Source organism: Notolepis coatsorum, assembly GCF_963971535.1.
Source record: "Notolepis coatsorum genome assembly, chromosome: 1".
Lineage (NCBI taxonomy): Eukaryota > Metazoa > Chordata > Actinopteri > Aulopiformes > Paralepididae > Notolepis > Notolepis coatsorum.
In genome coordinates this window covers 144,065,061-144,209,239 of record NC_140165.1, presented here as the reverse complement: position 1 = coordinate 144,209,239, position 144,179 = coordinate 144,065,061, and the positions used below count along the sequence as shown (strand labels likewise).

Below are 144,179 nucleotides of genomic sequence, written 5' to 3'. Positions count from 1 at the left end.
GAAGGCAAGTGTGAACAGGTGGGTTTTTAGCTTGGTTTTGAAGAGGTTGATGGTGTCAGAGCCTCGGATGTAGGACGCACCGTCTGTTGTGAGAAGCGGTTGTTTCCAGGTTGGGTACGTACTGTTTTGCTTGCAAGCTCTGGTTGTTGTTGATGCTATGGGGGTTAGCTAACAATTTACGAAACGCCGACCCCAGGCTAGGGTCCTCTGCTCGGCTTAAAACGGCGGTCGGAGGATCTGGGTCTGACGCCCATGATGGCTAATCTAGTGGGCCGCGCTAGGTTCTGGTGATCCCAGGGCCCTCATTCATCAACGTGATTTACGCACAGATATGTGCTTAAGCTGTGCGTACGACCATTTCTAAGCAGAGTGTGGGATTCATCAATTTCAACTTGAACTTGACTTCGTGCTTATATTTACGCACAGCTCGGACCATGCGTACCTGGCGCCCGTTGGTAGAATATATTATTACAACAAGGAAATGAGCTTCTGTGCATTAGTTTCAACACTGGCATGTTCTGTATGAACCGTAATTCATTATAGTTCATTGTAAAATAGCAACAGTATGGTCAAACAGTATGGTCAAACCCCTATGAATAGCATTTGGAATAATAGATCTTTCTCTCAGAATGAATGCAGCATGGTTTATATAGCGTTATCGGAATATACGGGGTGTACTGACTGACTGCGCTCCGCGTAGCTCAACTCGTTATTATTTTGCGCACAGACCGCAGAAACACGGGAACGTTTTGATTATATTTAAAAGGCTTTACGTTAAACGAAACAAGTGGAATTTCGAAGCTGTAAGCAGAATACAAGTCATATGAACACCCACGATATAGTGTTCTTCCCCCTTTTTACTGTATAAGAAAGAATAAAAAACGCATTGCAATGACACCAGATAGTGGACAGACTATGTAAATATGATGATGGGATTCAAGTTCACGTTTTTGTTGATCATAGGCATGCTGTCAGAGTATGATATCTTAATCAAACATTCTAGAACATTTGTCGTCACAGATCATGTCATAATAGAACATAGGCTACATGGCATGGTCCATCGTGATATTGTGTAGACTGTTATTACTGTACCAGTACCACCCATTGTGACAACAGCACACAAACATGATGGAATTCAAGTTCATGTATTGAAAGGCAGGCTACATCATACATGGCAGTGAGATTCATTGTTCTTGTATATGCTCTCGTATTATTGTTTATATAGGCTACCCAATACTGACATCAAAATAGATTGTATGCCTCTAGAAATCATATGCAGCAGGTAGAAAATTGACGGAAAATCCGTCGCGATTTGGAATAAAATTTAGGAGAACTTTAATCCCTAATCAAACAAAACGGGAAAAGGCAGTCATATTCCAGCACGGTCTTTATTAGTGTTTGCGCTGCCCAGGCAGCAATGGTTAATAGATATCATATCCGACATCACCGTACGTGTACACGTCTGTCAGCCTGTCACATAACACGCTTCCCTCGGCTTAGTCCATTTTTCCACATTTCTTGGGGGTGTTCCATTACCGTATATGGTTAATCGGGGCGGTTCTGGTATGCAAATACTTAAAACAGTGCACGAGCTCAAACGTAGGATCAAAGTCATATTTATCAAGACAGGTGTGCGTAGGACCTGTGTACGCACGTGTGATAAATCCTGTTTTTTTTGTGCGTGCACAGATTCTAAATTCTGTGCTTAAGTATGGAAATAGAACATTTTCTACGTCACGTTGATGAATGAGGGCCCAGGATTCTAGAGCGGATGCTTCTCTGTCCCGTGTAGGCCCCATCTTTCATATACAAATGAAAGTATACCCTAACGAGGAAATGTGGGCATAAGATCTTCTTTATCGGAAGTTCCATGCTCAAAGGGCCTGTGTATGTCTGGATCACCGTTGACAACTGTGTTCTGACATTTCTTTTTCTTTTCCCTGTTAGGGGAGGGATTGGGACAGCGGCCTGTCTGAAGTGTGGCTTGTTATGTCATTGTATACAGTTCAGGTGATAGCTGCTTAAGCTTGCGTGCTAGTTGTGGACTACTGTTTTAGCCAGTCAGCTGTTAGCTGCGCAGCTGTTAGCTGCGGCGTTAGCTCGCTGTGTTTACCAGGCTGGTATACGTTAGCTTGTTGCTATCAGCCGAATGGCTGTTAGCTTAATGCTACACTGTTGAACGTTTCTGTTACTATAACATGCCTTAAACACTCTGAAAACGACGTCATCTTTGACAGAGGATGTTAGTCGAACCTACCGGGAGCCCGGCCGGCGAGGACTGCGTCAACATGGAGAACCGTAGCGGCTGGGTGGCGCAGCGACGCTGCCCTTGTCGTCAACACAGGAATGTTGTGTTTAACGTCGGTGCCCCGTTATGCAGTTCGCTTGGCCTGCGCTCACGGTAGGACGGTCCCGACCAGACCTTAAACACGTCTTCTTCCTTCCCTTCTAAATGTTTTGTAATAACGATGTTTTCCAAAACGGGTGTTGCTGCAATACATTGAGGATACGACGCGTGTTGTGTGTGAATTGTCTTGTCACTGGTATAGCTTCTTCTCCATACAAATCGGGTTGTTGTTTACATGTGTAAAAATGATCTGGTTAGTTGTGTTGAGAACATCATGTGTGTTCATGTACCGTGTACTCACAACTAAGGGGGTTAATTAACCTATAAAGCTATGCTTAGTGACATATGAGTGAAGAATGAATTATTTTCTCAGCCTGTAATGACAATGAACAGTGTGTTCACATATTAACAGGGTTACCTGTTCAACTGGGCCGTATCAAGGGTAAGGTAGGAGGGGTGATCCCCCCGGTTCCCTGGGGCTTCCCCACCCTCCTCTCAGACATGTTGTTTACAATATATTGTGTCACTGTGTTTGTGGGGATACGATGTAACCCTTAGCTTAGTTGCTGGGGTTGTGCTAACCGCTTGAGAAACTATATTTTCCTAAAGAAAAGATTGTTTGGTCGCTTTTCGTGTGTGCTTAGCAAGGCCTGTGGCCGATACTAATCGAGGATTCTGTATTCTCTCATTATGAAAAACAGCGTTCCTCTGTAGCAAGAGTGTACTTGCCATTTTTTTGTTGTGATAAAGGGTTGTGTGTGTCTTGTGATCTACAACTGGGTTAGGTTGGCCACAGAAGCACATGTGTAAGTCTGGTACCGGGGCTCTTAAGGGGGCCCTCTCTATTCTGTGTTTTTTCCTTAGTAAAAATCAGATAGCAGGTTAGCACATGAGCTGTGTGAAGCTGTTAGACACTTCATGTAGCTGACTATGACTGTGTCATGCTGTTTTTTGTCATTACATCGTATCATGGGTGTGGGGTCGTAAAGGGGTGAACTGGTAATCCTTTCCTCCCCTTTTGATGGGCAGGGGTTAAAACCTCCTGTCCTTCAAAGTTCCTGTCATGTTGCTGTTCGGCACGTTACAGGGTAAGAGGGGGGGGGGGGGGGAGTTTCCTGGTCCCACGCCCTGGAAGATTGGGCGTGTGCACCGCAGAAATTCCCCCGCCATAGAGTACGTCACTGTGCGCGTCTCTGTTGGTAAGACTTCCGTGAGTTGTTCAGGTCCATATGATGGATCTGTTTCAGGGAGTGGTCAGGGCTCCTCCTCACAAAGCTCCTACTCGGGTCTTCTGTGAGTTAGGACTCTCCTTCCCTGTGAGGGAGCCTCCTCAGAGTTCAGAGCCTCCTCCTCAGATTGTCAAGGTGAGTAGAACTTCAAAAAGGAGTCCTGCTCTATTGTGTGTGTCTTCGATTCAATTCGATTATTGAGTGTGTATTGGTTCAGTGCCTCCTCCTCGGAGAGCCCTAACCCTAATTTTACATAGCTCAATGTTGCAATATATTCTTTTCAATCTATACAGCTCGCGTGGGAAGTCTCTCTGGGGATTTCCATCTCCTCCCTATGGGAGGTTGGTGGGATGTAAAAATGTAAAAAATTTTACCCTCAGCTGCGTCACGAGGGATTCATGTCAGTCTGTGTTCTTTCTTTTTTGAATAAAAAGAGGAAGGTACATGAAGCACGACGGCTCTGTGTCGTTCTCCCAGGCGACTTGGAGGAACAATGTTTGGTGTCTTGCTGGACTATCCATTGATGTGTTTGGGTCTCGACATATACATAGTGCTGGCTCAGTGTGTTTCTGTTAAAGAATCACACAGGGGCTAAGTGCGCCTTGGTTGCTTGTTAAAACAGCGTTTTTATAGGGCAACTGGGATGGAGTTTTGTCTCTTCAGAGCGCCAGTTTACTAGGTTGTCTCGATGAATTCTCGTTCATATCTGGGGGATGTTACCGGAATAGATCAGAACATAGGTAGAGGGGTCTCACGCCCTTGGGGTGGGCCACTGAGCACGGTCTAAATGGGGACCGTCTGGGTGGCGCCCTCTTTTCATGTTTTAGATCGACACGCATACCTACCCCCTCTTCTGGAGTGGGCATGTCGGCGTGGTTAGGACACGGGACTGGTCTGGTCGCGCTGGTCCAGGTCAGTTAACCCGTTGTCCGCCGGGGATGCAGATCTGCTGTTCTGGTACCCTGAGGGACTTGTCCGATCACGCCGCCATCTTTCTTTTGCCAAAGTATAAACAAAGTCTCAAGCGAACGCCGGTGGTCTCGCGAGATGTTAAGCGTTGGACCGTGACGTCAGAGGAGACACTCCAAGCTGCACTTGAATGCACAGACTGGAGGGTATTCTGTGATAACACAGCCAATATTAACGAATACACTGAAACGGTGCTTGACTTTGTCTGTACTCTGGTAGAAGAAACAATCCCCTCTACCACAATTAGAATCTACCCAAATCAAAAGCCCTGGGTAGATAAATCCGTCCGTGAGGCTCTGAAAGTGCGCACATCAGCATACAACACCGGGCTGGTGACAGGCAACATGGAAGAACACAAGACGGCAAGATACAACGTCAGGAGAGCAGTAATAGAGGCAAAACGGCGTTACAGGGATAAAGTTGAACTTCAGTTTGAACAGGCTGACTCTAGAGGCATGTGGCAGGGCCTCAGAACAATGACAGATTACAAAGGCACCTCCCTCAAACTGAACAGTGACATCTCCTTAGCAAATGATCTCAATTCCTTCAATGCGAGGTTTGAGGCTGTGAATAACAACACCAGCCTACAAACCACGGCAATGGGGGGGGGGGGGGTCTGCTGATGGAGACTCAGTGTTCAGGGTAACAGAGCATGAGGTGAGACGGATCTTTAAAAAAGTGAATATCAGGAAGGCAGCAGGACCGGACGGCATCCCCGGCCGCGTCCTAAAAGTCTGTGCCGACCAACTGGCCCCGGTATTCACTGACATCTTCAACCTGTCCTTGGAACAGGCTGTCATCCCCACCTGTCTGAAGAAGTCCACAATCATCCCTGTACCCAAAAAATCTACGCCCGCTTGCCTCAATGACTACCGCCCTGTAGCCCTCACCTCCATAGCCATGAAGTGCTTTGAGAAGCTAGTGAAGGGCTACATCTGTTCCTCCCTCCCCATCAACCTGGACCCCCTGCAATTTGCATATCGCCCCAACAGGTCCACGGAGGACGCCATAGCCCATGTGCTGCACACAGCAGCATCACACCTGGACAAGAGGCAGGGGAACTATGTGAGAATGCTGTTCATCGACTACAGCTCAGCATTCAATACCATAGTCCCCTCCAAACTCATAGCCAAGCTCAGGGACCTGGGCTTGAACTATGACCTCTGCCAGTGGGTCTTGGACTTCCTGACGGGCAGACCCCAGGTGGTAAGAGCAGGCAACTGCACCTCCTCATCCATCATGCTCAACATAGGGGCCCCCCAGGGCTGTGTTCTGAGCCCCCTCCTCTACTCCCTGTACACACATGACTGCGTAGCACAGCGGAACAACAACACAATCATCAAATTTGCTGATGACACAGTAGTGGTGGGCCTGATCTCTGCCAACGACGAGAGGGCCTACCTGGAAGAGGTAGAGAATCTGTCCCTGAACGTCAGCAAAACAAAAGAGATGATTCTGGACTTCAGGAGGTCGGGGGTCAAGGACTACAGCCCCCTCAGCATCGACGGGGCACCGGTTGAGAGAGTGAACAGTTTCAAGTACCTCGGAGCCCACATATCCGGGGATTTGACATGGACCACACACATTGACAGTGTTGTGAAGAAGGCACGACAACGCCTCTACTTCCTCAGGCGCCTAAGGAAGTTCCAAGTCAGTCAGAAGATCCTTAGGAACTTCTACTCATGTACAATAGAGAGCATCCTGACTGGCAACATCACCTCCTGGTTTGGGAATAGCACTGCACAAGACCGTAGCAGACTACAAAGAGTGACACGTTCAGCCGAACGCACAATTGGAGGGGGGCTTCCCACCCTCCAGAACATTTACAACAAGCGGTGCAGGGGGAAGGCTAAGAGAATTATTAAGGACTCGAGCCACCCGAACAACTGCCTCTTTGAACTGCTGCGGTCAGGCAAGCGATACCGGAGTCTTAAGGCGAGCACAGAAAGACTCAGAAGAAGCTTCTATCCCCAGGCCATCAGGCTGCTAAACGAACAATAAACACTATGCAACAACCATCAAATGCACACAGCACACACACCCACACACACACACACACACACACACACACACTCACTTAAACAAACAACACACTGCAGCACCCACTCTCCACACTTTAGATCACACAAACACACTTTATATTTATTGATAAAGGATTTGCACTACAACTCGTACACCTACTGTAAATTGTACCTAAATTGCACCTCATCCCATTTCTGCCTTGCACTATATAGTATTGTATATTAGTACACTGCATAGTATTGTATATTATATGGTAACTCAGTTACGTCTATTCTGCATCGAACATTGTACATATGTCTATACTGAACACTGTGACCTCATTTTTTTTACTTCTAATTTACATGCTATACTATGTTATTTTATTTCATACTTATCTTGTCTTGCACAGTCTCTGGAGCGTAACAGTAAGAAGCATTTTGTATAAAAGTATTCTGTACTTCTGTATGACAACTATTAAAGAAACTTGAAACTTGAAACTTGTGCTTTTTTCGGGGGGGAAAATGCCGGGTCGGTCCGGGTGTCACAGGGTTAGGCGCTATGGAGACCCTTTGTTGGGTACATATTGTACTCTGCACTATCGTAATGGCTTACGGCCATGCCAACCTGTACACGCCCGATCTCGTCCGATCTCGGATGCTACGCAGGTTCGGTCCTGGTTAGTACTTGGTTGGGAGACCGCCTGGGAATACCAAGTGCGGTGTGCTTAGGGCTGGTTCTCCATTCTTTTCGCTCCTCTCTCACGCGTGGCGAAGAGGGGGCTGTTGGGGTGGTCTTGGACCTCCTCTGGTAACCCTGTGCTTCCTGTGCCGCCGGGCCCGGTCCGAAGTAAAGTTTTGTTGATACCGTAGGCCTGGGATAACCCTTTTTTGAAAACTGAAACACTTGTACTGCGGTATAGCCAGTGTATGCCCGCAGGGGTGTTTTGGAGTTTTTTCTTGAGGGGTTATAGGAACAACCACCGTCTGTACAGAGAGGGTGGTTGATTCCCTGGTGTGTTGGAGCAGTGTCAACTCCCGGGTTGCCCGGTTGAGTGTGCCCCTGCACGTTCATGACGTCTGCCAATCATGTCAGCCTTCTCTGCCTCGACCCCTCTGGGTGGTTTTTTTTTAATGGAGGCTTTGTCATGCAACAACGCCAGCATACGCCCCTTCCGCCAAGGGAGCTGTTTTCAGCTGACTCCTTTGGCGCCTGTCTCGTCCACAGTGCTCCAGGCTCAGGTTACAGCCTGTTGCCTGGTTTCCCCGGTGCGCTACCTGCTTCCGTTGATTAACCTTTTTGTGTGCTTACGGCCATGCTGACTGCCTGTTCTGCAGGGTCAGTGTGCCAGGCGGTGTGCTATTGGGGGGAAAGGGCCCGCTCTTGGAGGGGCCTTATCCGAATATGCTGGCGATGTGGGGGGCGGTGTCACTAAGTGACCACCTGGTGGGGTCTTGATGCCTGGCGTCATTGACCTCTCCGGGCCCCCGTTTTCCAGGGGATCCAGTCCCTTCAGTGGGTCTGGGTCTTCCTTCGCGCTCCGCTGCTACGGCCTTGCCACGGGGTTGGGTTTGCTCTTAACCCCGTGATTTCTGGGGGCAGTAACGAGGTTGTTCCTTCCGTTCGTTCCCGGGTGGCATGCGGGTTGTGCGTGTGTGTAGTCGTGGGGTCAAGCCACGGTCTGCTCACCCTGTGCGTTGAGTTGCTTGAGTGCCTCTTCGCACGGTCGGATCCGTCGCCCTCCCGTGAACCTCCAATAGGGGGGGTATCCTCCATTAGGGAGGGTCGGGGGGGCTCTGTCCTCCCCGGTCTGATGGTTGTGGGGGGCCTCAGCGGGGTACATTGGTCGGGCTATGGCTCCCGCTCAGCCCCTGTTGCAGACAGGTGCTGAGCAAGCCATTAACGACATAGAACGAAGGGTTATGTATATAACCCAGTTCTATGAGTTAAATGGTGCGCTCAGCACCTGGACGCCACTGCGGCCCTTGATCTCGCCTTGTGGTGAAAGTTTGGGAAGGAGGCGAGTAGGTGACCACACACCTGCTTATGAAGGTAAGCGGAAGGGGGTGTGGTCAGACGGATGTTGGGATGTAAAGGTACATGGTGGAATTTTTTATTCAGTGCATGTGCACGAAGTGAAGTACAGTGCAGACAGGTGCTGAGCGCACCATTTAACTCATAGAACTGGGTTATATACATAACCCTTCGTTAAGTTTAGGCCCTCTTTCGAAGTTGGTTAAGGTAAGAGTTTGTCTTTAGAGCAGGGCGATTGATTGATTGATTGATTGAAAACTTTATTAACAGATTGCAGAATGGGTACAATACAGTACAGCTCAATACACACAATTGTTAAGGGGATGCAGACCAGAGAAAGACTTTCGTCTTGTTTACATCAGGGTCCCCCATTTTCAATTCATCAGGACATATATGACATACATGACATACAGATAGTCAGTACTGCTACATCTATACATTTATGACATACCAGATTTGCAAATACAGTACTGTTTGTGATACAGAAGGAGTCAGGAAAAGGGAGTATATACATTTGACGTAGAAACTGTACATTGGAGGAGGTTGGGTGGGGGGGGGTTGGGTACACTGGGATATTGACAACCATACTGGGTAATCTACATTGGAGGTGGTTGGGGGGGGGGGGGGCACACTGTATATACAAGCAAAACTGTACATTGAGGGGGGGGGGGACACTGTACAAACAAACAAAATTGTACATTGGACTATTGACAAAACCATACTAGGTAAATGACTGTACATTGGAGGGGGTTGGGTTAGGATATTTACAGGGGCCAGTGTTGAATTGCAGTCTCCCGTAGGTGTCCCTTGAGAGAGGTTTTGAAAGTGGGTAGTGATCCACATTCCTTTACAGCTTTGGGTAGGGCGTTCCACATTGATTGATTCCACAGCGAAACGTGTTTAGTCCCTTATTTGAGCCGAATCTGGGTTTAACATGATTTGTGGAGCTCCCTCTGGTGTTGTGATCGTGGTATTCACTGACCTTTGGGAAGTATTTTGACATGTACATGGGTACCTTGGTCGTGTAGTGTATCTTGTAGACCAGGCCCATTGCAAGTTGCTGTACTCTGTCGTCTACTCTAAGCCATCCTAGGTTGTCAAAGTGGGCAGGGGTGAGGTGGGTTCTAGGAGTAAGGTCAAGCAGTAGTCTGACCAGTTTGTTTTGAGATGTTTGTAATTTTGTTTTTAGCGCCTTTGAGGTGCTTTGGTACCATGATAGACCACCAGCCCTGATTCCAAACCATAACCAACTTCGAAAGAGGGCCTAAACTTAAGTTGGAAACAAGGCGGACAGTAATAAAATTAGCAATCAATCAATCAATCAATCAATCAATCAATCAATTCAATAATCCACGCTCATTTAAAACAGCGCACCTCCCAGCTGCTTCTATAGAAAGTTGGTTTAAAAAAATTAAAAGAAACCTCTTATAGGGAAAATAAAACGTTCCCCCCCGCTATATAGGGCAAAGAAAACTTTTTTCCCCCCTATAGGGCAAAGAAAACTTTTTTGTTTTTGTTTTACCTACTTTCTATAGAAGCATCTAAGAATGAAGTTCTATAGAAAGTAGGTAAGAAAAGAAAAGTTGGATGTGTTAGTTTGTTGGATGTCTAGTTGAAAGACAGTTGGATGTCTTAGTTTGTTGGATGTCTAGTTGAAAGACAGTTGGATGTCTTAGTTTGTTGGATGCCTAGTTGAAAGACAGTTGGATGTCTTAGTTTGTTGGATGTCTTAGTTGAGAGACAGTTGGATGTCTTAGTTTGTTGGATGTCTTACTGAGAACAGTTGGATGCACTTCCGAGCTGCTTCCACATGGAGGCAACTTCTCCTTTTTCTTTTTTGGGAACAACTTTTTCTGGCGGATGTTTTTTTCAATAAATCTTCAATTAATGTGTGTTTATTGTATAGCAATACGGTTGGATGAATGCACCAGTTGTATAAAAGCCATTACACCACGTGCAGTCGTGGGTTGTGAGAATTAGACCATAGGGGGGTCTAACGACCACCCCTAGGCATGGTCTAATTCTCACAACCCACTCCTGCGCGTGATGTAATGCTTTATTGTGCGGGCACACATGGATGTGTGTGTGTGTATGAAAGTGCATGCACATTTACTCACCATTACTAGCAACACTCAGCAAAACATTCTGAGAACAACATCCATTCCTCCAGACTCCTCCCTCTCTCTCTCTCTCTCTCTCTCTCTCTCTCTCTCTCTCTCTCTCTCTCTCTCTTTCTCTCTCTCTCTCTCTCTCTCTCTCTCTCTCTCTCCTTCTCATGTCGTACATGAGGTTGGAGCTACAATGAGAATGCTGTCTCTCAGAGTGAGATCAAATGAATGATTCTTAATTTATACGTAATTTCATAAAGGTAATTTTATACAGGTAATATTTATACTGGTTTAAATGAACAATTAGATAGTATCTGTTTTCTGATAGTGTTGTTCCCCTCAGGGTTGAACATGTGCGACGCAGCAGTGAGGAGGGGCTGTCCCTCATGAGAGGTCACGACATGGAGGGTAGCGATCACAGTGACCTCTCCACCAGCAGAGAGCAACAGACAGAAGAGGTCACAGTGACCTCTCCACCAGCAGAGAGCAACAGACAGAAGAGGTCACAACATGGAGGAGGGTAGCGATCTCAGTGACCTCTCCATAGATATTCTCCACCAGGGCCCTGTTCCTCGAGTTCCTTGAGTTAGCCGGATAATTTTCAGGATAACTTGACATAAGTCAGGCTTTTCAGTTCCACGAAGCAAGTTTGGTTAAATCACTAGAGCAACAGATCCATACATTTGAACCTGCTCCGGCTTACCTAAGTTAGCTGGATAAGCTTGCCACTCCCTCTGGGAAAAAATGGCAGCTCCCTTCCTCAGAGATCCCATTATACCATTCTGAATAATGTTTTTGTGCTTAGTTTTTCTAGAGAGGGGTCGCGAGATGATTTCCAGAATGTATTGATTTCATGTGTGAAATAGGCCTATAATTAAAAACAATTAAAATACATTAAACTGGTAAAAGAAATGCTTTTGAAATGTAAAATAATATACCTAAAATGCTGATAATAAATCATATTCAGCCTATGGATTTCCTACATACTGCACGTCAGAGCGACACATTTTTTGAGCTGCGGGATGAGGCGCGCTTGTTTCTGACGGAGAATGCGTCCCAGCTCGCTGCTCACCTCTCCGATCCCGACTGGATAACAAGGCTAGCATATTTGTCTTGCATATTTGCTCAAATTAATCGACTTAATCTGTCACTACAAGGTGAAAACACAACCATCCTGTCGTTCAATGATAAAATACAAGCGTTCACGAGGAAATAAAGCGACGAGTTCTGGATATCAATTGAGTGGGAATACGCACAGCTATACGCCATTTGGATCTACCTACCTATGTGAAAAAACATTCTCTGCACTGACTTATATGAAAAATAAGTACAGATCACGTCTGGATGTGGAGGATGATCTCTGAGTCGCTGTCTCCAAAATTAAACCCAGGCTAGACTTGTTGTGCTCCAAGCCGCCCATCCATCTGAACTCAGTGAGTTGAACATTAGCCTTCTAAATGAAATGCGCTATATGTATTAATGTTATGGTTGTTTGATTATTGTGTTATTTTGTGTAGTTATTGTGCGTGTTAAAAGCCTCCAATGCTTATTAGTGCGTGTGAATGTTTGCATGTTTCAACCACCTCCTATAATAGTGGGGGTCACGGCTCTCTGACACCGTTATTTTGGGGGTTGCGGCCTGAAAACTTTGGGAACGATGTATTTATATAGTACATGATACCTAAGCGCATACAGTACATATGTCCTCATAAGTATCTATTCATTCGTATCAATTAGATACTCTTTAGGCTTGTTTTTATCTACTTATTCTGAAAGAGTTGAAATAATTATTTTCGCTAGCAAGATCTCATTCGATAATTAATTCCATTAAGCCTGCTGCCAGCAGGCACATTTAAATAAATGTAATCTGATTGATTGGGGGTAATGAGGCACTTCAAATTTTCCTATAGATATGGATTTAACTTGTTGGCGGTATTTTCCCGTTAGAAAATCATGGTTTCGGCGACCGATGCCTCCCCCTTTTGAACTAGGATGGCCACGCGCAATTATCCTGATTACTGAAGTCTGGTTTGAATTAACAAGATTGTTTGTGTGAGGATTCGCCTGTCCCTGGACCTTTTTTCCCTGTCTACTCTCCGCAACAGCCCCCACCCTTGCGAGGACTTTTCCCTGTCTCCTACTCTTCACCAGCCCCCACCCTTGCGAGGACTTTTCCCTGTCTCCTACTCTTCACCAGCCCCCACCTTTGGACATTCTTGTTCCTCTACCTTCACGCACCTGTTGGGAGTTTGCGATCAGCTCGGGAGAGTACTTAGGTTGCAGACTCCCCTCCAGTCCTTGTCGGGTCGTTCTGTATTCTGTATGTTACCATCACCTGCCGCGTCTCCGGCGTGAGACGACGTGCCAGCCATCACCACCTGTCGCCGTTTGCCTGGAGTGGGACACCGCCTTCGCTCTCTAATTCTCTACGGGAGGTTTCCAGTGTTCCCACTCCAGACGTCAAGCCGGCTCGCCATCGCTCCCTATTCCACGGGAGGAAGGCGTCTCTTCGTGATCCTCGTTCCTGGGGTGAGGCTCGCCGTCGCTCCCTATTATTCCACGGGAGGATGGCGTGTGCTCACCCGTTCCCCTCGGACCCCGGCTCGCCGTCGCTCCCTATTATTCCACGGGAGGATGGCGTGTGCTCATCCCGTTCCCCTCGGACCCCGGCTTGCCGTCGCTCCCTATTATTCCACGGGAGGATGGCGTGTGCTGATCCCGTTCCCCTCGGACCCCGGCTCGCCATCGCTCCCTATTCCACGGGGGGATGGCGTGTTCTCGCCCCGGTCCCCGGGGACCCCCTGTGTTCTGCGCTGCCCGTCTGCAGCATCCGAGGAGGATTCCTTTCAGAGCAGCAGAGCCCTACTCGGTGTAGGGACGAAGAGGTTCCCTGTGCCCGGCCTCCGCCGTCGGATTCCTGTCCCCGTCCCCAGCCCCTCTCTCCGGGCCTCTGTCCCTGTCTCTAGCCCGCCTCTCCGGGCCTCTGTCCCTGTCCCCCTCTCCAGTGCCCCTGGTCCTGGCCCTGACACTTAGCCCTGGCCCTGACACTTAGCCCTGGCCCTTAGCCCTGGCCCTTAGCCCTGGTCCTGGTCCTGACCCTTAGCCCTGACACTTAGCCCTGACTCTTAGCCCTGGTCCCTTAGCCTGTGCGCCCGTTAAAGGGACTGTGCAGTTTTCATATTTCATGGACTCTAGTGTTTTTTTGTGTTCTCCCTTAAAGGGACTGTGCCGCTTTTTGTTATATAATAAATAATGCCCTGTTTTGGCTTACTCTCATACATGTCTTGTGTTGTGCTATTGGGGTCGGTTTCAAACCATAACAGTTTGAGCCTGAATCAGCCTTTGAGAAACCGAGATAGCCTGACTTCAATCATCAGGTTAATTTAAGCTGGCTAATAGGACTATTGATTGGCTTAGTTGAACCAGGTATACGAGGAACAGGGCCATGCTCTGTCCTCCAGACAGAAGAGGTCAGCACAGCAACACAATTCTCCAATCACCCAATACTCTTACATTATAGCAATGATACTCGATAGAGGGCTATTTACTGGCCGTGCCTATGATCACGGTAAACACTGCTCTGCTGTGTATTAGTGTGTTGCCTTTTTGCCTGTTTTTCTTGTAAACAATTCTCTTTTGTTTATATTTATGTTTCCACACAAATAGGCAGGTTTCTGTGTATCTACAAGCTGAATAACTTTACAACTTCATATAAGCTTTGAAAAGACAATTGTCACCGTCTTCTTTGCTCTTGCAATGTTTACAGTGGCAAATATTCATGGGAGCCAAGGGAAGCCAAGCTTCCCCAAAAATATAAACAGTAAAAATATAATAATAATAATAATAATAATAATAATAATAATAATAATAATAATAATAATAATAATAATAATAATAATAATAATAATAATAATAATAATAATAATAATAATAATAATAATAATATTAATATATATATATTTTTTTTATATAGTTTACAATAATAATTAAAAAAATCATAATTTTTCACCTCTGTGTTATAATAATTTTTTATTTAATTTTTTTTAATGTTCTCCCTCTTCTCCTTCTCACTCTCTCTAACACTGTCAGACTCACTGAGGCAGGCTGGCAGTCACTCTGTGCTCAGGCAGGATTCTTTTGATTGACATTGAGAATTTGAGAAAATTTGAATAGGGCGGGTTGTCTTTTTCTCGCGTCCACATTGTGGTTGGTTGTGGACTCCACAACCAATTATTAGCCAATAAGATTCTAGCTTAATAAAGGGGTTTGGTTAATGCCCTACGCCTTAACACGGGGCAGTCTGGCTGGCAAGCACTCTAGCGTCTTCAAATTTGCCGCCCTGGGCCAGAACGTTTCCACCTGACGTCCACCTAACATGACAACAACGTCTGAACGCCATCGCTTCGCCTCGCGGGCACGTTCGAATTCTCTAGTAGTATCAAACTGTCAATCAAACTGTCTGTCATTGCCATTGTAAGAAAACAACTACCACCATAATGGCAGATCTGGATGTAGTCGATTATTTAGTCACTCATGACTTCACAAAATGGCCTTTTGAAAAACAATTAGACATCAAACGTAAAGGAAGGCCTACTGTGAGGGCTGGGTAAGAACTGCATGCTTCCCAACGAGGGGGCGTGCCGAACATTCTACCTCATGCACCTGAGAGTGTTTTCAAGTTTCTTTAATAGTTGTCATACAGAAGTACAGAATACTTTCATACAAAATGCTTCTTACTGTTACGCTCCAGAGACTGTGCTAGACAAGATAGTATCAAATAACATAGTATAGCATGTAATTTAGAAGAAGAAAATGAGGTCACAGTGTTCGGTATAGACATATGTACAATGTTCGATGCAGAATAGACGTAACTGAGTTACCATATAATATACAATACTATGCAGTGTACTAATGTACAGTACTATATAGTGCAAAGCAGAAATGGGATGAGGTACAATTTAGGTACAATTTACAGTAAGGTGTACGAGTTGTAGTGCAATCCTTCATCAATAAATATAAAGTGTGGGGAGTGGGTGCTACAGTGTGTTTGTTTAAAGTGGGTGTGTGCTATAAAGTGTGTGGAGTGGGTGCTACAGTGTGTTTGTTTAAAGTGAGTGTGTGCGTGTGGATGTGTGTGCTATGTGCGTTTGGTGGTTGTTGTTGTGTAGTGTTCATTGTTCGTTTAGCAGCCTGATGGCCTGGGGATAGAAGCTTCTTCTGAGTCTTTCTGTGCTCGCCTTGAGTGGTTGGCATTCAACTCGTCGGGAGACTACAAGTACTGCCAAACTGCCTTCCACTCATTGCCAGGTCGTCTCTGTACACTACCACCTATCGCCGTTTCCTGGAGTGGGTCATCGTCTTTGCTCTCTAGACTTCCACGGGAGGATCCCTATGTTCCCACTTCAGATGTCGTGTCATTCCGTTGCTACCATCTACTGCCGCGTCTCTGGGGTGAGACGTCGTGCCATCTACTGCCCTACTCTCTCTCCGTGGGCCTCGTTCCTGGTGTGAGACATCGTCATCGCTCTCTATGCTTCCACGGGAGGATTCCTATGTTCTCACTCCTTTTTCGTGGGTCCCGTTTGCTGAGTTGCACGTCGGCAGTGTTCTGTGGTGTGAGGCATCATCATCGCTCTCGATGCTTCCACGGGAGGATGCCTATGTTCTCACTCCTTTTTCATGGACCCCTGTTTGCTGTGTTGCCCGTCGACAAGTGTTCTGGTGAGTCTGAACAGGACCAGACTCAGAACTTTCATTTCATTCATGGACTCTAGAAGACACCTGTGTATTTTGAGTTCGCCCTTAAAGGGACAGTGCCGCTTTTTTGGTGTGAATAAATTATATATTAACAGTTGTTCTGCTGGAGTTGCCTCCTTTTTGACAAAGTGCCAACTGCTGGTCCTGCTGGACTGAACAATCCCTGGTCCACCACAGGATATTCAGACCTTACCAATCTGTCCAGGTCCATTGACCGGCACGGAAAATCTAAATCGCACATCACTGCGAACCTGAAACTACAACTTTTTGGTAAAGTCAGGATCGACGAGGCTCTCGCCCAGGCGGCAGTGTTTAGTGTTGAAAAACACAACGCCCAAGTAACAAAAAACAGGGACATTTTGAGAAAGCTCATAACGGCTGTTACATATTTGGGGAGGCAGGAACAGGCGTTCAGAGGACACGACGAGTCAGCAACAAGCCTCAACAGAGGGCATTTTGTCGAGCTAATCAATGCCTTTGCGGAGTTTGACACTGCCATGGCAGAACATCTAGGGTCCTCAACGGTGTTTACAGGTATGTCATCTACCATCCAAAATGAAATTATTAAAAGCATCGCAGACGTCATACAAAGAGAGATAGATGGTGAAATCAGTTCTGCACCATTTATATCTGTCCAAGTGGATGACACCACAGACATTTCATGCAAATGCCAGCTGTCGGTCATAGTATGCTATGTAAATGATAAGAGTGTTATCTGCAAGAGATTCTTGGGGTTTATCGACGTGAGCACAGAGAGAAACGCAGCGGCAATCACTGCTGTTGTCATGGAAACCATAGGCAGATACAACCATAGTTGTTCATATGCCACTTTTATTCATTGTTATGCCCATAAATTAAATTTGGTTTTAGCTCAGGGGGTTAGCAATATCCAAGATGTAAAGGTGTCTTTTGCAGCCGTTGACAGCTTTCATCACTTTTTTACCCGGTCATGCAAAAAAACAGCTATGCTGACCGAGGTTGACAACAGCATTCGAGTACCAGGTGGTTGTGCCACACGGTGGAATTTCAAAAGCAGAGCAGTGCATGCTATACATGAAGGCCAAAGATCACTGAATATTGTTTTTGATAGGATCATTGCTGAGCCTGGTTGGGACAATGAGTCAATCTCCCAGAGCGGTGCTCTTAAACAAAAACTGAATGAGTTTATGTTTATTTTTTTACTTGGGGTTTTCCATGCAATTTTTGGCATAACAGAACCACTGTTTCAGGCTCTACAGAGCAAGTCTCTGGATGTGAGAAATGCCTGTGTACGAGTGGAGAGTACACAAGATGCTTTGAAGGCTAAGAAGTACCACAAAGTTCCAAGCGATATATGACGACACTGTCCAGACAGTAGAACATGAAGACCAAAGACGGAAAAGATGTCGCCGTGGATGGGATGACTATGAGTCAGGACTCAACCCTCACGCTGACAACAACCCAGGCCCCCAGGACCATTACAGGCGACTGTACTATGAAGTGATCGATGGAATCACACTTCACATGGGAGAGAGATTTGCAGACATGAAGAGCCTCCGCTTTTTCCGTCTTCTGGACCACAGCCTATTCCCCACGTACTTCCAGAAGTTTCCTGCCAGGGATTTCCAGGCCTACCCAAAGATTTTTGACGACCAGAGGATTAAAAATGAGTTACAGGTTGTCTATGCTGATGTCTCCTTCCACAAACCACCAGGTGAGCTGCTGCAATCACTTGTTAAAGACAAACTGGTCACCTCCTTACCCGAGTTATGCAAACTCTATCTATATGAATTGAAAATGGGGGACCCTGATGGAAACAAGACAAACGTCTTTCTCAGGTCTGCATCCCCTTAACAATTGTATGTATTGAGCCGTACTGTATTGTACCCATTCTGCAATCTGTTAAATAAAGTTTTCATTCATTCATTTTCATTCATTCATTCATTCATTCATTCATTCATTCATTCATTCCTGAAACTGATGCTCACCATTCCTGTGACAAGTACATCAGCTGAAAGGTCATTCTCCTGTCTGAAACGTGTCAAAACCTACCTACGCAACAGCTGTGGACAAGAGAGACTCACACATTTGGCCAAAATGTCGATGGAAACGTCTGTGCTGCATGAACTAAAGACCTGCAAAGTGTTCTATGACAGAGTTATTGACTGTTTTGCCAACATGAAGGAGAGAAGGATACCATTCCTCTACAAATAGGATGGGTGAGTGATTACTTTTTAAATTAAACACACACACACACACACCTGTAACAGACATATAAAATCAGTTTTTCACATTAGGATCTATAACATCCCAACAGGCCATTTTACTCAGTTTGAGTAAAATTTACTCCGCGAAATTTACTGTGTAGTAGAATAGAATAGACATGAAATTAGCACATAAAGTGCAGACATATAAAATCGTTTTTTTACATTAGGATCTATAACATCCCAACAGGCCACCTTGTTTATGGTTTGATTCATCTTTAAAAATAGACAATAATAAAAAGAGTAAGATAGAATAGACAGAGTAAAATAGTGCAATAGTGCAGTGCAATAAGTAGTAGAATAGAATAGACATGAAATTAGCACATAAAGTGCAGACATATAAAATCTGTTTTTTTTACAGTGCAAGACGGCGGAAGCAACCATGCAAGGTGCCACCCTGCTCATCGAGAGCAATTAGGGGTTACGTGTCTTGCTCAAGGACACTTATTAGACACGTTGCCCGGGAGGAGCAGGAATCAAATGGAGAACCTCTGGATTACCAGACGACTGATCTACCTGCTGAGCTACTGTATATGTATATGTATGTAAATATCCCTGAGCCACATAGAGTGAGATGGAGTGGGTGACTTCCAATGCAGTAAGATGAGACGTCTAGCCAGGAGAGTAACAAATGCCACCAGGTCAACTTTATATCGTGGCAGAGACAGGGTTGTAGGGGAGACACCAAAGCAAGTGAGTTATCTTCCTGATGACTTGTCGTACAGAACTTGTAAGTCGCTTTGGATAAAAGCGTCAGCTAAATGACTAAATGTAAATGTAAATGTTATCCTTTGTGCTCTTAATTGTTCTGATTGTCTGATGTTTCTGTATTTATGAACGCACTATGACACTTGTGAATGTAACATCTTGACGACACTCAGTGTATTTATTTATCGAGTATAAATAAAGATTGAATGAAAGTCTATACTGTTCAGTTAAACTGGTGGCCTAAGTCTATACTGTTCAATAGACCTAATGGCCTAAGTCTATACTGTTCAGTAAAACTAATGTTCTAAGTCTACTGTTCAATAGACCTAATGTTCTAAGTCTACTGTTCAATAGACCTAATGGCCTAAGTCTATACTGTTCATTTTAATGCTTGTCCAACCTCCTCCTGCCAAGTTATTGTTACGAGGTAGAGGGGAAAAGTAGAACCCAATATGCTGAATGATAGGAGAGCACCGAAAGTGCAGAATGACTGGTAAATGTAGGAAACGGAGACGGCAGAATTCGTGTAGATAATGACTCTTTACTGAGGTTCACCAAGCACTACACGAAACAGACAATAAACAGAGCCTTGCTGGTACGATAACAAAAAAGACTTAGAGCACAAACAAACGAAAGTAAAGGGCGCAAACCAACTGACAAAAGAAACAATAAACTGGAGAACGTAAAACAAACAGGCAAAAACAAACACTACACTTACTAGAACCAAGGGGGAGCAACGACGTGGGCAGGAAACAGGTGGAAATAAGATAAGATAAGATATTCCTTTATTGATCCCCTTGGGGAAATTCAGGCATCATAGCAGCATGGGGGGGAGGGGGGGGGTACAGGTAGTAAAACAACACAGTATACAGGTAGTAAAAAACAACACAGGCAGTGTAAACAATTTGATCAATATGGTCAATATAATTTACTATCTGACTAGCTGAGGAATATTCACATTATTCACAGTGTCACATAAGGTGCAGTATGCATGAGGTAGTGTTATAATTTACTATCTACTGAGTATACATTATTCACAGTATCACGGTATCCACTGAAATATACATTATTCACAGTATCACAGTATCCACATAGGGTGCAGTAAGCCTAAGGTAGTGTAGGTTGTCCTCCTTGGGTTCCTATAAGTCCCAGGTCAATGTCTGGTAGCAGTCGCTGTCGCTGCCCCCTGTTGTGGAGCCTGGAGGCTGCTAGTCGCTGCCCACTGTTGTGGAGCCTGATGGCCGCTGGTATGAAGGACTGTCCGAGGCGGTTAGTTGAGTGTCGGGGGGGAATGAGTCTGTGGCTGAACGAGCTTCTCATCTTGACTAGCTCGTCGTAGAGGGGGTGGTAGGGGTTCTCCATGATGGCAGCCAGCTTCCTTATCATCCCCCTCTCTACCATCACCTCAAGTCTAGGTAGCTCGACTCCCACCACGGAGCTAGCCTTCCTCACCAGCTTGTTGAGCTTGTTGGTGTCCCTTGAGTTGATGTAGCCTCCCCAGCATGCCACAGCATAGAAGAGGATGCTGGCCACAACAGACTGGTAAAAAGACTGCAGCAGTTTGTTGCACACATTGAAGGACCTGAGTCTCCTCAGGAAGAACAGCCTGCTCTGTCCCTTCCTGTAGAGGGCCTCTGTGTTGTCCGACCAGTCCAGTTTATTGTTCAGGTGTACCCCAAGGAACTTGTATGAGTCCACCATCTCCACATCCACCCCTCGGATGGAGATGGGAATCGGGGGGGGCCTCTTCTTGCCCCTCCGGAAGTCCACCACCAGCTCCTTGGTCTTACTGGTGTTGAGTTGGAGGTGGTTGCTGTCGCTCCACCCCACAAAGCTCTCCACCAGGGCTCTGTACTCCTCCTCATCATCGTCGGTGATGTAGCTTACGATGGAGGAGTCGTCTGAGAACTTCTGCAGGTGGCACCCGCTTGAGTTGCGGCAGAAGTCTGAGGTGTAGAGGGTGAAGAGGAAGGGTGACAGCACAGTTCCTTGGGGGGCGCCGGTGTTGCTCACCAGTACGTCAGACTGACTGTCCTTTAGTCTGACGTACTGTGGCCTCTCAGTGAGATAGTCCTTGATCCAGGCCACCAAGCCGTGCTCCAGCTGCATCGCAGAGAGCTTCTCCGCTAGCAGTGACGGCTGGATGGTGTTGAAGGCGCTGGAGAAATTAAAGAACATAATCCTCACTGCGCTGCGCGGCTTCTCCAGGTGCGTGTATGCTCTGTGGAGCATGTAGATGATGGCATCCTCCACCCTGATGTTTGCCTGGTATGCAAACTGCAGGGGGTCGAGGGAGTCACGCACCAGGGGCTTGAGGTGTTGCAGGACCAGTCTCTCAAACGTCTTCATGACGTGTGACGTCAGAGCAACTGGCCTGTAGTCGTTGAGGGTGCTGGGACGTCCCTTCTTGGGCACCGGGACAATGCAGGAGGTCTTCCAGAGCTGGGGCACCCTCTCCAGCCTCAGGGAGAGGTTGAAAAGATGCTGGAGCGGTGCTGCCAGCCGCTCCACACATACCAAATGACGCCACAACGAGGAGAGAGAAACACACATATACCCACACTAATTAACATTGGCAACACCTGGCCAGGCCAGTCTAACACAAAGTAAACAAACTAAACACAAGCAAAGATTACAACAACACCAGACAGGAGAGAACATCACACCAGGGAAGGGAACGACAACAATGACAACACGAAATCACACCAATCATACTATTAATTATCTGAATAACATTAGTCAATATGTTAAATGTGCTAGCCTGCACCATCTGCTGGTGACCACTAGAGGGTGGTATGAGACCATTGAAAGGAGGTAGAGAGTGTCCAGTGTTATTGTTCAGACCATTGAAAGGAGGTAGAGTGTCCAGTGTTATCTCCAGCCATATTCCCTATTGTTGTAATGATTTGATTGATCTGGTTAATAAACCTCATTAACTGGACCCACTGAGTGAGCAAGTCATTTGACTCTATTCCTATCTAAGTATTATCCTACACCAGTGTATACCCGCAGTTGTGTTTTGGAGTTTTTTCTTGGGGGGGTTATAGGAACAACCGCCTCATGTTAGAACCAAGGTGGTGGTTGGTTTCCAGGTGTGTTGGTAGCAGAGTCGACTCTCGGGGTAGGCCGGGCTTGGCCCCGTCTGCCTGTGAGTGTGCCCCCGCACCTTTCATGACGTCTGCCAATCGTGTCTGCCTTCTCTGCCTTGGCCCCTCTAGAGGGTCAGGGTTTTTTGTGGAGGCTGCGACATGGTGCACAGCATACCGTACGCCCCTTCCACCGGGGTGCTGTTTTCAGCAGACCCCTTTGGCGCCTGTCTAGTCCGCAGTGCTCCAGGCTCAGGTCGAGTGGCCTGTTGCCTGGATTGAGGGATCGACCTCTTTTGGGGGTTGTCTCCCCGGTGCGCTGCCTGGTCCCGCTGTGGGTGTAGCCTCTTGAGTGCTTCAGGGCGGCGTGCTGTAGGGGGGAAGGGCCTGCTCTTGGATGGGCCCTCTCCGAATACGCTGGCGATGTGGGGGGTGGTGTCACTAGTGACCGCCTGGTGGGGTCTCGATGCTGCGGCGTCTTTGGCCTCACCAGGCCCCCTTTTCCGGGGGGTCCAGTCCCTTCCTGGGGCTGGGTCCTCCTTCGCGCTCCGCTGCTACGGCTTTGCCACGGGGTTGGGTTTTGCCCTTGACTCCGTGATATTAGGGGTTGTAACAGTTTTTTTTTATTTCTTCCCGTTCGTTCCCTAGTGGCATGTGGGTTGCGCGTTTGTGTAGTCGTGGGTTCTTCTGTGGGAAGGTAAGTCCCACGGTCTGCTCACCCTGTGCGTTTCAGTTGCTAGACCCCTCTTCGCACAGTCGGATCCGATTCCCTCCCGTCCTCCACTAGGGGGGTCCGGGGGCTCGGGTCCTCCCCGGTTCTGATGGTTGTGGGGTGCCTCAGCGGGTACATTTGTCGAGCTTCCGCTCTGCTCAGCTCCTGTATTCCAGTAGGCGCAGAGCGGAAGCTATGACGATAACATAACACGGTTATCTATATAACCATAGTTATGTGAGTAATAGCGACGCTCTGCGCCGGACTCACTGAGGACCCCGTGGTCTTCGCCTTGGTAGTGAAAGACTTGGAAAGGAGCTGTTAGTATGGCCTGCTTATGTAGAGGAGCGGATGGGGGTGTGGCCAGGCGAATGGGTGTGTATAGGTGCATGTGGAGAATTTATTCAGTATATAGACTGATATAGGGATATATTCCAGTAGGCGCAGAGCGTCGCTATTACTCACATAACTATGGTTATATAGATAACCGTATGTTAACGGTCTTTATTAGTATTTTGAGCTGTCCAGGCAGCAATGGTCTTAGGGAGTCGTTGATATCTGACATCACCGTGTACCTATGTTCTCTCTGGACGGACCAGGTGGTCAAGAAGGGGACGAGCATCATTAATCAACCCCTCCATGCTCTGTCTCAGCGGTTTTCACTGTTGCCTTCTGGCCGCCGCTATGACGTCCCACCAAGTAGGACCAACCGCTACGCCAAATCTTTTGTCCCCTCGGCTATTAGACTTTTAAACACAGACAGTAGTCATTTTAAGTAGCCTTTTGCACTTGGTTGTCTGTTTTTACTTTTACTTTTATTGCTGGATTGTATCACATGGAGTGTTTCTCTTTTTATTTTCCGTGCTGTCGTTGAGATCTTTTGTTGTTTGTTTGTCTTTGTTGCTTGTGGTGAAGCTGCAAATATGAATTGCCCCACGGGGATCAATAAAGTTGTCTGAATCTGAATCTGAATCTGAAAGTCCGTCAGCCTGTTGCGTATTTATCCCATAACACGCGTTGTGTCTTCTTGGTTCGACAGCGCGTTAAATTAGTTGCTTAGACCTCCGTGAACAATCTCGCTCGTGAAGTTTCTCAGAGTTCGCTCGGGTTAGTCCATTATTTCACATCCCATGGGGGTGTTTCATTACCATATATGGATAATCATGCACGAGCATTGACGGTAAGAACAAATGGTATTTATCAACACCGAGTGTGCGTACGACCCGTGTACGCACGTGTGATAAATCCAGATTTTTCTGTACGTACACACATTCTAAATTCTGTGCTTAAGAACGAATTCTTAGAAAGTGTTCTATTTTCTGAATGAGATCAGGGCGAGGTTTAGACCTACCTTTGAGCACCTGGAAAAGCGCTATATAAAATAGATGTATTATTATTATTATTATTACCTGCACTCACAGCCATCAGTGCAGCAGCCGAGTCAGAACATATAATCACCTGGCCTGGTTCCACTTCCTCCACCCACCACAATGCCCAGAGAATGGCCAGTAACTCTGTTACAAATACAGAGCTGCCGTCAGAGATTCTCTGTCCCTTACCGATCCCTAACTAAAGTCTCTACGACAAGCGGTTCAAAAGATACAAAAAGGGGGCACGGCCTACGGATCAAGATTAATCCCCTGAAGGGGAGGAGCCGAACCATGGGGGCGTGGTCAACATAGACCAATGAAAGCGGATATCCCTACTGATTATGATGTCATAATAGAACATTCTAGAACATTTGTGTATCTATTCAACAATTGTCTCAGAAGATCTCATTGTGCGTCTTGAAACAGGATTGAGCAGTCCTGTTCAGACAGATAGACTAAACAACACATAGACTGAAGCCTGCATTTCTCAAACAAGAAGCCTTGGTTTATCTGTGGAAAGGTGAGTGTCCACAACGGCTAGCTAGCTGTTCTACTTGAATACTGAATGTTAATATTGAATCAGACACTATTGAATACTGAATGTTAATATTGAATCAGACAATATTTAATACTGAATGAAAAAGACAAATTTAATCAGATGAATCACTTTATTTGAGTATATATATTTAAAAAATTTCTTTTTATTTTTTTAATTAAAAACGGAGGTTCGAACGTCCGTTTAATCAGATTAATCACTTTATTCAAATTGAGGATTTAGTTTGAGGATATAAAAAAATATATATATATATAATTATTATTATTTATTCTTTATTATTATTATAATTTTTTTATTATATTTTTCCCCCTCCTTTTTTCCGATTTTTCTCCCATCCCACTGTTAGTCGTTATGCCAATTCCCAACCCCCTTCCTGGTTGTTGCGCACCCCCCCTACTGTTGGTCCGGGAGGCCGGAGACTGTCACATGTTTTCCTCCGACACATGTGCAGCCAGCCGGCAGCCAGCCTGGCAGCGCAGATTCTCACCGGGAGAGTGTAACGTGTGGAAGGTCCCACTACCTTTCTCCAGATCCTACCCTCGCTGTGCAGGCGCCCCGACCGAACTGTAGGGGTCGCTGTCCACAATGCCCAGGACCCACCCACGGCTTCCCTCCCCCTAACTCAGCCAAACGATTTAGTATAGCGATCAGCCCAAGCCAAGGCAATGCTGACTCTCCGGGAGTCGAGACCGCAGCCTCTTGCATTGGTGACGAGCACAATCTCGGCTACTCCACCTGACTACGTTTTTTTTTTTTTATTAAAAGTGAAGGTTCGAACGTTCGTTCGAAAAACCCTGACGAAGTTTGAATCCCAAAAACAGGCTTCGGGGACAGCCTTACCATACATATTATTTATATTATTCAAATGGAACGCAAACATGTTCTGTTGTGATGTCACAGTGTATGATGTCATAATAGAACATTCTAGAACTTTTGTGATGTCACAGTATGATGTCATAATAGAACATTCTAGAACATTTGTATCTATTCAACAATTCTCAGAAGATCTCATTGTGCATCTTGAAACAGGACTGAAGGACAGTCCTGACTAATAGACACATTGTTACGTATGCAGGTGAGTGGTTGTGAGTCCAATGGTGGAGGAGACAAGGAGAGATGGAGATAGGTAGCTCTTTCTAAGGATGTGTCTTACACACAGAGCAGCGTAAAGCCAGGAAAGACACCGGGCGTCAACAGAGAAACAGAGCAAAAGTAATATAAGTGCACAGCGAGTGGCTCAGCAACCTCTGACCAGCTCCTTCCCACACAAACAGATTTCTGAAGCCTCGACAACAAGACAAGGGAACAGAGAGTGAATAAGTAGTCACAAAACCCAACATTCCAATCAATTAACAGTGACAGCAAATTGACAGCACAGTGACAGCAACCAGTGGTGAAGTTCCAATCAGTGACACAACAGGAATGGGGCGTGACAACCAAAATGCAAATACCAACCACCAGGTGACAACATTACTGAATGACAGCTGGGTTCCTAAGCAAGGAACCCAGAGCGTTACAGTACCTCCCCCCGACGAACGGCACCAGACGTTCACCTAGGGGCCTCGGGATGCAGCCGCCGGAAATCATCGATCAGGCTGGGGTCTAAGATATCCCTTTGAGGCACCCAAGAACGCTCTTCTACCCCGTACCCCTCCCAATCCACCAAGAACTGAAACCCCCTACCCCTCCGCCTACAACTCAGGATCCTCCGCACCATATAGACAGGCTGACCATCAATAATGCGAGGCGGAGGGACTGCGGGGAGTGGCGGGGACAAGGGCGATGAGAGGAATGGCTTCAACAGGGACACATGAAACATCGGATGAACCCTCATAGAGGCCGGAAGCCGCAGCCTGTAAGCCACAGGGTTCACCCGACGAACCACTTTAAAGGGGCCTATGAAGCGAGGAGCCAGCTTCCTGTACTCCACCCGGAGAGGGAGATCACAGGTGGAAAGCCAAACCCGCTGCCCAGGATGGAAAACCGGAGCCGGACGACGCTTGCGGTTAGCCTGCCGCTGAGCCTTAACAGAGGCCTTCTGTAGCGCCGCCCACACCCTGTTCCACGTCCTGCGACAGCGAGCCACATGTGCCTGGGCCGATGGCACCTCAGCCTCCTGCTCCTGTTCGGGGAAAAGAGGAGGTTGAAAACCATATTGACACTGAAAGGGAGACATACCAGTAGAGGAGGAGAGAAGGGTATTATGCGCGTACTCAGCCCAGGCCAACCTCCTACTCCACGTCGCCGGACACCCGGCAATGTAGCACCTCAGGACACCCTCCAGATCCTGGTTGACGCGCTCCGTCTGCCCGTTCGACTGCGGATGGAACCCAGACGACAGGCTGACGGAGGCGCAGAGGCCGGCGGCGAACGCCTTCCAAAACCTGGAGGCGAACTGAGGGCCCCGGTCAGACACAATATCCACTGCAAGCCTGTGGACCCGAAAGACGTGCTTCACCACCAGGTCAGCCGTCTCCCGAGCCAAGGGAAGCTTGGGAAGGGGAATGAATTGAGCCGCCTTGGAGAATCGGTCCACTACCACCAAGATGGCAGTGAACCCATCCGACAGAGGAAGGCCAGAAATAAAATCCAGGGATATGTGCGACCAGGGACGTTTGGGAATAGGAAGCGGCCGGAGGAGACCCGCCAGTGCACGGCGAGAGGTCTTACTGCGCGCACACACCGGGCAGGCCGCTACAAAGGAGCGTGTATCCCCCTCCTCTGTTGGCCACCAAAACCTCCTATGGATAAACTCCAGGGTTCTGGCGGCCCCAGGGTGGCCGGTGAGAGAGGATGTATGCGCCCACTGCAGCAGGCGCGAGCCCACCGGGATCGGGCTCCCGTGTCAGAGCCGATCTTACCACCCTATCTATGCCCCATGACACAGGTGCCAAAATCAAGGCCTGTGGAATAATAGGGTCAGGCTTCTCCTCCCGGCCCGGAAGATCAAACTGGCGAGACAGGGCATCAGGTTTGACATTCTTGGAACCGGGTCGATAGGAGATGGAAAATCGAAATCGAGTGAAGAATAACGCCCACCTGGCCTGGTGAGCGTTAAGGCGTTTAGCCCCTTGGATGTAAGCCAAGTTCTTATGATCAGTCCAAACAATGAAAGGATGTGCCGCCCCCTCTAACCAATGTCTCCATTCCTCCAGTGCTAATTTGATCGCCAACAACTCCCGATTACCCACGTCGTAGTTACGCTCGGCCAAAGAAAGAAGGCGTGAAAAAAAAGCGCAAGGAAGCACCTTACCGTCCTTTAAACATCTCTGAGAGATCACCCCTCCCACTGCGAAATCAGAGGCATCCACCTCCACAATGAACGGAGTCTCTGCATCGTGGCGGATCAGTACAGGGGCGGAGGTAAATCGACGTTTGAGGTCGCAGAAGGCCGACTCTGCCCTAGATGACCATTCAAAGCCAGGGAGAGAGGACTTAGTGAGAGCTGTTAATGGATTGGCTAAGGCGCTAAAATTGCGAATAAAGCGCCTGTAGAAATTTACAAAGCCCAAAAACCGCTGTAACTCCTTGCGCGACGAAGGCCGTGGCCAATCCAAGACTGCACTCACCTTGGCTGGATCCATGCGAAGATCACCCTTCATCAACACAAAGCCCAGCAAGGAAACGGTGTCTGTGTGAAACACACACTTCTCTGCCTTAACAAATAGCTGATGCTTAAGGAGAGTTGAAGCACCTCACGAACGTGCAGTTGGTGTTGCACCATATCGGGAGAAAGAATTAGGATGTCATCTAAGTACACAAAAACTGACACCCCAATTAAATCCCGCAGCACGTCGTTAACCAGGGCTTGGAAAACTGCCGGAGCATTAGCTAAACCAAAAGGCATGACTAAATACTCATAATGCCCGTTAGGCGTGTTAAATGCAGTCTTCCACTCGTCCCCCTCCCTAATCCTGACCAAATTGTATGCAATACGTAAATCAAGTTTAGAGAAAACCTGTGCCCCCTGTAAGCACTCAAAGGCGGTGTCCATGAGAGGCAACGGGTAACGGTTCTTGGTGGAAACGTCATTCAATCCCCTATAATAAATGCACGGCTGCTGACTCCCATCCTTCTTTGCAACAAAAAAGAAGCCAGCGCCTGCAGGAGATGTGGATGGTCGAATATGCCCCGCGGACAGTGCCTCTCGAATATAAGTGTTCATGGACACTGTCTCAGGGCGAGAGAGAGAAAACATCCGCCCACGGGCTGGAGAAGTACCAGGTAGAAGATTAATGGGGCAGTCGTAATGTAGTGCGTCAGCACGCGTTTTACTAAAAACGTCCGCCAGGTCAAAATAGACCGCAGGCACTCCTGCTAAATCGGGGTTGGGAGATACGAAGGAGTCTGCAACGCTCACGTCATCCTGGAGAGAGACAAAAGAGGGGGGGGGGGGGGGCGGGCGGGTGAACTCTCGCCAGCGTCAGCCTTGACGCCGCTTCCCATGGAGAGTTCACCCGTAGCCCAATTAATACAGGGGTATTAAGGTTGCCCATCCAAAGATTGGACAGGGATGGGTACCTCTAGGGCAGTGGTTCTCAAACTTTTTACACCAAGTACCACCTGAGAACGTAGCTGGCTCTCCAAGTACCACCATATGACCGGCGTTGAAATACAGTCTATTCAGCTATGCACAGTTCACACAGGAGGCAAATGTATTCCTAATACCATTATTTATTGTTAACTTTTGTCAGACACAGCCACAATGTACAAAGGGATAGCACTAGAACTAGCAAACGCTTCCACACAACTCATACAATGCAAGGGGCATTGAGAACATAATAACTAACATTCTCACATAGCAAGTGAGAAAATTAAGAACAACTGTATTTCAGCAAATGTACTTAATTCTCTCTCTCTCTCTCTCTCTCACACACAGCAAGCAATTGTCCGTCATTCTCTCTCTCACACACACACACACACACACACACACACACACACACACACACACACACACACACACACACACACACACACACACACACACACACACACACACACACACACACACAATTATTTTGTTACAAAAACTTAATTTCCTGCATTCTGGTGCAGGAATATTTGAATGTTTACCCTTTAAATGCCAGTGTTTGTGATGGCATCACAAATTATTGTAAAAAAGAAAAGAAAACACATATTCAATACATTTTTGAATGTTTACCCTTTAAATGCCAGTTTGTGTGATGGCATCACAAATTATTGTTAAAAAAAACACACACAAAAAGTTAAATATGTTCAATATATCAAATGCAAAGTAAATTTTTCTGGGGGGGATTATTACAGTCTAGGCATGTGTCAATGATTAGCAGCAATTACAAAAGAAAATAAAATTGTTATGATCAGGGCTGAAGTTGAATTAAAGATTTATGACTGTTTAGACTGCATTACTCGCTGTCACAGTGATCTCCTGGTTGTTCCCCACTTAGATTATCTAACTATCGCGCCGCCGCAACCAGAAACACTGGCCTGGCCTGCTTCTAAATTCAGTGGCCTGACTAAATTTTTTTTTTTTTTTTTTTTGTTTTTTTGGAAATGTTTTCAAGTACCACCAGCAGTACCACCAAGTACCACTAGTGGTACGCGTACCACAGTTTGAGAACCACTGCTCTAGGGTCTCTAAGGGAACCCCCCACTCAATAGCCAACCCCTGATGCATGAGATTACCCGCCGCCCCTGAATCCACCAATGCCCTGGTGGTTCTAACAACATCCCCCCACCCAACAGAAATGTCAAACAAAGTCCGATTGTCCTCAGTGACTGGGGAGAAATGCCCACAGGCTAGTAGCTTCCCTGAGCCTAGCGGGCCCCCCCGTTTCCCGACTGTCCCGACAGTTGGAGAAACGATGCCCCGTGCGGCCACAACCGAAACACCGCTTCTCCTCGATGCACTTGTGCCTCTCCATCTAAATCGGAGCCTGCGCGGATGATGTCCTCTCTCTGGTCAGGAAGTCCCAGCTCTCCTCCCCCGCTGGCCTGCGGCGCTCCAGCTGCAAGTCCCCTGGCTGCTTCCGTCTCGGCAGCGTTGAATCGAGCATTTTTGACCGCCGCCAGCGCCGAGTTAGCCGTCTCCCGGGAGGATACCGACAGGTCTCCTAGCCTGCCCAGCTCGACGCTGACGGCCGAGTGGCGGTCGAGTAGAATCCTCAACTGGTCCCGCTGCGCGACCATCTCCTCTTGTATCTCCTCCATGGTACTCATCGTTTGGTCGAGGCTTCTGTTACGTATGCAGGTGAGTGGTTGTGAGTCCAATGGTGGAGGAGACAGAGATAGGTAGCTCTTTCTAAGGATGTGTCTTTATTAAAACACACAGAGTAGCGTAAATCCAGGAAAGACGCCGGGCATCAACAGAGAAACAGAGCAAAAGTGCACAGCGAGTGGCTCAGCAACCTCTAACCAGCTTACCCACACGAACGGATTTCTGAAGCCTCGACAACAAGACAAGGGAACAGAGAGTGAATAAGTAGTCACAAAACCCAACATTCCGACTTCCGGTTCCGTTCCACAGTACATGGCTGGCTGATTTTTCGGAGCTCGGCAACCGGGCCACATTATCCCTGAATAAGTTTTATTTTTTATACCATTTGATTTTCCAGAAGTTGGAATTATGTCTAAACATAAGCAGAGCAAGTTGGGAACCCTGAACGACGTGGATAGGGATCTCATCAGGTCGATATTCCGAGAGGAAACGGACGCTATCTTGGCTAAGCTAGGGGGCAGGGTGGATGCATTGCAGGAGGAGGTGGCTGCAATAGGCACTCGATTAACCGTGGCGGAGGAAGATATGTCGTGCAGGCGGCTGAGACCAACGTTGCGGGAATATTAAACTTGGATGACAGGCTACGTGATTGTTAGATGAAGGCGGCAGACCTGGAGGACCGTGGTAGGAGATGCAATGTGAGAATTTATGGACTGCCTGATGAAACGGAGGATAACGACCCGATAAGGTACCTTGAGGAAATGGTCCCAAAATGGTTCCCAAAGCTAGCTCGACCTGAGATCGAAAGAGCGCATAGGATCTTTAGACCCGCTACCCAGTTGAAGGGCGGACGTGCAAACCCTCGCACATTCATTTTCTGCTGCCTGAGATTCCAGACGAGACAGCATATACTGAGAGAGGCCAGACAGAAAGCTCCGGTTGTGAATGGCTGTACATTGAGATTCGCCGCTGACTTTAGCGATTACACAGCTAAACGACGAAGAGCATTCGCAGGTGCTATGGATCTGGCACAAGAGCGAGCTGTGGAGGTGTTTCTGCTATTCCCAGCAACGCTAAAGGTAAAGACGGGATGGGGAGAGGTATCGTGCAACCGGCTGTTCAAGTCACCATCCGAAGCGGAGGACTACATCCAGGAGTGGACAGGCCGCGGTGGAGCATGCGCCGAGCGACGGGCAATGAGTCTTATCAGTTTCTTCATTATTATTTATCTCTTGCCCTTTTTATCATCCAACACTTGAGCTATCCAGTAAACGGCGCAAGGATTGTTACGTTTGTTTATTATCTTTATTCGGCTCTAACCGGGCGGGATGAAGATCACAGTCTTCACTCAAACAGACTGAATATGCTTATGATCCGTCCATTCGAGGGGGTTGTTCCCCTTGCAACGAACTGTATGCGGGTGGCAGGTCGAGGCTATCCTAACGCTGTGGACAATGTTGTGCATTTAACTCTCCTTCTTGTCATAACAGAATACAAGTCTGTCGCACACAGGGCACACAGTTGGGCACACAGGGTTTTTTGTTTTTTATTTCTTTTTGCTCGCTCTATTGTATGTCTGCTCTCGCCCAACAGGTCCTTAGTAGGCTTGGGCGGTATGACGGTATTACGGTATACCAGGGTATTTAGAAATCCCGACGGTATTGAAAATCAATACCGTCAAAACTGTCAAAATCACAGATGCGCTTCAGTTTCTATTACAGTGAAACGGAGTTTTGAGTGTAGTGCACACATGCGCCAGCAGAGGGCGAGACCAGTCCTGGGTCACAACGGTGTTCACGTTTTACGGTAATGTTGCGACAGTGCTGTGAAAATACCGTAAAGCGTTGTGACGAGAGTTGGTGTGTGTTGTTGTGGTGCACTGGTGGAGCAAGCAAATAATCTGTCTCTTATTATTATGTGAACTAAAGAGTACAAGGTTTACACAACAGCTCCCACCCGCTTTTTTATTGTATTTGTACCGTCCTGTACTATCCGCTGTCAGCTGTTTATCTCTCTCTGTGAGCTTGATTAACTAGCGTTAGCTCACGTTAACTAGCGTTAGCTCTGCGGCTAATCTTAGATTACCCTGAACTAAATCAATGACTAGGTTATAAAGCATTCGAGTAGTTTTCACTGCACATAGAAGTAGCCAAACAGCGGGAGCATTTCGGGAGCATATGACCAAAACCCAGGCAATTTCGAGCCCTTAAGGAATCAAATAGTCTGCCATGGCTAGGCTACATGCTAACGCTAACGGTGCAGGCTTCTGACTACCATTCTGAGAGCTAACAATGATTTGTTCACTTGGTAACACGGGTTGCAAAACATTTTATCATAATATAGGCTCCTCCTCTTTTAGCACTAGATCCTGGGGGGTAGCCATAGTGGCTAAGCGGAAGCTGAATATTAAACTATTAGATGTGTGGTCGGATGCTGAAGGACGAATCACTATAGCGAAAATCGAATACACTAACAGGAAAATTGCTCTTATAGCTGCATATGCCCCGAATGTGTATGATGCACAATTTTATACTGCACTCACTACAGAGATGCTGAAACTACCTGAGTACTCATTCATAGTGGGTGCTGATTTCAATGCCATGTGGGATCCATTGATTGATAAATCCGGAGATGCTGTAACCCACGATCAAAAGCAGGCGTCCGCGGCCCTACGTGGAAGACACGGGGGTTATGGATATGTGGCGGGTACTCAACCCAACCTCGCAAGACTACTCTTTCTTCTCCGCGAGACATAAAACTTTCTCCAGAATTGATTATGTCTTCTCCTCCCCTAGGCTATTCGATAGTTTTGACGTGGACTTGAAGCCCATTGCACTGTCAGACCACAAATACATCCTCCTTAAGGGTTCACTTAGCAAAATGACGTCTCGTGCCCCTAGATGGCGCTTTAACTCAACACTGCTGAAGAACGAGGAATTTAATCTACAAGCTCATTGAATTCGTGCAGTTTAATGCTGGTTCGGTACAGGACCCCAGAACTTTGTGGAATGCGGTCAAGGGGTTTATTAGGAGTAATACCACGCTATTTGCTTCCAATCTCCGCAAGGGGCATCTCTCCATGTTGGTGGAATTGGAGGAGCTGCATAAAACAATGATGTCTTCTATGCAGCGCAAATATTCTAACCGACTGGAGCTCCAAATTAAAGTAGTGAAAAGGGAGATTAACTCCATTTTAAAGGGGAACTATCTTATAAATGGCCTTTTTGAGTGTTTAGCATTGTTTCCTAGCTATGTGAACTTATATTAATATGATCTATGTCTCAAAATTCTCATATTGGCGCATTCTTCCAATTCTCCTCTCACAATATTCACCCTCACTGAACTGAGTCGTTTGAAAATGTGCCTATATGTGATGTCATATAGTCACTGCTGCATGTTAATGTTCAGGCAACGACGCCGCTGCGCAGTGGTTTAGGAGCCCAGGCTCAAAACAGCTCGAAATCTTGAGGTAGAAAAATTCTGTTTTTGAGGACTTGATTAGAAATACAAAACAATGAATAAAAAAAATATATATATTACAGAGGTGTTCCATAGACTCACAGGAATTGTGTAAAAGTGCCCAAATAGTGAAAGAAATAGTAAAATAGTTCCCCTTTAAGACAACAGTCTGAATTTCAAATGCACAGAACAAGACAACACTATTACTTTCATGGCTCTAGACCAAGTCACCTACTGGCTATGAGGATACGGGCCAGCGATCAATTTGCGGATATCCCTGCCATTAAGAACCAACAGGGGGAGATAACCACCAACCCCAAAAAAAATCAATGATACATTTAGCTCATTTTACTCCAACCTGTACGAGTCGGAAGTGGTCTTTGATCACGCCAAGCTGGAGGACTATCTTAGTCAAATTAACCTACCACAAATCTCAGAGGAGGACGCAAAGCGGTTAGCTGAACCTATCACACTAGTTGAACTCAGGGAAGCAATTGCGGACATGCAGCGGGGCAAGGCTCCTGGTTGGGATGGCATTCCACCGGAACTCTATACTGCGTTTTGGGATATACTTGGTCCCTTGTTACTTTCAATGATTTTACACTCAGTTGAGGAGGGCAACTTCTCCAGGGATGTCAATATGGCACTTATATCTGTTCTACTCAAGAAAGATAAGGACCCCACGGAATGTGGCAGCTATAGACCCTTAAGTCTCCTCGGAGCCGATCTCAAGCTATATGCTAAGGTGCTAGCCATCCGACTTCAAAAGCACATGACGTTTCTGGTTAACCCCGATCAGACTGGCTTTATAAGAGGCCGTCTGGTCACGGATAATATCAGACGGTTACTACACGTGATTGACGCCAGTAAGGATGTTGCAACCCCTACGGCCGTCATGTCCTTAGACGCGATGAAGGCCTTTGACAGACTGGAGTGGTCGTATTTATGGGCAGTACTAGGAAGGATGGGATTGGGCGAGGGTTTCATTCACATGATCAAAGTTCTCTACACAGGCCCGTCTGCCATGATCTTGACAGGGAAGCTTTGCTCACCACTATCCGCTGTTTTGCGCTCTTCTAGACAGGGTTGTCCTCTTAGTCCAGGACTCTTTGCTCTTTCACTCGAACCCCTAGCGCAGTACATAAGGCAATCACGAGTTATATCCCCTGTGTCAATTAAGGGCACACATCACCATATCAGCTTATACGCGGATGATGTACTCCTATTTATGCAGAACCCGGCTGTCTCTCTGCCCTACCTTCTCCAAGTAATAGATGACTTTGGCAGCCTATCTGGATTTAAGATCAACTGGCCAAAATCAGCCTTCCTTTCACTCAACGAGGCTGCGAAGGCAACCCTCCTTCCAGCAAATATTCTCATGGTAGATCACTTTAAATGCCTTGGGGTTGAAATATTCCAGACTGTTAACCAGACTGTAAAGTATAATTACTCCAGCTTGGGTGACAGGATTGCGAAGGATTTTGACAGGTGGTCCAAATTAAAGAACTCATTACAGGCCCGCGACCTCAATAATTAAGATGAATGTCTTACCTAGAATTAATTTTATTAGCTCCATGCTTCCGTTGTCTCCTCCTGTTGGTTACTGGCAAAAACTGCACTCTGCTGCATATAAATTCGTCTGGAATAACAAATGCCCACGCTTAAAGAGAACCACTGCACAGAGGAGTAAATTGGACGGGGGTTTGGCATTTCCGGACTTCAAATATTATTTCCAAGCATACTCTCTAAGACCTCTTATCACGTGGTTTGACGCTCATGCGGCTGTTTCCTGGCATCCTTTGGAGGAGATGGTGTCCCCACACAGACTTCAAGATATCGTGTATACCAACATCTCAATTAAACAATGCAAATTACGATTTATTATTTAAATTGTTTTTATTGGTTTTTTAAAGGTTCAACAACATTATATACATACGTACAAACATACATACAATACATGACTACATATAACCGCACAATACCTAAAATAAATGAAAAATAAAGTAGACAAAAATAAAATAAAAATAGTAATAATAATCAAAGAAAATTGCATTGTTCCTATAGAGGTTGTCACTTGCCATATAGAAATTGCCTATCCTATGCCTAAGCATCCTCAGCCGGGAATTTTAGATTGAAATAATCCAGAAATGGCTGCCAAACTTGGAAACATTTCTGGGTAGAGCCCCTGGTGGAGTATTTAAGTCTCTCAAGTTTTAGGTGTGCCATCACATCTTCGACCCAGCGTCGATGTGATGGAGGAATGGCTGACTTCCAATTAAGCAAAATAAGGCGTCTAGCCAACAAAGAGGAGAAGGCCACAGCATCTGTTTGAGCGACAGATACCCTGATTTCGCCAGGGAGCACTCCAAAAACTGCAACCAAGTGGTTGGGGCGCGTGTAGCTGTTCCGCAACAGTAAGTGACTTCCGGGGTAGGCCTGATTGGCCCCGACAGGCACGTGACGCGCAACTTTCTCTGCCGCGCGGCACGCTCCGGAATGATGTAACCGTCCAAATCCGCTATGACTCTCATTCGGCGCTTTAGCTCACATCGCAGAGCAGCGGTCCTGCGATCCTGCGGTCCGTTGTTGACGAGTTTGAATCCCATCGAATTTATTTTTTTTAACGTGATTTTTTTTTTAACGTGTATTCTTTCGCCGGTTAAGGTTAGGCATGGTTAAGGTTAAGGTTAAGGTTAGGCATTGTTTCGGAGTTGGTTAAGGTTAGAACGGTTAAGTTTAGGCGCTGTTAAGGAGCTGGTTAAGGTTAGAGTTTGTGTTAGAGAATGGCAATATTCTTTCTATGGTTAAGGTTAGGCATGGTTAAGGTTAAGGTTAAGGTTAGGCATTGTTTCGGAGTTGGTTACGGTTAGAACGGTTAAGTTTAGGCGCTGTTAAGGAGCTGGTTAAGGTTAGAGTTTGTGTTAGAGAATGGCAATAGACAGCCTATTTCCGCGCGACAGCTCTCAGCAGCCTCGTTGCGCGTCCTGAGTTTGCCGCGTCACGTGCCTGTCGGGGCCAATCAGGCCTACCCGGAAGTCACTTACTGTTGCGGAACCGGTACACGCGGTTGGGGCTGATCTCCCTGTCACACATGAATGAAAATGTTTCAAAAACAGAAAGCCAGAATCGGGATAGTGATGGGCATGACCAGAACATATGGCAGAGAGTGGCTGGAGCCTGATGGCACCTGGGGCAGGTCGGATCCACATCCGGGTAGATCTCGGCAAGTCTGCTCTTAGAGAGGTGTAGTCTATGAAATACCTTGAATTGGAGTAATCCATGTCTGATGCAGACAGATGATGAATGTATTCTTTTAATTGCCAATTGCCAAGAATCTTCAGGGATTTCAAGTCCCATATCCTTACCCCATGACTCCCTGATACGGTCCAGTGATGGGGATGCCATCTCTTGGATATCACTGTATAGTTAACTCACTATCCTCTTTTGTTTTGGGTCTCCCTCCAGCCACTTATCCAGCCACCTGTCTGGTTGAAGTACAGGAAAAGAAGCAAAATATTTCTTTACAAAACCCAGCACCTGTAAATATCTAAAAAAATGTGAGCGGGGGATGTCATACCCGCCTACCAACTGTTCAAAGGACATAAAAAGCCCTTCTTTAAACAGGTCCTTCACCTTCTTTAGCCCCTTTCCGGCCCATGTTTTGAATGCTGCATCCATGAGTGAGGGCGTAAAAAGTGCATTAGATGCAATTGGGAGATAGGGTGAGGCTTGTTTATATTTAAAGTGAGTCCTAAACTGTGCCCATATACGGAGTGAGCCAATCACCATGGGGTTATTTGTGAGGCGCTTTTTACTGAGTGGCAGTGGAGCACACACTAGTGAGGATAGCGATACCGGGTGGGCGGAGTGTTGTTCCATGTCAACCCACACCATTCCGCCTCCCCCATGTGATGCAGCCATCCAATATGTCAATTTATGGATGTTTGCCGCCCAATAGAATTGTAAAAAATTTGGGAGTGCTAATCCTCCATCCTCTTTCGGTCTTTCCAGGAATGCCCTTCTTAATACGCGGGGTGGTCTTATTCCAGATAAAGGTTGTAATAAACGTGTCTAATTCTTTGAAAAAGGATTTGGGGATAAAGACGGGCACTGTTTGAAACAAAAATAGGAACCTGGGCATAATTGTCATCTTGATTGAGTTAATCCTGCCGGCTAGTGATAGGGGAAGTGTTGACCAGCGAGCAAGATCTTGTTTAGCCTTATCCAGGGCTGGTTTAAGGTTTAGCTTAAATAAGTCCCTATACTTGCGTGTCACAGTCACTCCCAGGTATGTGAAAGACTCAGATATTATCTTCAGTGGGTATGCCCCGAACAACATATTTCGAGCTAAATCATTAACCGGAAACAACAAGCTCTTAGAGACGTTAATTTTGTATCCTGAGAACTTGCCAAAGTTTGAGATAATATCCAGTGCCTTCGGGATGGAAACATGGGGATCGGACAGGTACAGGATCAGGTCATCTGCATAAAGTGATAGTATATGTGTTTGGCCGCCCCTAGAGATACCTGCGAGGCCCGCATCACTCCTCAGAGCGACCGCCAGTGGTTCAATGGCGAGATCGAACAATAAGGGACTCAATCCGCAACCCTGTCTAGTGCCCCTCCCTATCTGAAAGTATTTGGAAATAGTCTTATTGGTTCGGACCGAGGCCTGTGGTGAAACATACAAGACCCTAATCCAAGCGCGGGAAATGGGCCCAAACCCAAACCTCTCTAGAGTTGGCCCTCTGATCACACATGTGATCCAGATTTGGCGTGATACCCAGAGAACTCGCACTAACCGCCATAAATGGCACACGCACTCCCCAGTCCCCACTGTTCAATAACTATTTGCTCCTTATTGGACAACGACCCATTAGATTCCCCAGATGGGAGGGGAAGGGTATCCATGTATTGAGGGATATGTTCAACGACTCTGGTATCCGGTCTTTTCAGGACCTATCCAACGAATTTGATCTCCCTGGTAGTTCCTTTTTCTTTTATTTACAAATGAGGGCAGCTCTAAAGGCTCACAGAGTCCCATGGGACGCTCCACCAGAATGATACCGGTTTCACAAATTATTTTATGACAGAGAGACATCGAGAGGCTTTGTCTCTGACTTTTATCGGCACTTACTTACGGCCTCATATAAAGACCTACCCTTAGATACGATTTGGAGAAAGGATATCCCTGAGTTGGATATAGATTTTGATTGGGATGCGGTATGGGAAAATATTAGGCTATCATCACGCAACCCAGATCACCAACAGATCCATCTAAATTTTGTTCATAGGACTTATTTGACCCCCAGGCGATTGAACCTAATGGGTCTCAGGCCTGACTCTCGATGTACCTTGTGTCCAGACGGTGTCATTGGAACATATATGCATATGTATTGGGAATGCCCTCCTGTTAAGATCTTCTGGGAAAATGTCACCACTCAGTTATCTGAGATTTTCTCTCTAACCATACCGGCCTTGCCTTCTGTTTTGTTGTTAAATGATGTTTCTCAGTTGCCGACCTCTGTACAAGTAAAGAGGCTCATTTTGGCTGGTCTGACCGCTGCCAAAAAGCTGATTGCCTCACGCTGGATACAACCAGATAAGTTATGTCCGAAGGTATGGATTCTCACCTATCTTGATGTTATTTATTTGGAGATTTCCACTGCACGTGTCATAGGTGTTAATGAGGCCAATATCGCGGTTTGGTGGGCCGTGGTGGAAAAACTAAAAGAATGCATATGACTCTGGAAATTGAGTACTGAATAAGGTATTATATTGATGTCTCACGTTGGGGTCCTGGGGTGAGAGGGGGGGGGGGGGGGGGGGGGGAGAATGGGGGGGGGAGAATGAGCAAATATTCATGTATCTTGATGGTTATGGTGTTTTTTGTATTTTTGTTTTGTTTATTATTTCTCATTCAATATTGATCCTATGTATATTTTCTGACCCCCTTCTGATCTGGGTCTGGTGATCGTGGGCTCTGGCTGGGGGGGACCGCGGTTCGGGGTCTCTGCGGGTCGAGGCACTAAAGAGGCGTGGTGCTTTGGCTCGCGGGGGGGCCGGGCTGTGGGTCCTCCGGGGTTGTGGCTTGCGGGTGTCGGGCCTGGTGGTGGAGGGGGTTCGGTAAGCCCCTTTTTTATAGTAAAGATTTTATTTTGTTATCCTTTTACTTTGTGGCAAGTTGATTTAAATATATTTAAAAAAAATAATAATAATAATTTTAAATTGGCATCCTCTGTTATTTTACCCATGCAACGCCACTGCATCCCATATGTTATAAGTTTCACTTTCAGTTTGAAGTTGTAACAAGTCAAACATCCTTTGATTTACAGGCAGCTGGCTTGTTAGAGTTCGAGGGAGATCATATAAACAAATAAATTTGAAGCACAAGAGCTTCTTACACACCTCCATTATGTTTGTGTTGTCTGTCAGCCCCCTGCTTGTGATTTGCTTGTGCATGTCCTTGTGCACGTGTTGGAAGAACATACAGTACACAATTTCTGGGAACCTCCTTTCTCAAGAATCAAGAATCAAGAGGTTTATTTGTCACATACATACCAGGGCATACAGTGAAATGCGGGTGGTCATGCCCACATTGATTGTGCAAAATACAATAATAAAATAGAATAAAATAGGCATAGAAAAAATTTAATAGAAAAAATTAAATAGATAAGACACAAGATATGCATGGTAAAAAAAAAGAAAAAAGAAACTGGTTCTTATATACACTACTATGCAATAATATACAATTTACAGTGTTAACTCTTAATGTATCTAAACTATACAGTACCTCCTTTTAAAGTGTTTCTAAAGATTCTATTTAAAAAAAAGGAGTGGAGTATCTTCCCCGATACTCTGAACTTCCTTAGTCAAGTCAAGTCAAGTCAAGAGTTTTAATTGTCACGGCATACAGGTATACAATGAAATGCGGGTGGTCTTGCCCGCAACGATGTGCAATACAGTGGTACATATAATAGAATCAAAAGAAGAAACAACATTGTGCAGTAACAGGTAGCAGGTAACATGGAGTGACATCTCGGTATCTGTACATAGTTATTTACAGAGCATGTGTGACATGCTAGTTAGCTTTGGTAGTGCAATACACTGTTCCTGTTATTCTAATTTAAAGTGTCCTTTCCTTTGGCCATAAGTGTGCGTGTGTGCGACATGAGTGTGTGCCCGTTCATGTTAAAGTGTTAAGTGGCTGCCTGTGTGTGAGCGTGCACAGTGTGCGTGTCGTGTGTGTGTTCATGTGTGCTTGTGTGTGGACAGTTCAATGTTCTGAGCACTCAATGTTCATTGTTCATGGCTCTGATGGCCTGGGGGAAGAAGCTGAGCCTAAGCCGCTCTGTCCTAGTAGCTGGGGTTCGCAGGCGTCTGCCTGACCTCAGCAGCTGAAACAGGCTGTTATTGGGGTGGTGAGGGTCTTTCATTATCCTGCAGGCTCTGGATTTGCACCTCTTGTTGTATAGAACCTGCAGGGGGGGTAGTGCAATACCCGTGGTACACTCGGCTGAGCGCACCACTTTCTGTAGGGCCTTCTTGTCCTGTGCCGTGCTGTTTCCATACCAGGCAGTGATGTTTCCGGTCAGGATGCTCTCTACAGCTCCTGAGTAGAAGGACTGGAGTATCTTCCCCGATACTCTGAACTTCCTTAACTGTCTCAGGTGGTAGAGACGCTGTTTCGCCTTCTTTACTACTGTGTCTATGTGTGTTGACCATGTCAGGTCCTCTGAGATGTGGACCCCCAGGTACTTGAAGCTGCTCACACTGTCCACGGTAGCCCCGTTTATCATCAGTGGTGTGTGTGTCTCCTGCTGTCCTCTCCTATAATCCACGATCAGTTCCTTGGTTTTGCCAATGTTCAGGAGCAGGCTATTGTCCTGGCACCAGCGTTCCAGTACCTCAACCTCCTCCCGGTAGGCCTTCTCGTCGTTGTCCGAGATCAGCCCCACCACCACAGTGTCATCTGCGAACTTCACTATGGAGTTGGAGCTGAACTTGGCCACACAGTCATGTGTGTAGAGTGAGTACAGCAGGGGGCTCAGAACACAGCCCTGGGGGGACCCGATGCTCAGGGTGATGGTGTTGGAGGTCTGACCCCCCACCCTGACCGCCTGGGGTCTTTCGCTCAGAAAGTCCAGTACCCAGGCGCTCAGGGCGGAGCTCAGACCTAGCTCGATCAGCTTGTCCACCAGTCTGGTGGGGACTATGGTGTTGAACGCTGAGCTGTAGTCAATGAACAACAGTCTCACATAGCCCCCCTTCTGACGGTCAAGGTGCGAGAGGGTGCTGTGCAGTACCTGGGAGACCGCGTCGTCGGTGGACCTGTTTGTCCTGTATGCAAATTGCATAGGGTCCATATCACTGGGGAGGGAGGCACAAATGTGGTCCTTGACCAGCCTCTCGAAACATTTCATGACCACAGAGGTGAGTGCCACCGGTCTGTAGTCATTTGGACATGCTGGGGAGCATGTCCTTAGCTGTCTCAGGTGATAGAGCCGCTGCTTCGCCCTTTTCACCACAGAATCTATGTGTGTAGAGTGTAGACCATGTCAGGTCCTCTGTGATGTGGACTCCCAGGTACTTGAAACTGCTCACCCTGTCCATGATAGCCCTGTTTATCCACAATATGTGTCCCCTGCTGTATTCTCCTAAAATCCATGATCAGCTCTTTGGTTTTACCAATGTTCAGGAGTAGGCTGTTGTCCCGGCACCAGCGTGCCAGTTCATTAACCTCCTCCCGATAGGCCTTCTCGTCATTGTTAGAGATCAGCCCCACCACCACCACCGTGTCGTCCGCAAACTTCACTATGGAGTTGGAGCTGAACCTGGCCACACAGTCATGTGTGTACAGTGAGTACAGCAGGGTGCTCAGAACGCAGCCCTGGGGGGACCCGATACTCAGGGTGATTTTGCTGGAGGTATGACCCCCCACCCTGACCGCTTGGGGCCTGTCACTTAGAAAGTCCAGGATCCAGGCGCTCATGGCGGAGCTCAGACCCAGATCGATCAGCTTGTCAACCAGTCTGGTGGGGACTATGGTGTTGAAAGCTGAACTATAGTCAATGAACAGCAATCTCACATAGCCCCCCTTCTGACTGTCAAGGTGAGATAGTGTGTTGTGCAGTACTTGGGAGACCGCATCGTCAGTGGACCTGTTTGCCCTGTAGCAAACTGCAGTGGGTTCATGTTACTAAGGAGGGAGGCACAGATGTAATCCTTGACCAGCCTCTCAAAGCATTTCATGACCACAGAGGTGAGTGCCACCGGTGACCGGTCTGTAGTCATTTGGCCTGTTGGAGAGGAGTTTTTTGGCACAGGGATTATAGTTGACATTTTGAAGCAGGCAGGGACCACGGACTCAGCCAGGGATATATTGAATATGGATGTAAATACTGGGGCCAGCTGGTTTGCACAGGACTTAAGTATTCGTCCTGCTTTCCGAGTATTTATACCCTTGAACATTAATCTCACGCTGTGCTCTGTGGTGCCAATTTCATCAACTAGTGGGGGGGGGGGGGGGGGGGGGGAATACATTGATACATTTTAATGCAATGAAAGCTAAATCCAGGAGAAAGCGAGAAAGATCCAGTATAATAAACAGAATATTGATAAGTGCAGTGTGTACTTTAAATATTCTCCACATGTGTTTTTAACACTTTTAAATGTTGTATATATTGAATAACAAATGTTTTGGTATGGGATGTTCAAGAATGTTCAATAAACTACTGGAAACGGCTTAGCAGCATCTCTACACCTTCACCCTCATTGAGAATGCAAGGATCTATGAACACCCCAACCTCCCTCCCCGCTCACATCTCCCCCAAGCCGTTAACTTTCTCTTTTTCCACATAGATGGTTTTCCAAAAATTAGTTTCACCCAAATTCTAAAACGTCTTAGCTTACACAATCTTATTATAACTTGTTATAACTTTTTTGTTTTAATTTTTTTTAATAATAATTGTGCATAGATCACTAGATGTTTCAATTCATAATACGACCATTGTATGGGTTTGAGGCCAACTAGCCAGAGCTATGAGCAATTGACGAACAGCATGTATTGTGCTGAGAAAGGACCAATCAACACCATCATTGGTAAATGGTAGATATAGGCTAGGGATCCAAAAATCTGAATGATCTCTAAAGAAGTATAATAATTATGGGATACTTTGTTATGTGATGAGTACATGCATTGTGATTCTTTAAGCCAGAGAACCTTTGAAATAAATGTGCACTGAGAATGTGCTTCATACAGTAAAATAAATATAAAAAATAATGTAGTCCAAAGTCCAAACACTATACAAAATACACAATATACAAACTAAAGTACAACATAAAGTACAAAATGCAAACAATGAGTTACAAAATGCAAACTTTTTTAAAATGCTAAATGCAAACATGGATGTAATGCAAATATTTTTTGTAACAAATAGATACAATATGGTGTAGTGTTAAACGTGTCTAAAGTGAATGTTAAAGGTGAGTGTTTGTTTAAAGTGAGTGTGTGCATGTGGATGTGTGTGCAATTAATGTAGATGGATGGGTTAGTGTTATTGGTTAGGTCAGTGAATACCACGATCACAACACCAGAGGGAGCTCCACAAATCATGTTAAACCCAGATTCGGCTCAAACAAGGGACTAAACACGTTTAGCAATTATGCCACATCAATGTGAAACGCCTTACCCCAAGCTGTAAAGGAATGTGAATCACTACCTACTTTCAAAACCACTCTCAAAGAACACCTACGGCTACGGGAGACTGCAATTCGAAACTGGCCCCTGTAAATGTCCTAACCCAACCCCCTCCAATGTACAGTAAATTACCAAGTATGGTTTTGTCAATATTCCAATGTACAGTTTTGCTTGTACAGTTGTACAGTGTCCCCCACCCACCCACCAGTCCCCCCCCCCCCCCCCACCTCCAATGTACAGTCCCCCCCACCGCACCTATACCCAACCTCCTCCAATGTACAGTTTCTACGTCAAATGTATATACTCTCTTTTCTGGACTCTTTTTGTATCACAAACAGTACTGTATTTGCAAATCTGGTATGTCATAAATGTATAGATGTAGCAGTACGGTCTATCTGTATGTCATATGTTATGATGAGTTAAAAATGAGGGACCCTGGTGTAAACAAGACGAAAGTTTCTCTGGTCTGCAACCCCTTAACAATTGTATGTATTGAGCTGTACTGTACTGTACCCATTCTGCAATCTGTTAATAAAGTTTTCAATCAATCAATCAATGCGTTTAAATACATTTTTCGTTTGGTTGATGATAATTTAGCATGAATTGGACACTCCACCAATGCCACCATACACGGACCGTTCAAACACACAGAGATCAAATGCAAAAATACCGCGCTTGTTTTGACGCATGACGTCATCCCTGCACACGTTCAACTAGGCCTCGCCGCTTCTACGTTCCGCGCCGTCGCCGCTTTTCCGCGACGCGAACTGTCATTTCGGGAGAGGGGCAGAGGACATCTGGAACAGCGGCTGACGGGGAAGCCGCTGAAGCTCGTTTCTTACATAAGAGCTGCGATTCGTATTTTTTTTTAAGAAGTCTGCTTATTGGGAGGGTAAGTCATTTAGTTGTATTTGACAGAAATGACGACATTGTTTTTACTCCATGTAAACTCAACCAAGAGCGGTCTTGAGGAATTTGATAAAGACGAAACATCATCATGGCTAACTTGGCTACAGAGCTAACGTTAGCCTCGTGTTAGCTCAGCATACATTTAATATTATTTAGCCAACCAACTAGGTAGCTAATCAGTTACTTGGTGTCTGTCTTCAGTTAGCCCTTGATGCCTTGCTAAACGAAGGAGGTTGAAGTGGGAGAAAATAACTAACGTTAACACCTTTATCCTTGTAGCATTGATTTAACATTAGCATATATTAGCCATACGCGCTAACATTACTGTACTTGAAAGCCAAAAGACGAATCACTTCACAGCAGCTAGCTAGCTAATTATATAACGTGAAAGGTTATCCCATCAGCTAACGGTGTAGCCAGCAAGCCTAGCATGTTGACCAACACTTTCCCGTCAATGGCACATCCTGTAACACAACTTTGGGACAGTACATTTGTAGCCACTGCACATTGTTTTGACAGTCGGGAATATGTGGGAACCCGTGTCTTGAGAAAGGACAAAGTTATTGACACTTTGTCGGGCGAATAGCAGTACCTTGAGTTCTTATTTCCGGGCGGGTTTTCTTTCAGATAACCAATCGGGTCGTTAGGAACATAAAAATGGGCGGGATCTGGCAGGGCAGGGTGAAGGAGAACGGGTAATGTTCCAACTGGGGATCCAACAAGGTCATAACATGGGAGGAGTAGGTTAGGGTCGGGGCACGGAAATACTAAAACCTTATGAAATCAATGTATTGGAACAAGGCTAAAACATTAGATAAAAACAGGCACAAAGTCATATTGAGATAAGCATGCAACAACATAAAGATGGCCTTTCTCTCCTGACACTGACGGGAGTAAGTCTCGCTTGCACTCAACCACACTAAAACCTTTAATCACTTCAAAACAAAACTAGACAGTCTAAACATTTAAAATAAAAAAAACAGCCGAGACTAACCTGTGATCGATAACAATGTGGTCTAGTACAATGACTTCGTCGGGGTGTACTTGAGAGAAACCTTTACAGTCTGCTCCCCAAATGAGGAAGTTGGCATTGCACCCATGAACCCAGGCACATGAAAATATGTTTCTTTGAAACAAGTTATTTTTGTTGAATAATAGCTGATTAAACATTTTACTGTGAGTGCATGAAAGTGAAGCATGAGAGAGTGTGTGTGAGAGCGAAGGAGACAAGAGGCTGATTGTCTAGGTTGAAGGTTCAGTGACTTTTTTTTGCTGTTTATTTTTGCATTGTCTTGCTGTTTTGTTTTCTTCAGGAACTTGTTTTGTAAAGCTAGCAATGACATTAAGAGCATTCCAATACACACACACCCACACCCACACCCACACACACACACACACACACACACACACACACACACACACACACACACACACACACATGTCACATGTTTGGCTAGCAAACATGCATGGAGTATTCTAGTATGCTAGAACACCCAGACTATCAAGTGAGACAATGCCTTTTACAACATGCTCTCTTTCAAAGGAGCAATAGTCTGCATTAGGGAACAAGTATCTTATGTTTGATTTATTTATTAAGGGTGGACAATTATAAACTGAGCTCCCCCAGTGTGCGGCTCCTCATTCATTTAATTTCTATTTAAGTGAAGTATCCCTTTTAAGGCTATTTAATCTGTAGACTTTCTTTGTTTGTAACTAACTACCCTAGCCACACTGCAATGAGTACCTAATTACCTATGTTATTTCCCCCCAGTGCATTTCTTCTAAATCCATACCAAGACTAGGCAAAACCCATTGTCCATAACAACATGATACTTAATTTAATCAAGCCTAGAAGAAGTGCATTTTTCTTCTAAATTTAAATACCCTTTTGATTATGGAGATTGTCTTCCTAACTTAATAAATAATTGCGTTGTGTGTGTTGGCACAATTCCATTTCACTGTTGTCTTCTGAAGATTATGACTTCCATTCAGTCTGTTACTTTGAGGAGTGCGATATGACCCTGTCCATTGTCCTTATCTTTCTTCCTGTATGTTTATTTGGTAACATGACAACATGACCCTCCCCCTCTCTCTCCCTCTCTCCCCTGCTCTCGGTCTCTGATTGTGCTTCTCACTCTCTCTTCTTTTCTCACTGCCTCTATGCGTTTATATATCTCTGCCTGTTTCTTTGTCTCATACAGAATACAGAAGGACCAGTGGACTTCAGACCAATCTTCAGAGGAGTAGTCAACCCCTCTATCCTGGGAGTGAAAATTAATAGGAATTCCCTTTTCTTCATTTTCCTTCCCCTGCTCTGCATTTCCAGAGGAACTCCAGGACCACTTTGTGTGTATCCACCTAAAGACTGAGCATCACAGTGTGTGTGTGTGAGCTAACGGACCAATGCACCGCTTAAGGACTTGTGCGGCTCGGCTTCGGCCGCTCACCGCTTCTCAAGCGGCACAGACTGTTGGCCAGCAGCGGCCCGCCACAGTTGCCGCTACAAGTGGCACAAGAACGTTTCAGCCAATCCGGTGCTACACGGCCCCGGTGGCTGCGGAGCCGTTCCTGAATGGGACAAGCTCCAACTACGTGGAGGAGATGTACTTTGCTTGGCTGGAGGATCCCAAGAGTGTTCACAAGGTAAGACCGGAGAGGAAGAGATGGGGACCACCTGTGAAGTGGATGGGTTGTCGCACATTTATTGGCTGGGGAACTATCGGGCGGAATCGAAGGTTTAAATGTATTTTTATAATAACGTTTTAACTTTATTGAACCAAACAATGTATATTATTTAGTAGAGCTCTTCACTGGCCTCACGATTCGATTCTACTATGCATCTCGATGCAGCTCAATAATATATTACATCCTCAATTTTATAATCTATATTACTGCACATACTTTTTCAACAATTAATACAAGCAGTCGGATAAATTAACTCTTATTTAGAAAGTTCTTAAATCAGAATGTCAAAATAAATGTCTTTACTAGTGTTGCATGATACACAGATACTAGAAAAGTATCTTGATACCCAGCTCAATATTCCATTTTATTTTTATTCATACTTTTAGAATAGCCTGATGCTGTATTTTTTACCAGTTGAGTGGATGCGTGACCGGAGCACACACCAAGGCATAGGAAAATAGTCACAGATATTGCCGAATGTCTTATTTCATAATACAAAGTTTCAGAATGGACGTTTGGATTAAATCAAGTTGTATGCAGTGATGAACAGTCTTTCCCTGCGGAACACAAGTTACTTAACGTTACACAGGTCGTGCTATGCATGCTTAGCTTGCTAACGTTAAGATGGCAGGAGCCGTCTGCCTACAAATATGTTGTTTAAACAAATGGATTCACAAAATGGATTACCATCCTCCAAATGTTATTGAAGACTCCTGTGACCAGTAAATAGGTATTACGTACGTCTAACTTTTACTAACCATTGTTTACCGCAGCAATATCAGCAAATGTTCTACGTTCGCCTCAAAACCCACCTGTTCTCCCTTGCCTTCAACCCCCCCACCCCTAAACCCCCCCCCTCCCCTCCAACCTGATTGATATGTCTCCAGTCTTTTTTTGTGCCATCAGGCTGTCTCCCCTGTTCCCCCCATGGTCTCATGTTCCTTTTGTTTTTGTTTCTTTGTTGTTTTGTTTTTGTTTCTTTGCTTTCGTTTCTTTGTTTGTACCCCTGCTCCCGACTACTGTCAGCGACTTCGGGTTATTGAGAAGCGCTATATAAATTAAATTAATTATTATTTATTATTACGTTATATGCGTAATTGTGCGCCATGTGCCTAAAGTCAAGAATCGATTTTTTTTAACATCAACGTTAGTAGGCTATAATAATCGATTATGTTATGTTATGTTCTGCATCGATGCAGAATCGTCCACATCCGCATCGCGATGCATCTTAGAATCGAGAAATTTCCACAACCTATTATATGGGATACTACAACATGTTAGAAAAACCCTGCACTCTACTGCCTGCGCATTCATTCAGAATGCACTTAAAAACCTTGTGGGGAGAGCATACCGGAATCTTGCGAGGAATGAAAACCTAAAATACAGGTTCAATAACGGGCTTAGTACCATTTTCTGGAGGAGGAAATGCTTGTAAGCTAGGTCAGGTATAACTTACATTTCTGAGGTTGGTCGTTTTTCCTGTAGCCATTGATTTTGTGAGCTTACAATGGAAAGCGCGAATGGTGCAGACAGAGGGCTGTGGTTGGAGTACACAGGCTACATCAGATGAATGGTGCAGACTGAGGGCTGTGTGGTTGGAGTACACAGGCTACATCAGATGAACGGTGCACACACTGAGGGCTGTGTGGTTGGAGTACAAACACAATGCTTCTTAGCTTACACAATCTTGTTATAACTAAGAGAATCGCTGACAAATATATTGTTTTCGTGCATAGATCATGTATCGACTTATAATGTGCCTTTCACATTAGCAGTTACTGGATAACAGCGAACATGATATGTTTCCAGGATTATCTTTGCGTTACACAGACTGCTCAGATTTTGAGGAAGTATAGAGAAGCCCCACCCCTTCAGTGGAAGAATGTGAAAAGGGCGCTCTGGTGACGAGGTCTGCACAAATAACAATCTGCATAGTCAAAGTCATGTCTCAAAGAGGAGTTAACTGTAGAAAAAACACGTTTTTGAGTGGAGAGGACCTCCAATATGTGCTCCAAATTTAGTGTCTCAGAATGTAAAAAACTCATAACTGCATAATAGCTGGTCAGGGGATTTGAATCGGCGACCTTTCAGGCACATGCCCGTTTCTCTTAACCTCTAGGCTGCCGTCGCATGTTAGGGAAGCAAGGTTGTCTTAACTGAAGTATGAAAGGCAAGCTTCTAAGGCAGAGACGATATGCCATTGGGAAGAATTGATAAATCGGGACCAAATTATTGATAAATATCGCTATTTTTATTAGTATTAAATTTTTTTTTTTATTATTATTTAAACCCCAAATGTATGTTTCTTTTGCAGCTCATTTTATAGTCGGTGGTCTCTGGATGTGATGGAGGAGAGCATTAATGCACAGTGCAGAGTTGCAATTCAACAGAATTGACATGAAATGGGGATGTTTTAAGTACTAAAACATGCCACAAGACCTAGTATATTAGTATAGTATCTTTTTATTTTATTTTTTTTTTTTTTCTACATATGCAAATATATCTATGTGACGCCACTTATCGATATCATGCAGTTATTGATAATTATCGATATATTGATAAGTGGTCTCAGCCTTAAAAGCTTCTTAGTTCTAGAGAAAGGGCAAAAAAAATTGGTGCTCATAGTACAACTTGGATGCATTCTCTTGATCAATGGCTCTGGGTCCCGTGCCTTTCCGTCTGTCTCACATGTCAGACACCTGTTGGACAAGTCCCATCTGATTGGTCAGAGCCTATTCATAGAAACGGGACAGGAGAGTGGTCAGCAGTTACATACATGTGCACACACGTCAATTCAGGGGTTGTAGCCTTCGAAGGCTGCATTTGAAGACTGCATGTGTCAAATTGCATCACAGTGGCGCGACCAAGGCTGTCCCAATTTGAAGGCTCCTTCAAATGCAGCCGAGAAATGCAGCCTTCTTTTCCATCGGAAGGATCGTCAGGGAAGTTACCCAGAATGCATTTCACACCAACGGGGCAGATATGCCGACTATTTACCAAGGCTGACACGCGTATGACCTAGGACCATTATTATACAGTTTTATAATTTTTATATTAAGATTTAGATTACGAATATGTGGTCCGTTTGTCCAAATAACATTCTTGTTTGGAAATTTGTTCCAACATTTTCGGAGATTGAGCAGCTGCGTCGGGCCTGTGTTTGACGCCCAGTTTAACTGATAATTAACTAATGGTTCGACGCAACGTTTAACTATCTTAACTGTCCTGCTATTTTCTGTAATGTATCAGTCTTCCCATTAGTAGCTAGATTAATACATTTAGTGGAAGTAAGTAATAATAAAGCAATAATCTGGATAAAATCATCGCTTTAATCCAGTAGCGGCTGGTACTATTGCAGCCTTGTGGGTCGCAGTTCACGTTAGGTCGAGTTGAAAATGTAATGCTCTGAGATGCTCTGGAGCAATCTCTCTCTCTGTCTCTCGGATCAATCCAATAAAATAATTAACACATGTATGTTGTCATTTTAAACAACTCACCATTCATTCATTATGCATCAGCAGCAGCTAAATGAATGTTATAGTTCACAACACAGCAGCGCGTTTTGAATCGCTAGCCTATTATCGTCTCAGCAAGCACAGTCAATACTTTTTTCCGTAGCCGCATTTCGCGGAGACAGCTGTGTAGCGAGAGCGAGAGAGAGAGAGAGCGAGAGAGAGAGACTCACTGTTTAGTTGAAACGTCCAGGGCAGGAGGGCTTGATAAAGTGTATAATCCACTGTTGATGTATTCCAGACCACTGTCCAGACTGCATCCGCCATATAGCTTGTTAGCCAAGTGTTAGCTGTTAGCAGTTAGCACCACACAACACAAGTACTTCATTTCTTTGTCCATTTCCGCGTCGGAACAGACTGCAAACTACCTGGCGTTCTATCGCCATGCTCTAAGACAAACTCTAACCTTAACCAACTTTGAAAGAGTGCCTAAGCTTAACCGTCTAAAGAACTTGCAGTCACGCTCTAAGACAAACAGCTGCATCTCACAACAACAACTATCTACCACCAACCTAGAACAAGCTAGAATTGGAACATTAGAAAGTGGATTCGGCCAATCAGAGATTGTCTCCGCGAAATGCTGCTACCGAAAAAAATACTGGCGTCGGCCAATCGGAGAGCGTCTCCGCGAAATGCGGCTACAGAAATTCTTGACGCTGCTGCCTAGACCGCTTCAAATCGCGCCCGGATTCCAACATAATAGTCATATTTAAACGCACAACGCGTTACGCACTGATTGGCTGCGACGGATACAGCGATCAAACAGTGACGCGCACAGGGGGCGAAATTAAAGCCTGCCGCCCGCCAGGGGCGGTCAGTTTTTACCTTTTGGCGCTTGCCACTGAGAGCCCTGCCCGCCGTGTGGCGTGTAGACGTGTAGTTCATAACGATACTCTTATTTTGAAAATCTGTGCGGGTCTCATTTCCGGCCCAAGCGCAGCTAGAGTCATAATATCGATGGCTCCGGCAGTTAGCATCATTCGGTTCGTATGATATTCTTATTTTGAAAAAAAACGTGGCAACGAGTCATATCCGCCCAGCCGGGCCAGCCCTGCAGCAGGATACTATTGGCTTCTGCTCGTATCAACACAGAGCGGCCCGCAGCTCTAGTGCCACTGCTAACGTTAAGCTCTCAGAATGGTAGCAGCTCGCCCGCAGCATCTAGTGCTAACGTTAAGCTCTCAGAATGGTAGCAGCTCGCCCGCAGCATCTAGTGCTAACGTTAAGCTCTCAGAATGGTAGCAGTTCGCCCGCAGCATCTAGTGCTAACGTTGTTAGCTAGCTCACGTTAGATTATGTCCCAGTAAACTAAATTGTCTTAACGTTATCTAGCGGGCTAGCAGTAGCTACAGATAGCTCCTGATATCAATGTCTTATAACATTGATTCAACGCGTATTCTAGCTGAGGGCTTGATGAATGTGATTAGACCAAAGAACCGCAATATTATACCAATAGGGTCCAGCTGCAGCGCCGGAGAATCCTTGCATGCTGAATGTAGAGTATTAGTATAGGGTCTAGCTGCATCGCCGGAGAATCCTTGCTGGAGCTGGAGGCTACTCAAGTAGTTTCAAGTTCAAGTTTCTTTAATAGTTGTCATACAGAAGTACAGAATACTTTTGTACAAAATGCTTCTTACTGTTGCGCTCCAGAGACTGTGCATGACAAGATAAGTATGAAATAAAAACATAGTAAAAATTAGAAGAAAAAAAAAAAAAAAAGAGGTCACAGTGTTCAGTTTAGACATATGTACAATGTTCGTAGACGTAGTTACCATACAATATACAATACTGTGCAGTGTACTAATATACAATACTATATAGTGCAAGGCATAAATGGACGAGGTGCAGTTTAGGTACAATTCACAGTAGGTGTACGAGTTGTAGTGCAAATCCTTTATCAATAAATATAAAGTGTAAGTGTGTTTGTGTGATCTAAAGTGTGGAGAGTGGGTGCTGCAGTGTGTTGTTTGTTTGAGTGAGTGTGTGTGTGCGTGTGGGTGTGTGTGCTGTGTGCATTTGATGGTTGTTGCATAGTGATTATTGTTCGTTTAGCGATTATTGTTCGTTTAGCAGTCTGATGGCCTGGGGATAGAAGCTCCTTCTGAGTCTTTCTGTGCTCGCCATAAGACTCCGGTATCGCTTGCCTGACGGCAGCAGTTCAAAGAGGCAGTTGTTCGGGTGGCTCGAGTCCTTAATAATTCTCTTAGCCTTCCCCTTGCACCGCTTGTTGTAAATGTTCTGGAGGGTGGGAAGCCCCCCTCTAATTGTGCGTTCGGCTGAACGTGTCACTCTTTGTAGTCTGCTACGGTCTTGTGCAGTGCTATTCCCAAACCAGGAGGTGATGTTGCCGGTCAGGATGCTCTCTATTGTACATGAGTAGAAGTTCCTAAGGATCTTCTGACTGACTTGGAACTTCCTTAGGCGCCTGAGGAAGTAGAGGCGTTGTCGTGCCTTCTTCACAACACTAGTATACACAGACAGTGGAGCTGTTTGCAGATAGCGAGCATTTTGACTTATTGCGTTGTGGCGATGTCTTGCAGATAATACAACTACAAGTATGATTATATAATATATATTTTATTTAAAAAAAAAATTTTTTATATAAAATATATATATATATTTTTGTAATCAAAAAGAATTTGGCAGGTAAGAAATATGCTTGGCGGGTAGATTCTTCCCATCTACCCGCCACTGGCCGGTGAGTCAAAAAGTTAATTTCGCTCCCTGGACGCGCACTCAGAGCGCTATTGCGTCTAGCCCGGGCCGAGAAATACAAAAAAATTAAAAAATTAAAAAAAGTGAGTCACTTCCTGTTCAGGAAAACGAGTATTTTTTATTTTATATATTAACGTTATATTGTGCATTGGAAACACAAACATACTTAAAATGAGTAAATATTATTCATTTTAAACATGTTTATATTATTTATAGGGCTATAAAACAAAAAACAAAAAAATTATTTTTATTGTTCTTCTCTCATATAACCAGGGGCCTGAGGGGGCGCGGCACCCGTGCGCCCCTAGTGGCGAGCCGCCACTGCTTTAATCGTCTGAATCAGATGACGCTATCGGCCACTTTGAGCCTCTTGGTCCATTATGGGCATATGTCCACACTGGGAGACTGAGCTTTTTCCGTGGCTGCCCCCAGGCTGTGGAACCCCCTCTCCCCCACCATCCGAGGCTCTGACACCATCAACCTCTTCAAAACCCACCTAAAAACACACCTGTTCACAGTTGCCTTCGCAACACGGCCCTGCTCCCAAGTAGCCCACCCCGTTCCCCCCCTGACTCTTTTCTTGTAAGCTACTGATCCCGTTGCTTCTGTTTTTGTTTTGTTTTTTGTTACTGTTTCGACCAATTGGACAGCACCCTGCTTCCTTTTTTATTTTATTTGTTTTATTTTTCCTGTTGTTACTATATATATATATATATATATATATATATATATATATATATATATATATATATATATATATATATATTCATATTTCTCCCCTTTATTTTATATAGCTTCTCTCTCTTTGTAAAGTGTCCTTGAGTTGAGTCAGAGAAAGGCGCTTCTCTCTATAAATCCAATTTATTATTTGTGTATCGTGATGCAAGGGCTTCCCAAATCTTGGCACCAATAGGATTCCTCATTTTAACTGGGCATCAGCCCTAATCTTCTCCGTAGACCAGACGTCTCATTTAACAACACTCTGTTCGACCGTTGCGGTCTACGAAGAACACTCCCTGGTCTACGAAGGACACACCTTTTGTAGACTGCGTCCTTCGAAGGCTACTACCTTTTGAATTGAGACACATCTATAGTATATTCATAACCAAACGGCACACTGAGGCACATTTACTCATACATGAAGACACTCGCACACATAGACAACATGCACTCAGTCACATCCAGGGAACAAAATAAGTACCCGCCAACCGCCAATGGCGGGCAGATTTATGAGAGGTAGGGATACACCGATATGAAAATTGGCCACCGATACCGATTGTTCAACTAACACAATCGGCCGATACCGATATTTGTGGCAAAAAAAAGTATTTTTTTCTTTTTTTATATATATATTTTTTTGTAAAAAAAAAAAATGAAACTACTGTATATTTGTATGTTTGTATTTGTAGGCCTCTTTACTTACTTAAAAAAAGGAAACATCAAGAAATATGTTTATGGACGGTATTAATTCCACCATGCCATGTAGCACTATCCCTCTCCCAGTATGGTCTGGCGGCCTGCAGCTGGATACTATTGTCTCAACCAGAGCTCTCAACCAATGCAATAGAACAATTTTGATTGACAGTCGATTCGGCCAATTACGTCACACCGCTAGCACCCACCTCCTGCTGTTCTTACCACCAATCGGCAAGCGTTTATTCATTTTCTACTTCCGGGCATGCCGCCATTGATCTGCTTGCGAGAACCACAACAAGCTTACCGTAGCTAATACGTTAGCTGCCCGCCGACCAGCGCTCCACAGGATGACCAAACGAGGCATGATTTTACTGCAACGAATGTTATAATAAAACAAAGCCTTTCTATACATTTGTCTGATTCAAAACTTTATTAACAGATTCCAGAATGGATTGGGTACAACTCTCAGGGCTCTATGAGCAACGGAAGGAACTGAGCTAGTAGTTCGGGTAAATACTATGCTTATGTTATTGAACGTGTAACACTAACTAACTATATAACGTTAATGCCACAAAACGAATGTTTGTGTCATTTTAACAGCAGATACTTTCTTATGCCATCTTCCCGAGAGAGGGGTGTTGACGGGGAGCTGTGATGGGTTCGCTTGGTTGTGTTATTAGCATTGAACAGCTAACCGAAAGCTAGCGTTAACTAACGTTAAAGGTTTAGCCATAACGTTACCTTGGCTAAAGTTGGGGCTATTCATAATCCAGCAATAATGGCTGCAGACCTGCAAGCAAAGTACAGCAAGTTGGCAAAGGAGTATTCCAACGTAAATCACATTTTCACCAGTAACGTTAGTCTTCCATCTCCCGGTAGCTCATGCTAGCTAACCTAGCTCATGTTAGCGTCGTCACTGAGCGACCACCTCGCGTTAGTGTTGTCAAAAATATCGAAGTATCGATACATATCGATACTGAATATTTAAAACGGCTTCAATACTCATTTCCCGAAGTACCGATACTTTCTGCAGTATCGGTACCAGCTGGCTTGCTCCCGCAAGTTGTTGACAGACAGACGCGCTGCCAGAGCCTTGCCCTTCCGCCTCCTCCTCCTCCTCGCTCAGAGCAACAGACACAAGCTGCTGCAGCCTCCTCCCCCTCACAGCCGGGCAGCGCAGCCCTGTCTTCAGTTTGTAAACAACGCTATTATTAGCTAACGTTAGCTGTCGTTCCTCCGTTAGCTTAATGCTAGCTAGCTGGCCACCTATTACTTCATGGAAACGGAGTAACGTCAAGCCGAGCCCACTACACCAGTACACGCATGAACTCGACACAACTACCCCGTTTCCAACGTTCGGTCGAGCGGAGCCGGAGCCCATCCTACACCAGTACACGCATGAACTCGACACAACTACCCCGTTTCCAACGTTCGGTCGAGCGGAGCCGGAGCCCATCCTACACCAGTACACGCATGAACTCGTCACAACATTACCCCGCCTCCATGAAGTGTCCAATTAGCAGCAATGTTGTTGAAAATGTAACGTTAATAAATGCTCCGAGCATAGCTCCGGAGAAATCTCTCTCTCTCTCTCTCTCTCTCTCTCTCTCTCTCTCTCTAGTACCCTTGTTTTCGGGTCATAACTAGAAAGGTGCGCTCAGTAGACCTAAAATCTCCAGCAGCCACCCTCTCTTTCTCTCTCTGATCTAAAGATAAACAAAGGGTTTTAAAAGTGTATTTATCTTCTCGTATAGTACCAGAGAGAAGCTGAGGAGAATCAACCAGCAACAAAAGCAAAATTTGTAAAAAAATATATATATATATATATATATATATTATAAAAAAAAAATATTTTTTTTTTTTTTGGTATTGAAAGTATCGAAAGTATCGATACTTTTCAAGGTATCGTATCGAAGTCGAAATTCCAGTATCGTGACAACACTACCTCGCGTACACAATTAATGACATGTTGCGGACAGCCATATCGGTGACAATGTTTAGCTTTTAGTGCCAAATGATAAGAGTCTGAAGCGGAGTCTCAAAAGAGAATGTTGAATATTTAGTAGTAACTTTGATGCAGTAGCTTGTGTGGGGGACTGGGGGCGGCGCCGTTGTGCAGGACGCGACTGAACTTATCGGCTACTGCCATCGGCACATTCGAGCTTATCGGCCGACAGGCCGATTGCAGTCAACAAGGCACTTATCGGCCGATACCGATACCCGACCGATACATCGGTGCACCCCTAATGAGAGGTCTGCCCGCCACCTGGCTTGTAACAAAATAGTTCATATTGATACTCTTATTTTGAAATCCTGTGGCGGGTCTCATTTCCGCCCCAAGCGCAGCTCCAGCTATAATATCTATGGATCCGGCAGCTAACAACGTTCGGTTCATATCGATATACTCTTATTTTGAAAATCCCCACGGGCCGTGGCAACTCGACGAGTCATATCCGCCCAGTCCGTGCTGTCTGCATTAAGCAGAGCAGGGCTACAGAGCAGTGCGCATATTTTGCGACCCGAAATAAGTCTGGTGTTTTTTTTTCTCACAACGGGTCAAATGCATCTAACATGCTTTGCATCGTTGCCATTCCTTTATGCCCACATCGCCCGAAATTAACGTTACGTTAGCGTAAGCTAACAAGCTAATCCTGATCCGAGGCAGAGCCAGAGCCATAGAGAACAGCAGAAAGTGGGGACTGAGGAAAGGGAAATGGGGGGGAGGGGGGGGGAGACGCGTTATTTTCTTTTCGTAGCCGCATTTTGCGGAGACGCTCTCTGATTGGCCACTGACATGTGCGCCCAATCGCGCGACGAGCTGTGTCTTTGCCTATTTCCGGGTCGAACAGCCTGCAAACTACCTAACGCCTAGTTTATCACTGGTTATGCTTAGGCAACTCTTTCGAAGTTGGTTAGAGTTTGGAATCAGGGCTGGTGTTCTTTTTTTTTTTGATCAACTTTTTCTCCCATTTTCTATTTTTCTCCCATCCCAATTTTCATATCGTCCAATTCAACCCTCCCCTGTCTTCAAACGTTGTTTCTTGCCTCCCACAAGCCGGCTGCAATGTGGACTAAGTCATACATAGCACGAGTTTTGATTGATTGATTGAAAAGTTTATTAACAGATTGCAGAATGGGTACAGTACAGTACAGCTCAATACATACAAGGGGATGCAGACCAGAGAAAGACTTTCGTCTTGTTTACATCAGGGTCCCCCATTTTCAATTCATCATAACATATATGACATACATGACATACAGATAGACAGTACTGCTACATCTATACATTTATGACATATCAGATTTGCAAATACAGTACTGTTTGTGATACAAAAGTGTCCAGAAAAGGAGTGTATATACATTTGGCGTAGAAACTGTACATTGGAGGAGGTTGGTGGGGTTGGGTGGGTTGGGTGAGGGCTGTACATTGGAGGTGGGGGGGGGGGGGGGGGGGTTGGGTAGGGGACACACACACATTTTACACTGTACATTGGAATATTGACAAAGCCTTACTTGGTCATTTACTGTACAACTAGGTTAGGACATTTGTAGGGGCCAGTTTCGAATTGCAGTCTCACGTAGGTGTTTTTTGAGAGTGTTTTTGAAGGTGGGTAGTGATTCACATTCCTTTACAGCTTTAGGCAGGGCGTTCCACATTGATGTGGCATAATTGCGAAACGTGTTTAGTCCCTTGTTTGAGCCGAATCTGGGTTTTACATGATTTGTGGAGCTCCCTCTGGTGTTGTGATCGTGGTATTCACTGACCTTTGGGAAGTATTTTGACATGTACATGGGTACCTTGGTCGCGTAGTGTATCTTGTAGACCAGGCCCATTGCAAGTTGCTGTACTCTGTCGTCTACTCTAAGCCATCCTAGGTTGTCAAAGTGGGCAGGGGTGAGGTGGGTTCTAGGAGTCAGGTCAAGTAGTAGTCTGACTAGCTTGTTTTGAGATGTTTGTAATTTGTTTTTTAGTGCCTTTGAGGTGCTTTGGTACCATGAGGTGCAAGCATAGTCGTAGTACCCTTGAATGAGTGCTCCTGCTAGAGTCTTCAGGGTATTCTTGTTTACCAGAGAGGAGATCCGGTACAAGAATCGCGTTCGTTGGTTGACTTTTTTTATTACATTGGATGCCATTTTGTCACAGGAAAGATTAGCCTCTAGGATGGAACCCAGGTAGGTAATTTCATCTTTCCTTGTGATAATATTGTCACCCACTGTAACCGAGAAGCCGTCGGTCTTGCTGAGTTTGTTATTTGAACCGAAGAGAATGGACTCTGTTTTGCCCATGTGTAATGATAGTTTGTTGTCGGCGAGCCATATGCAGATTTTGCCTAGTTCCGAGCTGAGGGCTTTTTCAACCTGTAACTTGTTCTTGTCAGAGACCAGCAGGGCTGAGTCGTCCGCAAACAGGAACAAGTTGCAGTCACAAGCTGACGACATGTCATTTGCATAAATTAGGAATAGTAGCGGTCCTAGTATGCTTCCTTGTGGAACACCACAGCTCACTGTGAGGGGGGGGGGGATAGGGTACCGTTTACTTCCACCATCTGTTCCCTCCCCTCCAGGTAGGATTGTATCCAGCTCACTGATAAACTATCAAAACCAATTGCTTTTAGCTTGTCAATCAGAATGGTGTGATTGACGGTGTCGAAGGCCTTTTGTAGGTCCAGCATGACCATGCCGCAGTATTTGCCCGCGTCCACCTCTTGTTTGATGTGGTCGTTCAAGTAGAGAAGGCATGTGTCAGTGGAGTGGGATGTTCTGAAGCCAGATTGGAATTCGTAGATTAGATTTTTTTCCGCGAGGTACTTTTCGATCTGTTCGTATACTATTTTTTCCATGACTTTCGAGATGGATGTAAGGATAGAAACAGGGCGGTAGTTACCCGGGTCTAATTTGCTGCCCTTTTTGTGCAGGGGTGTTACTCTCGCAATTTTGAAGTCCTTGGGGACGTGTCCCTGTTTTATGGAGAGGTTTATTATGTGTGTGATGACTGGGGTGATGGCTGCTGCTGAGTCTCTGACACACACACACGCACACTTTTTTTTTTTTTATATTTTTTTTATTATTGCAAAACAAAAATTATTAAAAGTCAGTACTCAACACACACACGCACACTTATGGCCAAAGGAAAGGACACTTTAAATTAGAATAACAGGAACAGTGTATTGCACTACCAAAGCTAACTAGCATGTCCCACATGCTCTGTAAATAACTATGTACAGATACCGAGATGCCACTCCATGTTACCTGCTACCTGTTACTGCACAATGTTGTTTTCTTCTTTTGATTCTATTATATGTACCACTGTATTGCACATCGTTGCGGGCAAGACCACCCGCATTTCATTGTATACCTGTATGCCGTGACAATTAAAACTCTTGACTTGACTTGACTTGAATTTGGAGGGGATGTTGTCATGGCCAGTGGCCTTGTTTGGTTGGAGGGCGCTCAGTTTTTTGAGTACCTCATCTGTAGTTACTATTTCCAGTTTGAAGTCGTCTTTGTGGACGCCTAGGTTCTTGTAGTATGCTACTATGTGTTCTACCCCATACTGCCCTGAGTGGGAGGGTAGTTTGTTTACCCCTACCCCTCCGATACTCGAGGTAACAGCCGTCGCATCTTTTCACCTGCGCGGCTTGATCTTTCAGCGTCGGGGGTCTGGGCTTTGGAGGGGCCCTGCCCCTGTCGCTTCTTGATTCTACTGCGCAGGCGCACCAACCGACCTGTAGGAGTCGCTGTCCACAACGCCCGATCCCCACCCTTCAGTTTCCCTCCCCGTAATACGGCCAATGTGTATTACTGTGGACGACCAGCTAAACTGAAAGCAATGTGGAGAGCGGGGCTCGAACAGGAGGCATCCTGTTCGAGCCTAGTCTCCAGCATTCGTTGCGAGCGCCTTGCCCACTGCGCCACGTAGCCGCCCTGGCTGTTATTATTATTATACAAACCGGAAATGGATCGACTCGATCGCCGTCAAATAAGTGGGATCTTTTTGCTCCAGTCTTGTCGGCCAACGGTAAGAGGACGCTGACGTCATTTTCAAGGCGATTGTACATTTCTTTGTTTACAAACCAACTGATCAATAAATCAACCCATACTACATAAAGCATTTACTGACTATCACAGACTTATAAACGACCCCCCCCCCCCCCGTTCATCCGCGCATGAGTCATAACGTTTAGGATCGTATTCAGTTGGATTTTTTAATATAGCGTGTATCACGAATAAACTGCAATCGATAATCTATATTATGCGTTTAGGCCTATAACTAGCGTTCTAGGAATTACTGCAGAAAACGATAAAAACATATTTATATTCTAGACGGTATTTTCGTATGAATGTATGAATGAAAAAGTATAACGATCCCACATCCTGAACGATGGATAATCGATGTTGAATGGGCCATACTAGTAATGTCAATTTAGCAATACAATTAAAAAGTTATAGCCCTGCAAAGAAGGTGAACATCTCCATAGACTTAAGGCTCTCCCATAGTCGAGCAGACTGTACACAGAGCAGACTCCGCGGAGGTCCGCGCGGACTCTTTGAGCTTTTGATCTCAGCGGACGTCCGCGCGTCAGAAAATAGGAGCTTCGCACTTTGCACTCTGCTGTGGGTCTGCTTTGACTCCCTTTGAGTCCGCGCGGACCTCTGCGGAGTTGCTCTGTGTACAGTCTGCTCGACTGGGAGGGCCTTTAGAGTGTTGGCAGAGAGTGGTATAAGATGCTCAAATTGCGTGGCAAGGAATGTGTTGAGTAGAGCCATATGAAATCCGTTAATTTTTTTTCCAAATTCCATTTTATTTCTTCCAAATTCCGTTTTTTCCGTTTTAATATTTCAGAATTCTGTATTTTGCTTTGTACACTCATTTTACCATCAGAAATAGTGTCTAATAAGTGGGAATGAATAAATGTCCACAATTTAATAAGATATAACAGTCCATTTAATAGGGCTGTCTTAAATACTTCGAAGCTTCGTTCGATGGGCATGGGATTCGAATATGAAAATAAAATATGATTATAAAAAAATAAAAAAATATAAATTATATATATATATATTTTCTTTTGCAAAATCAACTCTGCCTCTTTGTTTTTTTTTTATTGATCTTTTTCCCCCTCCATTTTCCTCCGATTTTCTCCCATCCCAATGTTAGTCGTATGCCAATTCCCAGTCCCTTCCTGGTCGCTGCGCACTTACCCCCCACAGTCAGATCATCTGGGAGAGTGGAGGCTACCACGTGCTTCCTCCGACACACGTCCAGCCAATCACCGCTTCTTTTCACCTGGCAGCGCGGATTCTCATCGAGAGGGCGTAGCGTGTGGGAGGATCACACTATCCCCCTCAAGTCCTATCCGCGCTTAGCAGGCGCCCCGACCGAACTGTAGGAGTCGCTGTTTACAACGACCCGGACCCACCCCGCCAGCTTCTCCCACCCTCTAATACAGCCAATTGTATTAGTGCAGACGGCCAGCCAAGCTGGTGACAACCCCGGAGCTGTGAGCTGGATTCGAACAGGCGAATCCAGCTCACAGCTCCGGGGTTGGTGACGAACGCAATCTCCGCTCAGCCACCTAACCGCCAACTCTGCCTCTTTGTTAATTACAACAAGCAATGCTGTTTTGTTATTTAAGATGAGGTCGGACTCGGCACTGACAGATTTGTGTTCATTGTGCTGCTTTTATAAAGCCTCAAATGACGACTTACAATATTTCATGAAAGCAAAGTGTTTTGTTTGTCTAAGATTTAAAAAGGTTTAAACTTTACAGCACTGACAAAGTTGAACAAAGTGCTGTACAAGTCCCACAACATAATAATAAAAAAATTCCGCGATTCCGTCCGCGATTCCGTGATCGTGGATTTCATATGGCTCTAGTGTTAAGGAGTGCTCTTTTGCAATAAATCTATTTTCATGATGTACCAGGAATTTACCCCTATATGATTCTAATTTTGTAATGCACAGCTACTGTACAGGCCATGAATCGATGGCCTAACCCCATAGCCGCTGAAGGCCAGCTGGCCTAATAACAGCAGGCTTCACTCTGTTTAAAGGGGAACTATCTTACTATTTCTTTCACTATTTGGGCAATTTTACACAAATACCTTTTTGGGGGAGATGGAGATAGACATCAATTGTCTCTAACTACACACCCTCAAGACGCTCTGCATCTTCTGGCCGCCTCAGACCTACTCCTATCCAAGCCCCGGGAGGGTCATCAAAGAGATGCCGCCTATTCTCAGTCCTTGCCCCACAATGGTGGAATGAACTACCCACCCCAGTTAGGACAGCCGAAACCCGTCCAATCTTCCGCCGTCGACTTAAGACTCACTTCTTCAACCATTATCTCAAATAATAATATAAAATAAAAAATAAAAAAAAATCTAACCCTAACCCTAACTAACCTTACTGTCATGCACTCAGTGTGCGAACCATAGCATGGTCTTTGGGTGAGCCAAGGAACAAGGGGGGGGGGGGGGGGGGGGTGCGCCGCGCAGGGAGGAGTCGGACTGTGATCGCAGACGTTACTGTAGCCTTTAGTAGGCCTTGTGTTGTGTATGTATGTATGTGACAAATAAACCTCTTGAATCCTGTCATATATTCAATCAGTTTCAATAACTACAGAACACATAAGACAATTCACTTGTTGATGTAGTTGTGGTCCGGCCGTCTGCACAGCACATTCCATGATAAAAAAAAGTATCCATTTAGTTAGATAATAGATCCAACACTGTCTACAATTATTTCTACAAGTATCTCGTGATTATCTCTCAGACTCCTGTTCTGATACGACTGCAGCAGGCGCCGGTGTTCTGCAAAATTCTACTCTTCCTCGAATTCTGCTGCCAGCAGTCCCCACCGGCACCACCGCAGCAGCAGCAGGTGTAACGGTGTCGCCTGTAGATGATCCCGCCTCCTGCTGCTCTGTCAACTCAAGTCCATTGACTGCTTCACTTTCATCGTGAAACCAAAATGATCCATTCAGTGAATGACCTTATTTACCTGTCAAAACTATCACTGTCAAGTCAACAAGTCACAGGTTACAACGTGCGGGTCAAGTTTGATTTGTGCCGCGCTCCGAATGGTAATTGCAAGAATAGCATGCATGTTGCCATAATACGTGTGTGAATTAGTGCGCAAATCATTAATCATACATCCAAAATAGCATAAGTTTATTATTATACACGATGATGATACAGAAAATTACAGAAAAATGAGAAATGCATGGCAAAAGTAGCATTTATTTTCAGTAATTTAGAGACCCCCCAAAAAATCACATCATGTTTTCAGGGGAGCTGATGTCTGATCTAAGGGAGCCATGGCTCCCCCAGCTCCCCCGTGGATCGCACCCTGCATGTACTTGTCCTAATAAACTAACCTACACTGTAACACGCAACACTTTGATGAACATTGTTACTCAGCTGATAGAGTTGTACCCTTCCCGATGACTTGTCGTACAGAACTTGTAAGTCGCTTTGGATAAAAGCGTCAGCTAAATGTAAATGTAATTAATTTCTCCGCAGGGGGGCATAATCCCAATGCACAATGCATTGGTAACTTGTTTCAAATGACAATATATACCCCCGTGAATATTATTGCACGGATCGGAATACGCGTGGGAGCGTGCGCTATGATATTTTGCAACAGGTTGACGGTGATACAAGCGAGTGCTGTGATACGAGAGAGACGGAGAGAGACAGAGAGAGAGAGCCTCCTCCCAGTCCCATTATCTTCCCACCCATTTTATATAGTTCTCTGGTTGATTCACGATGTGTGTGTGTGAACAGCTGAAGGTCTCTGCTAAATAACCACTTCAATAAATTATTATTATCCACTATTAGCTTGCGGTCTGCACTAAATAATGGTTGAGCCACCACAGAAGGGGCGGAGGTACGCATATCATTATGCAGATAATTCTGTTTCCGTCATAGGGGACCAAAATTCAGAATGGCTTGGTTCAGTGGGGGAGGATCTTCTGTCCTCTGAACAAAATGAGAATTTGAGACATACAGTGTTGGTACAACCCCACATTGCTAGAAAGCAATGCTAAACACTGGAAAAGGCCATTTATAAGATAGTTCCCCTTTAAAATAAAATAAAAAGCACCGGTCATTCTCTTATGGATTAAATGGCACTCCACGGTGGTCATGTCATGATAATAGAATGGAAGACTAGGAAAAAAGGTCACTTGTGAGGACCTTTCTCCAAACCTGATATAAACCTTGAGGTTAATATCAGGGAGCATGGGGGACTGTATTAATGATGATTAATGTCCTCTTAATCTACACCACAATGCAAAGCATTTGACACATCCTCGTTTGCCATTGGCTTGTAAGAGGATGTAATAGAAGGACCCATGTGCAGGACAGTGAAACCTGGTGTATTTAATCCAGTGAATCAGGCAGACGACCGCACACAGGCTTCTCTAACTAAACAGGCACAACTAGAAAAGGCAAGTAACACTAACCAACACAGACTTACACAAGATAAGTTTCCATCCACATGTTTTTATGCAAATAATGTGTTATCAAATGAAAAATGCATGATGGACATTTTTATACAAATCCACAACGTTTTGGTGCTTGACATTATTGGATTTTTCTTCATCTGCCCTTTCTATTTACATAATCCCTGTATCCTTCAGACGGATGTCTAAGGACTTGTGTGTACCTTACATCATCATCGCTCGGATGGCATTGCACACGGCGTAAACACACCGGTGAACAGTGGTCTTGCTGACACGAGATGTTTCGCCAACCAACCACTGTAGCCAATATAGTACATACCAATATTTTAGCAAGTGTGTTTTTACAGCAGCATGTTTTTATTTCGCATGAATTTGCATTTATTCGCACCGCCACAATTCGCATTCATGTTTTTGTAAACTTTAAATAATTAACTTGAAATTCAATTGATGAGTGAATGAAAACTTAGCTACAGTCTAATACGGACAGATTTAAATATATTTAAGGACCCCCTCGAAAACGAGATAGCATATCTCAAGGGGTTTATCCTTCTAATACATTTCAAATTTCAATATATCTTATATATATATACTTTTTTCCAAAAAAGTAAAAAGAAAAAAGAGAAATTATCCATTCTTTTTTTATATTAAAATATATATATTTTTTTAAGAATTGTAAAGGATCACAAGTGTGTTTTTGATTAGTTGTAAACAAAGACAAAATCAACTTCATTTTCAATTAATAAACTATGCCTCACTGTCACTGTGTGGAAGAGACTGGGATCATTCTTTTGTGCAAGGCAACATCAGGCTTGACTTAAAACATTACTTTCCTAACTTAGTGAAACTAAATGTAACAAATTAACACATAGATATAAATGTACTGAATGGTTATTTCTTATTTTATTTATTATTAAAAAAAAGTTATTAAAAAAATCCTATATATATTTTTTTACCGATACCCGATCCAGCTATTTTACTGATATCAGCGGCCGATACCAATATCGGATCGGTGCATCCCTAATATATACACACACACACACACACACACACACACACACACAAGGGAATGGATTACAAATGGGAACACCTGATAGCTAACGGGACACAGCTGGGAGGAGACCAAAGGGAGGGACCGAGGAGCAGTTGCGTTACAGCCGTGATCTTTGATTAACACTGTCATTAGCTGTAACATTTGGTAGCTGACATGGCAGCTTTAATGTCAGTGCTGCTAAGTGCTTCATCAACAGTAATTCCACATTCACAGGTTAGAAAGGCTGTTCACCCTCTCCTTCTCTAAACAAATAACAGGAAGCGACAGGGCTTATGGGAAATGTGGTCTTATATTGACAATTATGATACCAATTGTAATGGTCTCATTTGTTTACTGTAATTATACCAAGGTATCACAACCAATCTGACAATGATATTATTTAGTTGAAAATTCTCCTTGTAGTAGCTGTAATACAGTCCCCCATTGGTTTGTTTAAGTTAAGGGTTACAATTGGGCATTCCAGTATTAACTCATTCAGAGCCACGCCCCTTTGACCATATTAGGGCTAGCGTGCCAATAAGGAAGTCAATGGGGGGATGGGGAAATTTGCGAACGCTTAAACTATATCTTCAATTATGGCTATGGGGGTCTAAAACACCCCTCGCTTATCAATGACTTGCTTGCAGTCAACATGTACGAAATGGATTGTTTTTTCATTGGTACATTTCCGTTTTGTACCGTTTTGAATACGAGTATAGTTTTGGAGATGTCTAGTAATTCCAGAGAAATTCCGCGATAATCGGCCTTTACTGGAATACACAAAACACGTTGTAATTTTTCGGCTGATTTATGAATCGTTTTCAAATAAACGCTAGATTATCGATAGTATATGTGTACTTATGCACGCTAGAGAAGCGGGCTGAAAAATCGATTATCCATGCCGTGGTCAGCGCTAACTAGGGATGGGAATTGATACGATTTTATCGATACGATTCCATTATCGATTCTGCTTATCGATCCGATTCTTTAGCGATTCCCTTATCGATTCCCTGATAAATTTATAATTTAAATAAATAAATTGGAAATGCAACAGAACTAAGCTGGTTAGAATAACAACATGCAACTTGACATTTCTGATTGTCATTTATTGTTGAGCCCCCATGTCAGAAAAATACAAAAACTGTTGACTCGTTATTGCCCGCCATGCGTTCAGCTAGGGCTGGGCGATAAAACGATAACGATAACTATCGCGATAAATAATTTCCTCGAAATAAACATGAAACGTGGTCGCAAAGTTTCGATATATCGATTTTCCAAGCTTGGATATGAGCACACGCACTAACAACCAATCAGTGAAGGAGATGGCTGACAGCGGAAGGAGACCCGGAGGTAGGACTCAACAACAAGGCTGGCTAGGCTAATTAGCTTGCACGGCGCTATTTTATATATTTACGTGCGGAGTATGTGTGTGGCGTGAATTCTGATGCCACGGTTATAGTAGTGTGTGGTATACAGTGGACGTCGTTGCAATGTATTGGGGCGGAACAGAGTATTTTAGGGATATTTACATTTAGTACTTTGGCAATATGGCTCGCTAGGATAATTAGCTTGCACTGCGCAATTGTATCGTTTGGCTCGCTAGGATAATTAGCTTGCACAGCGCTATTTTATATATTTACGTGCCGAGTATGTGTGTGGCGTGAATTCTGATGCCACGGTTATAGTAGTGTGTGGTATACGGTGGACGTCGTTGCAATGTATTGGGGCGGAACAGAGTATTTTAGGGATATTTAGTACTTTGTCATGGGATACACTGCTCGCTCTGGCTAACTGCTAACGTGCGTGGACTGATGACGACATCAACTCGAGACATTCGCAGCAGAAAAACAAGTCTATTAATAGCCCGTCCATCGGCGCTGGGCATAATAAGTTAATTAAACTTGACAGACATTATATCGACGATAATTATCGATATCGAGTTATATGAAAATAATTTTATAATTTTATCGCGATAACGTTTTTGGCCATATCGCCCAGCCCTACTATTACATCACGTTCTCTCTCTCTACGTTGTCAAACATGTACACTAAAGTTAAGTTATGTTGGAGTTGTATTGTGTTTGAGTTGTTTGAGGGAAAGAAACCTCCTGTCCTGCTGTAGTTTTTATTTTCACTTTGTGCCGCTTGATTTGATTGTATTTCATAAAGTGTTTTCAGAGATGGAAGTAACTTGAGAAAAGGTTTTGCATTTTTCTATTGCAGTTTTGCACAATACATTTTCTTAAAATGTGAAATATGTCCTAGTAATACAAGAGTACAGTAATAGCTGCCATATCACTGTTTACCCCTTCAGAAGCATTTATATAGACATGACTCCTGTCATGTGAATCAAGTTTTTTTTTCTTTTTGTACTATAAGTAAAAGTATATTCTATATTGTATTATACTAAATTATGTTATAACTAGTAAAATTAATGGAAGAACAAATGTAAATGTAAGGGGGTAGGGATCTATAAGCTTAGCTTCCCTCTACTCCTTTTTTGGACATGTCTGCTAACAAAATACGTTGCTCTTGACTTTTTGTTTATAATTCCTTTTTTGAATGTTTATTTTTTTATTGTTTTAAATTTATTTTTTGTTTTTATTTTTCTGTTTGACGGAGCTAGATACCGTGATTTGTTTGAAGGAATATCAAGAATACATGTTCAAAAAAAACTTTTTCATTAATTCATTTTTTCTTTTCTTTTTTATTGGTCTTTTTCCCCCTCCATTTTTCCTCCGATTTTCTCCCATCCCAATGTTAGTCGTATGCCAATTCCCAGTCCCTTCCTGGTCGCTGCGCACTTACCCCCCACAGTCAGATCATCTGGGAGAGTGGAGGCTACCACGTGCTTCCTCCGACACACGTCCAGCCAATCACCGCTTCTTTTCACCTGGCAGCGCGGATTCTCATCGAGAGGGCGTAGCGTGTGGGAGGACCACACTATCCCCCTCGAGTCCTATCCGCGCTTAGCAGGCGCCCCGACCGAACTGTAGGAGTCGCTGTTTACAACGACCCGGACCCACCCCGCCAGCTTCTCCCACCCTCTAATACAGCCAATTGTATTAGTGCAGACGGCCAGCCAAGCTGGTGACAACCCCGGAGCTGTGAGCTGGATTCGAACAGGCGAATCCAGCTCACAGCTCCGGGGCTGGTGATTCATTAATTCATTTTAAGATAAATTAATATACTGTGATATATACCGTTATCGTCTATGCTTCAAATTATACCGTGATATACATTTCAGACCGTCCAGCCCTACAATGTTCCAATAAAAAGTACATTCATGTAACTGCCTGAGTCAATTCAATGTAAACATTGATATTTTTAACAATGCAACATGTTAGAGGGTTCCTTGAACCATTGAATCGGAAATCGAATAGAATCGGGACCTTGTGAATCGGAATCGAATAGTTTTGGGAAATCGGTGGCGATACCCAGCCCTAGTTTTTAGATTTGTGGTGATGATGGCTGGGGTGTGTTATAAACAGTCCTCAGCGGAAAAGACTATGAATGCAAAACACACTGGGCTGTTTATTTAGTTTTGTCAGTTTAGGAAATCTATTTGTGTTGGTGTCCCTGTCCGATATTGTTGTGGGCTGCTGCTTATTGATTAATGACTACAAAAAACAGAAGAGGCGATGCTATATTATCGTTTTAAGATGAACGATAATCGATAATCATTCTCTCCACACACTCCTCTCTACACTCTATTGTTGTGTCCCTCTCTCACCTTTCCCATTCCACCCCTCCATCATTTTACCCGCTCTCCCTTGCCCCTCGCTTTCTCTCTACTCCCTTCTCCCCATCCTCTCCCTCTCTCCTCTTCTTTTATTGTCTGATGCCAGTATCATTGCTTTCTTAACACTTTGGACGCCACAGCGATATGCGTGATGTGTTGTTAAAAGCGCGACGCTCTAAAATATAGGAATATGTGGCGGTGTTTGCAGGGCTATAACTATTCTATTATAGCTATGGATACAATACTATGGCTCATTTGACATCGACAATCTATCGTTCAATATGCGTTAAAGAAATTATTTTTTCATCCATACATTCCCGTTTTATACCGTGGTGAATATGACTATAGTTTTAGAATAATCCCAGAAAACGACGCTATGCAGCAATACGTGCAATCACTAAAAACTTTGCCATTTCTCGCCTGTACACATTTCTTCTGTTGAAATCACATCTATATTATCGGTATTATGTTTCATCATGAATGCATGAAAGGGTGGGGGGGGGGGGGGGGGGCGTACTTTTTTTATGCTTTGATCGTCACCAACGGTACATGTTGTGGAGTAAAATACACACATATATTGTGATCGAAGTGAAATCATGGTTGGATCACAGCAGGATTGATACCATATAGGCCTTACCTTCACTAGGATGTACCCCAAAAAGAATATTCCAATTATCTGATCGAGAGTCCCAGTATTGGTGTTGATCGTGTCGCCAACATAATCCGCCACACATCATGCACCGGGAGTAATTCACGCTTCTCATTCCGACCGCTATGACCGCCCCCCTTGCCCGACAAAATAAATCCGACCGGAGACTTCTGATCGACCCACAGGCCAAGATATAATGTTTCAAAGGGTGCTCGATACTGCCACCTGGGTGGATGCGGCCGGTATTGCACTTTTGCATTCTCGTTCCCATGTTAACCCAGATGTCCGTGTGCCTGTAATGAATGAAAATATCGAATAAAAGAAATAACGATAAAAACCCGACTATACTCTGGTTTGGCGCCCAAGCGTCGGCGAGTTAACCCGATTATCATCGGGTCTGGCGTGTGTTAAGGATTATTATGTAATGTTGTATGCTTTTAAATGACTAATGTATAAAATATGTCCTACAAGAGAAAAGAAAGTGAGGGCATTAAAGTAATCTCACATTCTCTTCACCTTCTGTCTCTCTCTCCCCTCTCTAGTCTTGGGACGTGTTCTTCCGTAATGCCAATGCGGGAGCCCCCCCAGGCGCGGCCTACCAGAGCCCGTTGGGCCTGGCTCCTCAGGTCCAGTCACTGGTGGGGGCTCAACCCAACGTGGAGAAGCTAGTGGAGGATCATCTGGCTGTCCAGTCACTCATCAGGGCCTACCAGGTCAGATATATATACTGTACATGCACCACGGGACTCATTATCTTTACCGTAGACATGATAAGGATGTAGTCGTTGTTTTGTTGTTTTTTTTTATAATTCACTCGAGCATTATCTTTGCCATATACATGATAATGATCTATTTTATAGTTGTGTTACTGTGATAATAGTGTGTTCCTGTTTCATAACCATGTTTTCAGGTAAGTAATGTGTAACCATTGCTCTGAATGATAACCACAGTCATATCTCCAGGGAGAGAAAATGTTCCGATAGCCAGTGACTAGGCACTTTCAGCCGATACGAGTCAAGATTTGAATGGAAACTAATGGTCTAAAAACAGTCTGGCAGGGATTGTGACTAGGGATGCACGATATATCTGTATCAGATTTTTTCCCCATCTATCTGTATCGGCCCAATATGAACAACTGATGATTATTTATCTTTTTTCTATGGTGGCCATGTAACTTGATCAGAAGAAGCCATGTGATAAATCTATTTTCCAAATGTTTTAGAGATATAAAGATATTTAATTTTCAATTTCACAGTGTTTGTATGTACAAAATTCAATTATCATAGAAACCTGTCTTATACAGATCATATCGACATCGGTAATATTGGTTATCGCCCATAACAGAAATGTTAATATCTGTCTGTATCTGACAAAATATTCATATTGGTGTATCCCTAATTGTGTTCCAGGGGGTCCCTAGAAAAAGTGTGAATAGTTTAATTTCACTGTTTGATTCACAAAAGGTTAGAGGCCAATGAGAAGATATGAGTGACTATTGTGATCACAGGTTTCACTTTCTCCACTAGTATCCCATCTACAGCATTCTGCATACAGTCATGTCTACAGAATCATACCTACAAAATCACACACACACACATATATATATGTGTATATATCAGTGTTTCCCCTACCATTGCCTTGGCGGGGCGGCCTGTCCCGCCAACGGGACGTCCTGCCCCTCCAGAAAAAACTATAATAATAAAAATAAAAAAGAATTAATTTTTTTTTATTAAAGTTTGCTTTAATCACAGTAACGTTGGCGAGCTAGCTAAATTATACATAAATCGGTGTTCATATAAATCAATCTTCACTAAGACTTTAAAACGGTCGTGCGGCACGGTCTACGGAGACGCAGAAAAAAGCGACCAAATCCATTCCGAGACTAGCGTTGCGCGTAACAAGTCTCAGTCGCTCTCTCTCTCTCTCCTTCAAGTAGCCAAACGTTACACTATAAAAACGAACTGGATAGTTGATATAAGTTGATATATGAACTGGATAGAGTTCATATAAGCCATTCTCCCTTTCTGTGTGTGTGTGCGCGTGTACGTCCCAACTCTGGTCTTTGGCAAGTTTGATAATATTTACTATTTACTGAGAATGGCCAGATAATGTTGATATTTAAACTTAAAAAATTATTATACAGAGAGAAGCTTCAGCAAGTACAAAACGCTGCTGACCGACAAAAGAGAATCCCTCACTGAGGAAAACACAAAGGCCTAACCATCATGTATCACAATGGTGATGTCAGCCAGAGATGGGGAGAAGCATGAACCTTTAAATGACATCTCTTTGAATTTTGAAATAAATTACATTTGACAGTTTTTTTCTGATTTCTTTTAACAAATTATTATTTTGTATTATTTAACTATTTCATTATTATTTAGTTATTGCACTGCACTGGCAGTTGAACTGAACTGAATTGGAAAAAATAAATCTCATAAACCTAACTGGCACTGAACATTGAACTACACTGAAACTGTTTGCAGATGTACGGAAGCGGGGTATTGCTGCCACACCAGAAAAAAATAAAAATATCCGTATCACGTTATAACATAAAGGTTTCACGTTATAACGTGATAACTTCTTGTTTTAACATAAACCGTTTCACGTTAGAACGTGATAACTTCTTGTTTTAACATAAAACGTTTCACGTTATAACGTGATAACTTCTTATCACGTTGTAACATAAAGGTTTCACGTTATAACGTGATAACTTCTTGTTTTAACATAAAATGTTTCACGTTATAACATAAAGGTTTCACGTTATGTAAGGGATTTGATCTCGTCTTGTCGATGGTGTAAAATGCATTAGGTATATTGTTAGTAAGTTAGCCATGTAATAAGCGGGATAATGTATAGCTATACTCGGTCATTGTCGCATAATAATTGACCGACACGGAGTTCTGGAACACCGAGGCGTAGCCGAGGTGTTATAAACGCAGTGAAGGTCAATTATTTTGTGACAATGACCGAGTATAGCTATACATTATCCCGCTTATTACATGGCTAACTTACTAACAATATACCTAATTCATTTTACACCATCGACGAGACGAGATCAAATGCAGACGCAGTTGTTCTGTGGCTCCTCTGTCATCGCCGGCAGCCGGCAGGTGTGTGGTCTGATTGCACTGATGAGTGCAGCTGTGCATATGCTGAGCAGCTTTCGTGACTGCGATCAAAATGCTTGATTGTGATTGGTCAATAGCGCTCTGTTACCCGTATCAGCGGTCATTATTGCGCGTTGCCCATGACCGGTCAGTTATCGAGAAATAACTGACCGCTGTCAGGGGCAACCGAGCGCTATTGACCAATCACAATCAAGCATTTTGGCGAATGTTAAAACGCCATGTAATAACACGTTATAACGTGAAACGTTTTATGTTAAAACTAGAAGTTATCACGTTATAATGTGAAACCTTTATGTTATAACGTGATACAGATTTTTTTTCCCTGGTGTGGCAGCAATACGCTTCCGTACAGATGTACTGTTATTAAAGTTTGTTGAATCCAAAGGAAAAAATATAAAATCAGAAATCCAAAAACGGGAAAATTAAAAACAGAAATCCAAAAACAGGAAAATTCATATCCGAAAACAGGAAAAGATAAAAACAGATTTCATAGGGCCCTATGTGAGTTAATAAATTCCCTCTGAAAATCTGCTCCGCTCTGATAAACTGACTCTTTGGTCAGAGTGTCCAGTGTGCACTCTGAGCCCTCAGAATTTCCTAACAACTTGAGTGCGCTCGCTCCGACACTGGTTGTAAATAATTATGAGTGTTGTATGTGCCTCCCTGTATTGTAAATAGTTCATATGCGTGTTGTCACTACTGTATGTATAATTGTAAATAAGTTAATTCATGTGTTGTAAATAAATATTGTATTTGTAAATAAATATTGTTATTTATTTACCTAATTTATGTGCAATCGTTTCATTTCAGCTCAGTGTAGAGAAATGCACTGATACTAACAACCACCTTACTGCGCGCGTCTATGACGACACTGTTGACACCACGTATCCGTGACACGTGTGCCCCGCGAAAACGTAGTCGTTTTGGGAGCCTACCACCCCCCTAAAAAAAATCCTAGCGCAAACACTATATATATATATATGTATGTGTGTTTTATAATATGTTACTATGTTAACGTTTCCTCTGGTGGATCCCCAATGTCTATTGTACTTTACTACATTATTATGTGTTATTTTGTTAACTCCCCCCCCCCCTGTGGTGGACTCCTCCCTGTGTCCCTATCGTCTCCAGGTGATGGGGCATCATAATGCCCGCCTGGACCCTCTAGGCATCAGCTGTGTGAATTTTGATGATGCTCCCGTCAATATAGGCTTCCAGGATGTTGGTGAGAAATGCTAAACTAAAAACGCACAGTGAGCTTCAGCTTGTGGTGTTAATGTTGCTTTTTCCCTCCCTTCCTCTCCTCCCTCTCCTTGTCAAATCTTTCTCTTTTCGTCAAATCTTTTGCTCTCACTGGCGTCCCACCTCCACCGCTTCCCACCCACTTCCTACATGCTCTCCTCTCCTTTACTTCTTAATTTTTTTGGTCCACTCTCCCCTTTTCCCTCTTTGTCTGCCTGTCTTTGTTTGACACTGGTGTCCCTCCCATCTGGTCTCCAACCATCTCCTCTTGGACGTTACAAATCCCCCAACAAACTCTTCCCCCTCTTACCTCCCTCCTCTTCCTCCTCTGTTGGTTCTCTCTTTTCATTCCGCTCCACCCTTTTCTTTCTCCCTCTTCTCCCATCTATTGCTCTCTTCTCCCTTCATCCTATATCTCTCCATCTTCTCTCCACCATCCCTCCCTCCCTCCCTCTCTCTCCATCCATCACCACATCCCTTTCCTTCTTCCTTCAACCCGTCCTCATCTCCTCTCTCCACCCCCTCCTTCTGGGTGGGCTCTGTACTGTTTCTCTGTCCTCTCTTTCTCCAACTCCTCATCCCTATTGTCTCTTATCCTTCTGCTCCTCCATCCATCTCCTCCCTTCCTTCACCCTCCCTCCCATCTCCACCCTGTGTCCTCTCGGCGGGCTCTACTGTTGTTCCTACCTCCTTGTGTCATCTTCCCCCCTCCTCTCCTCTCTCCTTTACACTGGTATCCACCCTCCCGTTCCTCCTCCTCCTCCACCCTCCTTCCATCTCGTCCTCGGTGGGCCCTCTATTATTGTATTCTTTGTAGATCCGAGGGCATCATGTGGCCCAGTTGGACCCTCTTGGCATCATGGACGCCGATCTGGACTCATGCGCCCCCACTGACATTATCACCTCCTCCGACAAGCTGGGTGAGGAGAATTAATAACCCATAGGAACCTCCTCTCCCTTCTACCGGTCTGACTCAGAACACCTGAGGATAATACTATCTGAAATCCCCTCTGTAGTATAGTCTCGTTCAGGTCCGTTGCTGCTGTTTGAATGCCTCTATTATCTAATTCAGAGTGTGTGTGTGTGGGGGCGGGGGGGGGGGCAAGCTTGCATAGACTGCCAAGTGGCTTGTGGAATTGGACAAACTTACCAGGCAGCCACCAGCCCAAATTAACCAGGCAGGTGTGTGTGGTGCTAATTTCCCACCCTTGCCTAATTTATTTATTTAAAGGTAACGATATACAGTGGAGAATGGAAATGAAAGATAGAAGAGAGCTGGTGGTGGTAACATGGGTCAAAGCTCACAAGTCAGATTTTAACCCAGAACATGGTCTGCGCTCTTTGGATGCTCCTAGTAACTCTAATCTCTAAACTCAAAAGAAGAAAAGAAAAAAGGCCCTTGAATTGACCAGTTACATGATGCATTATTATGTTGAGCAGTTTTGGGGAATTACTACTTATTACTCTCAGTTGAATGTAGTTTGATTATGTTGCATTACAAAATGTCCTACAGTATATATATACATATTACTTATTACTCAATTAAATGTAGTTTGATTATGCTATTATACTACTCGTTATGTGACTTTTGTAAGCGTTACTTTCATAAGGCTATATAGAAACAATTGTTTGTTCATTTGATCAATCTTAACAATATTTAAGAATCAAAACAAGGCATTGAATAGATAATTTTTTTATCAAATGTTTTTTTTAAATGTTTATATTTATACACAATACAGTAACAATAACAAGACCTCACAATACCACAATAATAACAATGACATTAGCAATAACAAAAATAATAAACACAGAACATAACATAAAAAATCAACTTATACTATTATAGAAACCACAATAGATATTGTAAAAAATCGAGCACTAATGCCATGACTAAATGTCACAGCTTAACTCATCAGTGCCAGCTATTAGTCGGGGCCTGCTGTAGCTAGGCCGCGCTTTAAACGATAGGAGTGAGTCACCTTGTTTGTAGAGCTATAACTATATTCTATATTATAGCTATGGATACAATACTATGGCCATTTGACATCACCTATCTATCGTTCAAATTATGTGAAAAAGAATGAATTTTTCCATCCATACGTTCCCGTGTTATACCGTGGTGAATATAAGTATGGTTTTAGAGCGGTCTAGGGTAATTCATGAAATGCTGAGAGCTGAGTTATAGCCTTATATGTCAATTCCACTATAGACGTTGCCGTTTCTTGCCTGTACACGCTATTATTCCGAAATCAAATCTACTGTATATCATAGGTATTATGTTCCATCATGAATGCATGAAGGGGGGGGGGGGGGGTAGTTTCTGATTATTTGATTGACAGTAACGGCATTCGTATTGAACACTAAAAACGCTTATCAGCCCGATCGGTATAAAAGCATTGCAGGATCAAGCTAAAATTGACGTCAGATCGTCCTTACCTGTGATCGGGAGTATTCCAAAAATAATATTCCAATTGTTTGATCGCCATCTGGTACATCCAATGTCTATTTGGTCGACGGCATAACCCACCACAACATATGGATCGGGGATATTTGACGCACTTCAATGGAACCGGGAGAACCGCTCCCCTCGCCCGACAAGGAAAAATGAAACCAGACATTTGGCCATTACACAGGCCAAGATACAAGGTTACAAAGGGTGCTCGATACCGCCGTCTAGCTGGATGCGGCTGATATTGCACTTTGGCGACCTCAGACTCATTCCCTATAGTAAGACCAAGGTCCCTGGATGAATAATTAATAAAAATATCGAATAAAGGAATAAACGACGCGCCCAACGCATGGCGAGTTAACCCGACTTATCTCGGATTTGGCCTCCATTGAGTTAATGACTAAATGTAATGTAAATGTATGACTGTGAAGCTAACAGAAGCCACCCAAGTTCTCCTATGCCTGCTCGCAAACTAGCAGGGAATGATATCCCACGTCCGGTAACATAGCCTAGTTCATTGTTTCATAATGCCTTTTTTAATTTCCAATGGGCAAATTGGGACAAGTAACGTAACATGCATCAAGGTAGTAACTGTAATAATATTACCCAATAAAAAAAACATAACATGTTATATATTTCTTTGTTACTTAGAATAATATTATTACATAAGCCCAAACACTGATGCTGAGTAGTTTACTTTTAAAAAGTAGGCATTCATCCAAGTGCAATGGAAAGGAAATGTAAATTATATTTGAGATGATTTCAGATACTATTAGGTCCATGTGTGTTCTTATTCCTGTCTCCACTTGGAGAGGCTTTACTGGTTGGCACTAGCTGTCGGCTTCTAGTGGTTAGCTTTTCCGTTAGCCTTCTGTTAGCTGATCTGCTAGCAGCATCTTTGAGCTAAGACTGCTAGCTTATATTCGATTAGATGTAGCTGCTAGCTGTTATTTTTATCTATGTGGTAGCTACTTTGCTACAGTCTCAGTATTGTCTGTGTTTTGGTTGTTTTAGCTGTGGCTGTGTTAGCATTTGCAAAGAGTTGCGATCTAGCTTCTAACTTGACCTAAGGCAGTTTGTTCTTAATTTATCTTTTATTTAGTGTTGTGTTTTTCTGTCAAATGTCATGGAAGATTGGGTAAAACATTTTAAATTTACCTATTTTTTTTATAATATGTTTTTTGCCAGAGACTTGTCACATTATGGGGAAAAGGTTATACATTTGTCCTTGAATAATTTTTTCTCTTACTGAAGAGTCGATATACTGTGACAAAGAGCCGAATCTGACTCTGTAGTATTCCTTTAACTGTTAGGCCAGTGCCTCCTGTCTAGCTAGGTGTGGGTCAGTTCACTTCAGTCAATTCAAACTGTAAATGGAAAATGCTGGCAATATTCTTAACTGCAAATTCTTTTAAATTCTTAGTTAATTTATTACTATGCTTTATGTGACCACAGTAAAAAAAAAAAAATTTAAACTTTGAAGAACAATCACCTTTTGAATTGATTGAACTGAACACAGGCCAGCTATCCAGAGACTACTGTATATAGCCCACTGATAGACAGACAGGTCTACCCTTCCTTACTTACCCACTGTTTTCTTACCTAAGTAGTATAATGACTTGTAAGGTGTGTAACTGGATATACATGATCTTACTTTACCCTACTAAGTAAGTACACATTATGAGTTATAGGACCACTCTAAAATAAAAGTATGTATCTGGGCACAACAAGTTCCAAGATTCATACTTGTGTATCCAGTGTATCCAACTGGATAGGTCTACTCTTAGTGCCTCTGTTTTTCCATACTAAGAAGTCTGCATCTTGGGATACAGCCCTGTCTTGTCGGTATGAGGGTCTATGTGGTCTCCTGCTCTGAAGTGATCTTGGCTTGCCGCCTTACTAACTGCTGCTTTGCTACAGCCTTCCTTGACTGAACTGGACTCACTGTCTCTCCCTCTCGCTGCAGAGAAAAGCCCTGAACAACACTCTAATGGTACTGGAACTACTTGGCGCATATTACTCATCCTGCCAGCCAATTTACCTATCTCAAACCCCACCCTCTTTTCTTGTTACCCCAATTGCAGCTGTTGAAAGCAACAGTTGTGATTGGAGGATCAAGGAAAAAAAGGTTGAGGCTTGAGCTGGGTAAATTTTATTAGCGCTATTAGCATAGTGTACTGCCTGGCTGTGACCCCTTAGTACTGAAACTATAGACCTGCTCCCTGCCACTCAGTGCTACTGGAACTAATAGACTACATATACTAGAACTATTGGTATAGTGTACTAACTTACCTGTCACCCAATGCTAATGTATGAATGAATGTTGTGTAAACTATAAGCGTAGGCAGAATTATATAGAAGTATTGGCATATACTGTTTGTGTCCAGCAAAACCCCACTATCTCAAATGTTGCATCATTGTTATTGACCGGTGATGTTGTCTCTAATATGCAGGAAATACTTCACCTGGGACAAAACCATATAATGGATGCATTACAATGTCCATGTCTGACATGATGAATTCTGGAAGTGTGCAACATGAAAGAAAATGTTGACACATATTTATGATGAGCGACAGTTGTCAAAAGTGTCGAGCGCCCTAGTATAAATCAGCCTTTTAGTTAGAGATACAAGGTTTTTGTGGCGGCTCGGTAGCATAGAGGTCTAAGCACTCGCCTACCACTGCAGAGACTCTGGGGTCGAATCCAGCTGTCGGCAGTACCTCCGGCTTGGTCAGTCGTCCCTACGAACACAATTGGCAGTGTTCATGGGTGGGAAGCCGGTGGGGTATGAGTCCTGGTCATTGCAAACAGCGACTCCTACTGGTCGGTCGGGGCGCCTGTTCAGCGGGGAGGGGATCTGGGGGAAATAGAGTGAACCTCTGCACGCGTTTGTTCTCCCAGTGAAACTCCTTTCTGCCAGGTGAAAATAATTGGCTGGTGACTCCACATGTATCGGAGGAGGGTCTACACCCTCTCCTGACCGACAGTGGGGCAATGCACACAATGACCAGGAAGGGAATTTGCATAATGACTAAATTGGGGAATGGGAGGAACGAGAGAGGCAAAAAATATATAGTTTTTTGCTGGACAATAACAATATGTATAATTCCTGGCAGTCAGTACAATGAAAAGTATTGTTAGTATTGCACACTTCTAGCTCATCCCAGCAAATCTTATAGAATAGCCCTATAATGGATGTTACTACATACATTAAAATTTATATCATCTCTTTTGCTCCTGCCTTTTTATAAAAATTATTAAGATCACACACTAGCATGTAATATATTAATCATTTGAATAGTGAGGTTTCTTGACTCGGTTGAAAACGGTTAGTTTTGTGACCATGAAGCACCTTCTAGCTCAATAAGTAAAGCTAAACTTATTAAGGTAAAGGTTTCACCAGCTGTCCGTGCACCTTATCCTTACCTACTTAAACCTCCCTTGCATTATCACTGATAATTCACTTCTATTCAAGTGGAGCATTTTGTGAGTTTCCGAACGAGCGACTCAGAGTTGATAGCGAGCGTTTTAGATGGATGTTGATTTTTCCAAGATGGTGTGTTTGCTATCCAAGGCTGTGGTGTTTGCATTTGTGCGTATTGCTGTTATAGGCTGGCGGCTGCAAGGTGTGGTCCATTAAACATGGCCTCTTTAGCTTGGTTGGCCTCGAGTGTGTTTGTTTAGCCGAAATTGTGCTGTTGCTTCCAAAGCCATTGATTGAAAGTGCTTGGATTCCAGTTTTCAGTGGCAGCCATGTTAGCCCAACAACCCTGCTCCATAGGTGTTACTAAGGTGATTCTATGTCGGCTGCTCTTTAGAATGTTGAATATCTCAGCATAGCGATATTATGGAGGGGATTGCTACATATTTGCACTGCAGCCAACACTTATTGGCTTTACAGAATGGGCAACAACATGGCGCCTATAATAAAGTCTGGTCAAACACTTTGTTTAAATGGCTCTACTTGCTACTCATTTGCAGCAGTTGCACAGTTGTGGCTTCTTTTATAAGAGCTATGCAGCCTCAGCGTATTGTATCCCATATTCTCCACCTCTTTGTCCTAAAATCCAGGCCCTCTGAGTCTTCACACACCTGCCCCGAAAACCAGTTAATCCCTGCTGTGATGAGAAATCCTCCTAATGCCAATATTGAATTAATTCCAATATTTAATTAAATGTATATATTTTGATAGTCAGTCCTTTGTTTTTGAGGTTTTCATCAAATGGCAATCCTAGGTGCTGGATCCATAGAATATGGGTGGAGAATTGAGATGTAGGATGGGTATTGTTGGTCAGGGCTGTCGTTGTGGCTGTAGAAAATGTCCGCCAGCTTGTCCTCGTCCAAAATGGCTGACTGTTTAGAGGATTGATGAAGACCAATATGCACATGACTGTACTTCGAATGCTGGGATTTAAAGTGACGTGAAATGGAAAATGTCCACTCAAGTGCTCCAGCACAACCTGTTGAATGAATGTTAAGCCCAAAAGGTTCTACCCTCAAGTAAAACGAAATCCAAATGTGTGTTGAAGCAAAGGACTGGGTGTTCAAAGATGGCTGCTGCCTCATTTAATTTAATTGTTTTTCTGTCCCACAGTTCAAAGCGTTCAGATGTCCATTGCACTGTGAGAGGGAACTGGGAGGACTAAATTATCTTCATTCAGGAGGGTGTCATCTTTACACACCTAGTCCTTGTTCACTGAGTGTGCAGCCCAAGGGGGGAGGAAGCCTGCCCTCATCATCTGGTTTAAATGTGGGAGTGGCCGTTGAGCCGATGTCTCTGCGTGTTGAATAAATTTAACCCATCTTCCAGGTTTCAATGCTGAAAGTGAATCAAAGCTCTCCTAGCTTTTGCCATTGAGACCCAGAAGAGGGGTTCAATGTATTCACTGTCCATGCATGGGCAGAGGCTCACCGGCTCAATCTTGTGGCCATGGTTGGACATGTTTGTTCCCATTGAAACCCTATAGCACACAAGCATCTCGCTCTCTAGTCTTCCTATATTAACTCTATGTTGCAGATTTCCTTTTCCATTTTCTGGCTGTGTAGAGGAGCATAGGTCACTAATAATGGTCTCCGGGTTTCTCTCCTTCCACTGCTACCTGGTCTTCACCTCCAGACCTGACCTTTTTCAAGGATCGTCTCAGTATTCTAACTGTAGGAGGTATGGAAACTGAGTGCTGCTGTGTCTATGTAGCGCTCCTAAGGTGACATTTCACTTTGGTAGAACATTATACACATCTCTCCTCCATAGGAGTTCAAGATCAGTCAACCTCACCCCCTGCATTGAAGCTTTTCATGAACTCCTATCGAGGCCTATTTGTGCTCAGGATAAATGGATGTTTCAGTTTGGAAGAACATTTTCACTTTTTTGTGTGCATAGTGCATACTTTTATATAGAAGTTCATATAACCATCATGCCATGCCACCAATACTTGGAGGTTGACTGCACCTGAACTTCTATGGAGGTGCGCATGTTAATAACAGGGCTGTACGCTAAGCTTTTTCACTAGGGGCACAGAATATTTTTTAGGGACACTTTTTTAAATAACAATTTTACCATTATAGTGCTTTTGTTTTCAGGTTTGTGTCTTTTATAATGAACCAACTGAAGTATTACCACAGCTGCAAACATGTCTTCTTTCATTGATAACTGTATTAACAGTGTTCATAGTCAGTATCTGCTGCTTTGCTGTTGATGGCAATAACTGGAATGGATTATCAAAAAAACACTCAAACAACGCTCTCTTGTGGCTTTTCCTGTTGTTTATTAACACAATGGCCGCCAAGAACGAGTTAACTCGTTATAGCCCGCCCAATCGTTGGCCGCCAACAACGAGTATACTCGTTATTATGATCGTTATTTCTTTTATTCGCTATTTCCATTCATAATTCATCCTGCTATGGTGTAGGACTGTGTTGCACTCTGTCTGAGACCGCAATGGTGCGATACCGCTGCCTAACGCCTTGCGGCCGCTATTGCACTCCATTTGAAACGATGTGGTTTGTTTTCCTGGCCGAGCTGCAACGTGCATGCAGGGTCTAAACACTCCAGCAAGACAAGCGCTTATAACGATGCATCAACGAGGCCCCCCCCCCCCCCCCCCGTTCATTTTCTTTGGTGGATAACATGGGACACACTACCGCGACCAGTATTTAGAATGGCGATCAGATAATTGGATTATTCTTTTTGCAGTACATCATAGACAAGGTAAGGACTATATCTTATCAATCTTATCAATCCGATAATTTGTTTCCCGCGATCGCAGCGTGTGTGTGTGCCGTTGGCTGCGATCAAAGCATGGAGGGACGCCCCCCCCCCCCCTTTCGGGCATGCATGATGAAACATAATACCGATAATCTAGCGTTGATTTCAGATTGATTCAATAATCAGGCGAGAAATGGCAACGTGTTTAGTGAATTTCACTAAAGCGCTGTTTGACGGAGTTCCCTGGGATTACACAGGATCACTCTACAACTATACTCATATTCACCACGGTATAAAACGGAAATGTATGGATGACATTTAAAAAAAAAAAAAAAAAAAATTGCATGTTGACCGGAAGAAACTCACATTGGGCTGATAAAACGTGATATGACGTGATGGGCAGTGGGCACTGAAAGTGTTAAAGACAAAAGACTCATGCATTTAGCATTTTTATATTAGATTTAGATTATTAGATTATATATTATTGCATATATTTAGCATTTTAGCATTTCGTTTTTTTAGATTATATATTAGATTAGATTTAGATTATTAGATTATATATTGTAACTATTTATTGTAGGGCAAATATAACTGAGGACATACATAGTACTTATCTTATTAAAAAACAAAGCATTGATTAGCAAAAACATGAAAATGTCAAACCACGTTGTCAGAATTGTAATGTTTATTGTTTACTGAAATGTTTGACTGTTTAAAAATAAATGAACCACCACACTGAGCACACTCACACATGATGACTAATTTCTTTAATTGTTACATTAGATATAAATACCGATATTTCATGTAAATCTACAAACTAGTAGCTTATAACTGGTAATCGAATGCTTTTGCATACATTTATATGAACTATTCCACTTAACAATGGCCAGGTGAAGCCTGTGCCCAAAACACTAGAGTCGAGTCCACTTGTTCAAAGCCAAGGCTTTGACAACGTTGGCTGCGCTGTCTTTTCCACGGTTGTCAATGGAACCATGTCCGTTCCTCTGTGGAACGTTACCGCATCTGTGATCTCCCCTCATCGATTGCTCTTGTCATAAAGTGAGCCGCACACGGCGGGCAATTTTTTAAGCGAGGCGACCGACAGAATTGTATCGCGTCCATTGTTATAAATGAGACAACCCACACATAAGGAATGCTGCTGCTGGCAAATGATGTAGTTAGCGTCGTCTGTTTTGGCTGTGGTTTTAAAACACTCGAGGTAGTAGGGCTACCGCACAACTTAACACATTGATGGCCATTTGGATGCGTCTAAAATCACTGTAGACGGCCAGCATATGTAAACAGACTTGCACAGTCCGTGGGGCTGTTTGTAGAGCTAAATCTATACTTTATAGTATTGCTATCTGTCCATTCTCATTGTCAATTGAGACCATAAACCGTCCCTTCAAAATGGCTTAAAGAAATACTTTTTTCATCAATACGTTCTCATTTTATAGTGTCTTGAATATAAGCGTTATACAGGATTTGGTCTAGTATATTTCCTGGAAGGCTGGATAAAGGGCTAATAGCTACTAACGTTATATCCAATGGCATTTCGGTTATACAGAAGCTACAGTTAAAACTCAAACTGCATATGATCGGTACGATCCTCAAGCATGAATGCATGAAAGGGGGGGGGGGGGGGGGGGGCGGCGTTTCTGATTATTGATTACCAATAACCGTGTTCGTCTCAGTAGCCACATACGCTGATCGGCTGGTTGAGTATCATAACAAGCCCTGATCAGCATGTAATTTACATGAAAAAGATCTTACCATGAGCCAGTTGGATCCCCCAGACCATTTCCCAGTTATCGATCGCCATCTGGTAGATCGATATGTCCATTGGCTGATGATATATTCCCTTACTGCACACTGAAATCTACGATCCAAAAGGTATTCCGTGCAACAGGCTATAGGGATCGCTTCAGGTGAGTAGAAAACTACATTGGAAATCCAGAAAAAAAAAATACAATTTCTGCCACAGGGAACACTGCATTATCGATACAGTGCTCCTAAGAGGATCTGGCCGGTAATGCACGTTGTGAACGCTGTGAAAAAAACCTCTGATTAACCCAATACTGGTAACATACAGTCCTTACCTCAGATCAGATGTTCTGCAAAAAGATTAATCCAATTCCTGATCGCCATTCCAAATATCGTTTGTGTTTATTGATCCAGCGTTATACTCCGAAACACATAATCCACGCTGCTTCCAGTCCCCTCAGTGAATGCAATAGTATCGGGTTGCATGCCCCAGAAGTAAAACGTGGACCGGAGTTTTTTCTCTCTGATGCACAGTCCCATCGAATCCAATCCAATGATGTGCAATACCATCCGGGAGACGATAGGCGGCGGTATTTACCCTTTTCGAGCTCAGAGCCATTCCCAATGATAACGTCAGGCTGGATGGATGAAAAATGAATGGATATCGCTAATAAAAGAAATAACGATTAAATAACGAGAACTCGTCATTGACACTCAACGCATGGCGAGTTAGGATGAGAAATTTCGTCGTTGGCACTCAAAGTGTTAATTTAGGAGTGAAATGCGAATGGAAGGGTTGAATCGGTACTCGCAAGGGTGCCCCCAAATATTATTTTCAATTCGCACAGGCTATATTTAAGAGCAATATGCGACGCCCTCGTCGCGCTGTACAGCCCTGAATAAGTGAAAGTGTTCTACCAATCTGAAATATAATTTAAGGCAATGACATGCAAGCAGCATTTTGAAGCAATGTAGATGGGCAATTCTACCAGCAGTTATGGCCAACTAGGCTTAGCATCGATGCCTTTTTCAAGCATCGATTATCAGAAGAATTTCCCAATGATTAGATATTGACAATTTTCAAATCAAAATGGTGGCTGTAGTGTTGCCACAATAGCTTTCAGCTTGTGCTGTAGGATGTTGGTATAGCCCAATGCTCACATTAATGTTTTATTATTTAATTTGTATAACATTACAGATTGGATGTGATATTTCAGAGCTTAGCACCATGTTCCATATGCCACATAACTTGTAAAGGCAAAGAACACACACAGATTTTAAGAAGACTTAACGTTAATGTTACTCAACAAGCTTCTATGCTAGGCTAACATACAAGACATTCATATTTTAATGTCATTTGAACACATCGATGAATCTCTAATCAATCAATTATTGATTTATTTATATTTTATGCCAACTATATTTTACATATATTTTTTTAATTCATAATTGAAGGCAATGTTGCTAATCTGTATTGCTTCAATGTCGCTGTTGGCCTTTTATAGCTGTGTTCGTTTATAGAAAGAGCTTTTAGCACATGTAATGATCTCTGATAGCTTTGTTCAGAAACACTTGTGTGGCCCGTCGGTCATCTAGACTTAAGGTGGTCCATACCAATGACACCACATGGTGTCATTCCATGCAGGTGACCATGGTCCTGAAATATAACACCTTTCTAGTTTCTACAAATAGAGTAGAAATATTATTTTCATTTTAATCGCAGATTGCATCAAAACCTCATCAACGCCATGTGTACAGTAACTTTGTGTACGGTTTAACCCCTAACTAGTTGTCTAGGTGTTTAACCCCTAACTAGTTGTCTAGGTGTTTAACCCCTAACTAGTTGTCTAGGTGTTTAACCCCTAACTAATTGTCTAGGTGTTTAACCCCTAACTAATTATCTAGGTGTTTAACCCATAACTAATAGTCTTGATGTTTATATTTTAGTCAAAGTAAAGAATGGGGATGGTACTCTGTCAGCTGATACTTAGGTTAGTGTTCAGAATCCATGTCGGCATTATAGGAACAAAATAAAGTGTCCTATTAAAGAAAACAACCAAACCGTATTTACAATTTATTACATGAATTGCCATTTTATTTATCCAAATTATTTACGCTGTAGGGATGTCCGATATTATCGGACGATATCGGCATTAAAATGTGATATCGGAAAATATCGGTATCTGTTATCAAAAAAAAAATTACATTTCTATAACCTTTATTTACCCAGGCAAGCAAGTAAGAACAAATTCTGATTTTATTTATTGTCAAAAGTATGCATAATGTTGTGTTAATTCCACAACAAGAGATATGTAATGTTAATTGCCTGAAATTATTCCGTTTTTTGGGGGGGGAAACCCTGCATATATCGCTATCGGTTGATATCGGTATCGGAAATTAAGAGTTGGACAATATCGGTATATCAGTAAAAAAGCCAATATCGAGCATCCCTTAAACTTATGTTTCAGCGTCTAAGTCACCTGTGTGGAATACTGTATGGAAGACTTCAGCCTGCTTTATGTATGTAGCAGTGTTGTTGGTCATTTGTATATAGCTTGTGTTCTAGTTGCTTACAGCTCTAGTGGCCGTTGTGATGTTGTACTCTTGTTCATAATGATGATGTGGTCCTTCCTATGTTAATCCGTTACCCCACCCCCCTCTCTCTCTGTCTCTCTCTTGTACTCTCCTCTCTGTCTCTCTGTCGGTTTAGGGATTATTAATGAATATATTTTGCCTTGGTATCACCAGATAACTCTGTTTATGGATTGGTATCAGTGTCTCGATTACAACCCTACAGTCACTGGTGTTGGTGGTAGGAGTCTGTTAGTCTATTTTAGTCCATCACATTTTAAAGGAAATGAACCCTTTTTTAATGCATAGTACAAAAAAAAAGATTATATATATATATATATATATATATATATATATATATATATATATATATATATATATATGTCTTCAATGTGTGATAGAATCAACCAATTTCTAAAAAGAAATCCTGAATAATGGAATTAACGCAGATGCAAGGTTTCCACAGGAATGTAAAGAACTGCCCTTTTGTTTTCTATTTACAGTTTTTCTCTGCATTGCCTTGCTACATATAGATTGACTGTTAGAGGGACAGTAGCCTAGTGTGTGTGCAGGAGTAGAGCACATGTGGTTCTATGGACAATAGTGTTGCAGTGATCACATGTTCCCGGGCTCATTTCCCAGACGAGAACATGGTAGATTGTTAGTCATGAGTGGTCACTAGTTTTGTTACTGAGGATGTGTGCTGCTTTCATTTCTCCTCTGGTCAGATTGGTCAATGGACCTTTTCAATGCTTCCAAACAATTACATAATATGTACACAACATGCGCCACTTCTGCTGGTCCTTGGAAACATCTGGTGTGATAAGCGAGGGTCTAGATGAAATGGATGCTACAGAACCTGGAGTTTGCCGACTGTGCCCAGTGATATTGTTTTGACTGCTGTAATTTACGCATTGTGCTGGGTTGCTCCTTTAGGAAGCCAATAGTTTCGATTTTGGATAGTCCATTTTTAGGAGAGAACAGTCTATCCGTGGCGCATTAAGATCCTGAAACCAATTTTAAACTGTTGCCAATATATTTAAATTCAGGACTTCATTTTAGAGTTACTTCACATCGTCACCTGCTATTGTGTTTAAATGTTGCGGACCAGATGCTAAACCTGAACAATGTCGTTACCTAGCAACTGAATACACAGTTGAAATGGTGACCATGTAAAGCAAGTCTCAAGCTATAGTAACAAGAACAGCGGTGCAACAAATGCTGATGAACTCAAAATAGATAGGCAACACACTCTCCACTTAAACCAAATGTTGATTGACTAGAAAGATAAAAAAAAAATTCTCAATGACATCTGAAATAAGATGACCTACATCTCAATGGTTAAATGTCATGTCAATGTTATTTTTTTTTATCTTCCTTCCGTTTTTGTTAAATATGAGGGTGTGGCCACTGTCCAGTTTGAGATTCACCGTGTTGTTTTGACTGTGTTTCAGAGTCAGATGCCATCAGACACAGTGGGACTGGTAATGAGCTTAAACCAGCTCCGCCTCAGCTCTGCCTTGACCGATGAAACACCATGATACATGAGCAACATTTTGAGGCAGTTTTGTCAACGAGTATGACCAACAGTGTTCTTTTAATACTTATTTTACCCCTTATAACCCACAAACCCACGTACAGTAGGCCAATTTCTCCTATGTGATACTGTATAGACAGTTTCAGTAGAATTGTGTTGCTAGGGGAACAGTTTGGACCCAAGTGTATTTCCTGTCGGTTATTGCATTAGCAAACATTGCAACAGGAAATAAACGGGTCCATTTAGAATGTTTATGTTGAAACCGTCTATAAGAAAGGTTTCTTCTACCACTGCTGTCACTACTACTTGGTTTAGTCTTGTGTGACATTTCCACATGCCTCAGTGTTTCTCATGTATCCAATTTTACCCTGTAAGAGTTCTGCCACTGAGGTGTCAGCTTTCTGGTTTTCATCTGAAGAACTATTTCATACCGGGTAATATGAACCTATTAACATCAGGAATATTTGAATCTGTGTGACATCATTGACAGAACCCTTACGTTGTATGGCTCTGCCTGCGCTGGCTAAGGCTTTTGTTTATGCTTGTGTGCGATAGCATTGTTGACACATGCCATGCCAGTGTTTTTCAAATCTTGAGTCATAGAATATAACTTGACAATCACTTTACCTTCCTTTTAGTTGACAATTGCTGGCAACAATTCATGTCTTTACATCATCTGTGCCACAGACGTGCAGTTGAACATTTTGGGAGATGTGTGAAACCTATGCAGAGCTTTTGCGGCCTATGGACACCCACATCCCCTTGTGTGTGCCCCTACACAGAGGTGTCTAGAGTAGTATGCTAAACTCTGAAGCATTAATCAGGCATGAGGCTGAGGCTCTACACAGGTGTTTCGAGTAGTATGCTAAACTCTGAAGCATTAATCAGGCGTGTGTGTGTGTGTGTGCGCAAGAGATGGAGAGGGGGCCCTGATTGTGTTCTCAGACTGCCAGCAAATGTTGCTCATAGACTAGCTGAGACCTCTGTAGCAGTGTGGCCTTTATGCTATTATACAACCTCACCAGACTCCAGGGTTTGGGTAACGAATTATGTGCTTTTAAGGGTACTAGCTGAATTACGTCTGTACCCACGAGTACCTATTCTTGCGGGGTAGCAAGGTTTTTTTTATAGGGATGTTCGATGTTGGCTTTTTAACCGATATACCAATATTGTCCAACTCTTAATTTCCGATATCAATAACTTCAGGTAATTAACATTACATATATCTTGTCGTGGAATTAACACATTATGCATACTTTTGACAATAAATTAAATAAGAATTTGTTCTTACTTGCTTGCCTGGGTAAATAAAGGTCAAATAAAATGTTTTGAAAACCGATAATTTCCGATATTACATTTTAATGCCAATATCGGTAGGCCGATAATATCTGACATCCCTAGTTTTTTATTTTGTGTGGTGTGTTAGAACAATAATAAATCACAATGTTCAAAAAAGGTACCATTGGGTGCTGGTACCATTCATTCAATCTTTATTTATACTCGATAATACACTGAGTAATTAAACTCATTTACAGTGCCGTCGAGTACCAAATTCCAGATATCTGTTCAAATGTGAACGGTACCCAAACCTGTCTCTATGGCACTTGGTCTCACCCAAGGTCTAGCTGCTGATGACGTTTCTTTGACAACAATGCAGAAATTCAGCGCCCACAGGACAGCGTTGGGACCAGGATTCTATTTTAAGTGAATGACATGTTTTCTCAGTCAGCACTAGAGTAGTTGATTACTTCCACATCGGTGACCAACCATCGTTATATAAGATCCCTGGTCTCACCTTGCCAAATTTAAACTACCAATGGCTCCTGCCCTACATGGATCCATGTTACAGGGTGCAGCATTCAGAGTTTTTATGTGGAAAATGCAGGGTATATTTCTGTCACTCTTCTGAATTTGATTATTACATATTTGCTGCAGAGCTATGTTCACAATAGGATTCAGGCTATTTCCCTCAAACTGGCTGCAGCAGTTCATTGGAATTCTAAAATGGTTTTAGGGCATGATGACAGTGTGTCTTCAACGTAGTGCCAACTATTGATGCTGTATGCCAAGGCTGCAGCATATGTCTTCTATTGGCCAACATTTGTTGTCATTCTGCCCAGCTGATTGATTGATTGATTGATTGATTGAAAACTTTATTAACAGATTGCAGAATGGGTACAATACAGTACAGCTCAATACACACAATTGTTAAGGGGATGCAGACCAGAGAAAGACTTTCGTCTTGTTTACATCAGGGTCCCCCATTTTCAATTCATCAGGACATATATGACATACATGACATACAGATAGTCAGTACTGCTACATCTATACATTTATGACATACCAGATTTGCAAATACAGTACTGTTTGTGATACAGAAGGAGTCAAGAAAAGGGAGTATATACATTTGACGTAGAAACTGTACATTGGAGGAGGTTGGGTGGGGGGGGTTGGGTACATTGGGATATTGACAACCATACTGGGTAATTTACATTGGAGGTGGTTGGGGGGGGCACACTGTATAAACAAGTAAAACTGTACATTGAGGGGGGGGGGAGGAGACACTGTACAAACAAACAAAATTGTACATTGGACTATTGACAAAACCATACTAGGTAAATGACTGTACATTGGAGGGGGTTGGGTTAGGATATTTACAGGGGCCAGTGTTGAATTGCAGTCTCCCGTAGGTGTCCCTTGAGAGAGGTTTTGAAAGTGGGTAGTGATCCACATTCCTTTACAGCTTTGGGTAGGGCGTTCCACATTGATGTGGCATAATTGCGAAACGTGTTTAGTCCCTTATTTGAGCCGAATCTGGGTTTAACATGATTTGTGGAGCTCCCTCTGGTGTTGTGATCGTGGTATTCACTGACCTTTGGGAAGTATTTTGACATGTACATGGGTACCTTGGTCGTGTAGTGTATCTTGTAGACCAGGCCCATTGCAAGTTGCTGTACTCTGTCGTCTACTCTAAGCCATCCTAGGTTGTCAAAGTGGGCAGGGGTGAGGTGGGTTCTAGGAGTAAGGTCAAGCAGTAGTCTGACCAGTTTGTTTTGAGATGTTTGTAATTTTGTTTTTAGCGCCTTTGAGGTGCTTTGGTACCATGAGGTGCAAGCATAGTCGTAGTACCCCTGAATGAGTGCTCCTGCCAGAGTCTTCAGGGTATTCTTGTTTACCAGAGAGGAGATCCGGTACAAGAAGCTGTCCTATTGGCTAGTTTGGTCGTCATTCTGCCAAACTGAGCTGTCCTGATTGCTTGTGTGTAGAAGGCAGGACGGCTGCATCTTTTTTCCAGGCCTAGCTTCTGTATTGGGATTTTCAGAACGACCACCAATATGCCAAGTTCAGCTTTGTCATTTGCGAGCTCAGTTATCCGTCTACCATCTCAGCTGATTGACTGGCTGTTTCAGCAGTCTGTTCTGATAGCTCAGCTATGTGTACCCGTCTCGGCTGATTGACTGGCTGTTTTAGCAGTCTGTTCTGATAGTTCAGTGTAATAGGACACCTTTACGCGTTGTCATTTAAAGACCACTGTGAGGTCCTTTGTAGTTAATCTTGGGACTGTTTTATGTAGTGTTTCTTAAACGATGGGTGGAGGTCTGCTTCTGGACGGTCTTCACATGAGAGGGGCCAGAATTAATTTCTTATTTGGTTCCCTGACTGAAAAAGTTAAAGCAGATTTAGCTTATTTTAGGTTTACTGAGATTACTCTTGACTCAGGGTGTTTACTGTGCTCCCATTGGTCGACTATTTCAGTTGTATTTATTTGCCCGCTCAATTGACTAAATCCATGTGTCTAGGATCAACAATAAACCTTGGAGCTAGCAAGCTAACACTCATGATGGAAAACTTTGACGAAGAGATAATTGTCTCGCAACACTATTTTGCAAGGTGCGGTTTGAGGCTAGCACCACCCTTGATGATTGATTTGTTTGAGAAATGCAAATGAAAAACAACCCAGAACGTTTACACCTAGAGCACAATAGCCCTGTTTTCACCGCAGGAATTTCCCCCAGGAACTAAGTACCTTTTGACGACTTAAGCAGAAGTTCCGGGACATTATTTTACTCAACTTTACCACCCAAAAAAGTCCCTGCACTGGGGGTGGGACTTTTCCGAAGTACAGGAACTTTGGAGGTGGTGCTTGCAGCGCTGAACATTCTGAATGGTTGAGTACTTGCAGCATTTAATTTCAACCGGTATTTAAAACTAAATCTGCAGCACAATTTGAGACTATACTGATATTTTAATAAGGGCTTTTCTCTGCCTTTGATGAGTCGTGAATCATATTCCCCCTGTCTTCCTCTTCCACCACCCTGTTATTTCACACACTTCTCTATTCTCTCTCTATGGGATATTTATCTCTATGGGATATTCCATGTTCTTAACGCATTCCCGTTAACTGTCGGATCATCTTTTTGAGGTTGTTACTGAGTTAACCTGAGTGAAGTCCTCATAAACCCCCATATCCCTACCAGTGAAGTCCTCAATAAACCCCCATATCACTAATTGTCACTTGGTTCCTGTTCATTGACTACATTGCTTCTACCATTGAGACATTGCTGCTTTTTTTGTTGTGAAGTGGAGGAAGTAAGAAAGCATTTTTGCACAAATAACAGACTAAAATGTACCATGTCGAGTTGTTCCTTTAACAGACCAGTCTTCCAGTGTTATTTGACTCTTAACACTAAAGGACAAGGTTTGGGATGCCCTGTTCCCAGTAACACAGCAATATTAGCTGGTAATTAGTTAGCATCAGCATAATAGTGATGGGAGTGCCAGACCTTAGAGATCTAATTGTTTTATTAGCATTGGTCTTTCAATGTTGCTTAGTACTCCATGGTGTATCCAGTGGTTCCCCTTCCATTCAATTGACCATATTCACAATGAGGCCATTTTGCTCTTATGTCATGCTTGGGTTGGGTTCCTTTCCACTGTTGGAGAATCCCTTTTGGTTGCAGATTTGTCGATACGATATAATCGAATGATTTCTACCACACCACCCACTGTGGGTGGGGACAGGGTTGAAAGGAGCCCAATCTGAGCATGGCATAAGAGCAAAAAGGCTGCTGTGTGATTGTGAATATGGTCAATTGAATTTCTGAGGTGGGCCAGCCTGCCTAGATAATTTCACCAGTATTGGTTACAATGCAGATTATTTTGTGTTGCGTGGTCTAAATGCCGTTTCAATGAGGCCAATTTCATTCTATGCTTCCTCAGAGACCCACACCACTAAAGCAGTGTTTTTATGAAACACTGTTAAAACTACTAGAGAATTTACTTATTGTTGGCAAGATGACTTTTGTTTTGTCACGTTAGCATATGAAGGTAGTTGATAGTAATAATGACAGCATGATGACTATTTTATTACATGGATCCAGCTAATATTGGGAAATATTAACCAGGCATTAATAAAGCTATGATATTTCTGGTATTGATCCATTAACATTGTGATAAGGTAATGCCTGCTTTTGATGATGGCATTAATGAAGTTTTTCCCTGCTTTTTTATGTTTAACCCCTCAAATATACCTCATTCTACCTCGCTCACCACCTTATTACTACTACTACTGCTATTACTACTACTGCTGCTACTATTACTACTACTGCTGCTACTACTACTACTACTACTACTACTACTGCTGCTACTATTACTAATACTACTACCACTGCACCCCCACCACACTCATACCCCCTCTGTCCATTTGTCGTCCTCTGTTATTTGTCCAACTGTTCGATACCTCCTGGTTCATGCATTGGTGTCTACATACCTAATGTATGCTTGCTCATGTATGCCGATGCATGCATTGGCCTCAATATTTGGCTTTATAACCCATTTGGCGTGTTGTCATTCTTGTGTTATATATCATTCATTCATTCATTCATGTATTGTTTCCTGGCCTTCTTGCGCCTCCCCAACCCCTCTCTGCTCGTCCTGTTCTTTTCTGCTGTCTTTATCCATCTTCTCTGAATCCTGGACTGGCATCCATCCATTTCTTTTCTCCTGTGTGTGTGTGTGTGTGTGTGTGTGTGTGTGTGTACGCACATCATTCAACCATTCCATCCTATCCCTCCCTCCCTGCTTTCTGACCCGGCTGACCTGTTGCATGCTGGGATCTGTAGGATTCTACGGTCTGAATGAGTCTGATCTGGACAAGGTCTTCCGCCTGCCCACCACCACGTTCATCGGAGGGGCGGAGTCCGCCCTGCCTCTCAAGGAGATCATACGCCGCCTGGAGGTACACGCACGCACACACACACTAAATACTTTATATGAATCCACAGCCAGTCGGATCATATATCACACACACAAAGCATTAGAATATTAGCAGAGGTTAAGGTGCGGCTTGGTAGCGCAGTGGACTAAGCACTCGCCTACCACCGTGCGGTCTTTGGTGCCCTGTTACGGGCGCCTGGTGGTACTACGGTAAATCCAGATTGAACTCTGCCATTGGAAAGAGGAGATTTGGCCCAATCCATAGATGTATGACTTGGCCATAATAAGGTCATTTATAGGTCTTATATTCTATATTCATATTTAAAATAGCATTTGTCCGGATGGCAAAATTCAGTCTACAAAAAACCCTGTAAATCATCTGCCCTTTATTAATTTGCTTTGATTTTTTTTACTTGATCCCAAGAAGGTGCTGAATGAGCGCAGTGGCAATTTTTCACGTCTGGACGATGGTAGCAGGATGGTGTTATTCACCGTCAAAGATAAACGCATATATTCTTTTTTTTTAAGTATAGTAATAATTTATATTTCCTTTTGGTTCATTACAATTTACTCAAGCATAGTAACCGACACAATATTTCTGACACTGGGGATACATTCCCTGTGGTCCATAGTAGAAGTGGCGCAATCTTCCATTTACTTTGGTATGTACACTGCTAGCACATTTGAGTCATTTACAGTATTAAAGCTTTATTTATTTGAATTGTGTGCTGTGCTTGTCCTGTAGATGGCATACTGCCAGCACATCGGTGTTGAGTTCATGTTCATTAACGACCTGGAACAGTGTCAGTGGATCAGAGAGAAGGTTGAGAAGCCTGGAGTCATGCAGTTCACCCTGGAGGAGAAGAGAACCCTGCTGGCCCGCATGGTCAGATCCACCAGGTACCTAGAATATCAAAAACAGAACCTAGAACCATTTTCTGGACCCTAACGTCCTGAAGAAACACTGTTATCATAAAGGAATATATGGGGGGGAAGACTGTTGGTTGTCAAATGGTGACAAAAGAAAAGAGCCCCTCTTGGTATTTTGTACTTTGTTTATGTTTTTGTCTGATGTTTGGATTTTTTTTTTTTTTTTACTTAATCTTTTATTTTCAATTTTGATTTACAAACATACAGATACAAAATACACATACAAAATTCACAATACTATTAAACAGACAGAAACCATAGAGAAAAAAATATAATATCAAAAAGAAAACTGAAATAAAAGACAGGGTGTGACATGGGTTCATTGGTCATTTCTATCTTTACATTTTTTATTTACATTTCAATTTATTTTCTTGTTTCCCTTTCATCCTTCTGTGATGTCGTTCTTCTTCTTCCTATATTCCTCCCACTTTTCCCATTTTGACTCAAATTTCTCCTCTTGCAGCCTCAGCATAATGTGTGATTCTCTCCATTTCCTGTATCCCCTCTATTATCTCTGTCCATTGTTCCTTCGTCTGTGCTTCTACCCTGTACCACAGCTTAGTCAGTGCTTTCTTGGCTGCTACTAATAGTATCTTAATCAAATATTTGTCTTCTCCCTGAATGCCTTTCTGTGACAAGTTCCCTAGGTATAGTACTAGACCTGTCTGGGGTATTTCATAACCTACTATTTCATTTATTATCTCTCCTATCTCTTCCCAATAGTTTCTTCTTTTCTGACATCCCCAGAATATGTGTGTGGTTCGCTACCTCTTGTCCACATTTTCTCAAACATGGTTTCTGTGCTGGTGTGTAATTTCCCTGTATTTCTGGTGTTATAAAGAATCTAATTATGTTTTTCCACCCAAACTCCCTCCATATCCTTGATCCTGTGGTTGATCGTTGTATCTTACATGTGTTATACCATTCCTCCTCTGTTATCTCTATTTCTAACTCTTTCTCCCACTTTTCTTTTACATACAAGGTTGTAATTCCCTTACTGTCCATTATTGCCTGATATAGTGCTGATATAACCCTCCCCTTCCTTCCTTCATATGATTTTACCATTATCCTAATTACCCAATTCTGTTCTTTGTCTCCGTCTTGCTTGTTTTATTTCTTTGTTATAGTAATCTCTAATCTGTAAATATCTAAAGTGGTCTCTATTCTCTAGTCCGAATCTTTCTTTCAATTTTTGTAGAGTCTGCATCTCCCCTCCTTCTATCATTGTACATATTGCTGTTATCCCCCCCCCCCCCCATCTTTTGAACCCATGGTCGTCTCTCCCTGGTTTGAATTTGTTGTTGTGTGTTATCCATCTCAGTATCTTGGATTCTTTTTCTAGCTTGTATTTCTTTACTATTGTTTTCCATATGCTTATAGTGAATTTGGTAATTGGGTCCAGTAGTTGTTCCTGTCTTCTGAACAGCTCCCTATCTCCTATTAGTGCCTGCACTTCGAATCCCTCTCTTTTGGTTTCTATATCTTTCCATTTGGCTTCATAATTCACATTGCACCAGCATGCTACTGTCCTAAGCTGTGCTGCATAGTAATAGCCTTCTAAACTGGGTACTGCCATTCCTCCTTTCTCCTTTGGTAGTTGTAGAGTCGCATATCTGATCCTTGGTCTTCCCCCCTCCAAATTAATCTTGATATCTGTCTATCCCATTCCCTGAATTGTTTTTGTGGTATTAATATAGGTAAAGACTGAAATAGGTATAATAACCTTGGTAATATGTTCATCTTATGTTCATGTTATGGTCTTAAAAAACAGGTTATACAATGGGTTGAGAATTACTTAAACAACAGAGCAATTTGTAGTTTTCAATGGTAATCGATCACAGCTGGCTGTACTAAAATGTGGTGTTCCACAAGGGTCCATTCTAGGACCCTTGTTTTTGATTTATGTGAATGGTCTTGCAAATGCATCCAGTTTGTCACCTATATTATTTGCTGATGACACAAATCTCTTCGTCACTGACAATACTTTTGATTCCCTTATTGATCAAGAAAATTCTGGACTCATTCATTTTTCCTATTGGTTTCAGTTAAACAAGTTATCACTCAATGTCAAAAAATCGAACTTCATTATTTTTTTAAATAAGAACAAAAACATTTCAGACAGAACCAAGATTTGTATCAATAACAATGAACTTGCACAAGTTTCATCAGTGAAATTCTTAGGTGTCAATATCGATGAGAAACTGCTTTAAGAATCATTGTGAAATTGTTTGCAAGAAGGTTTCAAAATTATTGGGCATTATAAAAAGGGTTAAAAAACTATTAAAAAAGAGCACATTACTAACTTTGTATTACAGTTTAATTTATCCTCACATCTCTTACTGCAATATAATTTGGGATAGCACTTACCCATCTTACTTACAAACAATCCATAGAGCTCAGAAATCCTTTGTAAGAAGAACGCTTCTTATTTAGCCCCAACCAAACCATTATTTAAACAACTGCAACTACTCACAATTTATGAGGTCAACAAGTATCAAACAGGGGTTCTTATGTACAAAGTAATTGGTCTTACTTTATCTTTGCCTAATTTTTTTCAAACTTATTTTCAGTTTAATTCTCATTATCATGCACATCTCACAAGAAGAAATAACGCATTCCTTTTTTATTATTTCTTTTTTTTTAACATTATAATAGTTGTATAATGCTGTATTGTATGTATCTGTGTGTATGAGAGAGGGATATGCGCATGTGTGTGTGTGCATAATGTGGGGGGGGGGATATTTTTTTGGGTGTAGTTATCCTATATAGGTTTAAAGCCCAACTTGCAGGTTAAACCCTACTCTTCAATTATGAAGAGCGTCGGCGAAAGACAACAACCCTGTCTGGTTGCTCTCTCTAGTTTAATCCGGTCCGGCAGACTACCATTTACCTTGATCCTTGCCGTCGGCTCTTGATATAATGCCCTAATTGTTTTCATACCGTTTTTGTCTAATCCAAATTTCTCCAATACTTTATATAGAAATATCCAGCTTACACTGTCTAATGCTTTTTCTGCATCTAGGCTAACTAATACTGCACTTCCTCCTTCCTTTTGTATCTCCTCTACCACCTGCACTGTCTTCCTTATGTTATCCTGTGTCTGCCTTCCTTTAATGAATCCGGTCTGGTCCTCGTCTATAATATCTGTCATAAATGTCTCAAATCTTTTGGATATTATTGATGTATACATCTTGTAATCTACATTAAGTATGGACACAGGTCTGAAACTGCTACATAGTTCTCTATCTTTCCCTTCTTTTGGAATTGTAGTAATTATGGCTTCTTTCCATGAAGGTGGCATTTTGCCTTCTTTCATCGTGTGTCTGAATGCTGCTTCTAACATGGGGCTCAGTTCCTGTCTAAATGTTTTGTAGAATTCAGAGGGGAATCTGTCGCTACCCGGTGACTTACTGCTCTTTGCTTTACTGATCGCTTTCCCCACTTCTGTAATCTCTGCGTTTAATATTTCGTTCTGTTCCTTCCCTATCGATGGTAGATCTAATTTTCCTAAAAATGTCTCCTCTTCTCCTGCCGCTATCGGTTGTGTCACTTGTGTGTATAGTTTCTTATAGTATTCTTCAAATGTCTTCTCTATTTCAGCTGGTTCTCTTAGTATTTTGTTTGTGTTCGTGTCCCTTATTGTGTGTATTGTGTTCCGTTTTTGTTGTGTCCTGATTCGTCTAGCTAAAAGTCTGGTCGCTCTCGGTCCTCCTTCATAGTATGTCTGTTTCATGTATCTAGCTTTATTCTCTATTTCTGTCAGCAGTTCTTTGTTTATCTTTCCTCTAACTTCCTTTACCTATCTAAGTGTCTTTTGGTTCTTTGAGCTTTGGTGTTCTTTCTCTAATTCTTTCAGTTTCTTTATCAAGTTCTATAATGTCTCTATTCTGGCCTTCTTGAGTAATGCCGTCTTTGCTATACATTTTCCACATATTACTACCTTTAGTGCATCCCATAAAATGTTTGGGTCTACCTCTCCATTATCATTTTCTTCTCTATCTAATTATGTCTCCTTTTACTTCATTAACCAAACCTTTGTTATTTAATAGTCCTACATTCAGTCTCTAAACTGTATTTCTCCGCCTACTTTTAAGATTCACTGTCAGATATATTGCGCTATGGTCTGATATGTCCGTCACCCCTATTCTGCAGTCTTCTACCCTGTATCTGTCCCCTGTTGTCATGAGAAAATAGTCTATCCTTGAATATGTTGTGTATTCTCTATCTAGTGTGTGCATTTCTCTCCATATATCCATGATTCCTAATTCTGCCATTTGTATATTCATATATTTGCTAATGTTTGTCCTCCATTTCTTTGTGCTTGTCGTGTCTATGTCATAGTTCAGTACTACATTAAAATCACCTGTACAGATTAGGACCCCTTCCCCTTCCATCGCTATGATATCAAAGATTGTTTCAAATAAATATTTCTCACTTTTTGGTGGAGCATACATTCACTAGTGTTACCATTTGACCTTCCATTTTCCCCTTGACCATTACATACCTCCCCTCTATCCCTTATTTCCCTGATCATTTCAAACTTCACTGTTTTAAATTAGTATAGCTACTCCTCTTCTAAGGTTCTGTTTAAAAGAACTATATAGGGGTGCTCCAGTAGCACACCATGTTACCGCGCTGCGTCGCGGGACTCCGTGCTGCGTCACGGATCTGGTTGACTCCGAGTTCGATTCCCGGACTCGCCGTCATTTGCCGAATGTCTCCCCCTGCTCTCTCTCCCATTTCACCCTACAACTGTCGGTCATGCTTGACCAGAAAAGCGATAAACGCTAAAAAATAAAGTTTTAAAAGAACTATAAAACAGATTCTCATACCTGAATCTCTTCAGCTTTTCATGTTCTTGTGATATTAGATGTGTTTCTTGTAAGAAGATAACCTGCGCCTCTTCTTTCTTAAGTTTCGTCATCACCTTACTCCTTTTAATCAGAGGAGTAATCTGTTCCCCTTCTCCGTGTCTTTTCGTCTTTCTTCTCAGTTGATCCGCTTTGAATCGGTTCAGATCTCCTTCACTGTCCCGTCCTCCTCTCCTCCTCTTCGTCCCCCGACCCTGGTCCATCTTCTCGCCTCCTCCAACCTCTGCATCAGCGTCGGTCTCTCCTCTTCTCCTCCCGGCACCTTCCATCCTCTCCGGTCCATGTCCCTCGTCGCTTCCCTCACGTTGTTGTACACCTTTATGCCTTCTTTCCAATGAACCTTCAGCGTGGTCATTGGTGATTGAAATCTGATTCCTTTCTCTTTCAGAGTATTTTTTATCTGAACATAGCTCCGACGCTTTACCGCCACCTCTGTTGAATAGTCATGGTCGAAGGTTATTCTCTGTCCCTCCACCTCCATCTTCGTCTGCCAGGCTGCTCTGAGAATGTTTTCTTTTACTTCGAATTTCAAGAAATTAACTATAACTGCTCTCTGTGGTCTGTTTATCTGTGGCTTCGGCGCTAGGGTCCTGTGTGCCCTTTGAATCTCTATCTTGACTAGGTCTGGCACTTCCAGTTTTCCTCGAATTAGGTTGTAACTTGTCTATATATTTGGTCATCAAGTCTTCTATCCCTTCTCAGTCCCCATATTTGTATATTATTTCTCCTCGACCTCCCCTCCAAGTCTGTTAGCTTTTCTCTCAACATATTTTGTTGTTCGAGCGTCTCCTTTAGAATTTCTTGTATATCTGTATTCCATTCCTCCATTTCAGCTGTCCTTTCTTCTAGCATCCTTATATCTTTCTCTTGTTCCTGTAGTTTTCCATCAATTGTCTCGAGTCCCTTATTTATTTCTTCTCTGAGCTCGTCCTGACCCTTCTTTAATTCTTCCCTGAGTCTATCGATGTCGCTTCGGATGCTCTGCGTGTTAGCTTGGTTAGCTATTGCGTTAGCTTGTTGGATAGCTAATGCGCTAGCTTGTATGCTAGTCTGTATGCTAGCTTGTAGCTCTGCTACCCAGGCGGGTATCTCTGGTCTGTCGCCCTGCGTCATGCTAGCTTGAATTACCTCCTGTGCCACCTCCTCGTGTCGATAACTTTCCTCCGGTGTTTGTACTTCTTCTCGGGTCCCTTTTCTCTCGCTTTATCTTGTGTTCATCCTTCCTTTTCTCTTATATCCTTGAATTGTCACTTTTTATTTAGTTTTAGATAGTTTTACATCCTTTTTTTGATATTCTTTGACCTGGAGCTCTTTTCTATGGCTGCTCACTCGAACATCTCAAACCGGAAGTCGTGGTTTGGATTTCAGTGGGTATAAGGAGGGGTTGCTACTGCTGGCCACACCTCAGGCGCTGCCAAGAGAGGTCTGGAAAAATTCACAGTATAATAAGTCACTCCAACCCACGCGTCAGACCAAAACAAATATTTTGCCTAGAGCTCGCTGTTTGACGACATTACAGATTCTACCTTTAAAGAAAATGTATTTGGGAAACATTGTTTTTAGTATCATGCTAAATTAGGGCTGCGACTAACGATTATTTTGTTATCGATTAATCGGTCTTATTTGAAAATGTTTTCATTTACCAGAAAAACAACTTATTCAATTTGCAATTGAACATTTCAAAATGTATTGACATGTTTTTCAAGTGTGGTACTACTATCTTTAGGTCACATGGGTAGTTGCCTTTCTGACACCACCTACTGAATACCCAGAGTAGGAGATGAGCCATGAAGTTTATTTATGTCTGTAAATGTTGTGTAGTGTGTGGATGCTTACTGTACATGAGTAGGGTGAGTAACCTACATGCCATTACTGCTTTTTATCTATTGACTCATTATATTATCTTGAAATAATATAACACCCACCAGTTACTATGACATTGTTTATCATTACATACAATGTATCTATGCCTGTAGCTAAATGTTGAAAAACGGGGAGCAAAATTTACTTTTTAGATAAAAAAATATATATAAATGATAAACGGCCAAAAATGAAGTCAAGTTAAGTAAGTCAATATCTTTCTTTTGAATAAAATAGGTTGATTCATTGTTGCAGCCCTATGCTAAATAGAGATGAGATACTGCTTTATTATACAAATTAATAAAACATCATATATATACATATGGCAAATTTGTATAAAACGGAAAATAGATGACACTGCTCAGTTTCTGAGCCAGGATGATGTTATGGGAAGTTTGGCCTCTACTACTTTCATAGTGCCTGGTTTGAGGGGGTCATTAAATAGCATAAATAATTTAACACAACATATTTTTTATTTGAACGCTGTTGTATGAAAAATACAAATATACATGCAAAAATAAAGATGAAGCACTGCTGTATCAAACAACATAGCCCAGATTAAATACGGCTGTATCATACAACATAGCCTAGATTAAATGTGGCTGTATCATACAACATAGCCTAGATTAAATACGGCTGTATCATACAATATAGTCTAGATTAAATACGGCTGTATCATACAATATAGTCTAGATTAAATACGGCTGTATCATACAACATAGCCTAGATTAAATACGGCTGTATCATACAACATAGTCTAGATTAAATATGCCTGTATCATACAATATAGTCTAGATTAAATATGCCTGTATCATACAACATAGCCTAGTTTAAATATGGCTGTATCATACAACGGAATCCAGACGAAACATTACTATTTTATTAAAAAGAAAAGAAAAAACATGATGTATGTGTTTTCAACCATGTTCCATACCATGTTCTGTTGCAGGTTTGAGGAGTTCTTGCAGAGGAAGTGGTCAGCTGAGAAACGTTTTGGTCTAGAGGGATGTGAGTCTCTGATCCCAGCCTTAAAAACAATCATCGATAAATCCTCTCAGAACGGAGTGGATAATGTCATCATGGGCATGCCTCACAGGTAAACATACATACCCACCCCCACACACACTGGCACTATGAGTTTTACAGGTAGAGCACATAAGCCCTTTCCTCTCCTCCTCTCTCTAGGGGTCGTCTCAATGTGTTGGCCAATGTGATCCGTAAAGAGTTGGAGCAGATCTTCTGTCAGTTTGACTCTAAGCTTGAGGCTGCTGATGAGGTGATTATAAAGCCCAGATTAGATTTTTCATCTGGGCCGCAAAAACGCAAAGTGGACTACACTGCCTTCTCTCGTGGAACAATTTTCATCTTGGGGCGTTCGAGGTACTCTGCCCAAAACGGGAGCCACCTTGGGTGGAGAAATGCAAGGCGCTCAGCAGTGCAAAAGCAGCGAGCAAAAAGCTTTACTCGTATTGACAACAATTACGGAAAGACTGTTTAAAAGGGCCTTGTCTGATCTGGGCCTAATACTTTTGCTGCTGCTGTTGCTACTCCTTGTACTATTAATTGGTCTCCGAGTAGCTCTGTAGTTGATAAATGGGAGATACATTTTGTGGAAATAAAAAAATGAAATAATGCTCAAGGTTTTATATGGAGGCTTCTATGGTTGTGTTATTTATTGTACCTTTATCTCTTTTATCCTCACAGTCTACTTGATCATCTTTACCAATTCATACTGTATTTATCAGCTCCAAATTGTTAAAGACTGGTTAAAGGCTTTCTGTTTTCTGGCTTAGTTGTGCATGTTGTCAAATCTTTATTGAACTGTTCTAGACCATAGAGATAACGTACATTCTTTCAATTTGAATGGACCAGTCTTATCCCCGTTTACCCCCTCCCAGGGTTCTGGAGATGTGAAGTACCATCTGGGCATGTACCATCGCCGTATCAACCGTGTGACGGACAGGAACATCACCCTATCACTGGTGGCCAACCCCTCCCACTTGGAAGCTGTCAACCCAGTGGTGCAGGGGAAGTGCAAGGCTGACCAGTTCTACGGTGGAGACACAGAGGGGAAAAGGGTGAGGGAGAGGGAGCGCAAGTGTGTTTGTTGTGTGTGCACGCGCCTTGGGCATTGTTATGGTGCTCTGACCAGAGTCACTGCATTTTCAAGATTTTCAAGGTTCAAGAGGTCACATACATACACAAGACGTATAGTGAAATGAAGGTGGCCATGCCTGCCTTCAATTGTGCAAAAATACAATGTAATAATAGAATAGATAATAAAATAGACATGATAAAAAGTTAAGATACAATACAATGCTAAGCTTACTAATTAAAAATTTAATGGGTCATATGTACACTACTATACAATATCATATACAGTTATACAGTGTATACTAAACTATCCTAGCTATACTAACTATACTATACAGAACATACAGTTATGTTTTTTTACCTTTTTAAAGTGACCTGTTGTGTGTGTGCAGGGATCAGTGTTCTGAATGTGTTTCCAAGGTGACTAGACCCACTCTTCTTTAGACTTCAGAGGGTTATCAAAGGTGGCATGGGCAGGGCCAAAACACCTGTATTAACATTCTGAAAGTCGTGTTGTTGTTGATGATCCAGCAGTAGTGTATTTGGTCTTTAAAGGATTCAAGTAACACATGTACAATGAGTGCGTTTGTGTGTCTCTCTAGGTGATGTCCCTTCTCATCCATGGAGATGCAGCGTTTGCTGGTCAGGGAGTCGTCTACGAGACCTTCCATCTGTCTGACCTGCCCTCTTACACTACCCATGGCACTGTACATGTTGTGGTCAACAACCAGGTAAAATACACATTTATAGGGATACACCAATACATACATTACTTAGTACTGAGTACACAACTTTAAATATCTGCTAAGAGTACTGATCTGATACAGAATCACTTTTGTGTATTTGGTTGGTTGGTTTGGCTGGTTGGTTGGTGCGTTTGGTTGGTTGACTGGTTGGTTTGTTTGTTTCGTTGGTTGACTGGTTTGTTTGTGTGATTGGTTGGTTGGCTGGTTGGTTGGTGTGTTTGGTTGGTTGTTTGTTGTGTTTGGTTGATTGTTTGTTGTGTTTGAATTGGTTGGTGTGGTTGGTTGGTGCGGTTGGTTTGCTGGTTAGTGTGTTTGGCTGGTTGGTTGGTTAGTGTGTTTGGTTGGTTGGCTGGTTTGTTGGTGTGGTTGGTTGGCTGGTTAGTGTGTTTGGCTGGTTGGCTGGTTGGTTGGTTGGTTGGTTATTGTGTTTGGTTGGTTAGTGTGGTTGGTTGGTGTGGTTGGTTGGCTGGTTAGTGTGGTTGGTTGGTTGGCTGGTTTGTTGGTTGGCTGGTTAGTGTGTTTGGCTGGTTGGTTGGTTGGTTGGTTAGTGTGTTTGGTTGGTTGGTTGGTGCGGTTGGTTGGCTGGTTTGTTGGTGTGGTTGGTTGGCTGGTTAGTGTGTTTGGCTGGTTGGTTGGTTAGTGTGTTTGGTTGGTTGGTTGGTGCGGTTGGTTGGCTGGTTTGTTGGTGTGGTTGGTTGGCTGGTTAGTGTGTTTGGCTGGTTGGTTGGTGCGGTTGGTTGGCTGGTTTGTTGGTGTGGTTGGTTGGCTGGTTAGTGTGTTTGGCTGGTTGGTTGGTTGGTTAGTGTGTTTGGCTGGTTAGTGTGGTTGGTTGGTTGGTTGGTGTGGTGTGGTTGGTTGGCTGGTTTGTTGGTTGGCTGGTTAGTGTGTTTGGTTGGTTGGTTGGTGTGTTCCACAGTCGTATAGTTGGCCAAGCTGAAGTCATCATCCAAACACTCAGCAACTGCTGCCTTTCAAGCACCTATGAAGTGCTAGTGCACCTCACCTAGTTATCACCTCTGATAACTACATAGTTCATTGGTACTTCATTTTAACTCTCATTCTACTGGAGTTCTGTATTAGGAATGGCAAATGAGTCATTGAACTTATTATTGTTGAAACTGTTCTGTTCTGTTCTAATCTGTTTTATACTCTATTTCAAAAGAAGGAAAACTGCAGTTTGATCGCTTCAACAACGCTTAATATGCTCTGGAGGTGTAGCTCCTCTTCCAAACGGGTCGGCATATAAAAGGGATATTCCACCGCAAAGCGGCATTAAACTAATTTATCAGATTGTGGCACAATTAATTTCTTCTCTGTTGTGGCTTGACCAAAGTGATCTCTGATCAGAAACATTGGAGGCGGAAGGTGCTAATTTGGTAGAGCTAAACATCATGATGCATAGCTCTACCCTCACTCAATTTTAAAGAACCGGTGGGTAATTTGAATTTCCTGATACCTTGATCGTCTCTCTATATCACCTTCCCACTCTCTTGAAATGTAACTGAGAGGAAAAAGGGCCAGTGTCAGACAATGCCCAGCCAAAGGTTGCCACTCCTACTAAACACACACAAAGAGGGGAAGGCGAGTGTTTACCTGTTTTTTCTGTTACATTTAGTAGGAGTGGCAACCTTTGGCTGGTATTGTCTAACACTGGCCCTTTTCCCTCTCAGTGTAGTCCTTTGTAAAGTAATAAGCTGGAGCATGTGCAGTAGTTTAGGGATATTTCTCTGGCCTGATATGTGCAGAGCCATGTCATTTTATGCTAGTAAAGAAACCTTTCTACAAATACGAGAGACCCAGAGTGGAATTCCCCCATTAAAATGTATTGATGGGATCAAGTTGCCATCCTACATGTTTTTTTCTCCTTTGAAACTGAGTGATTTGAGGGATCTATATGATTCCAGCACCTCATTGCAACCCCCCCCTCTTTCTCTTTTTTTTCCCTTTCTCTCTCTCTCTCTCTCTCTCTCTCTCTCTCTCTCTCTCTTTCTCTCTCTCTCTCTCTCTCTTCCCCCCCCCCCTCTCTCTCTCCGTAGATTGGTTTCACCACAGATCCTCGTATGGCACGTTCCTCTCCCTATCCCACTGACGTCGCCCGGGTGGTGAACGCTCCCATCTTCCACGTCAACGCAGACGACCCCGAGGCTGTGATGTACGTCTGTAACATCGCTGCGGAGTGGAGGGCCACCTTCCATAAGGATGTTGTCGTTGATCTGGTGAGTTTAGTCAGGAGGGCCACCTTCCATAAGGATGTTGACTCTGTGAAGCGCTCTGAGTCAGAGAAGAGCGCTATAGAAATCCAATCCATTATTATAATATTTTATTATTATTATATTGGAAATTCCTTTTTACTGGACTTTTTAATCATGTCATTAAGCACACTAAGTATGCATTTGCAACAAATGATTATAGTAGTCTTTTTTTTGTGATCTCATAATATATGTCAATCTGTTTTTATAGTTTTTGTACTTGTCCTCCTTATCCTTTGTTAGATGTTTGATAAATTCCCTGTAGAGCCTATTTTTCTTAGTGCAAGCTTTTTCCAGACCCTTGGTTAGCCATGGTTTCACCCTCTTTTTAGGATTTTGTCTATAAAACAATGCAAACGACTGGAAAAGGCCATTTATAAGATCGTTCCCCTTTAAACCAAAAAGAGCAATCTTGTAATCTACGCCTCGTTTCATTAGATGAGTTCAGATTTTTGCTAAAAGAGCCTCCCGTCCTGCAGGTGTCTCTAATTGGCTAATACGGATGCTTACAAGTTGACCAAATGATCTGTCTCTGTCTCTGTCTCTCTCTCTCTCTCTCTCTCTCTAGGTGTGTTACAGGCGTATGGGTCACAATGAGATGGATGAGCCCATGTTCACCCAGCCTCTGATGTACAAGCAGATTAAGAAGCAGAAGCCAGTGCTGCAGAAATATGCAGAGAAACTGATCGCAGAGGGAGTCGTCACTAGACAGGAGTATGAGGTATGGAGATACACACATACACTAAATACACAGAGGGAGCCGTCACCAGACAGGAGTATGAGGTACGGAGATACACACCGAGGGAGCCGTCATCAGACAGGAGTATGAGGTATCAAGATACACACATACACTAAATACACATGCACACAGAGGGAGCCGTCACCAGACAGGAGTATGAGGTACGGAGATACACACAGAGGGAGCCGTTATCAGACAGGAATATGAGGTATCAAGATACACACATACACTAAATACACAGAGGGAGCCGTCACCAGACAGGAGTATGAGGTACGGAGATACACACAGAGGGAGCCGTTATCAGACAGGAATATGAGGTATCAAGATACACACATACACTAAATACACATGCACACAGAGAGCCTTCACCAGACAGGAGTATGAGGTATCAAGATACACACATACACTAAATACACAGAGGGAGCCGTCACCAGAGAGGAATATGAGGTATGGAGATACACACATCCAGATAGGAATATGAGGTATGGAGATACACACAGGGGGAGCCATCACCAGACAGGAGTATGAGGTATGGAGATACACACACATAGACAGGCTCAGAGATGTGAACTGCAGAAAGAGCGTTCTCCCTAGTCCCTCATACATCTTTCTCTCCTCTTTCATCTCTCCCTCTTCAGGAGGAGATTGCCAAGTATGATAAGATCTGTGAGGAGGCTCATGCTCGTTCTAAAGATGAGAAGATCCTCCACATCAAGCATTGGCTGGACTCTCCCTGGCCTGGTTAGTGTGTGTTTTTTTCCCCCTCACCCTGCAAGACCAGCACAAGTCTATAAGCTGCATAGGTTGTTTATTTGTCTCTCTTGTGTAGAAAATATGGCTGTCAATCGAAAGAAAACATTAATCACATGATAGGCTCATGTTAATCACAATTAACACATCCAGCGCCAAAAACGCTGTACAGCGTTATTGCCCGCCATGCGTTGAACGCCAACAACGCTGTACAGCGTTTTTGAGATCAATATTTCTTTTTTTAGCCATGGCATTCATAATTCATCCACCCAACCTCCGGTGCTGCAGCGGGACCCGAAATGGGACTGCAATGCCTCAATACCGCCGCCTGGTGGATGGTCGGGCGAGTTACACTCTCAAAAACCGGATGTTGTCATCGGTGCGTAGAGGAAATTCCTCCGGCAGTCACATCTCGTTACGGGACTCCTGACAAACACTATAGTGCATATGGATCGCTGCCATAACGCAATAATCAATATGATTTCGGCATTTATTGTGCCATACAAACCGGAAATGGATGTAGGAGATCGGCGTCAAATAATTGGGATCTTTCTCATCGGCGCACGGTAAGAGGTCACTAACGTTATTTTCAACCCGATTGTTTATTCATTTCACTGCAAACCATCTGCTCAACATATCAACCCATAGTAAATAAAGCCGTTACTGACGATCAAGGAATTATAAACGACCCCCCCCCCCCCCCCTTTCCTCCAAGCATGATGAAGCATAATGTATACCGATCATATACATTTGAATTTTTTAATATAACATGTATGTGAAAGAAACGCCAATCGATAATCTGTATGCTTCAGGGCCTATAACTACTGTTTTTGGAATTACAGCAGAAAAGATTAAAAACATACTTATATTCTCGACGCTAGTAACACAACAATGTATGAATGAAAAAATATAACGTTCCCACATCCTGAACGATGGATAATCGATGTTGAATGGGCCATAGTAATGTCAATATAGCAATACAATTTAAAAAGTTATAGCCCTGCAAAGAAGGTAAACATCTCCATAGGGTTATAGTGCTGGCAGACTGGCTATATTGATGGATATAACCTATGGCGGGGAATGTGTTAACACAAATAAAAGAAATGCGTAGCAAAATGCCTCTGTTGGGGTTGTGGTCATAAAGAAATGCATGGGAAATGGTTAGGGAAAGTAATCATAAGTACTTCAGTCACAGGAGTCAACATTCAATAATGTTGAATGGTGATCCATTTTGAGAATAAATGTGTTCTCTGATGTAACAATATCTTTGGCAGACGACTCCTTCTGACAATCTCTGTTAATGTAAACATTACATTTACATTTAGTCATTTAGCTGACGCTTTTATCCAAAGCGACTTACAAGTTCTGTACGACAAGACAGCAAGAAGGGTATAACTCTATCAGCTGAGTAACAATGTTCATCAAAGTGTTGCATGTTACAGTGTAGGTTAGTTTATTAGGACAAGTGCATGACAGTAAGGTTAGTCGGGGTTAGATTTTTTTTTTTCTTTTTTTTTTTTTTTTTTTATCATTTCAGATAATGGTTGAAGAAGTGAGTCTTTAGTCGACGGCGAAAGATTGGACGGGATTCGGCTGTCCTAACTGGGATGGGTAGTTCATTCCACCATTGTGGGGCAAGGACTGAGAATAGGCGACTTCTCTTTGATGACCCTCCCGGAGCTTGGATAGGAGTAGGTCTGAGGCGGCCAGAAGACGCAGAGCGTAGGGGTCTTGAGGGTGTGTAGTTAGAGACCATTGACCGGAGGTAGGCGGGAGCGGTTCCCTTTGCCGCACGGTATGCTAGGTCGAGGGCCTTGAAGCGGATACGTGCAGCAATGGGGAGCCAGTGCAGGTCCCTAAGAAGTGGGGTGACATGGGCTGACTTCGGTAGGTTTGAGATCAGGCGGGCCGCTGCATTTTGAATGAGTTGAAGAGGCTTGGTGGCAGTGGCCGGGAGGCCAGCGAGCAGTGCGTTGCAGTAGTCGAGGCGGGAGATGACTGTTGATTGGACGAGGAGTTACTGCTACCTAAGATTAGGATAATTAGAAAGCATAGTGTAGCTCAACCTGTGTACTTCATACTTGTTGCTTCGCTGGGAAAGACTGTTTATACAATTATACAACTTGGTTTAATACAAAAGTCCACTGAAATAAGACATTCAGGGAATTTCGGGTCACTCATTATCCTCCCGGTTTGCATGTCTAGAGTTATCAGGAACGTAAACTGACTGGATCCGTGACTGGATGTTGAAGCTATGGGAGGCGGTTGGGGTCAAAAGTGGTAATTCAATTAATTGCGTTAATGTTTTCAAATTCATCTGAAAAATTAACATGTTGATATTGACAGCCCTAGAAGAAAGTCAAATATCTGGGAGAGCCATCCTCAACTAAAGAAATTCTTAGTAAACTATTAGTCTTAGGATTTTATCAGCTAGTGAAATTTTTCCTGTCATACATAAGAACCCCTTCAAATATAATACTTATCTAGTGGCAAAGCATATTTGTGAATATTAGTAATAATTAGTTACCATGATGTCGGAGACATTTATTGCCTTCTGGGTCGTTTTTTTCCAACCAATTACGATCATCTAGGGAAGTGTAAAACTATTTTGAAAAGATTTTCTTTACCAATAAATGAATATCGCTAAAATTATAAGGAATCTTTCTTCATTATGATATTGTGGTATTGTGGAAGAGCCAATGGAGAATAACTCTGCTCGTCAACTGGGTTCCAAAGACGGAGACTTTGGAAGACAATGACGACCCGTCTTCATTTGAAAAATCTGGGGTTGCATGGTAGTGAGGACAGGCGGAGATGGAGATTTCAAAACAAACAACCGCATGTGCAGCACACAAAATCTTGTTGTATGTTTGACATGACAATGAAGCTGAGTAAACAGTACACTATGCCCACAACGATGGGACTTATCATTGACCAAACTCTTTTCACCACACAGTACAAACGCCCACTAGCTGTGGGGCTTACAGTGATGTGCTCATCATCAAACACTACTCAGAGAATGGCAATTAAAAGCATGCACACCATTTTGTTAATTTGTCCGAAACAACCCACAAAACAGCCATCGGCCTCTTTCTGCTTCATAACATTATTCCCAGGGTCTTTCTTGGGCGGTATTGTATGTTCTTTGATAATCCATGACCAACCAGTCCTGGTCCGACTCATTTGAAAAGCTCACCAAATGACACCAGTTTTCCACTGTGTTGCCTACTTCATGCAGTTTGCAGTAGGCTACTTTACATTACCTCAATTAATCTTCCCCATTGACGGTTTAATACACAGTCACATGCTGTTAAAATGACTATACACTGAGGCATGTGCATGCCCAATAGTGAAAGGTCTAGAGATAGGAGTTTTTAGGAGAGCTAGTATAGACGGGAATCTTTTATAGGGCACTGATAAAAATGCTTGTGTAGACTGAAATCGTTTACTCCGCTCTAAATCAAAGACGTATTAGTCTAAACGTAACCTTAGTTAAGTGTGGTCAGGTAAACCTTTTCCAGAATTGAAAGTAACAACTGTGTACGGTGTACCACAATATTGCAATATCATAACTTAATCACAAGATGATCCAGTTGAAGAATGAATTATTACGTGTATGAATAAGTTTGTGCGTGGTGTCTAGGTTTTTTCACCTTGGACGGCCAGCCTAAGTCGATGACCTGCCCCCCAACTGGTTTGACTGAGGAAAACCTCAACCACATCGGATCTGTTGCCTCTTCTGTCCCTGTGGAAGACTTCACCATTCATGGAGGTTGAGTGCACACATCACGTATCACTGTGTTATCAGATGTGTTCACTACACTAATAGACTCACTTTACTTGCCTTTACAGCTGCAACACAGTAACTTAAACATTAATGTACATCGTATTGAGTGCCATGTATAGCTTATGTCTCGCACTGTCCTGTGAGGTTCTATTGTCCATGTACCACAGTTGTGTCACTGCACAGATGTCGCCGATACAGATTCCTGTGCATTCTTTCTACTTGATGGATAAAGAGTTTCTGTGGCATCCTGAGCGTCTCTTGTTCTTAACGTCTGGTCTGCAGGTCTGAGTCGTATCCTGAAGAGCAGAGCAGAGATGGTGAAGAACAGGACCATAGACTGGGCTCTGGGAGAATACATGGCCTTTGGTTCACTGCTGAAAGAAGGCATCCACATCAGATTGTCTGGACAAGACGTAGAGAGGGGGACATTCAGGTGTGTGGAGGGAGAGGCTTGTCGGTCACAATCTTGGTCCTTATTTTTACTACCCACACAGACTGCCAAAACATTCACCACAATTAGCTGTCAATCTTCAATTTGAAAGAAGGGAACAAATTAAAAAGTCAATAGTGAGACTGAAACTGACCGTCGACCTATCCACCAGGTTTCAGCCAAATCTTTTTTCTAATACTAAAAGATTTATCCTAGCTGTCTCTCTATCCCTCCTCTCTCTCTAGTCATCGTCACCATGTGCTTCATGACCAGAATGTCGACAAGAGAATCTGTATTCCCATGAACCACATGTCGGATAACCAGGCTCCTTACACAGTCTGCAACAGCTCTCTGTCTGAGTATGGAGTACTAGGTATGTACTACTGATAGTACCTGAGCATGGAGTACTAGATGTACTACTGGTATACTGCTATACACCCTCAACCACCTTGTGGGCCATACACGCACAGCAAGGCCCCGTACACAAATGAGTACTGGGTTAGTAATACTACAAATTATTCTGTAGGTTTTGAGCTGGGCTTTGCCATGGCCAGTCCTAACGCCTTGGTTCTGTGGGAGGCCCAATTTGGGGATTTCCATAACACAGCCCAGTGCATCATTGACCAGTTCATCTGTCCGGGCCAGGCCAAGTGGGTCCGCCAGAACGGAATAGTCCTGCTGCTGCCTCATGGCATGGAGGGCATGGTGAGAGACACACACTCAACATGCATAGATAGAAACGCACGCACACATACATACAGTATATGCACACTTTAATATATATATATTAATAATTTAATATATATATTAAACTAAATAAGACTCGTGCACATCTAGTTGGACCCCGACTGGAGGTGCAGGTCAGCGCAAGAGAGATATATAACTAAAAGGAGAACCTTCAAAAAGAAAGAAGACGCACACTCCTCAGGACTGGTTTTTGCTTTTTTTATTGCACAACGCGTTTCGCTTCTGCTTCCTCAGGTGCTATGCACACACACACTAAGGCTGTCCCCGAAGCCTGTTTTTGGGGTTCAAACCTTCGTTTTAAATTTTTTTTTTATAAAGACAAATTCAAGGGGAGCTCCAGTAGCTCACCACGTACCGCAAGTGCTATTTCAGCGCCGTGGACAACCGTGCTCGTCACGGATCTGGGGCTGAGCGCGTTCGAATCCCGGACGGCAGCCGTGCCTTTCCCAGAGTGTCTTCCCCCCCCATCTGAACCCTTTCAGCCTGCTTCTGTCGGTCGAACTTGACCAAGTATGAATGCGATGAAAAAAACGATAAACGCTAAAAAGAACCAGCTGACTGGTCAAAGTTTAAAAAAAAAAGACAAATTCAAAAAGAAATTTTTTTTTTTCATTTATTTTTTTAATAAATATCCTCAATTTGAATAGTGATTAATCTGATTAAATGAATCTTTTTTTATTTTATTAAATCAACTTTCTTTAATGAATATAACTCATCAGTTTTTAATACTATAATATTAGTGTAGCCTAATCTTAAAAAAAAAAAATCTTTAAAATTCGAATGCCAACGTAACGAATGAATGTCCAAACGTCCGAACGTTTAGGCTCAGCCCTAACACACACTCAAACCAAGGGGGGATGAACAGATTTATATTGGAAAACTGATTGTCTAAGATATGGCTGCCTCGCTTCAAAATCATATTGAATCAGTGCTAAATCAAACTATCATATCATTCCATGATTAATTGTATTGTTTTTATAGGGTATCTCAGACCATGTATATCTCTCTCATCAGGGTCCAGAGCATTCCTCGGCCCGTCCAGAGCGCTTCCTCCAGATGTGTAATGATGACCCTGATGTCATGCCTGTAAGACATACATTCACATTATCTTATCTTTACCATATCCATCTAGACCAGCAGTGGTAACGTTATCTTATTCATCTAGACCAGCAATCTTAAAGTTATCTTATCCATCAGTGTGATGTTGATAAACGTATCTTATCCATATAGTGTGGTGATGATAAAGTTCTTTCTTGTATCCATCCAGCCCCTAACCGAGGACTTTGCGGTGCGCCAGCTGTTTGACTGCAACTGGATTGTGGTGAACTGTACTTCCCCTGGGAACTACTTCCATGTCCTCCGACGACAGATCCACGCCCCCTTCAGGAAGCCTGTGAGTAGGACATGCATGCACCAAGTCTGGCACTAGGTGATATCAGAAAAATAAACATCACCATATTCAGAAGGACCTTTCTTTTTAAAAGATTTTATCACAGTATCCGCTAAGGTATGGAAAATTACATGTTAGATAATCCAACTGATGTTCATCATATTGGACTGCATGGTAACTAGGCCTGACCTTCGATTTTTTTTTTGGGAATTTGAAGCTTCAGGGCCGAGATTCGATTTAAATTCGAAGCTTCGAGATTAAAAAAAATATACAAATTATAAATACTTTTTTTTTTATGTTGTGGGACTTGTACACCACTTTGTTCAATTTGTAAAGTTTAAACCTTTTTAAATCTTAGACAAACGAAACACTTTGCTTTCATGAAATATTGTAAGCCGTCATTTGAGGCTTTATAAAAGCAGCACAATGAACATAAATCTGTCAGTGCCGAGTCCGACCTCATCTTAAATAACAAACAGCATTGCTTGTTGTAATTAACAAAGAGAGGCAGAGTTGATTTTGCACACAAAATTATATATATATATTTTTTTATAATAATTTTTATATATATATATATTCAATTTTTTTTTTCATATTCGTATCCCATGCCCATCGAACGAAGCTTCGAAGTATTTAAGACATCCCTAATGGTAACAAAGTGTCATACAGTATCAAGCTGAAACTATAATTTTCAATGGACATACTCGGATGTTTCAGAAATCATTACGTGCATCTGCATTCTGTACGTCTTCATTTTGACAACAGACTTGTGTATATGCAGCAAGCAGGAGAAAAAACAACCAGGTGCTCAAAAGGGAGAACTTGGTTAGCTCAGTTCAATATAGGTTAAGGTGCTCTTGGATCACCGGGAATGCAGAGTTCAGAGAAGAGAGTCGATCCAGGCACTCAAAAAGATGTAAAATCCAGAGGGAAGATGGTTAAAAGGCCTTTATTAAAGGTGGCTAAGTCATTTAAAATCGAATCAACATGTTTCGACCATAGCGGTCTTCATCAGGATTAGACTCTAATCCTGATGAAGACCGCTATGGTGGAAACATGTTGATTAGATTTTAAATGACTTAGCCACCTTTAATAAAGGCCTTTTAACCATCTTCCCTCTGGATTTTACATCTTTTTGAGTGCCTGGATCGACTCTCTTCTCTAGACTTGTGTATATATCTCTTCATTTAGACAACAGACTTGTGTATATATCTCTTCATTTAGACAACAGACTTGTGTATATATCTCCATTTAGACAACAGACTTGTGTATATATGTCTCTCTCCATTTAGACAACAGACTTGTGTATGTCTCTCTTCATTTAGACAACAGACTTGTGTATGTCTCTTCATTTAGACAACAGACATGTGTATATATGTCTTCATTTAGACAACAGACTTGTCTATATATGTCTTCATTTGGACAACAGACTTGTCTATATATGTCTTCATTTAGACAACAGACTTGTGTATATATGTCTCTTTATTTAGACAACAGACTTGTGTATATATTTCTCTTCATTTAGACAACAGACTTGTGTATATATGTCTCTTCATTTAGACAACAGACTTGTGTGTATATGTCTCTTAATTTAGACAACAGACTTGTGTACATATGTCTTCATTTAGACCAGGGCCCCGTTCCCCGTACCTGGCTAACTGAGTTAGCCGGATAATTTTCAGCATAGCTTGACTTAAGCCAGACATTTCCGTTCCCCGACGTCGGATTTTCTAAATCGCCATGGTAACAGATCAGAAAGTTTGAACCTGGTCGAGGGCAGGGTTTAGTTCAGTTAGCTGGATAACCTGCATGGCCACACCCTCGCAAAGAAATGCCAGCTCCCTTCCTGAAATATTTCTCACAGTCTAGATCCCATTATACCATTCTGAATTATGTTTTTGTGCTTCGTTTGAAATGTAAAATAATAGGTCTGCAGTAACGCTGATAATAAATCATATTCAGCCTATGAATTTACGTTGTCCTATTATGCACGTCATATTTATACGGATACGGTGCTCGCGACACACAGTTATTTTAATAACGGACTAAACAGATCATTGCAAATGTGAATCCCACAGGGATATTTTTAATGAATGAAACCTATCGGGCATTTGGCTCTGATTAGTTTCATATTCTTTGCTGTGTATTTGCTTAACGGAGCGCGCGGATTGTGGATATGAATTATGAGGAATCTGAATCTGTGGAGTGTTTAATTGTATCACTGTCACTGTGACAGTGTCACACGTTATTGTGATATTGTAACTGGGATTAAAATATATGAGGAGATGCGCTGTTTGATGGATTTGATGACGTGACGTGACTTGATAAATTGAATGAGCCTTTGACGTTTTGATGAATGAATTTGAGAAAATGCATTTCAAGCACTGTTATCTGATGATGAACATGAGGTGTCACTGGTATAAACTGAAGGTTAATCAATTCAATGCATGTATGGATGAACAGATTAAAACCTGATTAATAGTGTAACTGCAAGCCTCCCTCCAAGCCTCTCTTTGGGAACCATGTATAATATTTATATAGTACATAATACTTAAGCACATACAGTAGGCCTACAGATATCCTCATAATATAATTCGTATCAATTAGATATACTATTTGGGCTTGTTTTTATCCTTATTCTGAAAGAGTTGAACAAATTATTTTCGCTAGCAAGATCTCATTTGATTATTCATTCCATTAAGCCTAGTGCCAGCAGGCACATTTAAGGAAATATAATCTGATTTATTGGGGTAATGAGGGACTTAAAATGAACCTATAGATATGCATTTAACTTGTCGGCGAGGCTATTGAGCCGTACTCTATTGTACCCATTCTGTAATCTGTTAATAAAGTTTTAAATCAATCAATCAATCAATGCCGTTAGAAAATCAGGATTTCTGCGATCGACACCTGCTGTCTTTTCAGCTGAGGCGGCCGCGCGCAATTATCCTGAGTCTCAAGTCTGGTTCAAATGAACGAGACTGAGTCCACCTTCGAGGAACAGGAAAAGCGCGGAATCAAACATCAGGTTAATTGAATCTGGATAATGGGACTTTTGATCGACTTAGTTGAACCAGGTACGGGGAATAGGGCCCAGGGGTTCCCAAAGTGGGGGGGGGGGGTCGCCACATGATTGAAAAAAAGAAAAGATTTTAATTTTTTTATTTAATTTTTTTTTTATATAATGCAGTCAGGCCACTGAACTTAGAATCAGGCCAGGCCAATAGTTAGATAACCTAGGTGGGGAACAACCAGGAGATCACTGCAACCCACACAAGTTGGAGAACTGTCTTTCTCTATCTCTCTTGCTCACACACACACACACACACACACAAAGGGAGCCGCATGTGATTGGTGGAGGCGGGACCCTTACAAAAAACTAAAAATCCATCAAAATCAGTGTTGTTGCTAATCATACATATGCTAGCCTGTTTTTTGACTAATTTGTGATGCCATCACAAACACTGGCATTTAAAGGGTACAAATAAATAAATGCCTACACCAGAATGCAGGAAATGAAGTCTTTGTTACAAAATGTCCTGGTGGGGACCCCCAGACCCCTGCTTAAAAAGTGGCCTGACTGGGGCTATATTTCGCACTATATTTCCTGGCCTGAATGATTTCCCCAGTCCGGCCCTGGTTAAAAGCCTCCAATGCTTATTAGTGTGTGTGCGTTTGAACGTTTGCATGTTTCAACTAGGGCTGGGCAATATGGCCTAAATATGATATCACGATATTTTCTGACCTTTCGGCGATACACGATACACATCACGATGTTTTTCTTTTTTTTCCCAAACAATTCATTATGAGGCTTACCAAGACAGTATTTGAGTTTGCAAGCTAACATTAAAGACAAAATAAAATACCCATGCATTTAGCATTTTTATATTATATATTAGATTTAGATTATTGGATTATTAGATTATATATTGCATATATTTAGCAATGAGATATTATATGATTTAGATATGAAATATGATGAATTGAAAATGGGGGACCCTGATGTAAACAAGACGAAAGTCTTTCTCTGGTCTGCATCCCCTTAACAATTGTATGTATTGAGCTGTACTGTACCCATTCTGCAATATGTTAATAAAGTTTTAAATCAATCAATCAATAAATAGCATTTTAGCATTTTTATGAAACTACTGTATATTTGTATGTCTCTAAATGTTTTGATGAATTGAAAATGGAGGACCCTTATGTAAAAAAGCCGAAAGTCTTTTTCTGGTCTTCATCCTCCAGTCCACTGTTGTTGTATTGAGCTGTACTGTATTGTACCCAATCTGCAATCTGTTAATAAAGTTTTCATTCATTCAATCATTCAGCCGGCAACAGAATAATTTTGATTGACAGTCGAGTCTGCCAATTACGTCACACCGCTTGCACCCGCCCTGCTGTTCTTAGCACCAATCGTCAAGCGTGTATTCGTTTTTTATTTCCAGAATGTCCTCCATTGATTTTGACGAGAGCTCAACAACAACAACAACGTTAGCTGCCCGCGGTCGACGAGTAGATTACCAGCGCTCCGCAGATGACTAAACGAGGCATAATGATTTTACTGCAACGAATGTTATAATAAAAGCCTTTCCATACATCTGTCTGATTGAAAACTTTATTAACACTTTGAGTGCCACGCCGGGTTTTCCTTTTTACCCCCTGAATGCCACCATCGGCGCCAATGTTAACGTTAATATCGCCTAATCTATGTTTTAAATTATGGCTATATGTCTAATCTGCCCATCGCATTATCAAAGACTATTTTCCAGTCAGTGCTGTCGAGGCAGATTGGTTTTTTATCGCGTCATTTCCGTTTCAGAGCATTTAGAAGCGCACCAGTTTTGAGATAAAAAACAGCCCATTCTGGACCATTCTATGAAAATCGTCTTTTACTGGAATATTCCACAACGTTGATATTTGTCTGCCTTTTTATGAATCGTTTTCAAATAAACGCTAGATGATCAATATTATACGTGCACGCAAGCACATTCGGGCCACGCACGGATAATCGCCGCATTGATTTCCTCTAGGACTTTTACAGTGAAACCGAAAGAGCCCATTTCACAAAACAGCTTATAACTTCATCAAAATTAGTCTGATTATCCTAACACTGATAACATAGAGTCCTTACCTGACATCAGATGGTATCCAACTGGTATATTCCAATTCCTGATCACCATTCGAAAAAATCGATAAGTGTATAGATCCAACGCGATACAGTAGAACTCCATGATCAGCGGGGCTCAGAGTCTCCAGAATGAACTGTGGTAACCCCGGCTGGATCAGTGGACTGGAAAATGTGGAGTACCGGATTTTTTCCCCCATCCATTTTCATTGAGTCCATTCCAAAATCCCTTATGTCATCTGAAAGACGATAGGGGGCGCTTTTTTCCACATATAATCTCCGGCGGTGCTCGTGTATACTCGGGTAGGCTCGCGTGATGCAATATGATTTCAGATCGCTAAAAAAAAAATCAGAGAAATCTCGTGAGTGGCTTTCAACCACATAAAAATAAACCCGAGATATCTCGTGTGTGGCAGTTAAAGTGTTAACAGACCGCAGAATGGGCACAACTCAGCACGGGCTGAGATATGAACGAGTAATGCTTGCTATCTATCTAGGTCGTCCTCGGACGTTGCTATGTTCGGGTAAATACGCTGATGTTATTGAACCAGGGGCGGATTTAGGATTGTAGGAGATCCGGGGCTTAGCCCAGATAGGTGCCTGCATTAGCGGGCACGGATTATTTTTACTTCGACACCACAACCTTTAACTTATACCACCACCTTAAAGCGGACAAAAGGCACTAGAGAATACTTAAATTCACACCCTTTAATTAATGAAGCAAACTATAATAATAATAATAATAATAATAATAATAATAATAATAATAATAATAATAATAATAATAATAATAATAATAATAATAATAATAATACACTGTTTGTATAGCACCTTTCATACAAGAATTGCAGCTCAAAGTGCTTCACAGCAGTACAAAAAGACAGGCATAAAATGAGCACAACATTGGCAGATCAAGAGCAATGCATAAAGTGCAGACATAAAGCATAAAATAGATAGCAGTAAAATAGACAAAGTCAAGGTAAGACATAGAACATTAAATCACATCGTTTTTCATATTAGGATCTAAGATCTAGGGTTAACTCGCCGAACGTTGAACGCCAGGACCCCCGAAAACCAGAGTATAGTCTCAAGTTTCAAGTTTCTTTAATAGTTGTCATACAGAAGTACAGAATACTTTTATACAAAATGCTTCTTACTGTTGCGCTCCAGAGACTGTGCAAGACAAGATAAGTATGAAATAAAATAACATAGTAAAATTAGAAGTAAAAAAAAATGAGGTTGTTTGTTCGTTTAGCAGCCTGATGGCCTGGGGATAGAAGCTTCTTCTGAGTCTTTCTGTGCTCGCCTTAAGACTCCGGTATCGCTTGCCTGACCGCAGCAGTTCAAAGAGGCAGTTGTTCGGGTGGCTCGAGTCCTTAATAATTCTCTTAGCCTTCCCCTTGCACCGCTTGTTGTAAATGTTCTGGAGGGTGGGAAGCCCCCCTCCAATTGTGCGTTCGGCTGAACGTGTCACTCTTTGTAGTCTGCTACGGTCTTGTGCAGTGCTATTCCCAAACCAGGAGGTGATGTTGCCGGTCAGGATGCTCTCTATTGTACATGAGTAGAAGTTCCTAAGGATCTTCTGACTGACTTGGAACTTCCTTAGGCGCCTGAGGAAGTAGAGGCGTTGTCGTGCCTTCTTCACAACACTGTCAATGTGTGTGGTCCATGTCAAGTCCTCGGATATGTGGGCTCCGAGGTACTTGAAACTGTTCACTCTCTCAACCGGTGCCCCGTCGATGCTGAGGGGGCTGTAGTCCTTGACCCCCGACCTCCTGAAGTCCACAATCATCTCTTTTGTTTTGCTGACGTTCAGGGAGAGGCAGTTCTCCTGACACCACTGTGACAGGTTCTCTACCTCTTCCAGGTAGGCCCTTTCGTCGTTGGCAGAGATCAGGCCCACCACTACTGTGTCATCAAATGTCGTCAAATTTGATGATGGTGTTGTTGTTCCGCTGTGCTACGCAGTCATGTGTGTACAGGGAGTAGAGGAGGGGGCTCAGAACACAGCCCTGGGGGGCCCCTATGTTGAGCGTGATGGATGAGGAGGTGCAGTTGCCGGCTCTTACCACCTGGGGTCTGCCCGTCAGGAAGTCCAAGACCCACTGGCAGAGGTCATAGTTCAAGCCCAGGTCCCTGAGCTTGGCTATGAGTTTGGAGGGGACTATGGTATTGAATGCTGAGCTGTAGTCGATGAACAGCATTCTCACATAGTTCCCCTGCCTCTTGTCCAGGTGTGATGCTGCTGTGTGCAGCACATGGGCTATGGCGTCCTCCGTGGACCTGTTGGGGCGATATGCAAATTGCAGAGGGTCCAGGTTGATGGGGAGGGAGGAACAGATGTAGCCCTTCACTAGCTTCTCAAAGCACTTCATGGCTATGGAGGTGAGGGCTACAGGGCGGTAGTCGTTGAGGCAAGCGGGCGTAGATTTTTTGGGTACAGGGATGATGGTGGACTTCTTCAGACAGGTGGGGATGACAGCCTGTTCCAAGGACAGGTTGAAGATGTCAGTGAATACCGGGGCCAGTTGGTCGGCACAGACTTTTAGGACGCGGCCGGGGATGCCGTCCGGTCCTGCTGCCTTCCTGATATTCACTTTTTTAAAGATCCGTCTCACCTCATGCTCTGTTACCCTGAACACTGAGTCTCCATCAGCAGACCCCCCCCCCATTGCCGTGGTTTGTAGGCTGGTGTTGTTATTCACAGCCTCAAACCTCGCATAGAAGAAGTCTGGTTTTCATCGTTGTTTCTTTTATTCGATATTTCCATTCATAAAGACATGCCGGCAGCCTGTGTTATCACTGGGGATGGGTCTGAGATCTCAAAAGTCCAATACCGCCGCCTAACACCTTGCGGCCGCTATTGCACTCCATTTGAAACAATGTTTTCATTTTGGAAATGACACCAGACCACCCTGAAACTACACTCATATTCACGACGGTATAAAACGGAAATGTATGGATGGAAAAATGATCTGTTTTTTGCATCTTGACTGGAAGAAACTCAATGACAATCGACTATATTATTAGATCCATAGCTATAATATATAATATAGCTTTAGGCCTGCAAACACAGCCACGTATCCCCATGTTAAAAGGCGCTGGCCTTTCAACAGTAACAGTAAACAGCGCCATCTGGCGCTGAAAGTGTTAATATGCGTCTTTGTTTACGGTTTGATTATCACTGATACAAAGTAAAATAGTGCAGTGCAATAAAATTGTTAGTAAAATAGAATAAAATAATGCAATAGTGCATTGCAATAAAATAGTTATCATCGTATTTTTTCGGGAGGCCGGTAATTACAGTAGTCGAGTCGGCTTGAGATAAAGGCATGGATCTGGTTTTCAGCGTCCTTTTGATTTATAAATGGCCGTACTTTAGCTATGTTTCTAAGGTGGAAGAATTATGTTTTTGTCAACTTGTTGATTGTGATTTAAAGCTTAGGTATGAGTCTACCATAACACCAAGACTTAACTCACTCAAATACAGTTAGCAACTGGATAGACTACAGATGGAAATTAGCTTCTGCTAAATCTGGTGCAAACATATTTTCATGTAACAATGATTAATTGTCAAAAAAAAACGTATATTTTTATATTTTTGTAAATAGATTCGGGGCTTTTCAGAAAACATTCGGGGCTTGAGCCCAAGTAGCCACCCCCTAGCCCGCCCCTGTATTGAATGTGTAACTATATAACGTTAATGCCACAAAACGAATGCCTTTGTTAATCATAAGTAGTAACTTTGATGCAGTAGTGTATGTGTGTGGGGGCCTGGGGGGGCGGCGTTGTTCAAAAGTTTGAACGTGTGGACCATTTGACGCGACACAATCCTCTTGGGCAAAACATCACGATATCCACGATACGTTAAAAAAGTGTATCGTTAATGAACTGTACCCAATATTTATATAATATCATCATATCGCCCAGCCCTTTCAACCATACATTTCCATTTATAAAAAAAAAATATATATATATATATATATATATTTTTTTTACCTCTTATAATAGTGGGGGTCGCGGCTCTCTGACTGTTATTTCGGGGGTCGCGGCCTTAAAAGTTTGGGAACCCCTGATTTAGACAACAGACGTGTATATATGTCTTCATTTAGACAAGACGTGTATATATGTCTATAAATATATATCTCCATTTAGACAACAGACATGTGTATATAATGTCTTCATTTAGACAACAGACTTGTGTATATGCCTCTTCATTTAGACAACAGACTTGTGCAATTATGTCTTCATTTAGACAACAGACTTGTGTATATATGTCTTCATTTAGACAACAGACTTGTGCATATGTCTTCATTTAGACAACAGACTTGTGTATTATGCCTTCATTTAGACAATAGACTTGTGTATATATGTCTTCATTTATAATACAGACTTGTGTATATATCTCTTCATTTATTTTCTCTCTTCAGTTGATTGTCTTCACCCCCAAGTCTCTGCTGCGCCACCCAGAGGCCAGGGCCAGCTTTGACGACATGCTTCCTGGTAAGATGTTCTCTGACACTCTCCTGTCTCCAACCCTGTCTTGACCCAAACCATAAACCTCTGTCTGAACCCAGATACTAAATACAAGGATTTTTTTAGTGCAACTAAAACGAATGAATTTTCAATTGTCAAAAGTCAATGCCAATATTTACAGACATAAACAGAGCTATGTGGACAGTGGAAAGAGTATGAATCGTATTATTGTAAATAAATATACATGTGTGGTACTACTGTATTTAATAAACATCCCCTCCTCGCTCTCTCTCAGGAACTTCCTTCCAGAGGTTGATCCCAGAGAGAGGTGTGGCTTCTGAGAATCCTGAAGGTGTCAAGAGAATCATCTTCTGCACTGGAAAGGTTTACTTTGAACTGACCAAGGAACGCAAGAACAAAGGCATGGAGGACACTGTGGCTATCGCTCGTATGGAGCAGGTACATTGTGGCTGGGCCTGTAGTGATTTAGTCACAGTTGTAATGCAATGCACTTTACAAACCTCAAAAGTAGGTATCTACGGTTGCTTTCACACCTGAGTTCTTTGGTCCACTTTATTCGAACCCTAGTTAATTTCTTCGGATAGTCCGGTTGGTTTTGGGTGCTGTGAAAGCTCATTCCAACTCTGGTGTGGACCAAACAAGCCAACTCTGGTCCGCCTGGTCTTTTGAGGTGTGAAAGAAAACCGGACCAAAGGCAGGAAAATATCAGAAAAATCTTACATGTAATGAAGCTGATTAGGCAGTTTTTGTATATTGACATTTCCTGTATATTTCCAAATGTATGATTTTTCATCATAACATGATTTTCACACCTAGTAAATTCGAAATAGCCAAATAATGTTGTGATAATAAACAAATTCCTTGCATGCATGATTCAGGTGATAATTAATCACTGACGGTGAATTGGAAAACGTATAGTATTTCATAACATTTGTGCAACAAGCCAAGGTGGAGATCACATGCTTTTCTTTCATCCACATATATAATCTGCTGGAACAGTCTAAAGTCTAAACAAACATTTGAGTATTGGGCCAGTACCGAACCTGAACATTTGACTGCCTGGTTTTAACACATTGAGTGCCAGCAGGGGGCGCACGATTTAGGTCTAGATTGCCAGCGCTCTATTCAATGAGAGGGCAAGCACATTTGCGAACGCATAAACTATATCTTAAATTATGGCTATGTGTCTAATACACCCGTCGCTTATCAATGACTTGTTTGCAGTCAACATTGTCGAAACGGATTGTTTTTTTTCATCTGTACATTTCCGTTTTATAGCCTTTCGTTTTTGGACATTTCCAGAAAAAAAAGATTTTGTGATAATCGCCCTTTAGTGGAATACACAAAACTCGTAATTTTTCGGCCTATTTATGAATCATTTTCAAATAAACGCTAGATTATCGATAGTATATGTGTACTTATGCACGCTGGAGAAGCGCGCTGAAAAATCCATTATCTATTTCCTGATCAACACACACACACACGCACACAGCCACACGTAGGGGACACGTTGATATATATGTGAAAACAACTCTGATTACCCCAATACTGATCAAATAGATTCCTTACCTCAGATCAGATGTTCTCCAAAAAGATTATTCTAATGCCTGATCGCCATTCCAAATATCGATCGCGTTTATTGATCCAACGCTGGGTGCTCGAAACACATATTCCACGCTGTTCTGAGGGACCACAATGAATCCGATCGGCTCGGGTTACATGCCTGAAAAGTTAAATGTGGATTCCGGACTTTCTTTTCCCCATGCAATTTCATTCAATCCAATCCAATCCAATGGGTGCATTACCATCCGGGAGACGATAGGGGGCGATATTTTCCCTGTTCGAGCTCAGAGAGAATCCCAATGATAACGTGAAGCTAGATTGATGAAAAATGTAAAAAAAAAAGCATTAACTTTTGCGATGAATGAATCAGCTTCCTCTTCCTCTCCGTCTCTCTCTCCTTCCAGCTTTCTCCATACCCCCACGACCTGGTGAAGGCGGAGTTTGAAAAGTATGCTAACGCCGACCTGGTTTGGTGCCAGGAAGAACACAAGAACCAGGGTTACTATGACTATGTCAAACCCCGCATGAGGACCACCATCGAACGGGCCAAGCCTGTCTGGTAAGGAGCGGGGGGGGGGGGGGGCTATACTGGTAAAGTTGATGATTATTAGGCTACATTATTTTATTATTATTATAAAGACAAGTCATTATTATTCCAAGCTTCCCTCTTCTAGTCGTGGGCTCCTGTCTGACTGTGTGTTTATTGCTCTCTCTCTCTCTCTCTCTCTCTCTCTCTCTCTCTCTCTCTCTCTCTCTCCAGGTATGCTGGTAGGGACCCTGCTGCTGCGCCCGCTACAGGAAATAAGAACACCCATCTGGTGGAGCTCAAACGTTTCCTGGACATGGCCTTTGACCTGGAAGCTTACAAAAACAAAACCTAAATCTCCTGGTCGTTTCACCTCTTGACCTTTAACTTCCTCCCACCAAACCCTGACGCATCACACTTCAGAGACCGTTTCAGTTTCAACTCAAAGCTCATACTACATACTGACTGACACCAGTCATGTCAACAGGAATTAAGAAAAACCAACCTAATTTTCTCACAGACAACTGTTTATTTTTGACGTGTACAGTAGGATTAACAGGTTTCATGGGTTCCATGTAAAGAACCATATAAATGTTTAGTTCAAGAAAAAACGGCAATATCGGAATTTCATGGTTACTATAACAAATCTCTAAGAGATTTTTTTCTTTTTCTTTTTTGTATAACCGTGTCTACATTATACCCACTAAGTATACCGGTACTCAAAATGTTCACTATCTAGTATGCATTATGAGCTTTCAAACACAACCAAGACATAATTCCTGAATCCTCTACTTTTTGACCCTCTTATGCTCCACTCCCTTACTCTTGGCTACTGCTGTCTGACCCCAACTTTGGGGGGGTCAGAATAGGAGACCTAACCCGTCCCACACACATTATATGCACACTCATACACAGACATGGGAGCTTGGCTTGCTTTCGGCCATTTTGCTTCCCCCAAATTATTTTAAACAAAATGCCTGCGAGAACGGACGCTAAATGCCCGTGGGTGGAGAGTCACAAATTGATATGAAGGTAAAGGGTGGTGTTTTGGTGGAGGAGAGCGAGGCAGCATAGCACTATACTACTTAACTACTTATCGTCCACCATCTCCCCATCCAGCCTTCCCTCATTCCCTCCCTCTCTTATGTATGTTGCCCGATAGTAGGACTCTCTTCTTCTGTTCTTTCTCTCATCTATTACACTCTCCTTCCACTCTTTTTACGTTGACCTTTTCCTTTCTCTCCTGTCCTCCCCATCCTCCTCTCCTCTGAATGCTGACATCATCTCACTATGAATTGAAAATGGGGGACCCTGATGTAAACAAGACAAACATCTTTCTCTGGTCTGCATCCCCTTAACAATTGTGTGTATTGAGCCGTACTGTATTGTACCCATTCTGCAATCTGTTAAATAAAGTTTTCATTCATTCATCCCTCTCTCCTCCACTCCTGACATCCCTCCATCTCCAGACAGCTTTATTTTTTCATGTTCTCTTCATAGCTTTGTTTGCTTCTGCCCTCGTCTTCATAGTTTTGTTTTGTTTGTTTTCACCTCGTGCTTTTAAATGGACAACATGTGGCTGGTTATGGTGAAAGTTTTGATATTGTGATGAATACTATACTAAATATACTGTAACCCAAGTGATAACTGGTTGAGTGGGGAAAATGCTATCACAGTGCAAAGGAAAGTGAACGTAACTGATGATCTCTTACATTCAGACTTCAAACCAGCTAAATTATCTACAAGTGCAGTAGTCTTAAGGCTGAATACTAGGTACAATTATTTGCTGTTATTTTTTGCAGTCTAGAACAAAGATGTTGGAGAGACTGTGTGTGTGTGTTGGGGTGTGTTTTGGAATACATTTTCACCACTGCAACAGTTTTTAGCCCGGTGAGATTTTCATGGACGGGTTACAGAATAGAGCTGTTGATATTAACTGGGTTTGCTTTCCCTCCGACTCGCCATGTTGTGTCTCCAAATACATTCAACCAAATGCACTGCTGGTCATGGTTTTAACACTTTTATCTTGTCAGCTCTTCTCATCATCTCCATCTCTCTCCTATTGTCTATTATTCCCCCCTTTCATTTAAGCATTTATCCTGTGCCAAAAAGCTCTTCAACGTTACCTTTATGTAGAGGGTGGATGACTGAATTATGGGAGGAGCCTTTTCTAGACAGTAGTAGGAGGGGACATTTTAAAAAACAAACTTGTTTTTAAAACAACAGAAAAGGAATTCTACTTTTTTGTTTTGTTTTGAGGGCTTCTTTGAGAGAGAAAAAACAAATTTATTTATTTTCATAATAGGGGATTGAAATTCTTTCCATTGTATTATTTTGCTTCATTCAATAAAGACTATCTTCTGAAATTCAGAGAGAAAGTGTGTTTCTTTCCTTGTTTTTTTTTTAAACTCCTGTCTCTCCTTTACGCGTTATTTTTTTCCGTAGCCGCATTTCTGGCAAGACTCTCATTGGCCGACGCCTGTTTCTACACTGGTTAAGCTTAGGCACTCTTTCGAAGTTGTAGAGTTTGTCTTAGAGCGTGACGGCAAGTTCTTTCGACGGTTAAGCTTAGGCACTCTTTCGAAGTTGGTTAAGGTTAGAGTTTGTCTTAGAGCATGGCGATAGAACGCCAGGTAGTTTGCAGGCTGTTCGACGCGGAAATGGGCAAAGACACAGCTCGTCACGCGATTGGGCAAACATGTCAGTGGCCAATCAGAGAGCGTCCTTACATCCATCTCGAAAGTCATGGAAAAAATAGTATACGAACAGATCGAAAAGTACCTCGCGGAAAAAAATCTAATCTACGAATTCCAATCTGGCTTCAGAACATCCCACTCCACTGACACATGCCTTCTCTACTTGAACGACCACATCAAACAAGAGGTGGACGCGGGCAAATACTGCGGCATGGTCATGCTGGACCTACAAAAGGCCTTCGACACTGTCAATCACACCATTCTGATTGACAAGCTAAAAGCAATTGGTTTTGATAGTTTATCAGTGAGCTGGATACAATCCTACCTGGAGGGGAGGGAACAGATGGTGGAAGTAAACGGTACCCTATCCCCCCCCCTCACAGTGAGCTGTGGTGTTCCACAAGGAAGCATACTAGGACCGCTACTATTCCTAATTTATGCAAATGACATGTCGTCAGCTTGTGACTGCAACTTGTTCCTGTTTGCGGACGACTCAGCCCTGCTGGTCTCTGACAAGAACAAGTTACAGGTTGAAAAAGCCCTCAGCTCGGAACTAGGCAAAATCTGCATATGGCTCGCCGACAACAAACTATCATTACACATGGGCAAAACGGAGTCCATTCTCTTCGGTTCAAATAACAAACTAAGCAAGACCGACGGCTTCTCGGTTACAGTGGGTGACAATATTATCACAAGGAAAGATGAAATTACCTACCTGGGTTCCATCCTAGAGGCTAATCTTTCCTGTGACAAAATGGCATCCAATGTAATAAAAAAAGTCAACCAACGAACGCGATTCTTGTACCGGATCTCCTCTCTGGTAAACAAGAATACCCTGAAGACTCTAGCAGGAGCACTCATTCAAGGGTACTACGACTATGCTTGCACCTCATGGTACCAAAGGCACTAAAAAACAAATTACAAACATCTCAAAACAAGCTAGTCAGACTACTACTTGACCTGACTCCTAGAACCCACCTCACCCCTGCCCACTTTGACAACCTAGGATGGCTTAGAGTAGACGACCGAGTACAGCAACTTGCAATGGGCCTGGTCTACAAGATACACTACGCGACCAAGGTACCCATGTACATGTCAAAATACTTCCCAAAGGTCAGTGAATACCACGATCACAACACCAGAGGGAGCTCCACAAATCATGTAAAACCCAGATTCGGCTCAAACAAGGGACTAAACACGTTTCGCAATTATGCCACATCAATGTGGAACGCCCTACCTAAAGCTGTAAAGGAATGTGAATCACTACCCACTTTCAAAAAACACCTACGTGAGACTGCAATTCGAAACTGGCCCCTACAAATGTCCTAACCTAGTTGTACAGTAAATGACCAAGTAAGGCTTTGTCAATATTCCAATGTACAGTGTAAAATGTGTGTGTGTCCCCTACCCAACCCCCCCACCTCCAATGTACAGCCCTCACCAACCCCACCCCACACATCCAACCTCCTCCAATGTACAGTTTCTACGCCAAATGTATATACACTCCTTTTCTGGACACTTTTGTATCACAAACAGTACTGTATTCGCAAATCTGATATGTCATAAATGTATATATGTAGCAGTACTGTCTATCTGTATGTCATGTATGTCATATATGTTATGATGAATTGAAAATGGGGGACCCTGATGTAAACAAGACAAAAGTCTTTCTCTGGTCTGCATCCCCTTAACAATTGTATGTATTGAGCTGTACTGTACTGTACCCATTCTGCAATCTGTTAATAAACTTTTCAATCAATCAATCAATCAATGCCAGAAATGCGGCTACGGAAAAAAAGAACTCCTTTCCTCCCTCACTCCCATGCGTCTCCTACCAGGAAGTAACTAGGAGACTTAACATTTTGTGTTTGAGCATACAATGTTGGTTCATGACCTGGTCCTTGTGCCAACATGTCCTCAAAGATTTGTTATTATCTACTAAGACTATCCAATTTCAAGATATTCATCTTGATTTGGAGAAGGTTCATCTAGTCTTGACTTATTATAAGATGTTCTTATGTAATGTATTATGTTCTTATGGAAGTCGCATCTGAAAGCAACAGATACCAGCATTTGATTAAGGAGGCAATGGAGATATGGAAATCTGCCCCGCGGACAGTAGAGCGGGATGAGGAGGCTCATCAATCATCCTACAGCTGGAGCGCAGTCCTTCGTTCATCATGCATCAAAATGATTTTGCTTTGTTTTACGATGACATAAGAGTTAGCCCCCCCCCCCCCAAGTTTCTCTCCATAGTAGACCACTAGGTGGTGCTCATGGTGCACAGTAGCTGGGGGGGGGGGGGGGCTTGGTCATAAAGCCGTTATGTCATTGGTCTGATTTGCTGTATGTTACGTATCATGTCATTGATCTGATCTGCGGTGTTCTGGGAGGGGAGGGATATGCCACTCTTACTCTCCGCTCCTCTTCTTTTACTTTGCGCTCTCATGCTTTTTATCCAGTGTGTCTACTTCTGTCTTGTCTCAATCTCACTTTCACTCACCTTCGGCTTCTACACCCCCCCCCCATCATCTGTCTCATCTCCCCTCTCCCAGTTTAAAGCTTCAATTAAATTCCGTATGTTTTATTAATTTTATTGGCATGAATATAGCATTAACAATATTGCCAATGCTTCAATTACAGTGGGTGAAGAATAAATAAATGTCTCTCTGAGGCAGGACTGCTATGATGTCCGTCAGATCATGCATCATTTATTTGACAGAAACGGATACTCAATGAAACATTCACAACAACCTGCTATCAGTGTGCTGGAGCCTGGCTGACTGACTGACTAGTTGGCAGACTGACTGACCACCTATATTTCTGACTGGCTGAATGATGATGATGATGTCATGACTGACTACCTGGTGGCCTGTGTGCTGACATTTGTGTCTGATACAGGGCCTGTATGTCTATCTGTCTGCCTGGCATGATTGGCTGGCTGTGTGACTACTGGCTACAACCCGCCCCCCCCCCCCTCTTTTTCTTTCACTACCCCCCCCCCCCCCCCCCCCCCCTCTCTTTTTCTTCTTGCATTACCCCTCCTCCTCCATTGTGTCTTTGTGTGACCTCTGCTCTCAGTGTAAGCTAAAGGAATTGTGGGTAAATTCCAAGTGACCTTGTTAGTCAGCCAGTTGGCAGGGAGGGGGGGGGGGGGGGTAGAGGAAGATGAAGGGGAGATGGAGGCAGAGAGAGAAGAGAAAGAACAGGGCAGAGGAGGTGAAGGTGACTAGAGAAGGAAGAGGGAGAGGAAGTGAGAGATTGAAGGGGAAGGAATGAAACTAGGAGAAGAGGAAGATCTGGGATGTGTGTGAGAGAGATGACTAGAAGACAGGAGAGCTGATGAATGGGAGACGGACGATAAAAGGAGGGGAATGAGAGAAACGGATGAATAGAGAAAGGAGAAGTAGATGGAGTGAGATGATTAAAAGGTGAGAGAGGAGGGGTGAGGAGAGGGAGCGCTGCTGCAGGAGGCTGACTAGTCCTCTCATTCATCACTGTCAGCGGCTCCGCTGCCCGGAGCAGGAAGTGTTTCTACACCTTCTGGAGACAAGCTCCCCAGCTCCTGTAGGGATGAACCCATATCCACTGTAGTGTCCATACATAGTGTTAGTATAGTAGTATTAACCCTTTGACAACTGAACATTCTAACCTTCTTACTGTCTTTTACTATTATGCACTTTGCTACTATGTCTATATACTACGATCTACTATGTGCTTTTCTGCTATACCTATACTACCTACTATGCTACAATGGTGACAGTGGCTCAGGAGGTAGAACGGTCGTCTGGTAATCGGAAGGTTCCCGGTTAGATATAATGTAGTGTGTTGCTACGTGTTCAAATACACCGGTCCGGCAATACGTCATCCACATGACGAATGTGAATCACTACCCACTTTCAAAACCACTCTCAAAGAACACCTACAGGGGACTGCAATTAGAAACTGGCCCCTGTAAATGTCCTAACCCAACCCCCTCCAATGTCAATATTCCAATGTACAGTTTTGCTTGTACAGTTGTACAGTGTTCTGCCCCCCCCACCCCTCCTACCCAACCCCCCCCCCCCCCCCCACCCACCCATCCCCCTCCAATGTACAGCCCCACCCCTCCTACCCAACCCCCCCCCCCCCCCCCACCTCCAATGTACAGCCCCCCACCCCCCCAACCCCACCAAATTACGTCAAATGTATATACTCTCTTTTCTGGACTCTTTTTGTATCACAAACAGTACTGTATTTGCAAATCTGGTATGTCATAAATGTATAGATGTAGCAGTACTGTCTATCTGTATGTCATGTATGTCATATATGTCCTGATTAATTGAAAATGGGGGACCCTGATGTAAACATCCCCTTAACAATTGTGTGTATTGAGCTGTATTGTACCCATTCTGCAATCTGTTAATAAAGTTTTCAATCAATCAATCAATCACACTGAATTGTGATAGACACGCCCCTGTTTCAGTCACCACGCCTCTTTTGGGGGGAAACGATTTGTAAACAGGGATTAGATTTGTTGATTGATTGAAAACTTTATTGACAGATTGCAGAATGGGTACAGTACAGTACAGCTCAATACACACAATTGTTAAGGGGATGCAGACCAGAGAAAGGCTTTCGTCTTGATTACATCAGGGTCCCCCATTTTCAATTCATCATAACATAATATGTTATGACATACACGACATACAGATAGACAGTACTGCTACATCTATATTTAGATGGTGTTTTGCTAGTAAAGTAAAACTTTAGGACAAAACACACGACTATACGCCACCACGCCGAAGACCAATGCTGGATGCAATCCTACCTGGAGGGGGAGAGAACATTCAAGTTTCAAGTTTCTTTAATAGTTGTCATACAGAAGTACAGAATACTTTTATACAAAATGCTTCTTACTGTTACGCTCCAGAGACTGTGCAAGACAAGATAAGTATGAAATAAAATAACATAGTATAGCATGTAAATTAGAAGTAAAAAAATGAGGTCACAGTGTTCAGTATAGACATATGTACAATGTTCGATGCAGAGTAGACGTAACTGAGTTACCATATAATATACAATACTGTGTAGTGTACTAATATACAATACTATATAGTGCAAGGCAGAAATAGGATGAGGTGCAATTTAGGTACAATTTACAGTAGGTGTACGAGTCGTAGTGCAAATCCTTTATCAATAAATATAAAGTGTGTTTGTGTGATCTAAAGTGTGGAGAGTGGGTGCTGCAGTGTGTTGTTTGTTTAAGTGAGTGTGTGCGTGTGGGTGTGTGTGCTGTGTGCATTTGATGGTTGTTGCATAGTGTTTATTGTTCGTTTAGCAGCCTGATGGCCTGGGGATAGAAGCTTCTTCTGAGTCTTTCTGTGCTCGCCTTAAGACTCCGGTATCGCTTGCCTGACCGCAGCAGTTCAAAGAGGCAGTTGTTCGGGTGGCTCGAGTCCTTAATAATTCTCTTAGCCTTCCCCTTGCACCGCTTGTTGTAAATGTTCTGGAGGGTGGGAAGCCCCCCTCCAATTGTGCGTTCGGCTGAACGTGTCACTCTTTGTAGTCTGCTACGGTCTTGTGCAGTGCTATTCCCAAACCAGGAGGTGATGTTGCCAGTCAGGATGCTCTCTATTGTACATGAGTAGAAGTTCCTAAGGATCTTCTGACTGACTTGGAACTTCCTTAGGCGCCTGAGGAAGTAGAGGCGTTGTCGTGCCTTCTTCACAACACTGTCAATGTGTGTGGTCCATGTCAAATCCTCGGATATGTGGGCTCCGAGGTACTTGAAACTGTTCACTCTCTCAACCGGTGCCCCGTCGATGCTGAGGGGGCTGTAGTCCTTGACCCCCGACCTCCTGAAGTGGAGGTAAACGGTACTCTATCCCCCCCACTCACAGTGAGCTGTGGTGTTCCACAAGGAAGCATACTAGGACCGCTACTGTTCCTAATTTATGCAAATGACATGTCGTCAGCTTGTGACTGCAACTTGTTCTTGTTCACGGACGACAGCCCTGCTGGTCTCTGACAAGAACAGGTTGAAAAAACCCTCAGCTCGGAACTAGGCAGAATCTGCATATGGCTTGCTGATAACAAACTATCATTACACATGGGCAAAACAGAGTCCATTCTCTTCGGTTCAAATAACAAACTCAGCAAGACCGACGGCTTCTCAGTTACAGTGGGTGACAATATTGTCACAAGGAAAGATGAAATTACCTACCTGGGTTCCATCCTAGAGGCTAATCTTTCCTGTGACAAAATGGCATCCAATGTAATAAAAAAAAGTCAACCAATGAACTTGATTCTTGTACCGGATCTCCTCTCTGGTAAACAAGAATACCCTGAAGACGCTGGCAGGAGCACTCATTCAAGGGTACTACGACTATGCTTGCACCTCATGGTACCAAAGCACCTCAAAGGCGCTAAAAACAAAATTACAAACATCTCAAAACAAACTGGTCAGACTACTGCTTGACCTTACTCCTAGAACCCACCTCACCCCTGCCCACTTTGACAACCTAGGATGGCTTAGAGTAGACGACAGAGTACAGCAACTTGCAATGGGCCTGCATACAAGATACACTACACGACCAAGGTATCCATGTACTGTATAGAAGTAGCAGTACTGTCTATCTGTATATGTCATGTATGTCATATATGTTATGATGAATTGAAAATGGGGGACCCTGATGTAAACAAGACGAAAGTCTTTCTCTGGTCTGCATCCCCTTAACAATTATTGAGCTGTACTGTACTGTACTGTACTGTACCCATTCTACAATCTGTTAATAAAGTTTTCAATCAATCAATCAAGAAGCGAAAAGAAACACATGTTTAGATGGGGGGATGGCGCCATCCTCAGGAAGAAAAAAAACATGCACACACTTTGGAGACAAGAATATAATATTAGAATAGTAAGCTTACTTTTACGTGAATGTCAATTTAAATTATAATTAGGGAAGGGAGGGGGTTGAAATGTGTTTTTGTCCTGTGTTACTGTCTGTGAATGAATGAATTAATTAAAATTGTATTTAACAGATTGCAGAATGGGTACAAAGAATACAGTACGGCTCAATACACACAATTGTTAAGGGGATGCAGACCAGAGAAAGACGTTTGTCTTATTTACATCAGGGTCCCCCATTTTCAATTCATAGTGACATGTATGACATGCACAACATATATGACATCATGACATTTATGGCATAGGGACATACATGACATACAGGTATATAGTACTGTTACATTTGTGACATATATGATATGCAAATATACAGTACTGTTACCCATAGATCCTGACAGAGAGTGTATATGATGGGGAGGGGACTGTACATTAGGAGGGGGTGGGTGGGTGGGTGGGAGAGAAATATACATACGGTGGGGAGAGAATATATACATTACATACGGTGGGGAGGGGACTGTCTATTAGGTGGGGGTGGGGCTGTATGTATGTATGTATGTATGTATGTATGTATGTATGTATGTATGTATGTATGTATGTATGTATGTATGTATGTATGTATGTATGTATGTATGTATGTATGTATAAAAGAAAAAAAATACAATCGAAATATTGACTGACGTTTCTTAGGCTACTCTTTCGAAGTTGGTTAAAGTTAGAGTATGGAATCAGGGCTGGTGTTCTATCGCCCTGCTCTAAGACAAACTCTAACCTTAACCAACTTCGAAAGAGTGCCTAAGCTTAACCGGTGAAAGAAAGAGGCGTCACACGATTGGCGCTACCAGAAACGTCAGTGGCCAATCAGAGCGCAGAACGCGAACGCGGAACTGGAAATCCGTTGGTAAAAGTATTCAGGCGTCGGGGCTGGGATGTGGAGATGCAAGTTTTGACTTTTTATTGCTGTTTTTACCTCAAACGGCAAAAACCTCAAACTCTTATGAAGAGGAGAAAAAATACTCAAGATTAGCCACTTGATGAAATATTTTTGTTGACAAAATATTTTAGTTGATGAAATATGTTTTCATTTCAGTGTCACAGTATGACATCGATCTCCAAAATAAGAAAAAAAATAAAAATAAAATATGGGGCCTCTAGTGACGAGGGGCCTCCAAAAATGTTTACAATAAAAGTTAAAAAAAATATATATATATATTTGGGGCCTCTAGTGTCGAGGGGCCTCCAAAAGGCCTCTAGTGACGAGGGGCCTCCAAAAGGCCTCGAGTGACGAGCGGCCTCCAAAAGGCCTCTAGTGACGAGGGCCTCCAAAAGGCCTCGAGTGACGAGGGGCCTCAAACATTTTTTAAAATAAAAGTTAAAAAAATAATAATACTAATTTGGGGCCTCTTGTGACGAGGGGCCTCCAAAAGGCCTCTAGTGACGAGGGGCCTTCAAAAAAATTACAAATTAAAGTTAAAAAAAAATACTTAAAAAAACTTTTTTTTAAATACTTTTATTTTTTATTTTTTTTAGGCCCCTCATCACTAGAGGCCCACGGGCCACGGCCCGGACGGCCCGGTCGTTAATCCGGCCTGTATTGTATAATGGGGATTATGTATATATCTCGTAACCTACATTTATTGATTCAAATACAGGAATATATATTCCTGTGATTTATTGAGATATTTACTGTTAATGTTTGTCTTGTCAAAAAAATAATAAAAGAAACGCATGCACTGTAAACGTCAAATCACGTTCCATTTGTTCTGCAAAATGGTGAATAAAGTAATCTGAATCTGAATCTGAATCACCAACATCATTAGCCCGCTGGTGGTCAAGCCTTGGTATCCCATCCTCGTCGCCATTCTGTTGTGGAATATTAAAATGAGCCAAGACAGTAAGCTGTAGGAATTCAGACGAGTCAATTTGTATATAAAAATATATATAACATAGTTTATTAATCTGTTTCCACAGAGCTCAGTTTACAATCAGACATGCTAACGTCTGACCAGAAAGTGAGAAAGAGCTCTTGGTCAGACATACATTAAATACATAATTGAAATGATGTACATGAGATACCAGATATGATAAAGATGAGAAGAATCATAACAAAGAATGGGGCTATGTTATGACTTCACACTAGAACTGGAGAGGAAAAGACCTTGGACCTCTCATATCTCCTGGCCCGTTGGCTGAGTTTAAGAGACACTGTTAAGACTGTCGCCTAGTGTCTAGCTCAGTATACTAGTTGATCATATTAATTAGTCAAGGCTATCAGAGATAGAATATGTATTTTAACACAGATCTATATGACATGATCATATTTCTATTACAGTACATTTAACACCACCCTATGTATTTGACCATATGTGAGTACATTTAACACCACCACTGTGTGTATTTTGTTTAAAATGTACTTGTATAGAGTCAATTTGTTTCCTTCATTGCTGCCTGATACCACCTGAACAACGCCCTCAGGCAGCCAGGTGAGGATTTGCCTGTCTTTGCCACTAAATCAAACATGCCCAATTTTTATTCTGTGTCAACTTAGTTGTTGCTCCATGTACCTATGAAATTACAGACTCAGAGGGACTTTGGTCATTTTCCACGATGCAGTTTGGATTTAGTTTAATCGTTTTTTCAGATAGTGTCAGCTTGACTTTTTAGGCAAGAGTAGAATAAATGCCAGTGGACTGGTCAAATATCGACACCGGAGGTCAGAGTTTTAGCATCAGACCATGGTGTATGTCAGACAAAGATGGTGAGCGAAAGAATATCTGATTGAGGGTTTCTAGGTGGGGGTGCAAGCTAGGTCTATTCAAACTACACAATATTATAATGAGTCTCCTCCGTTTAATTGTGCTAAAATATTCATGACAGGAGGGCAGGTTTACAGGTTGAGGTGTGTGCACACACACACACACACACACACACACACACAAACACACGTACACGATCACATAGTCATGCATACACAGACACATAAACACACACACAGATACACTATTTGTTGTGAAGGATCAGATTAAACCGAATATATATATTTATTTATGGATATATATTTAATAGTATTTGTATATCGTTTGATATCCCCTGTATATTCCTTGTACAATATGCACTGAATATCCCTTTAGTCTACTGAACAGCCCATAATAGTTTCATTCTACCATTGGACGAGAACCTGGCGCCAGCAGCCATGCCCCTTGGTTCAAGTTCAATCGTGCCGACCAACATGTCGTGGCAAGCCCGGTTCCGCGTAGGAATACGTCTGGCGAAATACGAATGGTACTATTTGTTCACAGCGCATATATATATGGCGCAAGTAAAGTAGAACTTTCTCTTTAGTCCATTAGTTCTTTACCCTCCAACCGAGTAACAGACGCGAAGCCTCACCCACGACGCACGTGTGGTGCAGTAAGGCCTACTTGGCCTCAGAATAGGCATTGAGACATCGTGTGGATTAATAGTTGAATTGTCATAGTTTGGCACTATACCGTCGAGTTGGACGTATTTCTATTAAGCTAATAATAGTCTATTATGTATGGTGCATCGTTCGGTTAGAGTTATAAAGTGAGCAGTACCCCCATCGTTCCTGACGTTATCTGGAGTCTTAACCAGGCTGGGCAGACCACGTGTGGTGCTTGCATCCGAGGAGCTCCGGGCCAGGACGAGTGGACCTGTACATTGGATTACTTTACCCGGACGACGGCGAGCCTTCCACGGCTTGGATTATCTACATGCTTTGGGTGCTTTGATTATTCCATGGATAACGGCCAACACTGCTGAGTGTTGGAACTACCCCCCGGAGAGGAGTCCAGGTGAGACGGCGCTCTACCCCGAGTGAGGTCGCCTCACGTCTCTTCATCTGTGGACCGGCAGCTACCGTCCACCAGAGGGTCCAGCTGTATTCATCTGCGGACCGAGGTTCTGTGGGCATCGTGTTCAGGACTCTGAATTCTCCCAAGAAATCGTCGGCCAGATGGGATACCGCCAGCGGCTCTTCTAACCCCCCCCCTACTGTCTTACAACCAGCGGGACCCCCCCCCCCTTAGTGTATCCAGCTATAATCATTTAAGTACCATCGCTATAGTTCCCTAACGAACCAGGTTGTATACTTACTCCCTGCGTAACCAGAGATTGGACATTCAATGTTGATTTACCTACGAATACTCATTTGCCATACAAGTGCATTTCAAATCATAAATGTCATTAAGTGAACGTTGTATATACCCTTTGCTATATAAAATATTCGATTTATACATTTGTGTGGACTTCGTTTCATCAGGTGGGAAAGTGTTCATCATATCTATATCATGTACTGGATGGCCAGAAGTTAAAGTACAAGCGGTAGTGGTTTAATAATACCATACTTATCAATACAGTCAGGGAATTGTACCCCTCAGTTACAATTGGTCCTTCGAGCCGGAGGGTAACTAGTGTAATATTATTATAGTGTTATTAATATTGAAATGGCCTATGATGAACACTCCACGAAACGGTCCTCCTAACGTAGAACGCCCGCAGCGCAGACGACAGCCACCTCAGTACTTAGAGGATTACGCTGTCAGTCAACTACCTAGCCTTCT

General features: G+C 43.0%; 1 protein-coding gene across 1 annotated transcript; it reads left to right on the top strand.

The window, feature by feature from the left end:
• The first annotated feature begins 46,227 nt into the window (after window positions 1-46,227).
• ogdha (oxoglutarate dehydrogenase a) lies at window positions 46,228-132,380 on the top strand. Its single transcript, XM_084331043.1, has 23 exons — window positions 46,228-46,363; window positions 48,582-49,023; window positions 73,137-73,307; window positions 77,785-77,887; window positions 97,617-97,732; window positions 98,456-98,610; window positions 106,321-106,467; window positions 106,557-106,647; window positions 107,270-107,449; window positions 108,068-108,196; window positions 110,248-110,427; window positions 111,029-111,181; window positions 111,838-111,940; window positions 115,593-115,721; window positions 116,019-116,169; window positions 116,412-116,539; window positions 116,693-116,871; window positions 117,928-117,999; window positions 118,181-118,306; window positions 127,859-127,931; window positions 128,200-128,363; window positions 129,893-130,047; window positions 130,249-132,380. The coding sequence occupies exons 2-23, from the start codon at window positions 48,784-48,786 to the stop codon at window positions 130,367-130,369; spliced, it is 3,066 nt and encodes a 1,021-aa protein (XP_084187169.1). The 5' UTR covers window positions 46,228-46,363; window positions 48,582-48,783; the 3' UTR covers window positions 130,370-132,380.
• The last annotated feature ends 11,799 nt before the right edge of the window (window positions 132,381-144,179 follow it).

Bases quoted from the DNA above. Each gene is read 5' to 3' on its own strand.
- ogdha (XM_084331043.1), top strand. From the start codon at position 48,784: ATGCACCGCTTAAGGACTTGTGCGGCTCGGCTTCGGCCGCTCACCGCT. The intron at 77,888-97,616 runs GTGAGGAGAATT...TGGGATCTGTAG, and splicing joins CACCTCCTCCGACAAGCTGG to GATTCTACGGTCTGAATGAG. The intron at 116,540-116,692 runs GTATGTACTACT...ATTATTCTGTAG, and splicing joins GTCTGAGTATGGAGTACTAG to GTTTTGAGCTGGGCTTTGCC.